Source organism: Salmo trutta, chromosome 12 (genome assembly GCF_901001165.1).
Source record: "Salmo trutta chromosome 12, fSalTru1.1, whole genome shotgun sequence".
Lineage (NCBI taxonomy): Eukaryota > Metazoa > Chordata > Actinopteri > Salmoniformes > Salmonidae > Salmo > Salmo trutta.
Genome location: NC_042968.1, coordinates 7,562,494 through 7,706,672, shown reverse-complemented (window position 1 = coordinate 7,706,672; position 144,179 = coordinate 7,562,494). Strand labels below are relative to the sequence as shown.

The 144,179-nt window shown below is 42.7% G+C and overlaps 3 protein-coding genes across 4 annotated transcripts; 1 reads left to right on the top strand and 2 right to left on the bottom strand.

The window, feature by feature from the left end:
- Positions 1–26,262: 26,262 nt before the first annotated feature.
- LOC115202848 (palmitoyltransferase ZDHHC13-like) lies at positions 26,263–70,035 on the top strand. Its single transcript, XM_029766923.1, has 17 exons — positions 26,263–26,709; positions 34,700–34,920; positions 63,033–63,155; positions 63,564–63,641; positions 64,419–64,563; positions 64,702–64,766; positions 64,941–65,103; positions 65,376–65,501; positions 65,854–65,987; positions 66,700–66,800; positions 67,439–67,563; positions 67,761–67,823; positions 68,011–68,104; positions 68,397–68,480; positions 68,591–68,748; positions 69,243–69,340; positions 69,578–70,035. Exons 1-17 carry the CDS (start codon positions 26,686–26,688, stop codon positions 69,711–69,713), a joined length of 1,938 nt encoding a protein of 645 aa, XP_029622783.1. The 5' UTR covers positions 26,263–26,685; the 3' UTR covers positions 69,714–70,035.
- A 6,689-nt stretch (positions 70,036–76,724) lies between these two features.
- Positions 76,725–82,348, bottom strand: csrp3 (cysteine and glycine-rich protein 3 (cardiac LIM protein)). Its single transcript, XM_029766921.1, has 6 exons — positions 82,230–82,348; positions 81,178–81,309; positions 79,137–79,308; positions 78,717–78,846; positions 78,522–78,615; positions 76,725–76,901 (listed from the first exon to the last, which is right to left on the bottom strand). Exons 2-6 carry the CDS (start codon positions 81,287–81,289, stop codon positions 76,828–76,830), a joined length of 582 nt encoding a protein of 193 aa, XP_029622781.1. The 5' UTR covers positions 81,290–81,309; positions 82,230–82,348; the 3' UTR covers positions 76,725–76,827.
- Positions 82,349–82,823: 475 nt separating this feature from the next.
- On the bottom strand, positions 82,824–95,233 carry LOC115202846 (transcription factor E2F8). Of its 2 annotated transcripts, none has more exons than XM_029766919.1 (14): positions 94,909–95,233; positions 93,800–93,875; positions 93,350–93,598; positions 93,095–93,248; positions 92,520–92,834; positions 92,148–92,309; positions 91,798–91,935; positions 91,308–91,502; positions 91,097–91,184; positions 90,460–90,967; positions 90,001–90,273; positions 86,338–86,467; positions 84,355–84,713; positions 82,824–84,089 (listed from the first exon to the last, which is right to left on the bottom strand). In XM_029766919.1, the coding sequence occupies exons 2-14, from the start codon at positions 93,866–93,868 to the stop codon at positions 83,916–83,918; spliced, it is 2,814 nt and encodes a 937-aa protein (XP_029622779.1). In that variant the 5' UTR covers positions 93,869–93,875; positions 94,909–95,233; the 3' UTR covers positions 82,824–83,915. The 2 variants fall into 2 exon arrangements, with proteins under 2 accessions (XP_029622779.1, XP_029622780.1); XM_029766920.1 differs by lacking the exon at positions 94,909–95,233 and adding an exon at positions 94,120–94,540.
- Between the last annotated feature and the right edge of the window lie 48,946 nt (positions 95,234–144,179).

Genomic DNA, 144,179 nt, shown 5'->3' with positions numbered 1-144,179 from the left:
GATTTCACATCAAGTTCTAATCCTATTTTGATACAGAGGGGGTAAGGGTCCTTCATTGTTTTTTATGTTGTTGTCACGTCCTGACCAGTGTAAGAGGTCATTTTCTATAGTAGATGGATCAGGGCGTGACAGGGGGGTGTTTGTTTGACAGTCTGTGTTGTTATTTCTATGTTGTGGGTTTTAGGTTTTCTGTTTCTATGTCGGGTGTTGTTTGGGGTTGATCTCCAATTGGAGGCAGCTGTTTCTTGTTGCCTCTGATTGGAAATCATATTTAGGTAGGGGGTTTTCTTATTGTATGCTGTGGGTTGTTAATTGTTTTGTATTTTTCAAGTTTATTGTATATGGCATTCGGTTTCACGATTCAATAAAAGATGTGGAAGTACGATCACGCTGCGTATTGGTCCGATCCTTCAGAAAGCCATGACAGTTGTAGACACCATTAGACACCAGTTTTGGTTCCTTGCAAGGCTGTACACTGTTCCATCAGCACACTGTGTTACATCTGTCTTTTGAGTAATTAACACGACGTTGCCAAATATCCCCATCTTTTCTCCTTTTTTGTGCCTTTTCTGTCTTTTTTTATTTTAACGTCATAGTCTTCCTCTTGAGCAGAGGTAAAAGTCAATGGTTTACAATAGGCTAGAAGAATAAGCCTGTGTCCTAATATGACATGGCTGCAGCACTGGAGTTAAATTACGGTCGCTTGCGGTTGCAGGTGAAATTATCAGAAAGGGTTTGGCAATACTTTAGCTTGGGAGATTAACATAATCAGTCAGCACTTTATCATTGTTTAGGGGCTGCATTTGAAAGCTGCTAAATATCTGTGCAGTTGGGTTGATCTGTCCTCCCCCCAAAAAAACATTCTGCAACTAGATGTTGCGACTGAGACAAGGTACATCCTTTTTCCAATCACTGGGTGATATGTAAAAACATGACTCATCTTTGATTAAATTCGCTATGGGGTGCTTGGGTTATCCTGTTCTGTGTGAACATGGACAACACCTTTATCACCCATGTTTCAGGGATGCAAACTGGTGAGGGCTCAAAAAGGTGACACTTTTTTTTCACTGAAACATGCAAGAAATCCCTGCTAGGGGGAAATGCATGTTTGAACTAATTTAATAACAAAGAATATGGTCTACATGATCAGTCTGTGTGTAAAATAAAAAGTGGTTCATGTGAACCTAACTCAAGGCAAAACAATTTAAAGAAAGCAATCCAATGTTATTTGTTGCCTAGACTCTACTGCAAATGACACTCAAGTCTTGAGAAAAAACATAACACTAATATTGCAGTTAGCCACGACAGTCCTTATAATATAACGCTTGTGACCACACACATCTAAATATTGCACTTGGGGAAAAAACGTCTTAAAGTAGAATGAAACAAACAGGCATTCTATTTTTGCTCTATTATAGTAGCCACTATAGTAGACATCGATTAAGTGCACAAGGCTACATGTGTGGAAAAATAGCATTCACTGAGTAAAACATTTAATAATCCCCCTCACTCACACGTGTTACTGTCAAGTTCAACACAACAAAAGCAATATCTTTGGGCTACACTGCAGGTTATTACATTGTACACTTTATGCCTGTGGATATCTGTTCTACAATGTGCCAGCAGAGCATGATGCCCTTTGTTGGCATAATTTATCTCTTTCAGGCAGAGAGTACACCTTGCATTCCCCTTTTGATCCACTGTATTGAAAAATTGAGAAAGAGGGAAAGTGTGTGGTGTCCCTTTCACCTCTATAGTGGCATCCAGCTTAAGCCAGGCCCAGCTCCAGCTCCAGCTACACTTGATCCCTGAATCCACTAGTTTTTAACAAGCAATGCCTCATTCTCTCATTCTGAAAATTAACCACATACTGTAGAGGGAAAACATTAGTTCACAGATAGTAGTTAGTTCGTTAGCTAGTTAACTAGTTAACATTTCACACAGATTGCCAGGGTGCAGTAAGCAATTAACACGTTATAACTTGAGGAATGGCAAGGAGTCGTATACCAGATAATACTATAGCGAATTGGTTAGGTTACTAATGTTAGCTCATCTGATGTTGTAACGTTAGCTAGCTAACGTTAGTTGTCTGACTTTATTAGCCAGCTAATTTTCACACCATAAACTAAATTATTTGATCAGTTAAATTGGCTATTTTTACTCAACATTTCTCTGGCTAGCTAACAGAGAATTTGATCCAGCTAGCAAGATACTTAACAATGCTAACAATACTTGTTCCACCATACTTTCTCCCTCACCTCAAACTTTCCAAATGCCAGCTGTTTTTCGGTTACAGCTCATGAAGTAGGCTTCCTCACCTTCTCACCCCCCATCTCTGTGGCCAGGCTTCTCACCTACCTCTTCGCTATTGTTCTGGGGATGTCACGTCCTGACCAGCAGAGAGAGCAATTTGATTAGTTTTGGTCAGGATGTGGCAGGGTTTTGTGTGTTAAGTGTTGTGTTGGTGATTGGACTCCCAATTGAAGGCAGGTGTGTTGAGTTGCCTTTGATTGGGAGTCCTATATAGTAGTGTGTGTTTTTCTTTGGGGTTGTGGGTAGTTGTTCTTGCACTGCGTTTTGTGTGCCTGCAAGACTGTTCCTGTCGTGTGTATTGTTTTGTCCGGTGGATGCTTTACTCTTTTTTAAAATTAAAATATGAGTATCCACATTCCCGCTGCGCCTTGGTCCATTCCTAACGACAAGCCTTATAGAACTACCCACCACAAAAGGACCAAGCAGCGGAAGAGGAGGGGGCCACAGGAGAACAGCGTGGATGGATGGACTTGGCAGAAGGAGCGAAGATTCTGGGAGGACAAGTTAAGGGAACTAAGGGAACCCGAGCTGCCCGCCAGTCATGAGTCGCCAGAGCTGCCCGCCAGTCATGAGTCGCCAGAGCTGCCCGCCAGTCAGGAGTCGCCAGATCTGCCCGCCAGTCAGGAGTCGCCAGAGCCGCCCGTCTGCCCGGAGATGCCAGAGCCGCCCGTCTGCCCGGAGATGCCAGAGCGGCCCGACTGCCCGGAGCTGCCAGAGCGGCCCGACTGCCCGGAGCTGCCAGGGCGGCCCGACTGCCCGGAGCTGCCAGAGTGGCCCGACTGCCCGGGTCTGCCAGAGTGGCCCGACTGCCCGGGTCTGCCAGAGTGGCCCGACTGCCCGGGTCTGCCAGGGTGCCCCGCCTGTCCTCCGGTCCAGCCCGAGTGGCCCGCCTGTCCTCCGGCTCAGCCCGAGTGGCCCGCCTGTCCTCCGGCTCAGCCCGAGTGGCCCGCCTGTCCTCCGGCCCAGCCCGAGTGGCCCGCCTGTCCTCCGGCCCAGCCCGAGTGGCCCGCCTGTCCTCCGGCCCAGCCCGAGTGGCCCGCCAGTCCTCCGGCCCAGCCCGAGTGGCCCGCCTGTCCTCCGGCCCAACCCGAGTGGCCCGCCTGTCTTCCGGCCCAGCCCGAGTGGCCCGCCTGTCTTCCGGCCCAGCCCGAGTGGCCCGCCTGTTCTCCGGTCCAGCCAGAGTGGTCCGTCTGCCAGGGTCAGCCCGAGTGGCCCGTCTGCCCGGCGCAGCTATCGGCGCCACCGAAGTGGGCGACGCCGAAGGTGGAGCGAGGTCCATGTCCCGCACCTGAGCCACCTCCAGGATAGGTGGGTGTAGCACAGTGCCGTCGTTGACGGCAGCCACCCTCCCTTCCCTCCCTTATTGTTTAGGGGTTATTGTTTATGGGTTTTGTTGGGGTATTGGGGATTTTTTTGTGTTTTCTTTTGTAAGGTGCATTCCGGGGTCTGCACCTTGAGGGGGGGGGGGGGGGGGGTACTGTCACGTCCTGACCAGCAGAGGGAGCAATTGGATTAGTTTTGGTCAGGACGTGGCAGGGTTTTGTGTGTTAAATGTTGTGTTGGTGATTGGACTCCCAATTGAAGGCAGGTGTGTTGAGTTGCCTTTGATTGGGAGTCCTATATAGTAATGTGTGTTTTTCTTTGGGGTTGTGGGTAGTTGTTCTTGCACTGCGTTTTGTGTGCCTGCAAGACTGTTCCTGTCGTGTGTATTGTTTTGTCCAGTGGATGCTTTACTCTTTTTTTAAATGAAAATATGAGTATCCACATTCCCGCTGCGCCTTGGTCCATTCCTAACGACAAGCCTCACAGGGGACGCACTGCGGTGACCCGATCCTGTAGGTTCATGCTCTACAACATTCGCAGAGTACGACCCTGCCTCACACAGGAAGCGGCGCGGGTCCTAGTCCAGGCACTTGTCATCTCCCGTCTGGATTACTGCAACTCGCTGTTGGCTGGGCTCCCTGCCTGTGCCATTAAACCCCTACAACTCATCCAGAACGCTGCAGCCCGTCTGGTGTTCAACCTTCCCAAGTTCTCTCACGTCACCCCGCTCCTCCGCTCTCTCCACTGGCTTCCAGTTGAAGCTCGCATCCGCTACAAGTCCATGGTGCTTGCCTACGGAGCTGTGAGGGGAACGGCACCTCCGTACCTTCAGGCTCTGATCAGTCCCTACACCCAAACAAGGGCACTGCGTTCATCCACCTCTGGCCTGCTCGCCTCCCTACCTCTGAGGAAGCACAGTTCCCGCTCAGCCCAGTCAAAACTGTTCGCTGCTCTGGCACCCCAATGGTGGAACAAGCTCCCTCATGACGCCAGGACAGCGGAGTCAATCACCACCTTCCGGAGACACCTGAAACCCCACCTCTTTAAGGAATACCTGGGATAGGATAAAGTAATCCTTCTAAACCCCCCCCCCTCCCAAAAGATTTAGATGCACTATTGTAAAGTGGTTGTTCCACTGGATATCTTAAGGTGAATGCACCAATTTGTAAGTCGCTCTGGATAAGAGCGTCTGCTAAATGACTTAAATGTAAATGTAAATGTTACTGGAAAACTGCCTTTCCACTCTCTGCTGTCTTTCAAGAGCGTGCGTTGATGCTGTAACTACTGTAGCAAATCGGTTGTCTCTTCTCTCTTCAGTCACATGGTGCATTCTGTTGTTATGTGAACGATTGGCTGATGTAACGCGTGTCGTGTGTGGAGGGCCAAGACGCAACAGGGAAGTGTATACTCATTTCTTTTTTAATATTGAAGAAGGAGAAACAAATGAAACACGTATACAATTAACGGAAACGACACTAACAGTTCTGTCAGGTGATAAGCACAAAACAGAATACAACTACCCACAATCCACAATACAAAAAAAACCCTAATTATAGGACCTTCAATCAGAAGCAACGAGGAGCCGCTGCTTCCAATTGAAGGTCAAGAACAAAACTGCACATAGAAACAGAGTGACTAGAATAAACAACAGAAAATGCCCTAACATAGAACATATACCAAAACTCTAGACCACTCTAATCAAACACCCCTTGTCTATAACCATAGACTAACAATCCCCGAAACATATAAACAAAATACCCCCTGCCACGTCCTGACCATACTAAACACTAACAAATAACACCTTTACAGGTCAGAACGTGACAGCTGAGCCTTGGATACAGCCAGTATTGCTCCAAACGCGCATCACTCGTTCGCTTACAGCCAATAGTGACCCAAAGCCCCCTTCAAAAAAACTTTTCTCATCGGATCTACACGAATCACGTAGGTCGCCAAAAGGTGACTAGTTTGCATCCCTGATGTTTACAGCTGTTTGAGGTTGAGCACCAACAGTTGTTGTTGAATTCGTTTTAATCTCCCTATCACTTGATTTTGTATCTTCCAACAGACCACAAATAAGGCTTTGTTTTGTTGTGTCGTACCAATTTTCAGCATATGAATAACCTGCATCAAAAGTGTCAGACCAAATGATTACTGGGGATATCTCCACCTCATCTGGCTTTATATCTACATCCATCTCACACCAACTAAACTAGCTATCTGGGTGACAGCCAGGGTCAATTTAAATGAAGTAAGTTAGGCTAGACCTAGTCATTTCCATGTAGCTGACCAGGCCTATCTCCTTAAGCCTATCAATCAAATTGATTTTATAAAGCCTGGTGCAACAACAGTGAAAATGAGGAGATTCTGAGGAAATAAGTTCTATAATATTAGATATAACGTTAGTGGTGTAAATACAGTTAACAACTGACCAAGAGAGTAGCCTTCCATATGACAGTTGGGAATTTGATAAAAAGTTGGTCCTATGGCAAAATACCTCATCTTCCAGGTGGGTGACTGGTTAGCTTAGCCCGACGGTGCATATCGAAACATTTAAAAATCATTCGAGACACCTTAGCTAGCATCTAAGTCACAAAAACGTAGATATGTTGTGGTTCCGGGTAACCTAGCTTCCTTTTCCGGATGTGGGAACTCCGCTCAAGTGTTATGATGTGTCTTTCTCGCTCCAGATTCAAGTATGGTTAACCGCATACTTGGAGAAAATATTTTTTATAACTAACCCAAGATAGAGCCTGTCGTTTCCAATGGGAGAAAATGTATCATAAAACAAGCAAGGAGGTGGGCAGAGTCACGCACGAGATAGTGAAATCCTATTGGCACGTTCTAGCATTTATTTGCATATTTCCGTTAGGGAATGACTACTCTGTGTGCGTGTGCAGTAACTCAATTTGCCCTTGCAGTCCTTCTAAACAATGCAACTTTGGCAAAGGGTAAAAGTCTACAAAATGCAGTCCACTTTGTTTGTTACAGTTTATAATTTGGGAAGCAGAAAACTGTATGGAGATCAAATGTTTCATCAATGAGAAAATGTGCAGAATGTCGGCCAAAATCCATCTCTCTCCATCTTCTCCCACTTGCCGGCCACTGGGCTTCCTCTCATCACCATATTTGGTAGTGAGTGGAAATGCCAACCGGATGCTTCACATTTATACATCCCGGGAAATATCTGTCTCATTGTTCTATCTGTGCTTTGAGTGTGTCTGAAAGTGGGCGTTGCAAAAGAAGGGGGAGATGAACAGAAATGGGTGTAACATCAGTGTTCCATTATTGCTTAGACTGGCCATAGGGTGCACCGGGGGTCAGCTTAATGTTTACATAGCAGGCTAAGAGAATTACCATAGCAGCTGCCAAAGAAGAAGAAGAAGAGTTTGCTCGGGTTGGGACATGCTGTAAATGGTGGACAAGAAAAAAAGGAAGAAAGTGGAACATTTTATGTATAAATATGGAGTAGGGGATTGCACAAGCCTTCTGGAAGATCTGGTGAAGGAGAAGACGGTGGACAAGAAAAAAAGGAGAAAAGTGGAATATATTTTGAGTGAATATTGAATGGAAGAACTCAAAACCTTTGGAAGACTTTGAGGAGGAAATTGAACGTGACGAGAGTGAGGATAAATTAACTGTGGCAGTTGCAGTGATGACTGCTGAGAAGAAGTTGAGTGTAGAGGGAAGTAGTATGGTGAGGAAGTTTGGCATTGAGTGCAAAAAGAGTGATATGTGCCCAAGTAGTTCAGAGATGGAACCTGGCGAGAGTGAGGAAAGTGAACTCGGCGGTGAGGACCGCCGAGTTCGGGCCTCATCCAGAGGATGATAAGGATGATTTTGGCCCAGTGGGAGTAAGATTTGTAGAGAAAATGGATCCTTGCATTTTGGCTGATCCATATTTTTTTTAAACCAGGCAAGTCAGTTAAGAACAAATTCTTATTTACAATGACGGCCTACCCCAGTCAAACCCGGACAACACTGGGCGCCTCCCTATGGGACTCCCAATCACGGCCAGATGTGATATAGCCTGAATTCGAACAAGGGACTGTAGCGACACCTCTTGCACTGAGATGCAGTGTCTTAGAACACTGCGCCACTTGGGAGCCCATATGTGGTGTCAGGCTGGGTAGAGGAGAGGTTAGGAACTGTTGAGTTGGTGAAGGTAACTCGGAGTAGACTCATGATGATTTATTGTGTTTCCTCCACTCAGAGGGAGCGGGTGCTCCAGATTACGAGATTAGGGACAAGAATTGTGACTTGCTTTGCTCTCTGGCGCCTATGAAAGGTGTTACAACGGGGTCGGCATTAAGTGTTGAGGAGGAGCAGTTGAAATGGAAGATTCCCTGTGTCTGTGACACCTGCCGTTTGGTGAGACGTAGAGCCGGTGGAGATTGTGTGGAAACGGAAAAGGCATTATCTGTCATGCTGAGTTTATATGCCAGATAAGGTCGAGGTAGGAAGTGTCAGTTATCCCGTGAGAGCTTTTGTTACAAAAATATTATGGTTTTAGGTTTCAAGTGTATGGGTATGTTGCAGCAATGTGTAGGAGGGAGATGCCTAAATGTGAGAAGTGTGCAGGAGGGCATGAGACGACGGAATGTGTGGTATCTGTGGAGAAAGTTGTGTGTTAGTTGTGGGGGAGTGTGTTAGATCGGAGGTGTCCGGTGAGAGAAAGGCAGATTGAGGTTTCCATGGTTAGAGTAGTACAGAAAGTGTTGTATGCCAAAGCAGTGAGAAAGTGGTAGAGGAAGATGGGTGCAGGGTGATGGATTCCTGTGAGTAGGCAAGAGAGAGTGATGGGAAGAATATGTTCTTCAGTAAGGTGGACTTTTTAGCATGTATAGCCATGGTTGTCAATTGTACTGCAGAAATGGATTGAAAATCACAGGAAATAGTGGTTGTGGTGGCAGCGGCAGAGAAGTATTTGGGATTGCAAAGATTTACTGCATAACAGCTACAGGGGGTGTTGAGTGGTCTGGAGTAGGACTAGATAGAATTAAATAGTGGTGTTGGGTGGTGTATTATTTTGTGATATTTTTTTTGAGAGGGCTTTTAGTTAGCATGGCAATTTTTATTTTTCACAATTTTGTATTACTGTATCAAAGAATTGAATGTAGTTAGGCCGTGAATGGTCTCACACACCAGTACAGTAGGTGGTGGTGTATGCACCTAAAAGTTGGATGCTATTCGCCAACCAAATCCCAAAGAAAAATGTAGCAGGCTAGGAGAATTAACATAGCAGTTTAGGATAATTAATGTGACAGGTTAGTCGAATGAGGTTAAGGTTAGGAAAAGGATAAGGCTTAGCTAAAATGCTACAGTTGTCAACAATCTACTCATAGTGAAGCCCAGACAGGCAAAACTGTCTTGAGTGGCAACAAATCTGCCCAATTAACTGATTCACTTTCCATACACCAACTTCTGCTGATCCTCCCACTTTTGTTGACATGCCCACTTTCAGACACACTCCATGTGTGACACACTTCATAAAGGCTTCATAAACACTACATAAATACTTCACAAATTGTCTATTAACGTATGTCATACTCTACAAATGGTGTGTAAACATACATATTGAGTTATGTCAAATTTGGCAATTCACTCTACAGTGGCAATGGTTATGTAACCCTTTATAGTATGACAAACACTTATAAAGGATTTGTGAATGTAGTGCTTGTACTTGGTTTAAAGTGGGACAGATGTTTCAATAAAGGCTACAGAGGCAGATAGCCAAGAATGGAAAAGCTGGCTGTATTACGTGGAGATGATTGGACAAAAAAGGTTGCTTAATTAAGAACAGTTGTTGAAGACAAAGAAATCCTAATAAAAATCTTATGGACTAGTCCAATGTAAACACTTTGATTACAAGTAACATACAAAACTACATTACAAATATTTATTTCACAATCCCCATACAAAAATACCAAGTTGTGAGATTTATGTCCCTTGAAATATTTACAGGATCATGCATGTCTACAGTTATTTTACAGGTAAAAAAAGGGAATACAATCTTATTCAGATACATTTATCAATGAAACACTCAAGGATGTTGTTTATACGAGTCGGGTAGAATACTGCTCTTACTGCTGGGTCCGCAAACCGCGGACCCAGCTTCCGACAGGGCAGGCGGAGGGGCAGGTTCCGGGTCGAGAGCCAGACCCGGTCCCCCGATGTGAACACCGGGGCCTCACTGCGGTGACGGTCTGCACCCACTTTCTGGCGCAGCACGGCGCGCTGAAGATGAACATGGGCGGCGTCCCATGTCTCCTCCGCAATCCGGAACCAGTCATCCACCGCAGGAGCTTCGGTCTGACTCTGATGCCAAGGAGCCAGAACCGGCTGATACCCTAACACACATTGAAAGGGAGAGAAGTTAGTGGAGGAGTAGCGGAGCCAGGGCACGAATGCTGCCCACTCACCCAGCCGGTCCTGGCAATAAGACCTCAGAAACCTACCCACATCCTGGTTAACTCTTTCCACCTGCCCATTACTCTCGGGGTGAAAACCTGAGGTAAGGCTGACCGAGACCCCCAGACATTCCATGAACGCCCTCCAGACCCTCAAAGTGAACTGGGGACCCCGATCAGACACTATATCCTCAGGCACCCCATAGTGCCGGAAGACGTCAGTAAACAGGGCCTCCGCAGTCTGTAGGGCCATAGGGAGGCCAGGCAAAGGGAGGAGACGACAGGACTTAGAAAAACGATACACAATGACCAGGATCGTGGTGTTTCCCTGTGAAAGTGGAAGATCGGTTATGAAATCCACCGACAGGTGCGACCACGGCCGTTGTGGAACGGGTAAGGGTTGTAACTTACCTCTGGGCAGGTGCCTAGGAGCCTTACACTGGGCCTTACACTGATCCATGGACCGCTCCTCTGTGTCATACTGCCAGGACAGTGCATCTGCCTTAACGTTCTGGGAATCTGGTCTGTACGAAAGGGTGAAAACAAAACGGGTGAAAAATATGGCCCACTTTGCCTGGCGAGGGTTCATTCTCCTCGCTGACCGGATGTACTCCAGATTACTGTGGTCAGTCCAGATGAGAAAATGGTGTTTAGCCCCCTCAAGCCAATGTCTCCACGCCTTCAAAGCCTTGACTACAGCCAACAGCTCTCGGTCCCCCAAGTCATAGTTTTGTGCCGCCGGGCTGAGCTTCTTCGAGAAGAAGGCACAGGGGCGGAGCTTCGGTGGCGTACCCGAGCGCTGAGAGAGCACCGCTCCTATCCCAGCCTTGGACGCGTCCACCTCCACTATGAACGCCAAAGAGGGATCTGGATGGGCCTGCACGGGCGCCGAAGTAAACAGAGCCCTTAGTTGCCCAAAAGCCCTGTCCGCCTCAACTGACCACTGTAGACGTACAGGACCCCCCTTCAGCAGTGAGATAATGGGAGCAGCCACCTGACCAAAACCCTGGATAAATCTCTCATCTGTGTCCTCTGCGGATAAATCTCTCATCTGTGTCCTCTGCGGCCACAGATGGTGCACGAACTGGAACCCCCTCCGGTCTTCTTACGCACTGCCCCTCCCAGCTCCATAGGTTCAGGAGAGGGGGTGCGAGGGGATGGAACCACCAGACCCCGATCGGAACGTCCGCAGGTAGCCAGCAGGTTGTCCAGCCGGAAAAGACGGGTGAACTCGGTGAAGTCCTCCAACACCGCTTCTCCTTCTCCCCTCACGGCGTTGGCCCACTCCAGAGCTCTCCCTGTGAGGCACGAGATGAGGGCGGACACCCTCTCCCTTCCTGAGGGAGCAGGGTAAACGGTGCCTAGGTATAGATCCAGCTGTAACAGGAAACCCTGGCACCGTGCCGCCGTCCCATCATACTCCCCGGGAAGGGCGAGACGCATCCCACTTGGACCAGTTGCAGAAGGAGTGAGTAGTGGAGGTTCGGGTTGCGTTGTTGACCGCACTGCTGGACCTCCCTGTCTCTCCCAACGGTCCAGGATCTGGATAACTTGATCCATGATTGCGCCGAGCTGGTGGATTATGTTCGCTTGCTCCGGCTGACTCCATAGTTGGTCGGGAATTCTGTCAGAGGTGCGTAACTGGTGGCATGGAAGTCAAACGCAGGAGAGCAGAATCTGGTAAATAGCCGGAGCCGTTTAATGTACATAACTACCGGCATACAAAAATAACAAAACACATGGGCAACAAAACCCGTATCGCACCAGTCACAATAAGCACACGTACTTACAATAAACAATTCCAGATAAGGACATGGGGGAGTGTGACAACCAGACAAAACAAATGGAACATGAAAAATGGATCGGCGATGGCTAGAAGACTGGTGACGTTGACCGCCGAACACCGCCCGAACAAGGAGAGGAACCGACTTCGGTAGAAGTCGTGACAATTAAACTAATCATGTAAATGTAATTAACTAGGAAGTCGGGGCACCAAGGAAAATATTCAGATTACAAAGTTATAATTTTCCTAATACAACTTTTCAGATATTTTAATATCTGATCAATTAGTCTTCTAATTACTGAATTTTTCTTTACCTTACATTAGTCTCATTCCAAACGTCATAAATTGTTGGTTATCTGCACAAACCCAGTCTTCACTATGAATCATCCATACATCAATTGTCTCAATCATTTATTTATTTATTAACTAACTAAATAATCACAGAAATGCATAAACAAACAGTAGTACATATGGTTACAAGGAAATGATAGGGGAGGTTCCCTAGTGGGATAAACCGATATCACGGCTTGGTGGACAAAGGGGAAGTGGGTGTAGACTGAGAAAGGCGGGAATTACGCAAATGAGTCACTACACACTTGATAATTATATTTATTGAAATGCTAATCCTTTGCACATGAACGCTCACGCATTCGGAAACAATTGCAATCAATATATATATTTACGCTCAGTGTGTCGTCGTGATCTCTGTTGGAATCTTCCGTCTTTCTGTTGGAAAGTTTGTCTGCCGTCTCTCTCTCTTCCGTGGTTAGAATGGATACTTCAGAGTCCCATTGTCACGCCCTAACCAGTAGAGGGAGTATTTGTATTGTAGTTTGGTCAGGACGTGGCAGAAGGGTATTTGTTTCATATGGTTCAGGTTGTGTGTGTAGTATTAAAGGGGTGTTTGGTTTATGTATTCCGGGGTTTTAGTGTATGTTCTGGTTTTGGTTTTCTAGGGTTTCCTGGTTTGTCTATTTCTTTGTTGTTTGTGTGGCTCTCAATCAGGAACAGCTGTACGTTGTTGTTCCTGATTGGGAGTCATATATTAGGATCTTGTTTTCACCTGGGGTTTTGTGGGTAGTTGTCTTTTGCACTGCTACTTATATTTAGCCTGCGAAACTGTCATCTGTCGTTCTTTGTTTTGTTGTTTTTTTCCGTGTTCTCTTTATTTAATAAATACAAGATGAGCATTCATATTCCCGCTGCGCCTTGATCATCTCTACACAACGACAGCCATTACACCCATTCAGAAATATTCTTATAGAATAGATATTTCGGCGGTTGTCGGTCCTCGCATTCACGGGTACATAATTTCTAGCTGCAGACTAGTAATTAGTATCGAAGAGTAGCTCTTATTATGTCGGATCGATAGTCTCAGAGTTTAACCACATGGTATGGTTAAAAGATTCAGCAACCATTACAACCTTAGCTCCCTCGAGGGTTGAGGTACGCATGGTCTCTACTCAAACCTTAGCTCCCTCTGTGATCGAGGTACTGGTCTACTGGGAAATTCCCAAGGTGGGGGTTATATCCAGAACCGTAGGAAAGGGCTGCCCCATGACGCTGCCCCATACAACAATTAGATGCAAGCCTCACAACTGAGACTCTAGTATAAACAGAGTTCTGGTAATGAGGCTGTATTGTCTCTCATGAGTTTCACAAACATTAAACGAAATGGACCGGTCGTAGCTGGATTCTCCCCAGGCCGTGTACACATTCTCCAAAACATGGACATTGTTCAGTTCTCAAGTTCTATGATGGAGAAGAGGGTCCTTTGTTCTCCTATACTGTCTGGCCATGAGGAAAAAGACGCCTCTAGGAATTTAATTTATGACCTGCGATAACATAGCTTGGGTGTAGGGGGAAGAGAGCGAGGTGGTGAGAGAGAGAGAGAGGGGGATGGTGCAGAGAGAGGGGGATGGTACTCGGGCCTGCTGTAGACTGTCCGAAGCTAGTGCCTTACAACTGTAGACTTATCATGTAGTTATCAACTTAGGATAGTGCCCTAGCTGTGTTTGCTAGGGATGGGGAAAAGTGTGACACAAAACAGGCCCCCTAGGACTGGAATTGCCCAGGCCCGGTCTACGGGGATGACCTATGGACCTCTGGGGAGAAATTGGTGATTAATGTAGCTATAGACTCAAAGGGGCTTCAGGGTCTATTTTCAACTTTACCAAGGCTGCGCACATGCCAAGGGAAAGAAAACCAAATATCCCGGTAGGCTGCAACCTGTTCAGAATGAGTCTGACGTCATCAGATCATTCTCATGTCAATGACAGTGTGTCAGTAAGAATCGGTGCCGACCTCAAACCATATGCCAAGGGGACCTGTAGTGGTTTTACTACACGTCAATGTCTCTTACACCATTGTAGTGGCGGCAGGTATAAAGGAGTCTATTTCATAACTATGTTATCCACAAAGGAGCTTACCTCACGACTGAAGTACTCTCTCTGTAAGCACTGAACCAGTCGTATGTGGTGTGATCATGGTTCATGACTTCTAATAACTTTCCTCTTGAATGGAGGATTCTATTTATTAGCAGCATGTGTGTTAACCATCAGAAGAGTGTTTTGGAGATTCCCTTCCACGTGTTGCAATCTGAGTGACTACTACCTCCTCTGTCACTGTTATCAAGGGCAATTCGACTTGTTAGGTCTCTAACCTTCTTATTCACTGTTGCTGGACTGACTTTTGCTGGCATTGGTACTGGTTCCCAAGGGGACCAGCTATCCTACCGATTTATTCCGAAATGTAATCCTACCGGAACACATGATTAAAGAATTTTACTACTTAAGCGTGAGACTGATTTTCTTAAACACAACCTCCAATTGGGGAAAGTTAACTTTTAGAAAGTCCTGTTCTAGAAACAGGTCACACGTGTTATAGATACCAGGACAGAGTCCTGATGAAAGCGATTCCAGAATAAGATCCTGAGGTACTATAGAGATACCAGGACAATGTCCTGAAGTAATATACCATGGGTTACAATCATAAGATGTAATGCATGAGCTATGTTAAGAGATACCAGGACAATGTCCTGAAGTAATATACCATGGGTTACGATCATAAGATGTAATGCATGAGCTATGTTAAGAGATACCAGGACAATGTCCTGAAGTAATATACCATGGGTTACAATCATAAGATGTAATGCATGAGCTATGTTAAGAGATACCAGGACAATGTCCTGAAGTAATATACCATGGGTTACGATCATAAGATGTAATGCATGAGCTATGTTAAGAGATACCAGAACAATGTCCTGAAGTAATATACCATGGGTTACGATCATAAGATGTAATGCATGAGCTATGTTAAGAGATACCAGGACAATGTCCTGAAGTAATATACCATGGGTTACGATCATAAGATGTAATGCATGAGCTATGTTAAGAGATACCAGGACAGAGTCCTGATGAAAGTGTTCCGGGATAAAATCCTGAAGAAATAAGAAAATAGTCCTTCAGTTTGGAGAATTTAATTTTTTTAATAAACATTGTAAAAGAAAATGAGTTAATCAGTGTACTGGTAAAACAGTTGGTTATGATTGGGAAGCAAACTATAAATGTTAACCCTACACGGACATGTGCATAGGAGGAACAACCATATGGGTACAACATTTAAAATTACAGAGTAATTAAAACGTATTTTGATGGAGTAGAAATGACTCTTTTTAAATTATAAGAGGTTCCTAACCAAATACTGTTGTTTTGTGTGTTTATTTCTGTGTGTGTGTGTATAATGGAGTTTCACAATGGGAGCCAAAAGCAGTAAGGGAGAACCTTGCCTTCCCGATCAGTTGATTGGACCAGTGAAGGTAATGGCAGATGAATGGAGCAGGGACATTCTGGAACAGGTACCGCTCTGGCACAAAGTAGCAGATTTTGCATTCAAAGGCACATTGAGTGAAATGTTATTAGCAGAATGTAGAAATACATTTGAGAAGTTTGAGCAAACCAAGCAATGTCAAAGCATGTCGAAACGACACTACCAAACAGAGGGCAGCAGGGGGGAGGTTGGAAAACCAGTCTTCCACCAAAAACAACCCTTTACAACCCACATATGGACAACCCACATATGGATTGTTGTCAAATGAATCAGTCATCAATGTGGAATCACTATGAAAGAGTTGCTCACGATGCCTCTAACTGTTGAAATTGATAACACATGCATAAAACGTCAATTCATTTTCTGTTTGTTGCCTGTAAATTTGGCAGGAAGAGATCTTCTCTATGCATGGGACGTACAGGACATCTTCTCAACTGCTCGCAGTTGTTGGAAACAAAGACAGTTTTGTGTCACAGACTGGCTTACACTGCACTGTGAATTTCTCACCACTGACAAGACATTTATATTATGGACAGACGATGGACCCAAATTTTGATTCATTAATATGTGTTGTCAACAACAGTGATATTTGAAGTGTGAGACTGGTATAAGACATTAGGTTTCCCATATTCTCCAGTAGGAAATTGGCAGATATTCAGTATTGGTTCTAATACAAGGTATCAGGTTCTGTTACCAGTTAAAGGGCACAAATACCATAACTACTCTCCAGGGAAGTGGGTATCACCGTCTTAGAAAATTGTTAAATTGGCATATATTAGAGTGGTGAGTGAGTACATCTAAACACTCTGGCCACGGTCAGGAAGAGGTCAACTATAGCAAAACCATAGAGGCACTAAAAGAAGCGCATAGGCATTCTACCAATTCGGCTCGAATATGGGGAGCATAATTTTTTTTATTATGGATCAAATTCGGCAGCATTTTTCTGCTGACGGAAAATTAGCCCAGGGAGCCATACAAGCTAGAACCGCCACTGCTCTCCAGAATACCCTCTCTCCCGCCAATTTGTGCACATTCATTGTTTCATAACATCATTGTATAATTGTTCTTTCCAGAGCTCTCCCTTTCGATAACCAGCGTGAAAGGGGAAAATGTCATGCTCGGATCCAATGGAAACATCATAAAATAGGTCTACCTGATTTACTTCTAAACAGTGCTTGACTTGGACTGAAATAGGTTCCGGTACTCATTTTGGGTGCTGGTACTGTTTATATTTAGGTGCAGGAGCTCCACAATACTTTTGAGCTAATATTTTATAAGAGGAACAGGAGCTCAAGCAGTAGAACATTTGAGGTGCCAGTACTCAGCTCTGGTGAGCTCCTGCACAAGTCCAGCACTGCTTCTTATCCCTTGCGCAAATAGCCAACAGCTGTGTCTGTCCCAAGCTCACTGGTGCTGAAGGCCCAGAATATTTTATACAATTTTGCTAGGGCAAGCTTCATCTGGACAGTTCATTGCAGACAGGGTTAGGGTTCACACGTCCCTCGACTTTAAGCCCTTAACTTGTGTATTCTGCCTTTGTAACGTCACTCAAATTGACTGTTCTGAGCCGTGAATAGCATGGTTTGGAAGTGTAAATTGCTACAATATTAACATATGCAATTGTGCAAATTGTACCAAATTAAATCATTTTAATTTGACTCAAAATGTGTTGAAATTGTAGCCTATCTGACACATTTAAACTGTACAGTGTTGGGGAGTGGTGAACTACATGTAAGTCAAACTAGTAATTTATCTACATTTCAGTAGCTTGGTGGTAGTTTATATAACTCAATTCAAACCAAGATGTTATTTTGTTGGGGACAGCCTTACATTCCTGACAAGTCGTTGTCACGGTTGTCGAAAAGAGGAGCGGACCAAAGCGCAGCGTGTGTGTCCTTCCACATTTTATTTATACTGTGAAACTATGCAATACATAAATAAACTGAATGATAAAAAACAACAAACCTTGACGCAAAGGTGAAACATACACAACTCAAAATGAATCTCCCACAAACCCAGGTGGGACAAACACCAACTTAAATATGACCTCCAATTAGAGACAACAATGGCCTCTAATTGGAGATCATCCCAAACACAGCCCAACATAGAAATACAAAACTAGAACATAACATAGAAAAATTTAACTAGAAACCCCCGTCACGCCCTGACCTACTCTACCATAGAAAATAACAGCTTACTATGATCAGGACGTGACAGTACCCCCCCCCCAAAGGTGCAGGCTCCGAATGCAACTAAACAACAAAAGACAAAAAAAAGGGAGGGTAGGGAGGGTGACAAGTGTCTATGGCGGCAGTACACAGAACCTTATCCTCCAGCGGATCCTCCAGCAGAGGAGGCGGCTCCGGTTCAGGGCGTAACCCCCGCTCCGCCCACTGATCCCTCTGCTTCTGTACCACCGGACTGTAGATTGCCGCCGGAGGTTCCGGGCTGCGGGCCGTCGCCGGAGGTTCCGGGCTGCCGGCCGTCGCCGGAGGTTCCGGGCTGTGGGCCGTCGCCGGAGGCTCTGGACTGGGAGCTGTCGCCGGAAGCTCTGGACTGGGAACTGTCGCCGGAAGCTCTGGACTGGGAACTGTCGCCGGAAGCTCTGGACTGGGAATGCGCACTGGAGGCCTGATGCATGGGGCTGGCACAGGTGACGCCAGACTGGTAACACGCACCTCAGGGCAAGTGCAAGGAGCAGGCACAGGGCGTACCAGGCTGGATAGACTCACTGGAGGCCGAGTACGTGGGGCAGGCACAAGATATACTGGGCCGTGGAGGCGCACTGGAGGTCTCGAGCGTATAGCTGGCACAACCCGTCCTGGCTGGATGCTTACTTTCGCCCAGCAAACGTGGGGAGCTGGCACAGGACGAACTGGGCTGTGAATACGCACTGGTGACACAGTGCGCAGCGCCAGCGCAGGATATCTTGGACCGAGAAGGCAAACTGGAGACCAGGAGCGCTGAGCTGGCACCACCCTTCCTGGCTGAATGCTCAACCTAGCTCGTCAAATGCGGGGCGCGGGCACAGATCGCACCGGACTGTGAATGCGCACTGGCGACACAGTGCGCATCACCGCATAACACGGTGCTTGCTTCTTCACTCGCTCCCCACGGTAAGCACGGGGAGTTGGCTCAGGTCTCCAACCTGACTCTACCAATCTCCCCGTGTGTCCCCGTGTGCCTCTCGCACTTGCCTCTCGGTTGGTATAGTGCCTCGTAGTATCGCCGCTCCGCTCTTGCTGCCTCGATTTCCTCTTTTGGATGGCGATACTCCCCAGCCTGCCTCAAGGGTCCTTTCCCGTCCAATCAAGTCCATTTGTCCTGCTGATCACACTGCTTGGTCCTTTGGTGGTGGGAGATTCTGTCACGGTTGTTGTAGGAATGAGCGGACCAAAGTGCAGCGTGTGTCGTTCCACATTTTATTTATACTGTGAAACTATTCAATACATTAATAAACTGAATGATGAAAAAACAACAAACCGTGACGCAGAGGTGAAACATACACAACTCAAAATGAATCTCCCACAAACCCAGGTGGGACAAACATCAACTTAAATATGACCTCCAATTAGAGACAACAATGGCCTCTAATTGGAGATCATCCCAAACACAGCCCAACATAGAAATACAAAACTAGAACAACCCAACATAGAAATACAAAACTAGAACATAACAACATAGAAAAACTAAACTAGAAAACCCCCCTGTCACGCCCTGACCTACTCTACCATAGAAAATAACAGCTTACTATGGTCAGGACCTGACAGTCGTAGTGGGAGTACCACAGAACATGTTATCGCGTGACTCCAAGTTTCCTTTGATATAGTGTTTTTTATGGGGTCAATACTTGCGCATAAAAGCATTTCCACTGACATTTCTCACATAATTAATTTTACCGACACAAAAATATGACATTTTGTAGAGCGTATTTTGTTTTGTCGACATTTGGAAAGTTTAGCAACAAATGTTCTGTTTCCATCAGTCCTGTCATGAATTTTTTTTATCTGACATGCACTTTACTCGCATAAAAAGATTGGATGGAAACCTGGTTACTGATGTCATTTTTTTTATACATCTCCCGTTTGGCATGTCTCTTGTGATGCAATTCACAGCAGCACTGACAGATATGTTGACACAACAACTACGTCAGAGTTTTGAATGAAACTTCTCATCCCTTTTGTTCCATGCTCCCTGAAGACCTAGCTAGCCAGTAACTAGCTAACACGAGACACAGATGAAAGGGGAAAAGTATCTTTGCCATAGATGAATAGTGCAAACTTAAATTATATTTGCAGACACCCTACAGTCACATTTTGTCACCAGTAGAGTAGCTATCTATGTAACGAACTTCGTTGTAATGATGGTCGGACCAAGATGCAGCGTGGGGTAGGGTAATCATTTTTTATTTATGATAACCGGCAACAAAACAATAAAGAGTAACCAACGAAACGTACAGCTTTGTAGGGCTAAAAGCTACAATACAAAATCAAGATCCCACAAACAATAGGTGGGAAAAGGCTGCCTAAATATGATCCCCAATCAGAGACATACCAGGCCAACATAGAAATACAAAAACTAGAGTACCCACCCTAGTCACACCCTGACCTAACCAAAATAGAGAATAAAAAGGCTCTCTAAGGTCAGGGCGTGACAATCTAGCTATTTAAACCATCCCCATCTGCAAACATGCCTTCTCCTATGTTGGTTACAAGGCGGTCCTTAATTAAATCAGGGAAGAGAATATAATGTTACCATTGGTGTATTAAAGTGAGTTGGGGTGATGGCACCCTATCCACTTAATAATCCCACCTCCTGAATCCAATTATTTGACATGGGGTAGGGGACCAGTAACTTTATGATCAAACTTTATCACTGTACAAGCAAGTCATTTTTCATACTTTGGTCATTATACGTTGATCTGGTTTCATCCAAATATCATAACATTTCATGAAAAACATGATTTTGGACTGTTCATGACAGGGTAGCTTTAGTGTAGCTTAATTTCTACCAGTGTGAAGTAAGTGTTAGCTTAGTAAACTTTCTTTTCAGAGTATCTTCCTCAACACTAAAACTGTAGCATCATTATAATAAGAAAGCGCATATTAAAGTTTGAAAGATTTGACCAATAGTAGAAAAGAACTAGAGTAAGTAACAGGAAACTAATAATATTAGAAAACAGCATTTAATTTTGTCTGGTATATAAAAATGACTTCTTTAGTTTTAAGGCTGATGTGGATCCTGGATGTATGAAATGATTCTAAATCAGAGATATGGAACAACACTTACTTAAAGCAGTGATATAAGGATCTAGGACAGAATTCTTAACCTATTTTCTAAATAATCTTCCAAAAGTGTGCATACCCTTACTAAAATAAATGTAAGTCCATCAAACTGCATGACCGCATACTGGGTGTGTCCTTCAGCACTAAAGCTTAGGTCTCCAACCCACCATGTTTCCTGACCATCATCATTTGCAACACGTTGTTCCACCTTTTTGCCAATAATACTTTCAAAATCAATGGGCAAAACCAAGACATTGTTCTGCTCATATTCCTTCCAAACGTCAATTCACCAATCGATACAGAGGTCATCGTATTTCACTTGGAACAAATTCACACCGTTCTCTTCTTTCATTTTCACAACTGTACTGGAGAAGAACTCAATATTGCCCTCCACGTCGAGGGCTTGCTTTACACGCTTTCCAAGGAGCTGCTCTGAGTGAGAGACGGCTGGGATCCTAGTGTCGCTCAGGCTGTTTCCATCGACGGAAAATAATATAGAACACATATCTGTGTTGTCTTGTTCACCTTTGTTGATCCTGCCTTCTTTAGAGCACTTGCACCATATGGACAGTCAAACTCAAAGTAAACGGAGCAAGATTCTTGGGCAGTGGTGGGTTTGTCCATGCTTTTCAGCATTTCACTATTCAATGTTTCATCAGCCAACACCTCGTTTTTGTTCATGTATTTCCACTTGTTTTTCTGAGGTTCTGCTACAGTTTTTGAGTTGGTCCTCTCCATCATTCATGACCTCATTCTTCTGAGTTTTGCGTCTCCCTCCCTTTCTTGAATCACCAGCCCTAATCAGCTTTGGTTCTCTAGCTCACACTATTGTGTTCTATATGTACCCCGTCAACTGAGGCCCTTGTTCCGACGCATTTACTAACACAGGCTGTGGTTCCTCTGTGGCTGTGACAACTGTTGACACATTCTGTTTCAAATTTGACACAAGCTTCTCTAGGCTCAATTTCCTCACTGCAACTGAGGTATTAAAAAAAGCCCTCTCATTTTTCATACCAAGAACAAACCTACATTTCAGTTGGCATACCACTGCAGAATATTGTCTTTCCTTACATAAAGAGGCCAACTGCTCACCAATAATCTTAACACTGTCCCACAAACCACCATACTGCTCCAACTCAGTGGTCAACTGCTGTATCACGCTGATATCATGACTCATTACATGCCGTCTTACGACTAATCAATGCATCACTTAGTCACATAGGTCCCTCCTCTTTGTTGCAGCAGATTTTTCAGGAATTATTTTGTGTGTTTTTTCAGGTACTTCCTTCTCTTCTGCAGTTGCATCATTCCCAGAATCTATTGTGTTTCCTTCCATGTTTTTGGAAGTGTTGAGATTGCCTCTTTCGATTTGTCTAAACATGACTTTCTGCTTCACAGACTCTTGTGCTGCTGTCAGGATAGATTTTGTTTCTGTTTGTCCAAAGACGAAAGCCATTCCAATGTGCGGTTCTTCTTGAACATTAACATTCCCTGAAGTGCTATGCTTGTTGTTTTTGACTTTGCCATCATCAAATAATCTAAGACATTTAAGTCCTTCTCTGAGCTCACATTTGACTTTAGGACAGCCTTCAGTATTCCTCTGAGACCATCTGGCAAATGATTGCTTTTATGCTGTAGCTGATCAGCCATCATTGTACAACATACCTTCAGAAAATTAGCCAGGATCACTTCTACAAAATGGATGGTCAAGTCAAAAAGCTCTGAATCTGTCCACATAGTAAGCCTTTCCAACACAAGGTCCGTGGGCCAGACTCCAGTGCATTTTTACTGCTGTCTGACAACCTATTGGCTCCAACTTCCTCACCTTCAACGATCATCTTTTCCCACAATATAAGTGTTGCCTTTGCCTGATGAGCTAAGCTATCGATCAAATGCAATCCACAGAAGACCTCATTCACACAGGATAGCTTGGCCTTTTCAGAATGAATATAGAAGTCATCTTGCCAACCATCTTTGGCAAGATGTCTGATTTATAGTCAGAAATATAAACAAATTCAGCTGCACCAGTGTCCGAAGAAGGAGTCACCTGGTCTGCTTCAAGGACAAAGTTGGTTTCCACCGATGCAGAAGGAAGTCTCTCTGCTTTCATGCCAAGCATTTTGTTGAGTACTGCTTCTACAACTTCAGATGCTTTGCTGCAGTTGATCCCCTTGTTAGCAGTTATATTCAGGTACAATTCTCTTATATTATCATTGAAGAGGCCATTTGTAAGTGTTGGTACCTTTTGGGTGTGGAAAGAGTCCAATTCATCCTTAGTTTATGTGTACATTTGTAGAGTACAGTAGAGTAGGCTACAGTACAGTAGAATACAGTAAATGATACTGTGCTCTACTTAAGTGTGTGCTACTGTACTAAGCTCTACTGTACAGAACTATATTGTACTGACTTAAACTCTACTTTGTGTACTTCTGTGCTGTCCAAACTTGTGAAACATACTTGGCCATGCGGTAACGGAGACACATTTCCAAAAAAAGGCTTTTGAGGTATGATGGGTGTGGCGACGTGTGGCCTGATTAATATGGGTGTGGTCATTCGAAATTGCAAAACATGTTCATCACACCATACAGAATCGCCCTGTGGTTGTTCAGTACAGTACAGTTTCCGTTGAATTAAACTCTCTACACTATTCAGTTGTACTGAATGCACACCTGGTCTACTCACACCTGGTCTACTTCGCACACCTGGTCTACTTCGCCCATCAAGAGTATTTCCTTGAATATCCCACGCCTTGCATATGGCATACACCTATATATAGATGACCTCTCGGACACGACACATCCATTGTCTCTTGCCCGTCCATCGTCGCTCAGCCTGAAGATGAAATTGACAACCGTTAGGAAATTCTAAAGTATCTGTCGATGTGTAGGGGTTCACGCTGTTGCAACATGATAGATACGGGATCAAAACAGCGGAGAAGTTTAGGTTAAATGGTTTCCAGATCTATGGACGGCCAGGTGAGTTGTGTTTGCGCATAAGCGCATCCCCACATACCTTCAGGAACAGGTCTGGATGACCAACGGTTGGAGTCAGAGGGATGTTGGTCACTTCTTGAAGGAATGGAGAGAAGAGAGAGAGAGAGAAACACATGAATACATAGAGAAAATACTTATTGGAAGCAAGCATATAGCCTGCCAGAGGTTGAATGATTTTAGTTTAATGGAAAGCATGATATGATATAGAGGACACAGTGAAAGTCCATGGAGTGGCAGGCAGGGCTAGCTTTGAATACACCCTTCTGCATGTGCACTACTCTCACTTACATCAGAAGACTACATGAATAGAGGTTACATCCCAAATGGTACCCTATTCCCTACATAGTAAACTACTTTAGACCAGCAACCTATGGGCCCTGGTAAAAAATAGTCTACTATACGGATAACAGGGTAGAAACATAATAAGGCTCATCAGTAATGTTTCCCTTGTTGCAGATGATACCGTTGGTTGAGCAGGAGACTCGTCTCATCTGCTTGGGGTTTCTCCCCCAAACAAAAACATTTCGATCGATCTCGCCGGAACCTAATGTAGCTACTGTAAATGATCTATTCAATGGAATGAACGACTACAAAATATGAGCTTGTCATACGGTCGGACCTGCATGGTGAGTAAAATGCAATAACTAGCAATGAGTGAGTGTTCTCCAGTCCAAAGTTTTAGATAGCTACAGTAGCTAGCTAACGTCCTTAAATGAACGTTACAATTACAACGTAATTGCATTTGAATCTAATCTGTGCGATAGTTTGCTAGCTAGCTACCGTTAGCTAACGGTAAATTAATTTGCAGCTATAGCTAACGTTACTGTTAGCTATAGGCGACCGGCGGTACGGTGATGATATAACGTTTGCTATGATATTTTAACGTTAATGTTAGTTAGCATTTGCAAACGTTTATCTAGTTGAATTGTGACAATTAACTTTGATGTAACAATAGCATAAATAATTACCCAATTTGACAGTTAACGTTAGTTTCTTCAGCCTCAACAAGTAAATACTGGCAAACCAAAAGGTTTATACCACTAGATATAATTATGCTTGCTATGATCCTTGTCACGTCGTTAGTCTCTCGCACTAGTTTTGATCATGGCTGTACTGCTATTTTTCTCATAGTCTTCTATTTACCTGTAGATAACAACACTTAATTATTTCATTAATGTCTTTTATTGGAATTATATGACTGGATCATTTGAAGTGGGGGCTGCATGCATGCTATACTGGGTCAGTTTGTAATTCAAGCCTATTTTGTAAACTTGCTTCATTAATCCTAGTCCAGATTTCCCCATTTATTGATTACATTTCTTTGTCTATCAAATCCCCTCATGTAGGCCTATACCCTAATCCCAACATAATATTTATTGGTTGAATGTAGCCAACTCGTTTATTGATTTGTTCGATTTATTTTAAGCAATTTGGCATCCCATCTTTTATTAAGTTTAAGATTTGCATGATAATTTTAAAAAGTATATGAGTAAAATGTGCAACTGGTGGATGTCAACTGTGGTCTCTCGCTTGAGAATCTAGTTTGAGAACCACTGGACTTCACCAACGTGTTAAGCGTTGTTATGAGACGCAATGTGGATGGAGGATGCAGTGATTGCCAACTCATCTCTTTGGATTTCTCATCTTTTACACAGCGCAGCAGAGGTGGCCACTTGGTTTATGATTTGCCGAATTGACACCTGCGCTTTTATGCATATATTTATACATTTTCTGATAAAATTATTGCCAACCATGACCCGAAAATGTTTGACTGTCCATGGGTAGGCAATGCCTAAAATATGGGAAACTTGTCCCCCGCAGGTGAGGAATTATGCATTGAGAGGAGGCAGCTATTCATGCATTGTGACACTCTTCCCAATTTCGATGTCTGCGCGATCTACGGCCGACTATGTGATGCTGAGCGGCCGTGTGACTGCAGGGCACATGCATTTCGATTTACAGTACCACAATCACAGCCGCCCTCCTACATTTCGATTTACAGTACCACAATCACAGCCGCCCTCCTGCATTTCGATTTACAGTACCTCAATCACAGCCGCCCTCCTGCATTTCGATTTACAGTACCACAATCACAGCCGCCCTCCTGCATTTCAATTTACAGTACCACAATCACAGCCGCCCTCCTGCATTTCGATTTACAGTACCACAATCACAGCCGCCCTCCTGCATTTCGATTTACAGTACCTCAATCACAGCCACCCTCCTGCATTTCGATTTACAGTACCACAATCACAGCCGCCCTCCTGCATTTCGATTTACAGTACCACAATCACAGCCTCCCTCCTGCATTTCGATTTACAGTACCTCAATCACAGCCGCCCTCCTGCATTTCGATTTACAGTACCACAATCACAGCCGCCCTCCTGCATTTCGATTTACAGTACCACAATCACAGCCGCCCTCCTGCCGACGTTAAATGGAACACGATCTACCATTGTCAGGCGGACGTCGGCGAGATGTATGTGTGCTGTCTGGGATTTAAATATAGCCTCTTTTTGTTGCTGGCGTTCTATAAGAACTCCCCTTGTTCTGCCACCAATTTGCGCGCATCGCCCTTGTGCCGCAATGTTTGCAAACACAGAAAGGGGTCTATAGTCCGATGAATAAAATAAAACTGAGGGATTGTAGGCGGGACGTAAACCGTGGCTCATATATACAGGAAATTCAGGCCGAAAGTTCGCGAGCAAAATTAAACGTTTTCGTTGTCCTCTCTTCACATTTCTGTCTGTACAATGGATTGGAAGGGAGATACTGGCGTAAGTTTAACTTTACAGTGATTCTTGTTTGAAGAGGAAGGGAATAATTGTTTTCTATTTAGAGCGGTGCTAAAATAGCCAGCATATGTAGCTACTGATGGTTAGCTGCTTCCTGAACCGGCAGCAAGTTTGGGGGAAATGCCATTGAGAAGAGGCAGCAGTCATGCACGCCAAGGCGAGCTAACGTTAGCTAGCTAATAACGTTAAGATAACTCAACTGGCACCGAGCAGTAGGTGTGTAATGTCAGATTTACCAACGACGTTTCAGACAACTGTCATCGTCTATGCATCTGGCGTTATTCAGTATAGCTAGCTAGGTTGTTTAGGTAGCTGTATCACAACCGGGCGGTGATTGGGAGTCCCATATGGCGGCGCACAGTTGCGTCGTCCGGGTTTGGCCGGTGAAGGCCGTCATTGTAAATACAAATGTGTTTTTAATTGACTTGCCTAATTTTAATTATTTTATTTGTTTTAATAGCTGGATATGTGTGTCGTAGAACTGGGGAAACTGTATTAGGTAGCTAGTTAGCTAACTAACTCCCTAACAAAGCTGCAGTAGTAGTTTAGCTAGGTCTGATAACTGGTGGGATCGAGTCACTAGGTCCGTGTCCCGGGAAGAACGGGTCGAGTCGAGGCCAAATCGTGTATTGTAAGAGAGAGGAGTCCAGTCACAATTATGTTTCAATCTCAAATCAAGGGGGAAAAAATCTATAATATTTATTGAAACTACCACACAGCCCTTTTCATTATTTTGTCTACAACATATTTTGATTATGTAAGAATGATTTTTTTTTTTACAATAAATTTCAAATGCGTGTTTCATAAGTAAATTATTTTAAAGAAATTACATACCAAAAGACCGTTAGGCAAATGCTAGTAATTATTGCTTGATGCCAGAGTATGTGAGCCCAATTTGATTGGAGCGCAGAGCAAGTTTCCCTAAAGCTGGAGCGCTCACGTTACCATCCCCAGTGGCTCTGCAAACAGCCTGCTCTCCAGGCACCATCGTATGAGCCTCAATCTACAGACTGGCCAAACTCATGTTTCTAAAAGTGAATTCAAAGGCACTGTTGACTGAGCTTAATCATTTTAGGTTTCATTTTTTATGTCATTCTAAACAAGTCAGTCTATATGCACGATTTATAGACCAATCATGATTTAATACAACAAAATGTTTAAATGCTGAGCACTTAATGTTCCTGCCAGCCTAGTGTGTCGCACTCGCAAATGTTTCACAATGTATTTATTTGTAGACTATAGCCTTGAAATAATTTAAATAAAAAATTTTAAAAAATTGCCTAAATAATTCATATTCGTTCCTTCTCTGGCTACCTGTCTGCCTCCTAACCTATTTAGTGTTTATATGCTGTTTAATACTACATGTAGCCTATTTGAAATGAGTGCTTCTTAGTCACCTTTTCATGTTTATTAAAATACTTTTTATTAAAATCATATGGTTTGGTTTCAATACTTCAAAACCAAATGGTAGGTCCAGGTAGTCACACAAATAGATGGGTGTTGGTTAAATTGTGTTTTTTTTTTTTTATGAATGGAGCAGATGTTTTTAGCAGATTTGGAGGGAGTGGTTTTAAGACGAGCGGTTGGAATGGAGTTTTGAGTGGGATTTCCGACCGCTCAACTCTACTCACATACTCTGCTTGATGCCTCATTGCTGGTGCGCTTGCAAAGTAAACCGTTTATATTTTTGATTACCAAACCATTTTTGGAGCTGAATATTGATTTATGCTAATGCTCTCCCTAGAATTTGACGTTAGCGCTGCACCTGATCCAATAACTGTACAGCAAGTCATTGTTAGCATTCGGTATCAAGTAGAGATACCATGTCACTTCTCTGGAGTCCAGAGCAAGCAGAATAATACGGCCCATCTACCTGTACGCAGCGAAGATTGCAGGATCGGAAAGGAAAGCACGGTCTGTCTGCACCACACTCTATCACTTTGGAAGGCTGCCTGCCTGTAGAAGGCTCATTGCCAACTGGGTAGGCCTTTTCTTCCTCACAAATATTGTAATTAATATGCCAGATGATGTTACTTCTTCATATTGAAGGCAGTGCAATGTTACAGCCTGTGGTTTAGTGGTGCCTGGAGAAGTGGGTACACAACATTTTCTCTTGACCGTGTGGCTCGGTTGGTAGAGCATGGTGTTTGCAACGCCAGGGTTGTGGGTTCGATTCCCACAGGGGACCAGTACTGGGGGAAAAAATTATGAAATGTATGCATTCACTACTGTAAGTCGCTCTGGATAAGAGCGTCTGCTAAATGACTAAAATGTAAAAAATTAAAAAATGTAGATAAATGAGACTGAAATTCACAGGTTTCAGATTTTTCCAAAACATTTTCAGTCACACTTTTTTTAAAATAGAAAAACAACAAAATGGAATGTTCTAAATCCACAACAATGCTTAAACCACATCAGGAGAACACTTTTGAGGTCTGGAAAAAATCTAAGAAATGTATTTTTGAGTGTAGTTACCCTTTAATTCAACTGTGCAGTCACCCAGCACTGTTTGGTTAAGTGTTTCTGTAGCACACATGAGAGGGAGTTTGCAAAACAAATGGCCACTGGATTGATGCAAATAATCATGATATCATTCTGCAAGGTAGACATGGGCTACTTTTGTAGCTAAACTCAGCAAATAAAGAAATGTCCTATTTTCAGAACCCTGTCTTTCAAAGATAATTTGTAAAAATCCTAATAACTTCACAGATCTTCATTGTAAAGGGTTTAAACACTATTTCCCATGCTTGTTCAATGAACCATAAACAATTAATGAACATGCACCTGTGGCACAGTCGTTAAGACACTAACAGCTTAGATGGTAGGCAATTAAGGTCACAGTTAAGGAAACTAGTGACACTAAAGAGGCCTTTCTACTGACTCTGAAAAACACCAAAAGAAAGATTTCCAGGGTCCCTGCTCATCTGCATGAATGTGCCTTAGGCATGCTGCAAGGAGGCATGAGTACTCCAGATGTGGCCAGGGCAATAAATTGCAATGTCTGTACTGTGAGATGCCTAACACGGCGCTACAGGGAGACAGGAAGAACAGCTGATCGTCCTCGCAGTGGCAGACCACGTGTAACAACACCTGCACAGGATTGGTACATCCGAACATCACACCTGCGGGACAGGTTCAGGATGGCAACAACAACTGCCCAAGTTACACCAGGAACGCACAATCCCTCCATCAGTGCTCAGACCGTCCGCAATAGGCTGAGAGAGGCTGGACTGAGGGCTTGTAGGCCTGTTGTAAGGCAGGTCACCAGACATCACCAGACATCACCGGCAACAATGTTGCCTATGGGCACAAACCCACCGTCGCTGGTACCAGACAGGACTGGCAAAAAGTGCTCTTCACTGATGAGTTGCGGTTTTGTCTCACCAGGGATGATGGTCGGATTTGCGTTTATCGTCGAAGGAATGAGCGTTACACCGAGGCCTGTACTCTGGAGCGGGATCGATTTGGAGGTGGAGGGTCCGTCATGGTCTGGGGCGGTGTGTCACAGCATCATCGGACTGAGCTTGTTGTCATTGCAGGCAATCTCAACGCAGTGCGTTACAGGGAAGACATCCTCCTCCCTCATGTGGTACCCTTCCTGCAGGCTCATCCTGACATGACCCTCCAGCATGACAATGCCACCAGCCATACTGCTCGTGATTTCCTGCAAGACAGGAATGTCAGTGTTCTGCCATGGCCAGCGAAGAGCCCTGTTCTCAATCTCATTGAGCACGTCTGAGACCTGTTGGATCAGAGGGTGAGCGCTAGGCCCATTCCCCCCAGAAATGTCCGGGAAGAGTGGGGTAACATCTCACAGCGAGAATTGGTGCAGTCGATGAGGAGGAGATGCACTGCAGTACTTAATGCAGCTGGTGGCCACACCAGATGCTGACTGTTACTTTTGATTTTGACCCCCCCCCCCTTTGTTCAGGGACACATTTCTGTTAGTCACATGTCTGTGGAACTTGTTCAGTTTTTCTCAGTTGTTGAATCTTGTTATGTTCATACAAATATTTACACATGTTAAGTTTGCTGAAAATAAACGCAGGTGACAGTGAGGACGTTTCTTTTTTGTGCTGAGTTTAGTTAACATTTCATTGATGGGTTCTGGGATAGCCTTTCCATCTACCAGAAGACCGTTAGGCCTATCAATAGCATTGTTATATTTTTCCTGTTCCTTAATTGTTTGAAACCTGGATGTTTTTACTTCATATTATCAGTCATGTCTTACCGTGTGCACGTTCCTGCTCTTGTGAAGAAATAATACTTTTTCAACATTTAAGCTACATATTCTGATATGTTCCATCAGCCTTATTAATTGATATGGTGTTTACTTCCACTACACTAGCCTACTTAGATAGGCATTGTGGGTATTAAGAGATGAGTATACGCAATGCCTACCAAAAAAAGTGTGTCTACGGAGTATACCTGCGTATTAGTGCTTTCTGAGGTCGGTTCAGTTTCTGTTCATTATTAAAAAATTATCATGGTTTTCGGTTGTTTTTTGCCATGAAATGCATTATGTGAGTTGAATGTATTAATGACACAGAATAATACAATTAATAAGTCTCTCATGATGGTAGTGACTGTCAATTACTGCTTATCAGTTATTCACATTACTTTAATAAAATATTTGTTGTAAAATATTTATTTCATTCCAAGTCATCTCATCTCTATAGAGCTGCTGTCTAACAAAATCACAATTTTAGTAGTTCTTCAAAGGTAATAAGGAATACTTTTATGACTGCTGAATACCAACTATCAATCACTTAGATCATGTATTTTAAGGCTTGCGAAGCAACTGCTTTCTATCCCTCTCGAATTGCACATTCTCTTTCATTTTTCTTTTCTTCGGGGGTAAAGCGTGATTCATCATTTCATAGAACGTGTTTCCACTGCTCCAGAGTCCAATGGCGGCGAGCTTTACACCATTCCAGCTGACGCTTGGCATTGCACATGGTGATCTTAGTCTTGTGCTCGGCCATGGAAACCCATTTCATGAAGCTCCCGACACACAGTTGTTGTGCTGACGTTGCTTCCAGAAGCAGTTTGGAACTCGGTAGTAGTGTTGCAACCGAGGACAGACCATTTTTACACACTAAAGCACTCGGTGGTCTTGTTCTGTGAGCTTGTGGCCTACCACTTTGCGGCTGAGCCGTTTGTTGCTCCTAGACGTTTCCACTTCACAATAACAGCATTTACAGTTGACTGGGGCAGCTCTTGCAGGGCAAACATTTGACAAACTGACTTGTTGGAAAGGTGGCATCCTATGACGGTGCCACTTTGAAAGTCCCTGAGCTTTTCAGTAAGACCATTCTCCTGCCAATGTTTGTCTATGGCGATTGCATGGTTGTGTGCTCAATTTTATACACCTGTCAGCAACGGGTGTGGCTGAAATAGCCGAATCCACTAATTCGAAGGGGTGTCCACATACGTGTGTGTGTGTGTGTGTGTATAAAAATACAGATGGTAGGCTTTATGTAGCCTATTAAAATATATGTATTTTTTTTCACACTTGCGACTCCCCTAAACCTCCCCAATTTGAGAACCCCTGTGCTAGCTCACCCGACCTGAGCGTGTTTGCTGGTCCTATCAGAGAGCTGTGTGAGTTTCACTAGCCAATCCATGGAGAGACTGTTACAAAACTTCGCCAGATAATTTCAAGTCATCAGTCTTGAGGCTCCAAGTTCAAGTCGAGTCTCTAGTTATTTTATATCGTGTCGACTCTCAAGTCAGCAAATTTGTGACTTGAGTCCAGGTCATCCGACTCGAGTCCACACTGCTGTTTGTGGTCCAACTCCGTACAGTAACTGAGGATATTTGTTTGTCTTTGTGCTTTATTTTATAGATATTGCACCAGATTTTGGGGTTGTCTGTACAGTATTCCATTATGCCAAGAGGTCCAGTTAGAAACATGTCTCGGATGATGACCAATTCATCAGTGACGTTAGGTTCAAGCCCAGTTTGGTTTATAACCCATGTTAGTGTATTGGCTTGGTATTGTAGCTACTAAGAGATCAGTAACCCTTGGTTTGGTTACTTGGAGGATGGTACATTGGGCATACCAGGGATTGACATTTAAAGTCTGAAAGGCACTCGCCACCGGGCATGTCAGGAGTATTTTAAATGTTTTTGGTTGCCCGAAGATTATCACTTGCCCAAAAATCTAAATGAGCTATTTACTCTCAAGTGTCCTAATGCCTGCCTTTCACCAGCGCACTCACACTTTGTTACTTCTGTGAAATGTCATTATCCTCCCTCATGAGGGAGAGAAATAAGGAAATATCTTAAAGATACAGTACGTGGGTTTTTTGTTAATAGACTCTCAAGGCACAAGGCAATGTTTCTTAATCAGAAAAATCACAAATGGAAATATTTTATTTTGGTTCTCAGTAAAAAAAAAAAAATGAGCCCGATTTACATGGAAATTACAATTTTTGGCAAAAGGACCCATGAGTACCAACATGCGAAGTTCATAGTAGCATGTCAAATGAAAGCTGAGTCTGTTTGAGAAAGTAAGGAATATATACAGGTTTCTACCATTTTCCATCCTAAAAATGTGGAATAAGCTGGTCAAACAGCTGGAAAAGGGGTCTTTAGAAAACATCTACCAGAAAAAGTCTTAAGGTATTAGAAATACACCACAATAATGAAGTAAAGACCCCTGGCAACTAATATCAACACTTATATTTCATTTTGCTGAAATGATTTGGCTTCTGTAAATTTAAGAAACATTGCCTTGTGCCTTGAGATTCTATTAACAAAAAATCCACGTACTGTGTCTTTAAAATATTTCCTTATTGCTCTCCCTCATGAGGGAGGATAATGACATTTCACAGAAGTAACAAAGTAGACCTATCAATTTGTGTTTACTGATATCAATTTTGTTTATGAATTAAGTGATTTTAAAACTAAATTCTGCTACCAAATCGGTAACAGAATTTCTGCAATTGAATTGGCCACAATGAGAAATCATAGTGGTCACAAAACACAGTTGGGTTCACAAGTTTGGACAGCACAGTAGTGGAGTACAGTAAAGAAAAGTATAGTACAGTACACAGTAGAGCACATGAGTTGAGTACATTCATGTACTGAACTCTGTACTATGTTGCGCTAAACTGTGCTATACTTTGATGTCCAAACTGGTGAAAAATAGATGTCTATAATTAGTTAAGATTTGGCTGGACCAACCTATTTTGTCTTTGGGGGCAAAGCTCATTTAAAATAATTGCCATCATTGTAAATAAGAATTTGTTCTTAACTGACTTGCCTAGTTAAATAAAACAATTGCTAGTGTGTAGAACAATACCCACGTATGCAAAGGAGGATATTGCATATTTATACCTAATTCTTTTTTTTGTACCTATTTAGGATACATTACCATGAAGAGAATGACATAATTAAGCATTTCTGTGGTACAGATCAGGGATCCATGATTAAATTCCGTTACCGCAATTCCGTTACTGGGAGTAAATCCACTTCACTCACTTAGTTAAATAACCAAAACAGATTTATTTTCAAAGTCAATGTGTCATGTCATAGCTGACGGCCCATTTTCATTCTGCGAACATCATTGAATCTTAATTCGGAGCGTATTCTGAGATTTCAATGTTTGTTTGGCATACATGTTTTGAGTCTCACCTCAATTCCGTTACCATGGAATTGCCTTAATGCCATAAATTGTCTTTCACTTAAACAATGGGGAGGAACCAGAAAGATCAGGCTACTGGAGTTCTTTGCAGTTTGGATGTTTTCGCGATTTGTTATTTTATCACCTGCCCAATGGGTCAACCTCAGAGCCGGCTCAATTTGCGTGACTGCTCAGTTCAATTGTCCCAGGCAGTAGGCCAACCCTTAATGTCAATCACTGCATACCATCTAGTTGCAAGTCAGGCAAACTCGCCAGAATTGAGAATTTCCATCCATTATTGATAATGTGCCCATTCTCTCTCTCTTTTTGTGTATTTTACAGGGTCACAACCATGACAGTTGCCATGGCCACGGGGGTCACTCGCATGTGCCTGCTGTGCATGGTTTCGGGGATCACGGCAGTAGGATGGCGCACGGGTTCATGCCTGCTTTCCATGGCCAGTTTAGCCCAAGAGCTGACCAGATGATAGACCTCACTCAGCAGCCCAAGAAACGGTCGGATATGGATGACAGCAGCAGCTGGGACATCGTCAAGGCAACACAGTAAGATTCACCTCTGTTGTGTCTCATACGAAGCCCTATTAATGACCACACATTACAATTGTTCTGCTCCATAGCTCAGGTCAGAAGTAGTGCACAATATGGGTAATAGATTTTCATTCATTTGGGGGGTGGCACGCACAGACAGATCTTCTCCCTGTGTGATCACTACCTTCTCTGGTGGCTGTGGCATCACGCACTCCACGCAACAAACTTGTTTCCTTACTGGGAATTTTGGAGTGCAACCTGTATTCTAAATGATGCCGTGAGTATAGTTGATAGACGCAAATTACACACGTTAGCTACCTGATATTAGCTGACTTTATCTAGCTAACTACATTAGCATTTAGGTTGGCAAACTAACATTACCACCCGCTTGCCTCAGCTAACTTAATGTTTACTTCACCTCTGTGTAATAACCCACAGAACACTTATATGCATTGGAGGAAGCGCGGGATTAACTTTAGGATAAATCCATTTTTAATTCAATCACTTTTTGACAGCGTACCTTTTTTTTTTATTTAAACAAAACTTACCATACATGTTTGCCCATGGAATAAGTGGTCAGAAAGTGACTTTTTGGACCTGAATGCCAAAACATTCAGGAGATAAAGGTGCTCAAAGTTGACCCATTTTGCATACCCCACCATACCATACCATGAGACATCCATGTCTTCATCACTGGAAAATATAGTTTGATTATAATTTAAAAGCTTACAAACAGGGCTGTCATTATTTTTAAATAAATTACCAAAAAAATTAAGAATTGTGCCATTAACCTTAAATTATATAAAAATGCGTAAACATGTAACTTAGAACCTACTTTACATCATCTGAGGTTTGTGTGATGTACCCACCATCGGTTGAGACATGCTCATGAATACAGGGTGGGTGTCATTTCAATCATTAGCGGTTTCCATTAACTTGTGCGGTGCATATTTTGTTGTTGTTGACATTTCGAAAGCTCGCGTAGATGTGAATTTCCTGCTAGGGTGCATTTCCATTTAACTGTCTTGGGTTGATTAAAACAGTTGACCGTAATGACTTCACACCTGTAAAAAAAAAAACCCCACTATTTTGCAAAAACCTACAAATGTTGGATAAAAATGTAGTGGTTGAAGTGTTTCCATGACTCATTTAGGCAAATTACGCGTTAATAAATTGGCAACAGCCTTTATGCCCTCCCATCTACAGGGCCTTCAGAAAGTATTCATACCCCTGACTTTTTTTTCAAAATTGTTGGGGTTACAGCCTGAATCTAAAATTAATTACATAGATTTTTTTGTCACTGGCATACACACAATATCCCATAATGTCAGTGGAATTTAATTTTTTTTGAATTTTGTACAAATTAATAACAAATGAAAAGCTGAAATGTCTTGATTCAGTAAGTATTCAACCCCTTTATGGCAAGCCTAAATAAGCGCAGGAGTAAAAATGTGCTTAACAAATAAATAAAAAAATGTCACATGCGCCGAATACAACGGGTGTACAGTCGTGGCCAAAAGTTGAGAATGACAAAGTCTGCTGCTTTTCACAAAGTCTGCTGCCTCAGTTTGTATGATGGTAATTTGCACATACTCCAGAATGTTATAAAGAGTGATCAGATGAATTGCAAAGTCCCTCTTTGCCATGCAAATGAACTGAATCCCCCAAAAACATTTCCACTGCATTTCAGCCCTGCCACAAAAGGACCAGCTGACATGTCGGTGATTCTCTCATTAACACAGGTGTGAGTGTTGACGAGGACAAGGCTGGAGATCACTCTGTCATGCTGATTGAGTTCGAAATACAGACTGGAAGCTTCAAAAGGAGGGTGATGCTTAGAATCATTGTTCTTCCTCTGTCAACCATGGTTCCCTGCAAGGAAACACGTGCTGTCATTGCTTTGCACAAAAAGGGCTTCACAGGCAAGGTTATTGCTGCCAGAAAGATTGCACCTAAATCAACCATTTATCGCATCATCAAGAACTTCAAGGAGAGTGGCTCAAATGTTGTGAAGAAGGCTTCAGGGTGCCCAAGAAAGTCCAGCAGGCGCCAGGACCGTCTCCTAAAGTTGATTCAGGTTCAGGGCACCACCAGGACAGAGCTTGCTCAGGAATGGCAGCAGGCAGGTGTGAGTGCATCTGCATGCACAGTGAGGCAAAGACTTTTGGAGGATGGCCTTGGTGTCAAGAAGGGCAGCAAAGAAGCCACTTCTCTCCAGGAAAAACATCAGGGACAGACTGATATCCTGCAAAAGGTACATGGATTGGACTGCTGAGGACTGGGGTAAAGTAATTTTCTCTGAATCCCCTTTCCGATTGTTTGGGGCATCTGGAAAAAAGCGTGTCCGGAGAAGACAAGGTGAGCGCTACCATCAGTCCTGTGTCATGCTAACAGTAAAGCATCCTGAGACCATTCATGTGTGGGGTTGCTTCTCGGCCAAGGGAGTGGGCTCACTCACAATTTTGCCTAAGAACACAGCCATGAATAAAGAATGTTACCAACACATCCTCCGAGAGCAACTTCTCCCAACCATCCAGGAACAGTTTGGTGATGAACAATGCCTTTTCCAGCATGATGGAGCACCTTGCCATAAGGCAAAAGGGATAACTAAGTGGCTCGGGGAACAAAACATCAATATTTTGGGTCTATGGCCAGGAAACGCCCCAGACCTTAATTCCATTGAGAACTTGTGGTCAAACCTCAAGAGACGGGTGGACAAAGACCCACAAATTCTTACAAACTCCAAGCATTGATTATGCAAGAATGGGCTACCATCAGTCAGGATGTGGCCCAGAAGTTAATTGACAGCATGCCAGGGAGGATTGCAAAGGTCTTGAAAAAGAAGGGTCAACACTACAAATATTGACTCTTTGCATCAATTTCATGTAACTGTCAATGAAAGCCTTTGACATGTATGAAATGCTTGTAATTATACTTCAGTATTCCATAGTAACACCTGACAAAAATATCTGAAGACACTGAAGCAGAAAACTTTGGAAATTAATATTTGTGTCATTCTCAAAACATTTGGCCATGACTAGACTTTACTGTGAAATGCTTATTTACAAGCCCTTAAACAAAATGTAGTTTGTAAGAAAATATTTACTAAATAAACTAAAGTAATAAAATAAAAAAAATAAAAAACAATGAGGCTATATACAGGGGGTACCGGTACAGAGTCAATGTGCGGGGGTACTCGCTCGTCAAGGTAATTGAGCTAATGTGTAGGTAGGGAGAAAAGTAACTATGCATCGATAATAATCTGCTGCGAGTAGCAGCAGCGAGTGGGGGGGGGGGGGGGGCAATGCAAATTGTCTGGGTAGCCGTTTAATGAACTGTTCAGCTGTTTTATGGCTTGGGGGTAGAAGCTGTTAAGGAGCATTTTGGACCTAGACTTCGCGCTCCGGTGCCGTGCGGTAGCAGAGTGAACAGTCTGTCTAGGGTGGCTGGAGTCTTTGACAATTTTTAGGTTCTTCCTCTGACACCGCCTAGTATAGAGGTCTTGGATGGCAGGAAGCTTGGCCCCAGTGACGTAATGGGCTGCACGCACTACCCTCTGTAGCGCCTTGCGGTCGGAGGCCAAGTAGTTGCCATACCAGGCGGCGATGCAACCAGTCAGGATGCTCTTGATGGTCTAGCTGTAGAACTTTTTGAGGATCTGAGGACCCATGCCAAATCTTTTCAGTCTCCTGAGGGGGAATAGGCATTGTCGTGCCCTCTTTACTACTCTTGGTCTGTTTGGACCATGATCATTTTTTGGTGATGTGGACACCAAGAAACTTGAAGCTCTCGACCTGCTCCACTACAGCCCTGTCGATGTTAATGGGGGTCTGTTAGGCCCTCCTTTTCCTGTAGTTCACAATCAGCTCCTTTGTCTTGATCACGTTCAGATAGAGGTTGTTGACCTGGCACCACACTGCCAGGTCTCTGACCTCCTCCCTATAGGCTGTCTCATCATTGTCGGTGATCAGGCCTACCACCGTTGTCATCGGCAAACTTAATGATGGTGTTGGAATCGTGCTTGGCCACGTGGTCGTGGGTGAACAGGGAGTACAGGAGAGGTTTAAGCACGCACCCCTGAGGGGCCCCCCGTGTTAAGGATCAGCGTGGTAGATGTGTTGTTGCTTACCCTTACCACCTGGGGGCGGCCGATCAGGAAGTCCAGGATCCAGTTGGGAGGCAATTAGTCCAAGGTTCCTTAGTTATGTGATGAGCGTTGAGGGCACTATAGTGTTAAACTGAGCTGTAGTCATTGAACAGGACTCATAAGTTGCATGGGCTCACTCTGTGTGCAATAATGGGGTTTAACATGAATGACTACCTCATCTCTGTACCCCACACATACAATTGTCTGTAAGGTCCCTCAGTCGAGCAGTGACATTGAAACACTGATTCATGCATAAAGACCAGGGAGGTTTTCCAATGCCTCGCAAAGAAGGGTAGATGGGTAATAATAAAAAGCAGACATTGAATATCCCTTTGCGCATGGTGAAGTTATTAGTTACACTTTGGATGGTGTATCAATACACCCAGTCACTACGAAGACACAGGCGTTCTTCCTAACTCAGTTTCCGGAGAGGAAGGAAACCGCTCAGGGATTTCACCATGAGGCCAATTGTGACTTTAAACAGTTACAGCGCTTAATGGCTGTGATAGGAGAAAACCTGAGGATGGATCAACAAGATTGTAGTTACTCCACAATACTAACCTAAATGACAGAGTAAAAAGAAGGAAGCATGTACAGAATACAAATTTTCCAAAACATGCAACAAAGCACTAAAGTAATACTGCAAAACATGTAGTAAAGCAATTAACTTTTTGTCCTAAATAAAATAAATATTTGGGCCAAATCCAATACAACACATTACTGAGTACCACTCTCCATATTTTCAAGCATAGTGGTGGCTGCATCGTATTATGGGTATGCTTGTAATAGTTAAGGACTGGGAAGTTTTTCAGGATGAAATGGTATGGAGCTAAGCACAGGCAAAATCCTAGAGGGAAAACCTGGTTCAGTCTGCTTTCCACCAACACTGGGAGATGAATTCACCTTTCAGCAGGACAATAACCTAAAACACAAGGCCAAATCTACACTGCAGTTGCTTACCAAGAACACAGTGAATGTTCCTGAGTGACCGAGTTACAGTTTTGACTTGAAAATCTATGGCAAGACCTGAAAATGGTTGTCTAGCAATGATCAACAACCAATTTGACAGAATTTTGAAAAGAATATAGGGCAAATGTTGCACAATCCAGCTGAGGAAAGCTCTTAAGACTTAACCAGAAATACTCACAGCTGTAATCGCTGCTAAAGGGGTTTCTACAAAGTATTGAGTCAGGGTTGAATAAAAACATGTTTGCACTTTGTCATTGTGGGGTATTGTGTGTAGACGGGTAAAAGGAAAAAAACAAATTTGAATTCAGGCGAAGTCAAGGGGTATGAATACTTTCTGAAGGCACTGTCTGTTTAATGTCTCCGTTAGCTCGCAAAAGCCATCATTGATAAAATGCAATAATTGACTAATATTTGACATTCTAATAATTCTCATCTGCTAATGTATCACAATGGTCCATGCCATGGTGAAACTTGCACTCTGAAATAATTGGATGGTGAAAATTCCCAGACAACCAAAAAAGCAACCCGACGCAATACAGGCATTCTTGAAAGTCAGCACAATACTTGTCCTGCAAAGAAACATTATTTTTATAGTTGGAAAAATGGATTTAGCAGCAGTAGGCATTTAGAATTAAATGTTGAGTGGAACTTTATACAGTGCATTTCGGGAAGTATTCAGACCCCTTGACTTTTTCCACATTTTGTTACATTACAGCCTTATTCTAAAATGGATTAAATTGTATTTTTTCCCCTCATCAATCTACACACAATACCCCATAATGACAAAGCAAAAACTGGTTTCTAGAAATTTTTTATATATATATTTTTTTATAAATTAGCTATCACATTAACATAAGTATTCAGACCCTTTACTCAGTACTTTGTTGAAGCACCTTTTGGCAGCAATTACAGCCTCGAGTCTCCCAGTCCCTGCCACTCAAAAACATCCCCACAGCATGATGCTGCCACCACCATACTTCACCGATGGGATGGTGCCATGTTTCCTCCAGATGTGACGCTTGGCATTCAGGCCAAAAAGTTCAATCTTGGTTTCATCAGACCAGAGAATCTTGTTTCTCATGGTCTGAGAGTCCTTTAGGTGCCTCTTGGCAAACTCCAAGTGGGCTGTCATGTGCATTTTACTGAGGAGTGGATTCCGTCTGGCCACTCTACCATAAATGCCTGATTGGTAGAGTGCTGCAGAGATTGTTGTCCTGGAAGGTTCTCCCATCCTCACAGAGGAACTCTAGAGCTCTGTCAGAGTGACCATTAGGTTCTTGGTCACCTCCCTGACCAAGGCCCTTCTCCCCCGATTGCTCAGGTTTGGCCGGGCATCCAGCTCTACGAAGAGTCTTGGTGGTTCCAACCTTCCATTTTAAGAATGTTGGAGGCCACTTTCTTCTTGGGGACCTTCAATGCTGCAGAAATGTTTTGGTACCCTTCCCCAGATCTGTGCCTCGACACAATCCTGTCTCGGAGCTCTACGGACAATTCCTTCAACCTCGTGGCTTGGTTTTTGCTCTGTGGGACCTTATCTATCTATCTTTCTATCTTTCTATCTATCTGACAGGTGTGTGCCTTTTCCAAATCATGTCCAATCAATTGAATTTACCCCAGGTGGACTCCAATCAAGTTGTAGAAACATCTCAAGGATGATCAATGGAAACAGGATGCACCTGAGCTCAATTTCGAGTCTCATTGCGAAGGTCTGAATACTTATGTAAATAAGGTTTATTATTTTACATTTGCTAAACTTTCTGAACCTGTTTTTGCTTAGTCATTATGGGGTATTGTGTTAGATTGCTGAGGATTTCTATTTAATCCATTTTGGAATAAGGCTGTAACATAACAAAATGCGGAAAAAGTCATGGGGTCTGAAGACTACACAATGCATTTGGAAGGTATATGCCTTTTCCATTACACATGTTGCGATGATTTTCTTTGCTACATTGCTTTTGTCGAATAAACCTGTGTCAATGGAAACCTGCCTATTTAAATAGAATTTACCAGACCACTGAAATTTAGCTGGTACACTATTGACTTTAAAAAAAAAATGTATTGACATTTTAACTTCTAATTACTACCACAATTACAGTCCACCCACCTTTGAATGTCAGCTTTAAATGGTCATGTCTATTTTTTTTCTATATTTCAATAGCTTTCCTATGGAAGATGGACAGTATAATTTAAAACAGATATTCCCATTCAAGTCAACATTCTCTGATGTCGACCAAGTATCGTGACACCACTTGAAAGTCGAAATTTCAATTTTATCAGCTAAAACATGACACCCATCCTGTATTAAAGCGCATGATGTCTCAACTGATTGCGGGCACAACACAAAAACCTCAAATGATGTAAAATAGGGCCTAAGCTTAAACATATGCGAATATGAAAAATATCTGAGTTCACACATTTTTGGATACTGCAACTGACGTTTTAAGGTAAATTTTAATTTAAGAAATTGTAAAATAGTTTCACAACCTTGTTTTGTAAGCTTTTAAATGATATAAATCTCAACTGTTTTATTTTTTCCAGTTATGAATACATGGATGTCTCATGGTATGGTGGGGCAAACAAAATCGGTCAACTTTGAGTACCAGTATCTCTTGAAAGTTTTGGCATTCACGTCCAAAAAGTCACTTCTACAATGGGCAAATATGTATGGAAGGTTTCATTCAAATCAGAAGGGGTGCTGTCAAAAAGTGAATGAATTCAAATGGATTTACCCTTTCTGAATATGGTTGCTTTATTACTAAACCTAGCATTGTAGCACAGGTAGTGATGTGCAGTTCACGAACAAGTTATTTTAACTACTCTTTTTACTGACTCGAGTCATGATTCATTTTTTGTAGTGACTTGTTCATTTTAGTCGGTCTTTTTACCTGCTAGTGCTGGCCACAATGAGTCCTATAGCAGGATTAATACACCCTCAGCGGCTCCAGTTGGTGGTCGGAGCAAGTCTCTGTCTGTCATATCTATGCGTGACGAAAAATAGATCATGATCATAGAGAAGAAAAATACATGTTCGGGAAGAGTAGCGGTCAGTGCCATTTAAGATGAGTGATGACGATTTAACTTATTTTTTTTATCAGCATGGCCTTATTTATGTTGGACTGTCATTCATATTCCATTCACCCAGCTCAATGTAACATCAATAAGCTTAGGTTACTACATGATACTCAAATTTTCCCTCTACTCATCATGACGTTGCTACAACTTAGCCTATGAATTAATATTTACAACGTAGTTGCACAGGTCAAGAGAAATTTGAGTAATCAAGGTGACAGACATTGACACATTCAATACCACCTTGCACACTCTTGCCTGCATCTAGCTGATCTAGGGTTTAATCATTAGTCCAACAGTTGCAAACGAGAGTTTCCATTGGACAGATTCAAGTATGTTTATCCCCGTTCCGTTTGCTTCCGTTTTAAGAAACGTTTTTCAACAGAATCGGCAGAATAGGCACACCTCTGATACACGCAAACACAGTACACATTCATAACAGCCACATACAAACAACATGATCCCTTTGATTGTTGTATAATTCCTTCTCGCATCTACACGCTCTCCTCCTCTCACCTTTTCCCTTCACTTGTGAACTGCAGTGCACAACACATCAGCTGTCTCTGACCAGGCGAAAAAACCTTTCCAAGCCAAACCTTCATATCATAACTGCTACACACAGCCTACATTGTTGTCACCATATTAGCTAACGTCATAAGCAATATAGCTACTAGAACTAACGTGTTAGTAAACCCGCTACAATCATGCAGTACAGTAGTGTGCAGTTTAGCAGTTACACCGGCCGGCCCCGGTGGAAATGCATTTAATAAAACCAAAAGCTGTTCCAGTGTTGGATAGCCGTTGCCAGCTAGCTAACATAGCATCCCTTTCTGTTTGATTAGGCTAAACTAGCTACGCTGCATTCGCTAGCTAAGTAACTGACATTAAGGAGAAAAAAATACTATGAAATATTGTTTGCTCTCTCCCCATGGTACTACCCTACAGAGTGCTGTTGAGGCTACTGTAGCCCTTCATTGCAAAAGTGTGTTTTAATCAATTATTTGCTGACGTGAATATATTTATAGTTTCATCTAAAAAAAAAAAAAATGTATGAAATTCACTGATGAAGATGGTCCTCCCCTTCCTCTGAGGAGCCGCCACTGGTTTAGAACTGATAATTGATTGCATGGTGCACGAATGACTGCAATTAATTGAATGTTATGATGGACACAGCTTTGTAGAACCAAAATATGCACAGCCTCTGCTCAACTAACTCTAACTCGAGAATGAATAATTTATGGGGCTGCAGTTTGCGAACAACTGTGTTTATCAACTTGCCTGGCTACCCAGGCTTTGATCCAATCATGTTATTTTTACCCCCCTTTGCCTTCGTTACCCCCTCAGCCCTCACGCTAGCCACTTTCCCTCTGGGGAATCCCTGTCGAAACCAGAAGCAGTTTGATTGCCATCTTAAGTGACGGTCCAAATTACAAACATTGCTCCCTCGGCCCTCGATTTAGCTCGAGGGAGCGAGTGAACATCTTTGATCAAATATGTGACTGACCGGCTCAAATTGGTCTTATGTAGCAAAATTCGAAATATTTTTTTTACATTGGATAAAAGTAGAGACTCGGCTACAAAATGGTATCATACACTGCATTTTTTAGGAACAATGGGGAAGTAATTCTGATTTGAAAGTTAACTTGTAAACTCACTTTTGAGAAAAGGTCCTTTGAATGTTTTCGTACCTACTGGAGAGCTTTTTTTTTTGCTCCTTTGTTTTCAGCATTGTTCACACCACCCTCTTAAGCCAGCCCCCTCATCTCTTTAAGGACTCACATGTGAGGTCATGTGCTAAACAGTGAGTAGTGTAGTAAAGATTAAGACTAAAAGCAGTAGTAGTAGCCTACAATAAGGGGAAAATTCCAGGTAAACAAAGTGTCCAGATAAAAATATTAGATGACGCTTACCCAGACACACTTGTCTAAATTAATGGGTCATGTGAAATAAATGCTATAACCCCCAGCCACATCCAGTGGTGGAAAAAGTACTAAATTGTAAAATTCCTTATATTAAACCAGACAGCAAAATTGTCTTTTTTGTTGTTGATGGATAGCCAGGGGCACACTTCAACACTCAGACATAATTTACAAACGAAGCATTTGTGTTTAGTGAGTCCACCAGATCAGATGCAGTAGGGATGACCAGGGATGTTCTCTTGATGTGTGTGAATTGGACAATTTTCCTGTCAAAATGTAATGAGTGCTTTTGGGTGTCAGGGAAAATGTATGGAGTAGGAAGTACATTACTTTCTTTCGGAATGTAGTGAAGTAAATTTACCAAAAATATAAATGGTAAAGCACAGATACTCCACACAAATACTTTCAAGTACTACTTAAGTACTTTACACCACTGCCCAAATGCCTTCACACCAGTGCATTAGCTACTTAGTATTTGTCACGAGAATTTTCAATCCCAATGATGATAACAATCACTATAGCTTTGACCAATTCCCCCAAGGTTGTAAAGCTAGGGTTAATAAGAATTAGGCAAAGACTCAGATTCTGCAAAAGGTTCGTTGTAGTTTATTCATGAGAGCTCTAAAGTCAACCAAAATTTGAACAGTCTTTATAACCCCCTCTACGCACGCACACACACACACAGGTTTATCACTTTTCTACCAGCCTTGGCAGTTTCTCGTCGTTCCTTTCCTCCCAAGATAAGAGGGACCTTGGAAGGAGCCTCTTTTTTGTTGTCCTTTGTTCTCACACCACTACACAGCAACACAATGATTTCAGGCTACTAACACATATTATGGAATTATGACTACTAACACATTTCATACAATTATATGATTTCAGGGTGGAATCCTTTAGTCATTACTTTAAACATATAAATTCCCTTATCAGTATTCCATACATAAGCGTGTAACAGTATACAATGTGATATGAGTTGAAACCTGAGTGAGGTGCACATGTACGATACATAAACAGATACATGCGCCATATATTTGTGGTGGACACTTGATACGGTCATATGATATTGTTGCAGTATGTCACAAAATCATGTTATGACCACATCAATATTCATTCATATTTTAAGTTTTGCTGAGTGAATGGGTCTCTACAGAAGGTGTAAACGGTACAGCCAAATGGTAACTTGCATAGTAGCAATATCAGAAATAATATAAATAAAATAATATACAGTATGTACAAGAACAATATCAGTGATAGAGGTAGTTATATGCATACAATCAGGGGTAAAGTGGCTGAGCAGCAGGATAAAAAATGGTAGCAGCAACGTGTGTGTGTGTGTGTGTGTGTGTGTGTGTGTGTGTGTTAGGAGAGAGTCATTTGAATAGAGGCACTGCAAATGGTGCTGATGACTGGTCCGTCCGAACCACACATGAACAGGTGAATTTATATTCGGAGAGCCTGTTTCTGTCCTGTCCTTGACTTTGGTTCAGGGCATGTGATGTCCATAGCCTCTTCATTGCAAAACTTCCTGATCTTCTCAAAAAAAGTTTGTCTAGCTGTGTCCAGTCCAGGTGGTGCTTGTACATGCAGACCATCTATGGGAGGAAGGATGTCAGCGTTGCGCAGCAGCTGAAACCTGGTCTCGACATTTCAAACGCTCCTTGGCGACAACACCAGGCTCTAGAGCATCGAAGCTGTAAAACAGGGAATAAAATAAAAAATTCAAAGACATTACAAACCTGCACAACATCAATTCACCTCCCAAGTTTAGATAAGAAGAATAACCTCATACAATGCAATGAAAATGATTTTCACCTGAAGTGCTGGTACTGCTTGATCTGTGGCAGCGGCCTGAAGTACGGAGTCAGGTGTTGCCAGCCATAGCTTTCCACAAGCACCGTACCATCCTCCAGTCCAATCAGCTGTGGGATGTTGACCCCTGTCACAGTGTTGTCCTTCACTTGGTGTGGACTGTGATCAGGAAGTGAAGTTCCAGACTGTGGTGGAGCTTGTGCATGGTTCGCCAGGCACAATACCAGAGCACAAACTTGTTCTTGTTTTGGCCTCTACAGTGTCGTGTCTTTGGGTACCATTAAACTGAAGGTAGGTTTATCAATTAACTCCCTGTAATTATTATCACGCGATTAAACTGATTAATCGTTTAATTGTAATTAACTAGGAGATCGGGGCACCAAGAAAAATATTCAGATTACAAAGTTATAATTTTCCTAATATAACTTTCCTATATTATAACATTATATTATAGTATAGGCCGATTATCTTCTGGTTTGAATGGTGTATTTTACCTCGCGTCCAGTCTCATTCCCAAACGTCGTAAATTGTTGTATCTGCACGAACCCAGTCTTTACTAAAATCATCCATACATCAATTGTCTTAAAATCATTTATTTACTACACTAAGTAATTAACAGAACATACAACAGTAATTATCGTCACAAAGGATTGGTATAGTAATGTGCCCTAATAGCTAACAAGCATGGCTGGTCTGTTAGACAATGGGTCATAAACGGTAAGCTGAGAAGTTACACAGAGTTCATTAATATTAACAATTGACAATTGAAGGCTCACTCATTCGGGAACAATTGCAATCAATATATATTTACGCTCATGTGTCGTCGGGATCCCTTTGGAAGAGTTATGTTCTGATGGAGAGTTTGTCCGCGTTCTCTCTCTCTCTCTCGGTTAGAATGGATCTTTCAGAGCGACATTCATTAATGTCGTCATAGAATGGATGTGGTTGGTCTTCGCGTTCGATGATATAATTTACTTAGCTGCAGACTATTACTTAATATCAAAGACTTGTTCTTATTCTGTCGGTCTCGATAGTAAAAGTTAACCACGTGGTATAGTTCACTTTCAGTAGAGTACTTGGATGGTCAAACCTATGAGCCAACTCGCAATGGAGTGTAGGCCTGGTCTAAAGAAATGTAAATCAGGGGGTGTTTTATAGTGCCCATAGAACAGGCTTGTCAAATGACGCCTGGTCCTGTATGTGTCCCTGGGGGCGTGCCTATGACTGAGTTAGACTTGGTTACAGAAATACAATTCTATCACATTAACATCAGTACATAGCATCTCAATGTATTACAAATAGCTTTATCCTTATTAATACATTTTATACAACCATTATGATGCCAGTCTCATCGCTGAGGCTATTATATAAACAGTTTTATGGTAATATGGCTATATTGTCTCTTCTGAGTATCACAAAATGGTACCAAGCGGACCAGTTCGTAGCTGGAGTCCTCATCAATCTTCCATATCCTCTCCAGAACACACATGTCGCTCGGTTCTCCAATTCTATGAGTTGGAAGAATTTCCTTTATCTCTCTATGAAACATGTTGTAGTAGATTCTCCTCTTGGAATTTTTACAACCCTGGGTTGGGGGGAAGGTAGGTTGGGTGATGGTACAAAGGGGAGGGGGTCAACTGATAGCCCTGTACCCAAAGAGGCCAACGTCATGACATACCCCCCCTGGTGGTTTGGATCTTGTTTATCCTGCAAGTTACAAATCAACATAAAATCATGACCACGTGATGTCCCGTTGGTAGATCATCGTTGCAGTCCTCTCTGGTGGTTGAACTTGGTAGGCTCTCTGAAAGCGGAGCCGTCCACCACAAGGATGGGCAGTTGATGTCCGGTTGGTGGTCGCCGTTGCGGTCTCCTCTAGTGGTGTACCTTGGTAGGTTCCCTGGAAGCTGCAAAGTACCCCAGGAAGGGCCAGGGGATGTCCTGGTTGTTGATCGCCGTTGCGGTCCCCCCCTCTGGTGGTTTACCTTGGTAGTCTCTCTGACAGCGGGCATGCCGCCACAAGGATAGGTTGTGGGTGTCCGGATTTGGGGTCGCCGTTCCGGACCCGTCGTCCAGACTGGAAGATCTGGGCAGTAACTTAGGCAGATGTTAACAACGCACACACACTCATGAAATATATATAATTACATTAATTCCCCAATGAGCGGCGTTGTGGCACTAAGTGATGGTTGTATGGGGACTTTGTTTATGGCTCTATCACTTCCTATGTGTCAAAGGAACTGAACTGAAAAGGAATGAAAGCATAAACAAAACAAAAATATACAAAATATAGTTCTCACACAAAAAAAAAATCATCTAATTGGACTGTATTCTATATACGTCCAATGTTCTGGCAAAATGATTATCATGGCATTGTCTCTAATGCCATATCTAGGGTTTTCCTACTTGGTGTGTTGCTTAGGCGCTATCCTAAGTTGATAACTATATGATAAGTCTACAGCAGTAATGCACTAGTTTTGGGCAGTCTACAGGTATGACCTACGGACTTCTGGGAAGAAAACTGGTGAGTGCTGTAGAGTCAAAGGCCTAGAAGTAAATGTTCAACTTTACTAAGGCTGGTCTATTGCTTGGGCCCTTAAGTGGTCCTAGCATAAATCCTAATTGGATGTTCCGTTGTGCATGTGCGCTTATGCTTACACAAGCGTGCATGTCAAGGGAAGAAAACCAAGTATCCGGGCAGATTACAACTTGTTCAGAATGAGTCTGACGTAGTCAGGTAATTTTCAGGTCAATGCCTGGAGGTCAGTCAGAATTGGTGTCAAGGGAGTCTGTAGTAGTTTTTCTACAAGTCACTGTTTCTTCCACTTTTGTAGTGGCGATAGGTATGAAGTCTATTTCATAGCTATGTTATCCACGGAGGAGCTAACCTCACGACGGAAGTACTCTTTAAGTATTGGACCAGTCATACGTGGTGTGATCATGGTTCATGACTTCTAATAATTTTCCTCCTGAATGGAGGGTCCTATTTATTAGTGGCATGTGTGTTAACCATTGGAAGAGTGCACTGGAGATTCCCCTCCACGTTTTGCACTCTGAGTGACTCCTATGTCGCTATTATCAATCGCAATTTAACTTGTGAGGTTACTAATCTTCTTATTGATTGTAGCGGGACTGACTGTTGCTAGTACTGGTACTGGTACTCAAGGGGACCAGTTATCCTACCGATTTATTCTGAAATATTATCTACCGGAACACATGATTGGAGCATTTTACTAGTTGTATTGTAGTTGAACCTACACATGGCAAAGAATGATTATTGATGCCATTTGTTTTGGAGGTGGACAAGTCCATTGGACTTCCTTTACGACCAGTGTGGTACACCTCAGTACTATCTTAGATGTCTTCTAAGATAATCCCCGTTTAGGGGCCTGTCTGTCTTACAACTAGATTTGATTTATGCTCTGGCGGCCTCGTACGGTGTTGTCCGTAGTCTTGACCCCCCCACCGGCCTCGATGAGGCTCATCATGGGTCTGGGCTACTATTCCCCCCCTTTGTGCCTCGGGACCCCCCCACCAGCGGGTGGTGTTGTTGTCCGATGCGCAAATGAAAAGGTTGGACCCTATGTACGATTTGTCAGCGGCCGCGTTGTTATGAGAATGGCTGTAGCCTTTCAACCAAATCTCCTGGTGTTTGTGCTTCAAAACGCTCAGTGGCTGTCGAGGCATGTCAGTCCCCACCGCGTCCGCGTGTGGCAACCTCTTCATTACCTGCGAACTGAGACGAGGATATCGGTCTGTGATATCGCAAAGTGTTTCACCAGTGGGAGTCATCGGGTCAGTTGCTGGACTGACGCCATTAGTGTCATTGTAAGGGGTGACAGTCCCCAACAAAGCGAAAGGTGTATCATCGGAAGCAGAGTATACTCTACGCATCAATGTTTTTCTTGCTGGGACGGCCGCAGTGCTTGCGGAAGTGTCCAAAGGGCAAGAGAAGTTCATATCAACTATCGTATTGCACGACTGCAAGGAGGAGGGAAGTTGCTTATTCACAGAGGCAGCTGGCTCGAAATCATGAAAAGAATGGTCAATCAGGTTGGCTGATGGAATGTGTCGAGATATCGTAATATCTCCTTGGATCGGATTCTGCACCAAGAGGTTTCTAAACGTCTTTTTCCCAAGGGGTGCTTTCGACAGATACCCCTCGTGAAGGACTGCGTTGCAGCTAGCGTTAGGGGAAGACAGTGTGGTCAGTGGAGAAGGCACTGTGGCCTGTGACCATACCTGGTTGGTTTTCCAATCCATCAATGGGAGTAACCGATCCATCAAGTCTGCTCCAAGTAGCAGGGTTACAGTTTCGAGGCTGGTAACATACACAGGATGAACGAGCGATACGTCCTGGAAGTGTAGTTTCAGCATGACTCTCAATGTGAGTGGCGAGGTAGTCTGAGTGACCCCTCGAAGTTTAGTGTCGCATCGTTCCACTTTTAACCAACGTTTAGTTGGCTTCAAAGCCCTTTTTAGATCATCAAACAATGTTTGAGAGATGAGTGATATTGTCGCACCCGAATCAATTAGCGCATGACAAGCTAAGCAGTCCTCCAGGACTGTTTCCAGGTATGGCCGTTTAGATTCGTGGTTAGTGGACATATTCCCCACAAAGTGGAGTGGTCGTTCGCAACGACGTGATGTGCCATGTCTGTTCAAGATGGAAGCAGATTGACTTTTTCGATTTTGAGTGGGCTTGGCTTTAACGAAGCGTTTGACCTTTATCTTCGCAACTTTTGTATCAGAGTCTATAGACAAAGCCCGGGGGCTTGTTTCTTGATCAAGCGGGCCCTGGATAGGGTCTTGAATGAGAGCGGGAGAAATTTGAACTTTAACGTCCTTGCTATGGGTGTTAATTCCTGCGGACCTGGTGTCCGGTAATTCCCCGTCTAGTCCTTGTGACTTATCTTTTACCCTTTTCTCAAATTGTTCTCGCTTAAGTTCTTCCCGTAGTGGGACTTCTGGAGAACATTGGTCTACGTTTTGGTCGTCCTTCAACCCTTTGTTACCCTTGTGCTCTGACACTTTTTGTGGGTTGGGTGCAGGAACGTAGCGAACGGGTCGATTGTAGCGGTAGTCATGTTGATGGCTACGTACTTTACAGTTATTTCGACCGCGGAGGTTATTGGAATCATGGTTTCGTGGTAGAAACTGTTGTTGTGCGTCATCTCTCGACGCTCCAATACCTGATAATGCGCCCTCTAACTGGAGTGAGTGCTCCTGGTTAAACTTCAAAACTGAGTGGTCAGGGCTCTTAGCGTTGTGAACTTTTGATGCCTCAAAAGCTGTGCTTGCAAGCTCTCTGAGTTGTAAGATAGGCAAGCCAACGTGGGTGGCAGGGCCCAAGTAGGTAATGAAGGTGGGATACATGTTCGACAGAAACATTTGTTTGAATGGTAAAAGCTCTTCCATTCCTGTTTCTGTGAGTAGGCCAAAGTAAGCTGAACGAAGCCTATGATAGTAAGCTTGTGGGTGTTCGTTCCGAGCTTGTTTGACGGTGTTAGCCAGTGAGCTATCGTGTTTGCGAGTCGCAGAACCACTGAATTCTAATTTCAAAGCTGTGGCAAGTTTAGCGTAGTCATTTAGCACGTGTTGCTGTTGTAGACGAATGAACCTCGTCACGTGTCTATTCGACGTTCGCTTCAACAGGTAAACCCTGTCAGAACCCGTAGCGTTCGGGTAGCCATCCAACGCGTCCTCTATGTCAGCTAGGAACGTCTCAGTATCGTTTGGCTGACCTGGAATGGGGTCAAAGGTGGGGAAATTCTTGACGAGTTTGTCAAGGTATTCTGCGCCAAGCGGGCGGAGAGGGTTGGCTTCATCCTGTGCAGAGATTGGGTCCGAAAGGCCAAGAGAGGAAGCCAAGCCTTGTTGTTGTTGGCCAAGAGGCGCCATATTACTCAGTGCCGAAGGGCAAAGAGGAGAAGACTGAGGGACACATGAGGGAGGCAAGGTCTGAAACCTATTGTCTTCACTCCTGTGAGTACAGGGCTCCGGTTGCTTGGATGGGAAGTCGCGCTGTAGAGCGTGACCATTCTGGATTTCCTCCAGATGGTACCTAAGGGTGGAATTCTGCTGCATTGCAGAGTCCACTTGAGCGCTTAGAGTACTGATTTTGGACACGTGAGTGTCACACCTGCTCCTTTCGGTCTCAAACTTATCTGTCATGGTTTGCAGATAGAGGTCTCGAGTACGGAGCGAGAGATTCAGTGATGAGATTTCCTCTGCTTGCTTAGAAATCAATATTTCCAACCTCATCACCTGAGTTCTCTCATCATTCATTTGGTCAGCGACTTCAATAAGTTCTGCTGATTTATCATCCAACTTTGTCATTGTGTTCATTAACTGATCGTCTTTGGTCTGCAGCGCTTTGAGGAGCACCGTGTTATTTTGAGTAACATTCAACAAAACAGCATGCATGTTAAGTTGAGCGCTCCTGTTTGTAGATAACTCTTCAGATTTATCTAGTTTGTCGTGGACATCATCGTATTTAGTTTTGGCTAAATCGAGTTGTTCCTGTAGCATATGATTTTGTTCCTGTAGAAAACGATTTTGTTGAAGAGCTTGTGCTTGTTCATCGTCATACGTTTTTGCAATTACATTTAATTGTTCAGTTTTCAAGCGCAGTTCCATAGCTAGCAGAATTTTTCCCTTGTCTGCCTTGGTCATTGGTTTCCCGGTTCTCTCCACCTGTCCCTTTATGTCTACCATTACCTGCTCGTGCTTCAGCTGTGCACTGCGGTATTGGACAGATGGCAATCTCGGACGGCAAGACATCAGAGCTAGACTGGAGAGAACCTTTACGAGGCCTGCGCCCGATGGTTGATTTTGGAAAACATTGTTGTCTGCTTTTCCACTAATGGCATAATTAGGGTTGTTATCGCTGCTGAGGTCAGAGATCAATCCATTTACGGGTGGAGGTTCACTAATTAGCGGGCGAGTGGGGACCACCCCCTCTGATAGCCTGCACATTATTAGAACATTTGAAAGGAAAAAAATGTTTTCCTAATATTCCAAAATTTTGGAATGTGGGGTGTGGGGAGCTGCAAAGACGATTTTAATCTATTTATAGACGTTAATGAACCATCAGTACTGTACAGTACTGTGGAAGTTGGGCGTGAATGAATTTGCAAAAGCAAATTGAATTAATCAATGCCAATGATTAGTCCTACCTGGATAGGCTGTCTGGGTATTAAACTTGAATTACCTGAGAGTTTGCTTCATCCAGGTTAATATGCAAAGTTTAAGTTAATATGCAAAGTTTAAGTTTTAAAAATCGCGCCACTGGATTGAAGTGGCTGTTACGTAGGTGGGACGAATTCGTCCCACATGCGCCAGACAGGTTAAGACGTCCTGTGTCGTTTCCGTTTAGTTTGCACAGCTTGTTTGTCCCGTTTTTCTATTCCACTGGTTTTAAAACTCGGTCAACTTCTTCCGTGAAAACAACACTGTTGATCGCCGTTTCTTCCCCGTCACTGTCATCAGAAGACTACCATGTCTTCTTCAATTAATATGTTTTTACCTATATCAGGAATTTCCTCATCGTCTGGTTCATTTTCAGAGTCAGCATGGCACGATCGTCCTCCAGAAAGTGGTCATCACAACTTTTTCCCACTGACCTTTATCGATAGCACCTGATAAATTCAGGGCAGCAATGTTATTGAGCAGTAGCAACATATTTGCAATTCTCCATGGCTAACGTTATATCTGTAGAAAGGATTATCTACGCATAACGTGCATCTCATTTTATAGACACAAGATGCTACACCAAAAATCAATCAAACTCCTCTCTCAGCATGTCCAGCCCACTCATTTTCTCATGGCTAGCGGGAAGGTTCCTAACTTTTTCTTTGGCTAAACCAACTAGGCTCGTGATTTTTAACAACTTTTATTTGTATTTACAGATGGCTTAAAAGATTGGTATTAAGGCACATAAAAAGTTCACATGTTTTAACCTGTCTGGCGCATGTGGGACGAATTCGTCCCACCTACGTAACAGCCACTTCAATCCAGTGGCGCGATTTTTGAATCGTTTGAAATACTATTACTTCAATTTCTCAAACATATGACTATTTTACAGCTATTTAAAGACAAGAATCTCGTTAATCTAACCACACTGTCCGATTTCAAAAAGGCTTTACAACGAAAGCAAAACATTAGATTATGTCAGGAGAGTGCCCAGCCAGAAATAATCAGACACCCATTTTTCAAGCTAGCATATCATGTCACATAAACCCAAACCACAGCTAAATGCAGCACTAACCTTTTTATGATCTTCATCAGATGACACACCTAGGACATTATGTTATACAATACATGCATGTCTGTTCAATCAAGTTCATATTTATATCAAAAAACAGCTTTTTACATTAGCATGTGACGTTCAGAAAAAGCATACCCCCCGCAAACTTCCGGGGAATTTACTAACAGTTTGCTAAATTACTCACGATAAACGTTCACAAAAAGCATAACTATTTTAAGAATTATAGATACATTACTCCTCTATGCACTCGATATGTCCGATTTTAAAATAGCTTTTCGGATGAAGCACATTTTTCAATATTCTAAGTACATAGCCCAGCCATCACGGGCTAGCTATTTAGACACCCGGCAAGATTAGCCTTCATCAAAATCACATTTCCTATAAGAAAAATGTTATTACCTTTCTTGTTCTTCGTCAGAATGCACTCACAGGACTTCTACTTCAATAACAAATGTAGGTTTGGTCCCAAATAATCCATCGTTATGTTCCAACAGCGGCGTTTTGTTCGTGAGTTCTAGACACTATCAGAATACTAAATCACGGTCACGAGCATTGCGCATGGCGTGACAAAAAATGTCTAAATATTCCATTACCGTACTTCGAAGCATGTCAACCGCTGTTTAAAACCAATTTTTATGCCATTTATCTCGTAGAAAAGCGATAATATTCCGACCGGGAATCTGCAATGAGCCTAAACAGCCGACTGAAATTTCTCCACGGGGGCGAATCGTGCACGCGCCTCATTGCATTGACACCTAATCGGACACTTGGAAAAGGCGATAATGTGTTTCAGCCAGAGGCCGCCTCATCATCATTCCTGTTTTTCCCGGGTTCTGAGAGCCTATTGGAGCCCTAGGAATTGTCACGTTACAGCTAAGATCCTTACTCTTCAATAAACAGATGCAAGACGCACGACTCCTTGTCAGACAGGGTACTTCCTGCATGAAACCTTATCAGGTTTTTGCCTGCCATAGGAGTTCTGTTATACTCACAGACACCATTCAAACAGTTTTAGAAACTTTAGGGTGTTTTCTATCCAAACCTGAACAATAATATGCATATTCTAGCTTCTGAGTTGGTGTAGGAGGCAGTTAAAAATGGGAACATATTTTTTCCAAAATTCTCAATGCTGCCCCCTAGCCCGAACAGGTTAAAAGGCATTTCTGCCAAAAAATGCATTTAAAAAAATTAAAATGTACGTTCAAATAGCTCTCCTGTGAAGTCGTGACTTGCGACATACGCCTAGTTTCCTGAATTGGGTCACATATGTGACCAATAAAATGTAATTTAATCACTTGCGGGGTGGATATGACCCACAATTCAATGCAAATTGTAGTCGCGTGTCAAACTCCGAAGTGTCATTTTATCAACACTGCTTCATATTCGGCATGTGAGACAAACTTACAATGCTAGCTTGCTTGCTTGCTAGCTAACAAACAAATATACATAGATGACATTGATTTTAGCATTGAGCGTCATTCGTTTGCCAACGTGGCGCAGACTCCTAGTGAGGAGCCTATAAAACATAGATAGATAGCTAGCTTCATAAATATATTTTTTGGGGAATTCAGAAATGTATTGGAATACATTACCAAACTATAAATCTAGCTAGCCAGCTATGGGTAACTATAGCTAGCTACCTGAGTGCTTGCTAGGTTCAGCAATGGCTTTAGTTTTTTAAAAGTTGTTTTTATAGGCTCAACTTCAGGATTTTCATCAAGGACATTGGAGAGGCAATCATCACTCTCCCTCGCTTGGGCAAGGGACATTTTAACCTGTTAAGGACAGACGCCGTTCCGCCTGCTGAACCCCTAGCCAACAGCCAATGGCATCAGACGGCGCGAAATACAAAACCAACTAAAATGCCACAATTCAATTTTCTCAAACAATCAACTATTTTATACCATTTTAAAGACAAGACTCTCGTTAATCTAACCACATTGTCCGATTTTCAAAAAGGCTTTACAGCGAAAGCAAAACCTTAGATTACGTCAGGAGAGTACCCTGCCAAAAATAATCACACAGCCATTTTCAAAGCAACCATATATGTCACAAAAACCAAAACCACAGCTAAATGCAGCACTAACCTTTGATGATCTTCATCAGATGACACTCCTAGGACATTATGTTATACAATACATGCATGTTTTGTTCAATCAAGTTCATATTTATATAAAAAAACATATTTTTACATTAGCATGTGATGTTCAGAACTAGCATACCCACCGAAAACTTCCTGTGAATTTACTAAATTACTCATGATAAACGTTGACAAAATACATAACAATTATTTTAAGAATTATAGATACAGAACTCCTTTATGCAATCGCGGTGTCAGATTTTAAAATAGCTTTTCGGTGAAAGCGCATTTTGCAATATTCTGAGTAGATAGCTCGGCCATCACAGGCTAGCTAATTTGACACCCACCAAGTTTGGCCCTCACCAAACTCAGATTTACTATAAGAAAAATTGGATTACCTTTGCTGTTCTTCGTCAGAATGCACTCCCAGGACTTCTACTTCAACAACAAATGTTGTTTTGGTTCGAAATAATCCATAGTTATATTGAAATGGCTCCGTTTTGTTTGTGCGTTGAGGTCACTATCCGAAGGGTGACGCGCGAGCGCATTTCGTGACAAAAAAAGTCAATATATTCCATTACCGTACTTCGAAGCATGTCAAACGCTGTTTAAAATCAATTTTTTTATGCTATTTTTCTCGTAAAATAGCGATAATATTCCAACCGGGCGACGTTGTATTCATTCAAAGACTGAAAGAACAAAATGGAGTAGTCTCGTGAACGCGCATCTCCAGTGTCACTGTCCCCAGGCAGGCCAGTAACAAACAGAGCTGCTGTACTTAGCCCAGAGACTGCAGACCTCTCATTCCACTTTCTGGCACCTTCTGAGAGCCAATGGAAGCCTTAGAAAATGTCACGTTACAGCACAGATGCTGTATTTTCGATAGAGAGGCTACAGAAGGACAATAAATTGTCAGACAGGGCACTTCCTGTATGGAATCTTCTCAGGTTTTGGCCTGCCATATGAGTTCTGTTATACTCACAGACACCATTCAAACCGTTTTAGAAACTTTAGAGTGTTTTCTATCCAAATCTACTAATTATATGCATATTCTAGTTTCTGGGCAGGAGTAGTAACCAGATTAAATCGGGTACGTTTTTTTTTATCCGGACGTGAAAATACTGCCCCCTATCCTACCCCCTATTTAACTAGGCAAGTCTGTTAAGAACAAATTCTTATTTACAATGACGGCCTACCAAAAGGCCTCCTGTGGGGACGAGCTGGGATTAAAAATAAATATAGGACAAAACACACACCAAGACGAGACAACACTACATAAAGAGACCTAAGACGACAACATAGCAAGGCAGCAACACATGACAACACAACATGGTAGCAGCACAAAACATGGTACAAACAACTGCCAGTAAGAGTGTCCATGATTGAGTCTTTGAATGAAGAGACTGAGAGAAAACGGTCCAGTTTGAGTGTTTGTTTGCAGCTCGTTCCAGTCGCTAGCCGCAGCGAACTGAAAAGACTAGCGACCCAGGGATGTGTGTGCTTTGGGGACCTTTTTAACAGAATGTGACTGGCAGAACGGGTGTTGTATGTGGAGGATGAGGGCTGCAGTAAGTGTCTCAGTTAAGGGGGAGTGAGGCCTAAGAGGGTTTTATAAATAAGCGTCAACCAGTGGGTCTTGTGACAGGTATACAGAGATCACCAGTTTACAGAGGAGTATAGAGTGCAGTGATGTTTCCTATAAGGAGCATTTGTTGCTAATCTGATGGCCGAAGGTTAAAGAACATCTTGCCGTTCGAGAGCACCCTTACCTACCGATCTATAAATTACGTCTCCGTAATCTAGCATTGGTAGGATGGTCACTTGAATCGGTTTGAAAGAGGAGTGATTAGGATAAATGAAACCAAGTCTAGATTGTGCTGAGAGAAGGACAGTGTACCGTCTAGCCATACTCCCAAGTACTTGTATGAGGTCAATGACCTCAAGCTCTAAACCCTCAGAGATAGTAATCACACCTGTGGGGAGAGGGGCATTCGTCTTCCAAACCACATTATCTTTGTTTTGGAGGTGTTAAGGGCAGAGAAAGCTTGTTGGACACTAAAAGCTTTGTTGTAGAGCACTTACCACAATATCCGGGGAGGTAGTTGAGGGTTCAAGGGCTGAGGGTTTAGGGCCGAGGCCTTTCTACTTTGTACTTGGACCGCAGCCCCAGACTCCTTGCTCCGGCCAAACGCTACGCCATGCCCACGGACGTTAGTTTGTTTTCCACAATGAGAAGTATGTGACGAACAACAGCAGCGGAAGAATTTAGCGTGAAATCGCACGGAAAAGACACTGTCAACAGAGTCAATTTTGGTGCGAGAGTAGAGCATCAATTCACATACACTGCGTAGCGTTTGCCAACTTAATTGTCATGAGAATCCATAAAAAACAGTTGTATTTATGTTTGCTATGTAGCCCTTTTGAATTATTGTTGCGTGTTCCTTTGGACTCACCTTATATGTCCTATGGGAACCACTGTACCTGCCTCCTGTTATGTTGGCTGATGAATGTGAGGAGAGTTGTGGCTAATGCACCCTATCGGGTTACAAAGAATTTAGCTAGTCTCGTTCTTTCTACATAACAGTATTCTCCCTTGAACGGAGTTCCTCGAGTTTCCCAGCAGTAGCCTGCAGGCTGTATGCCTGTGCTCGAAAATCAACAAAGGTAGGTGTAAAGTTATCGTTTTCAAATATGTATTATTGGCAACTAAACTTTTCAACACTAAATAGACACTTAACTATACATGTCATAATTCCAGACATGACAATGCACAAAGTCTCTTTTTTTTTTGCAATTTATGCGCTCACTTTACCAGCTCGCGTAGACGCGAGAAAAATAAACATGCTTTTTCATTTGAAGCGTATGACGCCGTTGACGCTCGCGGCCTGTCTGTTTTCTGTCATTCATTACCGGGCATTGGTTCATGCGTATATAAAAAAATACTGGTTTTGTTTGATTTGGGCTGGAGTTGTCAGGCTACTTATCACCCCTCGTGGCTGTCAAGTAATGCATTCCGTGAAGAGTCGTTCACAATCTAGTCCGTTTGAGCCCACAACTAGATCTCGTTTGAAATGTATCAAGAAATAATTGTATAACTAACAAACGTTGTTTTAAGGCACGTTTATAAGTCTGTCACAAATGACCGCTCTAATAATTTCGCTATGGTGAACAAGAGCGACTCTTTCGCGTTTTCAGTTCATCGGTAGAGGGTCCTGCGTGCTCTGGGTATTACTGAATTTAACAAAATTAGTCAAGATCTGACATCTCCTTCGCATAGAGTTGATCAGTCTGTTGATTGTGGCCTGTGGAATGTTGTCCCACTCTTCAATGGCTGCGATGTTGCTGGATATTGGCGCGAACTGGTACACGCTGTCATACACGTCAATCCAGAGCATCCCAAACATGCTCAATGGGTGACATGTCTGAGTATCCAGGCCATGGAAGAACTGGGACATTTTCCACTTCCAGGAATTATGTACAGATCCTTGCGACATGGGGTTGTGCATTATCATGCTGAAACAACATGAGGTGAATGGCAAGACAATGGGCCTTAGGATCTCGTCACAGTATCTTTGTGCATTCAAATTGCCATCGATAAAATGTTGTCCATAGCTTATACCAAATTCTCTAAAACGTTGTTGGAGGCAGTTTATGGTAGAGAAATTAACATTCAATTCTCTGGCAACAGCTCTGGTGGACATTCCTGCAGTCAGCATGCCAATTGCACACTCCCTCAACTTTGTGTTTGACAAAACTGCACATTTTAGTGGCAGTCATGTAATGGTCATGCTGTTTAATCAGCTTCTTGATATGCCACACCTGTCAGGTGACTGGATTATCTAGGCAAAGGAGAAATGCTTGCTAACGGGGATGTAAACACAGTTGTGCCTATAGTTATTTGTGCGTATGAAACATTTCTGCAATCTTTTATTTCTGCGGCTGAAACATGGGACCAACACTTTACATGTTGCGTTTTATCTTTTTTGTTTAGTGTCGTTTTATTGTGAAGACAGATGGTGTTTTTATCAAAAGCAATCACTTTTGCATATCAACACAGAATCCTAGTGCTTAACCTACATCACTTTTGTTTTAAGCCGACTTTGCCATCGAACAGGGCACCCGGCTCATGGCAGGTAGCCCAGTTCCAAAACGAATGCAATCACTTTTCACTCAGTGCGAACTATGCCTGCCCGGGCAGGCTTAATCGAATCCCCTTGATACCAACAAATTAAGGTGTGTTTCTCATATCAAAATTGAATGACCTGAGCACAGAATGCAACCCTATGCGTCCTACAAATAGAATATCAAACTGAGTTCAGAGCGAGATGTCATTCAGAATGAGTTCTCCATCATATATCACGTGTGACAGCTGTGAGCAGCCAGCTTCATCCCAAACCACACCGGCTACTCAGCTGCTTCTCTCCGTCAGTTGTTTCTGCGCATCTCCATCAGTTTTAAAATGTTTTTTTTTTTTTTTGCCGTGATGACAAGCTGGGGTGTGCAGAGTGATGAGGTTTCTGTTAACATTTGTTTAATTATTGGAGCGGTTGTGCGAAGTGGATACTTATCTTTTTCATTTTGCCTGTAAGAACAAACAGGCCAGTCTGATTTGGCTGTCACGCAGTCTAAGTTACACTGCCAAAGAGGGAAAACGGAGCACCGTGATAGTCATGTTTGCGCTTTTACATAACTTAAAACGGTGATTTTTTTTATTTTCTTCTCGTAGCCCAAACCACTCAAACGTGATGCTCTATATTACCTGAGCTACTGTACCATCTTCCCTTTCTACGCGAATTGGCGCACGTTTTATATCATTTTACAAACCATGTTGCGGGCGGTTGTAAACTGCTAGCGAGCAACGAGTTTCTGGTTTGATAACAAACGACCTTTAGAAACGTTACCTGGCCAGCTAGCTAACAACATGGTACCTTGGCTATGCACAGGAAAAAGGGATAGATGTATGCCTTATCAATCTAATTCTAAGCTAAATCGGAATAAATAAATAAAAACATTTTTCTGGTGTTCTTTAAATTCTGTTTGGTGCCTAACTTCGGGGGGATGAAGAGTATTGGTTTCTTACTGCCACAATGAAAATTCAGATCATTATGCATTTATATTCCTTTACTACATTTTCTTGCAGTTTACACAGATTTTTCTGTGGCAAAAATATTTGGCACCTTTTTGGGCCCTCATCAGTTCGCATCCCTGATCTTTGCTAATGCCTATTCCTTACTCAGTCTGCTGTAGCAAGTAAACAGATAGCTCAGGTCAAGACTACACACACCCACCCACCCTGATGTCATATAGGAAGAGGAGTTAAACAGACATTTTGTTTACATCTTAGTCATTTAGCAGATGCTCGTAACCAGAGGGACTTACAGTAAGTAGTGAGTGCATACATTTTCATACTGGTCCCCCATAACCCTGGCGTTGCAAGCGCCATGCTCTACCAACTGAGCCACACAGGACCACGTGTTCTATTTTGTTCCTTTGAAAATCCTGCATCCCTCCGGCAACTTCTCTCTCAAAGTCAACATCTCTGTTCTCCAACCAGACCATGTAAATGTAATTGTAGTCATGCATGATAATAACCAGCGTACCTTTTCTGACCAAATGCAGAAAAGCCATGGCATCAGTTTATGAGCAGGACCAAATACTGACCCCTAGTGTCAGTACATAGACATGACAATGTTGTAGCTTACTGTCAAGTTGGAAAAATGGTAACCTTGTTTATTGTACCAGGTTCTCCTTTTGATTCATGTTTATATTCCAGTACACCATCCAGAGATGGATAGAAAGATGTATTCTTTGTGCGAGTGGATCGATTTTTCAATATCTTCTCCCCCCCCCGTGCTTTGATTCTAGGTTTGGTATCCTGGACCGATGCAAGGAACTGGTGGAGGCTGGTTACGATGTGAGGCAGCCTGACAAGGAGAATGTCTCCCTCCTACACTGGGCAGCCATCAACAACCACGCAGAGGTGGTCAAGTAAGGGCTCTACATCAAACACGTGTCTGGTTGTGCAGCACAGCTTCTATCTCAAGGCCATCAGACTGTTAAATAGCCATCACTAGCACATTAGAGGCTGCTGCCTACATACATACACAGACTTGGAATCATTGGCCGCGTTAATAAATGGAACACTAGTCACTTTAATAATATTTACATATCTTGCATTACTCATCTAATATGTATATACTGTATTCTATCTGCTGTATGTGACAATACAATTTTATTTGGTTTGGACTGTAGTTTTAGATTTTGAATGTTGACTTTTTTCTTGCAAACAACAATCTGACGTCATTCCCAAAGAGGAGCCCATGCTATGCGGAATATTCCTGTGCAAAGACATTGGTAGGTGTATTTTTAAACTGTGCTTTCAATACTCTTTCATAGGTATTATATATCCAAAGGAGCCGTCATAGACCAACTAGGTGGTGACCTGAACTCCACACCCCTGCATTGGGCCATAAGGTAATTGCTTTGTTGGTAGGCAAGGTCACCCCTCTCTCCCTCTCTATCCACCCTTACAGTTTCGGTCAAATATATAGGCACCCTTACACGATTTACTATTTCTTCTCAGATAAGTTTAAATAGAAAACTTGCGACGTTCACAAGTGTATTTGTTTGATTTACAACTGCATACGACCAAGAAAATAAACTGAAATTATGATTTTTCACTTCAAAGTCAAAAGTGGCCTGGACTAAATTATTCAAATGAATTTGGTTGGAGGCAAGTTTTCTCATTTACTGTGTAATAGAGCCAAACAGGGAAATTGTTCCAATTGTTTTTCCACCATTCATTTTACCCATAGGGGATTTTAGAAGCTCTAGGCTGTAGGCTTACCCTGGCGTAACGTTTTGAAAACCACGTTAGTAGCTAATTAGCATTTCATTTTTGGGGGGTAAATACAGGCGAATATATCGATAAGCCACCTCGTCCTAGAGAGATTTGCACGGTTTTCAAAACGTCACACCATGGTAATCCTACACGAAACACGGCCCTTATTTTAAGTGTTTCTAAAATCCCCTATGGGAAAAATGAATGGTGGACTGCAAGGTTTTATGGGTATTGTGACTCGTACTGTGGTGCTCTATTTATCTCATCGTGGTAAGTTGCAGGTGCTTACATGGTTAAAATAGTAATGTAACCACTTTTGAAAAGAAAAAAACAGAACATTCGACTCCATTTCAAAAAGTAAGGGTGCCAATATTTGGTTTGGTGACTTATGTATGGTTGTCTGTGGACAGGCAAGGCCACCTCGCCATGGTGATCCAGCTGCTGCGGTACGGAGCTGACCCATCTGTGGCCGACGGGGAGGGCTACCGCAGCCTGCATCTGGCAATCCTCTTCCAGCACATGCCCATAGCAGCTTACCTCATGGCCAAGGGACAAGTGAGACTCTTTCTCTCTTGCTCTCTCTTTTTCTCTCTCAGCCACACACTCTCCTTCTCTCTTTTATTCTTGTGCTTTCTCATCCTTACTTTCTCCCTCTTCAGTCTAACAGGGCCCTTTTTTTTTCTGCTGTTGTAGGAAGTTGACCTTCCTGACTCAAATGGGCAGACACCCCTGATGTTGGCAGCACAGAAAATCATCGGGTACGTTTCCCTGCAACCCAATGATTATTTGTTTATTTTCCATGTATGCTTACAATAACATATGTCCTCAATAGCTGGCCTATTAGGCTGTTTTGGTAATGTACCACTAAGAAAGGTCATGGTTAGTGTTAGGGCGGGGAGATCTGAAGTCAATAAACCAATCATTTCATGCAGGCCCGAGCCCACTAACTTCCTGATGAAGTGCAATGCGTCGGTGAGTGCGGTGGACAAAGTGAACAGGAACTCTCCGCTGCACTGTGCCGTGCTGGCGGGAAACGTAGACGCCGCCCACATCCTGCTGGAGGCCGGGGCGAGCGTGGATGCCGAGAACGCCAATGTGAGATTCTCTCTCTCTCTCACACACACTAATTAATCATATCATAAATATGAGCTCCTGGGGGGGGGATTATAAAAGCATAGACTAAATCGATGCTTGCATCATACTCGGGATGTTACTAACATATAAGTCTCTGAGATGCATGTGTTGGCGTATTAGAAAGATGAACATGTGCATATTTATTTGCTATAGTGAATATAACGGACTATAGCGTGTGAGGTTAACTAAGGATTGTGAGTGTGATGCTGTGACTGTGTTGTTTGTCTCCTCAGGGTCACAGTCCCATAGACCTGGCCCACCAGGTGCACAGCCCCCTGCTCGTCCACATGCTCAACCACGTCAAGCAGGAGAGAATACGCTCCAAATCCCGCTGCCAGCGCCTAGTTAACCGGTACAGGGTATGGACACCGCACACACACTTTTCCTCTGCCTACGTTACTTCAACACACACAGGGTGTGGGGCACTACACTTTCATATACTCAACAAATGCCTATGAGAGATGTTGACCCATATTTCCAGTATCGTGTGTGTGTGTGTGTGTGTGTGTGTGTGTGTGTGTGTGTGTGTGTGTGTGTGTGTGTGTGTGTGCGACAGCATGAGGGAGAACAATAATTAACCTTGGCTTAAAACAGAGATGCCAACGCTGCAGTTTTTCCTCACATTGTGGTTGAAATGAATATTTTGTATTTCTCTTCAATAAAGATTCTTTTAAGTGATTTATTTCTCTCTCTACTCTTGTCTCTCTTTAGGTGTGTGTTCAGTTTATGTTCTGCGTTGCTGTGCTGGGCAGTGTGGGAGCGATAGCCGACTTGAGCTCAGAATCCTGGCTGCTGAAAGGGGTTCTGCTGGCCTGTGTGATGGCTGTGGTCAACCTGGCCCAACGGTGAGCACGCACATTGTCTGCTTGGTCAATCCAGTAGACAAGACCACACAGCATCACAGTGGTTAGGGTTGATCAACTGTTAGGAGTGTTCTTCAACTCCTAGTTAACTGAGATGCATTGAGAGATCCGCAGTGCACCCCATGTCTAGAGCTCTGTTGGTATTACTAGGGACCTTCGCAAGATGGCGCGCACATACCGACACTAGTAGCCTGCTTTTATTCATACTGTCCGTGCTTGGTTCTGTCAAATCTCCCTGGGCAGTTGTTTGCTGACATGACTGCTCATTAAGTAGAAGATGTACTCTCTAGGAGCACTTATGGGGGCAACTCCTTTTCATACAAGACTGATATTTAAAAAAAATGTACATTTTAAACGTAACCTTTTTGTCAAACTAGGCAAGTCAGTTAAGAACAAATTCTTATTTGGCCTACCCCGGCCAAACCCTAACCCGGACGACACTGGGCCAATTGTGCGCCGCCCTATGGGACTCCCAATCACAGCCGGATGTGATACAGCCTGGATTCGAACCAGGGACTGTAGTGACACCTCTTGCACTGAGATGGAGTGCCTTAGACTGCTGTGCCACTCGGGCAAACAGTTGAAACAATATTATAACGTGTACAATAATAAGTGTGTGTGTGTGTGTGTGTGTGTGTGTGTGTGTGTGTGTGTGTGTGTGTGTGTGTGTGTGTGTGTGTGCGTACACTTACAGGCAGTTGGCGAGCCCGGCCCTGCAGTCGCTGGTTCCTGCTACAACTCTTATGGCATCAGTCTTCTGGATGCTGGTCACCTGGTGCCTGTGCTTCCTGCCTGATATCCTTTAACACAGGGCCTCTGTCACTCACACTCCAACCCAGCGCAGCACTCTACATTCTGTACTTACCCAGCATGTAACACTATACTGAATCAACGCTAAAAAGCTCCCCTGTCATTGACTGTCCTAGTCCGTCTCAATCTCGTCTAGTTCAGTCCAGACCATTCTAGTCCAGCCTAACCAAGTCCATCTGTTTTATTTTGTATTTATTTTTTTTGAAGGAGAACAGGAGCTCCTTGCGTATTTTATCAGATGGCGGGGTACAGGGTAGACAGCACGAAAGTATAGGGTTCGGGTGGTATTTTCTACCCATGATGCTATGTGCTTGAGAGGCTGCAGCACTACGGCTGCACCGCGCTCTTGTACCAAGTCTATCTCAGTCCAGTATCATGGTTTAGGTGTTAAAGTAGTTAATGTTTCATACCCATAAAATTCTCATCTGGACCCCAAGTCAGTTTCTTTTTTTTTCTTATTTGTTTCTTTTTTTTTATTCTTCCCCTCCAATCAGGGACCTATTTAGTCCTGGGACACAAGGTGGGTGCAATTGAATTATCAGGTAGAACATGACTTCCAGGGTAGGGTTGGAATACACCTCCTGTATCTGGTGCGACGTTATGTCCTTAACCCGTCTCCCTACATGGTCCCAGTGCCACGGTACAGGTGTTGTTCACTTTCAACGCCACGGCTCTGCTCTACTACTACCTCCGCTCCTGTAGGACTGACCCCGGCATCGTCAAGGCAACTGAGGAGGAGAAAAAGCTAGTAAGGAGCAGGACATCTGAAGAGGCGTTGTTCCATCACTGTTGTTTTGTTTTTAAAAGACTGGTAGAAAAACATTACGGATAGGTCAACGTTTACCCTGGTCTGGCTGGAGGGGTAGTTGGCATGAGACATGGCTGCCAATCTACTTCAATGACATGGATGTGATGGATCTTGTTGGTCTTCTGTGTCGCCTACAGAATGTGGTGTTGCTGGCAGAGGCGGGCTGCTTGGACCCCAGGATCTTCTGCACTTCCTGTATGGTAAGCCACAAGGACCAAAGTAGACCAGTTCCATTCCAACACGTTTACTCAACCATAGCTATTAGCGAGATCGAGGGATACTCATGACCTCCAATTTAACAAATATGTTTGCTCAAGCTTTCACATGTTAGGAAATGTGGTGATATGAAGAAATGCTGATTTGGTTGATTTTGTTTCGGTTATGCAGATGAAGAAGCCTATGAGGGCCAGTCACTGCTTCTCCTGTGACGCCTGCGTGGCAAAACAGGATCATCACTCCGTCTGGATCAATGGCTGCATAGGTGACTAAAACCACAGAGCTTATATATTTCTGTCTACCCTAAAATTATAGATGCAGTTTGTAGGATAATCTACACTAAACCTCAATACGCACTAATTGGGTTGTGTTGTGGAATTCAATCGTTGTAGTGTCAGTCAACTAGTATTTGAACACTTGGAAACACAGTATTCTTCTAAGACTAGCTGACACAAATACACAGCCAGCATTTGCCACTTTGTCAGCACCAGAGTTTTACGTTTTAATGACAAAAGTTTCGGTCTTCTCTTTCTCCCACCCATTCTTACTTTCTTCAGGTGCCAGGAATCACCACTTCTTTGTTCTCTTCCTCCTCTATCTCTGCCTGATGGGAGCGTGGATGTTCTACGGATGTCTCACGTGTGAGTGTGACAGCCTCGATTAATCACATAGACAAATGCACTTTTTATTTGTGTACATTGTTAACGCATGTACTCGTCTTCCTGCCTGACGTTCTCGTGTGTGTTGCCAGACTGGTCAAAGCACTGCCCGCTGCACTACCAGGAGGAGGGTGTGTGGGCTGCCATCTCTGCCCTGGTGGGCTGTTCTTCCTGGGTACTGGGTGTCTTCTGTCTAGCTTTCTTCCATACCGCCTGGGCTTCCATACTACTGGTCATACAGCTCTACCAGGTAATTGTGTGTTTGTGTAGTAGCTATATGATGCTGCAATTGCTACCTCCACTTCTACAGCTGTAGGCACATTGTATTTGAATAACTTCTTGAAACGTTGTGAAAGAAAACTACCGTATTACTATGTGCAATCGAGCTACAAACACTTTGATTTCCTCGTTTTGCTCGAGCTGCCAATGTTTTCGCTGTGTATTTCTTTTGATTTGCTCAGAATCAAACGCCGCTCGTATTATTCATGATTGATGTGTCGTCTTCTGTGTTGACGCCGTCTTGCTGCGGTGTCTTCCCCCGGGGGGCAGTCCCCCATGCTGCTCCCTGCCTTAATGATGCCGGGCTGGGAGGAGAGCTGCTATTTCTGTTGTCTTTTTGAGGAAATATTCACCGGATTCATTATTTATCGTTGTTTTATCTTTTTTTTTTACGACGGGGACTTGTGTGACAATTTTGGAGGCGTGGTGGCATTTCTATTTTAGTTAGAATGTGTGTCTGAACAGATTGCGTTCTACGGCCTGACAAACGCAGAGATGTCAAACCTGATGCTTCGTCAGAGGAAACTCCCACAATCCATCTCTCTCAGACAGAACCCTTACAAGTAAGTGGTCTTCTTTCAGTTTATTAATTTTACAATAAAAAAATCATCGAGGATAACACACAGTCTGGGACTTATTTCCATTGTGGACCTTCTTGAGACAAGATGGCTAGACAAGATAGGCTGATTCCGTTTACTTGGTGACTAAAAGCAATAAACGGTATTCCCTCACACTATTTAGTATTGTAGGCCAGTGCTTCTCTTTCTCCGTTACTCATTTCTCTCTCTCTCCCTCCATAGTTTGGGTGTGGTGCGGAACCTTGTGTCGTTCTTCCAGCTGCGTTGCTGTGGGCTGTTCAAGCCCGCCACGGTCGACTGGACCCAGCAGTACCCACCCGGCCGAGACCACATGTTCGGCCAGCCCGACATCGTCTGACCCCACAGGGGGCAGCTAGGACCTGGATCCACTATCGTTCTGGACCAAACGGATGAAGCTTATTTATTTTTTAAATCGTTTATATATTTTGGACTGCCTGTGAAGAAACACCACTATAATGGGAAATAGCATGGAGGAAGTTGTACTGACTTTATTTGATGCGTTTTCTTTTGCTACAGACTGCTGCTGCCTGACACTGGTATATATTAATGAGGGGAAAAAATGGAAGTCTGAAATGTATCATTTGTGCAAAGTCGAATTAGCCTTTATGGCTTAAATTGTATACTGCTCAAAAAAATAAAGGGAACACTTAAACAACACATCCTAGATCTGAATGAAAGAAATAATCTTATTAAATACTTTTTTCTTTACATAGTTGAATGTGCTGACAACAAAATCACACAAAAATAATCAATGGAAATCCAATTTATTAACCCATGGAGGTCTGGATTTGGAGTCACACTCAAAATTAAAGTGGAAAACCACACTACAGGCTGATCAAACTTTGATGTAATGTCCTTAAAACAAGTCAAAATGAGGCTCAGTAGTGTGTGTGGCCTCCACGTGCCTGTATGACCTCCCTACAACGCCTGGGCATGCTCCTGATGAGGTGGCGGATGGTCTCCTGGGGGATCTCCTCCCAGACCTGGACTAAAGCATCCGCCAACTCCTGGACAGTCTGTGGTGCAACGTTGCGTTGGTGGATGGAGCGAGACATGATGTCCCAGATGTGCTCAATTGGATTCAGGTCTGGGGAATGGGCGGGCCAGTCCATAGCATCAATGCCTTCCTCTTGCAGGAACTGCTGACACACTCCAGCCACATGAGGTCTAGCATTGTCTTGCATTAGGAGGAACCCAGGGCCAACCGCACCAGCATATGGTCTCACAAGGGGTCTGAGGATCTCATCTCGGTACCTAATGGCAGTCAGGCTACCTCTGGCGAGCACATGGAGGGCTGTGCGGCCCCCCAAAGAAATGCCACCCCACACCATGACTGACCCATCGCCAAACCGGTAATGCTGGAGGATGTTGCAGGCAGCAGAACGTTCTCCGCGGCGTCTCCAGACTCTGTCACGTCTGTCACGTGCTCAGTGTGAACCTGCTTTCATCTGTGAAGAGCACAGGGCGCCAGTGGCGAATTTGCCAATCTTGGTGTTCTCTGGCAAATTCCAAACGTCCTGCACGGTGTTGGGCTGTAAGCACATCCCCCACCTGTGGACGTCGGGCCCTCATACCACCCTCATGGAGTCTGTTTCTGACCGTTTGAGCAGACACATGCACATTTGTGGCCTGCTGGAGGTCATTTTGCAGGGCTCTGGCAGTGCTCCTCCTTGCACAAAGGCGGAGGTAGCGGTCCTGCTGCTGGGTTGTTGCCCTCCTACGGCCTCCTCCACGTCTCCTGATGTACTGGCCTGTCTCCTGGTAGTGCCTCCATGCTCTGGACACTACGCTGACAGACACAGCAAACCTTCTTGCCACAGCTCGCATTGATGTGCCATCCTGGATGAGCTGCACTACCTGAGCCACTTGTGTGGGTTGTAGACTCCGTCTCATGCTACCACTAGAGTGAAAGCACCGCCAGCATTCAAAAGTGACCAAAACATCAGCCAGGAAGCATAGGAACTGAGAAGTGGTCTGTGGTCCACACCTGCAGAACCACTCCTTTATTGGGGGTGTCTTGCTAATTGCCTATAATTTCCACCTGTTGTCTATTCCATTTGCACAACAGCATGTGAAATTTATTGTCAATCAGTGTTGCTTCCTAAGTGGACAGTTTGATTTCACAGAAGTGTGATTGACTTGGAGTTACATTGTGTTGTTTAAGTGTTCCCTTTATTTTTTTTGAGCAGTGTATATTAAGTAAGTCATTGTTTTTTTTTGATCAAAATATAACTATTTATATTAATGTGTTTTTTATAAAGAATGTTTTTTTGTTTTTTTTAATTTGTCTGTTTTTACAGTGTTCGCAAGAGGCTGTAAGTGAGTGTTTTTTTAGATTGAAGGACCAACACTATAGACAGTTTAAGCAAAGCCTCACATTGGTTTGTCAGTCACTGAAGTGTTTTTATTGGAGCATACAGTGCATTCTCTTGAGCAGTTGGTTCTAATACTGGTCTTGTAGTACTGTACGTCTAAATATGCTGATTTTCTATCCAGCCGCTCTCTTGACAGTGGACACGCACCCAAGTCCATAGCTGTTTCCGATTCCCTCTCCCATAAGTGTGCGCTCGTTCACTCCCCCTCGGGGATTTAGAAGGAATGGACAGGTGGAAGAAATATGGTGGACTGTTGGCAGTTGTTACACAAATTGAGTGCTTTTACATCGATTAAGGGTGACCTAGTGCTCACTATTGGGAGAAGGCAAGGAATCGGGACTCACATCTCCCATAACTCAACAATCCACTATCCTATCCACCATGCTCTTCTCTTTCAGCCTTAAAGCAACAGTCTGAGATTTCCAGTCATTTCGATTAATGACCAACTGTCTTATGTTGTCGTAAACAAAAACGAAAGACCTATTTCTCCATTAGTTATGTTTTTGTTATTTTAGGAGAACTTTGTACACTAATGTATAGCTTCAACTCACGCTAAGACACGTTGCGTTCTCATGGAATATCATTCCTACAGCTAGAAATCAAGTGATGTTTTCTTGTGAAAATGTCATGGTATGTATTTGATTCATTGTTTACATTTGTGTTGAAGCCACACTGATGGTATGAGCATCTTACAGGGTGTGACTTTAATGACACTGGACAGTTTGGGGGAAAAATATGTTTTTATTATGTTTAACCTGCAATGACGTTAGCATCCAAGCTATGTTACCTTTTTTTTTATTTTCTGCATTACCACATGAAGTAATGTGCCATTGTAACTCACTGCACTGGATGTTCGAACAAAGCCATGCAAGTTGGTTTTTACTATGGCGTCAGAAAGCCTTTTGAGTTAGATACTCTATGTGAGCTTTGAGTTATGTATCCATGACTGCTGAGGGAGAGATTGGCATCTGCATGTTCCAAACGATCCTGCATAGCCCAGTGAAGACACGGTAAAACTATGATCCTCTTAGTTACCTTTTTATAATTGACATGTTGGTATTCATATTGGGGTAATCCTGTACTAAATCCGGCTCCCAATTGACTTGATCCACACCGCTGGAGACATTTTAATGAAACAAATGATGCGTACCAAGACCTCTGTTAATTGAAGCCAAAGAAAGACACCATTCAAGGCGTCATTCTTTGATAGTGTATAAGCAGTCAAAGAAGAAGTTTTGTAGTGATCCATACGTCGATGATGTAAAGAATATTTGCTGGTCTGTGGTGTGTAATGAGGGGCAACCACACGCTGCACTTGACACATTTATGAAATGAATTATTCCAGTTAGTAGTAAGCACGCACCCATTAAGAAAAGGACTGTTAACTGTTAAATCCCCTTGGGTTGATGAGGAATTGAAAAATTGTATGGTTGCGGGATGAGGCAAAAGGTATGGCAATTAAGTCTGGCAGCCCAACTGATTGGCAAAATTACTTCAAATTAAGAAATTGTGACTAAGCTAAATAAAAATAAGTGATATAAAGAATGATAGTAAAATGCTTTGGAGCACCTTAAATGAAATTTGGGGTAAAAAAGCCAACTCGGTGCCATCATTCATTGAATCAGATGGCAATATCAGTGAGCCAACTACTTGAATGATTTTTATCATTGGCAAGATAAGCAAACTTATGGATGACATGCCAGCAAAAAAACGCTGACGCTACACATCCAAGTATATCAGACCAACTTATGAAAGATAAGAATTGTACTTTTGAATTCTGTAAAGTCAGTGTGGAAGAGGTGAAAAAATTGTTGTCCATCACCAATGACAAGCCACCGGGGTCTGACAGTCTGGATGGAAGATTGAGTATAATAGCGGACGATATTGCCACTGCTTTTTGCCACATCTTTAATTTAAACCTACTAGAAAGTGTGTTCCCTCAGGCCTGGAGGGAAGCTAAAGTCATTCTGCTACCCAAGAATAGTAAAGCCCCCTTTACTGGCTCAAATAGCTGACCAATCAGTCTGTTACCAACCCTTAGTAAACTTCTGGGAAAAAATGTTTTTGACCAGATACAATGCTATTTTACAGTAAACAAATTGACAGACTTTCAGCACGCTAATAGGGAAGGACATTCAACATCCACAGCACTTACACAAATGACTGATGATGGGCTGAGAGAAATTGATAATAAAATGATTGTGGGGGCTGTCTTGTTAGACTTCAGTGCAGCTTTTGACATTATCGATCATAGTCTGCTGCTGGAAAAACGTATGCGTTATGGCTTTGCACCCCCTGCTATAATGTGGATAAAGAGCTACTTGTCTAACAGAACACAGAGGGTGTTCTTTAATGCAATCCTTTCAAACATAATCCAGGCAGAAGCAGGAATTCCCGAGGGTAGCTGTTTAGGACCCTTGCTTTTTTTTCAATCTTTACTCACGACATGCCACTGGCTTTGAGTAAGGCCAGTATGTCTATGTATGCGGATGACTCAACACTATACACGCAAACTACTACAGTGACTGATATTACTACAACACTTAACAAAGAGCTGCAGTTAGTTTTGGAATGGGTAGCAAGGAATAAGTTAGTACTAAATATTTCCTAAATGAAAAGCATTGTATTTCAGACAAATCATTCACTAAACCCTAAACCTCAAATACAGTTGAAGTCAGAAGTTTACATGCACTTAGGTTGGAGTCATTAAAACTCGTTTTTAACCACTCCAGAAATGTCTTGTTAACAAACTATAGTTTTGGCAAGTCGGTTAGGACATCAACTTTGTGCATGACACAAGTCATTTTTCCAACAATTGTTTATTTCACTTATAATTCACTGTATCACAATTCCAGTGGGTCAGAAGTCTGCATACCACTAAGTTGACTGTGCCTTTAAACAGCTTGGAAAATTCCAGAAAATTATGTCATGACTTTAGAAGCTTCTGATAGGCTAATTGACATCGTTTGAGTCAATTGGAGGTGTACCTGTGGATGTATTTCAAGGCCTACCTTCAAACTCAATACCTCTTTGCTTGACATCATGGGAAAATCAAAAGAAATCAGCCAATAAACAATTGTAGACCTCCACAAGTCTGGTTCATCCTTGAGAGCAATTTCCAAACGCCTGAAGGTACCACGTTCATCTGTACTAATCAATCCCAGAAAAACAGCAAAGGACCTTGTGAAGATGCTGGAGGAAACGGGTACAAAAGTATTTATATCCACAGCAAAAAGAGTCCTATATCGACATAACCTGAAAGGCCGCTCAGCAAGGAAGTAGCCAGTGCTCCAAAACTGCCATAAAAAAGCCACAAAATAGATGGCATCATGAGAAAAGAAAATTATGTGGATATATTGAAGCAACATCTCAAGACATCAGTCAATGACCCCAAGCACCTGGACGACTGTTCAGTCGTGTGGTCAGGTGCCACAAAGAGGGACTTGAGAGAATTGCAGTTGGCTCAGAACAGGGCAGCACGGCTGGTCCTTAAAAGTACACAGAGAGCTAACATTAATGACATGCATGTGAATCTCTCATGGCAGAGAGATTGACTTCATCATTACTTGTTTTTGTAAGAGGTGTTGACATGCTGAAGGTCCCGAGCTGTCTGTTTAAAATACTAGCACACAGCTCGGACACCATGCATACCCAACAAGACATGCCACCAGAAGTCTCTTCACAGTCCCCAAGTCCAGAACAGACTATGGGAGACGCACAGTACTACATAGAGCCTTAACTACATGGAACTCTATTCCACATCAGGTAACTGATGCAATCACTAGAATCAGATTTAAAAAGCAGGTAAAAATACACCTTATGGAACAGTGGGGACTGTGAAATAACACAAACAAAGGCACAGACACATGCATACACACACATGATAACATACACGAAATACACAAGCATACACACACACACACACACATGATAACATACGCACTATACACACACATACACATTGATTTCTGCGTTGTAGATATGTGGTAGTGGTGTGTGGGCCCGAGGGCACACACTTAGTGTGTTGTGACTTCTGTAATGATTGTAATGTTTTTAAAATTGTGTAACTGCCTTAATTTTGCCCGGACCCCAGGAAGAGTACTGTAGAGTAGCTAATGCATATGCATAACAAAAAAATGCACCATTTACATTTAAGTCATTTCTCATTACAGGTAAATATTTTTAAAAATTCATGTACACACCCTCATCAGCCTCCTGCAGCTTATGTACTTTTAATTACAAAAAGCTTGCGCTTGGGCACCAAGACATAATAGTTTGGATAGATTAACGCAAATGTGTTTGGTAATTAGCGTTGCCTTGTTAATTTAAATGACACAGGCGTATTTATGAGCGCAGATAAAATCCTATTAATAATGAATTAAAAACAGCTGGAGGCATGTTGTTGTAGCTGTCTTCACCAGGCAGCACATTAACACAGAACAGAAATATGACTTAATTATGTTTTCGTTTTCATGCTCATTTGTGGAGCGATATTATTAGCTGAATAGTTTGTTGGCTTTCGTTCTGACGCTTAATGTTTTTGCCTCAAAGCTTCCTATTTCTTTTGAGGTGTGCTTTTATTCTACTGTGTTTCAGTTTCAATGTATTTTGAAGAGCATCTGGTTATAATTGATTCATGTCATTTGAGGTCTACCCATCCTATACACCATCCATAGGTGACCGTCTGTATTGTACCCAGGCCTGTGTGGCGGTCCAGGTTGTTTGACGTACAGCTTACTTTGATATGATGACACTTAGATCAACAATGTCCTTTTTATGCAAATGAAGCAGTGCTGTTTCATCCTTTTGCCTTGAACACAGGAAATGGATGTGCAGTTGATACAAGCTAGACATCACTTATCTCTCAATCGTTTAATGTGTTGATGAATGCTGTGATGGAGCTACTATTGTCAAGTGTTTTTACATAATTGTAAGGCAAGAGAAAGAGGTTTTAAGAAATGTTGCATACAAGCTAATGGTGAATATTTTTATTAAAACGCATTTTCACTAAGTGCTCAAAATGCTCTATATTTGAAGAAAAGAAAACTAACACACACACAAACTATTACAAGAAATTCATTCTTCATCTTCCACCATTCCCATGTTCCCCAGCCCTTTTCCTTTCGGCCCGAAGTTCTTGGCGTAGCAAACTGCAAAGACAGAGGGAAGAAACCAACTAAGAAATAATGAAACACCGAAAGAAATAGTACTGAGTTCCTGGTGACTGAGAGTCATTGAGTTTCTAGCAATGGAGGCTCCTCGGAGTAGGAAGGGGAGGACCGTCATCCTCAGTGAATTTCATAAAAAATTAAGATAGTGAAACATTTAAAAAAGTTATCATTTTTAGATATGTTTTGCAATGGTCTGCCGCAGCCTCAACAACACTCTGTAGGGTAGCACTATGGTGTAGCCAGAGGACAGCTAGTTTCCGTCCTCCTCTGGGTACATTGACTTTAATACAAAACCTAGGAAGCTCATGGTCCTCATCCCCTTCTATGGACTTACACAGTAATTATGACAACCTCCGGAGGACGTCCTCCAACCTATCTTGCAGCATAAACTGACTTTTTGTCCACCCAGTCAAAGGATCAGAGAATGAATCTAGTACTGAAAGCATAAGCTACAGTTAGCTAGCACTGCAGTGCATAAAATGTGAGTAGTTGATTCGAAGAGAGAGAAAGACAATAGTTGAACAGTTTTCAACAAATTTATTTATTTAAAAATGAAGAAGCAAGAGAAAAAGATAACTATATTTAGTTGTGTTTTTTTCACTTAGCTAGCGGATGCAGCTAGCTAGTTTAGCCTACTCAAACAGAGAGGGATGCTATGTTAACTAGCTGGCTATGGCTATCCAACACTGGAACTCTTCCAAGTCAAGGTAAGCTTTTGGTTTTAATATTTTACTGCCGCCGGTGTAACTGCTATACTGCTTGCTGCTGACTACACTGCAGTGCATGATTGTAGCGGGTTTATTAACGTTTGAGTTCTAGTAGATATGTTGACTATGACATTAATATGGTGACAACGATGTCGGCTGTGTGTAGTGGTTAGTGGTTATCATATGAAGATTTTTTATTTTTTTCCAGTTCACTGATGTGTTGTGCACTAAAGTCCACAAGCGAAGGGAAAAGGTGAGAGGAGGAGAGCTCGTAGACATGAGAAGGAATTATACAACGAGCAAAGGGATCATGCTGTTTGTATGTGGCTGCTATGAAAGTGAACTGTGTTTGCGTTAGATCAGGGGTGTATTCATTCCACCGATTCTGTTGAAAAACGTTTCTTAAACGGAAGCAAACGGGGATAAACATACTTGAATTTGTCCAATAGAAACTCGTTTGCAACTTTTGGTCTAATGATTTCACCCTAGATCAGCTAGATGCAGGCAAGAGTGTGCAAGGTGGTATTGAATGTGTCAATGTCTGTCACCTTGATTACTCTAATTTCTCTTGACCTGTGCACCTACGATGTAAACTTTCATTCATAGGCTAAGTTGTAGCAACCTCATGATGAGTAGAGGGAAAATTTGAGCATCATGCAGTAGCCTAAACATATCGATGTTACATTGAGCTGGGTGAATGGAATATGAAGGACAGTCATCCAATATGCAGTAATATAAATAAGGCCATGCTCTCGCTCCCTCATCGTAGCCACTAGATTCTACTGACGCCTGGCTGTATCATTGATCTAAGGGAGCTCTGTATGGCAGGCTAGCTGTGTAGTCTTTACAGCACGTAAATGGTGGGAGCTTGTTTGGTCCTGTGTGTATGTACCTTTACAGTAGAGTTCCCCATCCTTGTCTGTCACTGTGGTAGACTCCAGGCTCTTCCCGCACAGCAAACAGCGGAAGCAGGTTTTATGCCAAGGCTTCAACAAGAAGCACATACACCCCATATATCAGAGTTAGGTGATCGTTGTATTGTTGTGGTCTAAAGGGTGCAAGCAAGGCTTATAAAGAGGACTTTTACCTTTCCTGCCCCCATGATCTTCTCTGCTGCGTAGACAGCCTTCGAACATCTTTGGCAGCGATCTGAACTTCCAAACCTATGCGCAAACTTACTGGAGTTGGAGTTTGTGGATGTGGGGCGAGGCTTTGAGCTTCATAAAGGGGAAAGAATAAATTGCAATAAATATCCAAAGAGACACAAACCATTTAAAAGTCTGGGAAGCTTTTTATGAAAGCTGTATTCGTGTGTCTCTTTGATATTGGAAATATGGCTGATGTATGTTTTCATTGATATTTAACTGCAGCAGTGTCTTGGACATCTCCGTGTTTTAATTAAGTCGCTTATTCAATGTCAGTTATGTCAAGTCCTTAAATTGGTTGTTCAGATGTGAAAGAGAGGGGTAGAGATGGGGAGTCAGAGAGAGTAACGAGAGGGACCTACTCTTGAGATTGCATGTCCAGGTTCTGTCCAGGGGGGTCAGAGCTGAGGGCTCCAGCACCCTGACCGTACCCGTAGCCTTTTGGCCCATACTTCTTGCCGTAGCAGGACTTGCAGTAGATCTCTGACTCATGCGCTGCGACTGTTGTACTGTCCAGTCCTTTCCTGCAGGTCACTGGGGTGTAGAGCAAACCAAACCAACACATTGACTCACTGTCCGTACTTAACCACAGTTAACAGGAGAAAGAATGTTGTGGCCATGACAGCTATGGACAAACTTTTGTCAGTTTGTCAGGTTGGACCACAAAATCACTTTAGTATTCTGTTCCTTTATTTTAATACCAAAATATATATTTTCATGCCCGGATACCTATTAAGCAACTATATCAGGCTGTGGATAATGGCGTTATTCATATTACTAGGCCGCAGAAGCCTGTGCCTGGGGTCTAGCAATGGTCCCACCCAAGTCAATTAACACACCCCTTTCAGCTGTCCCTGGTCAGGGTCTATTTCTGAGACTACAGTCTGGAGGGGTTGTGTAGGACCAGTGGTGCAAAGTACTTAAGTAAAAATACTTTAAAGTACTACTTCAGTCGTTTTTTTCGGGTATCTGTACTTTACTATTTATAATTTTGACAACTTTTACTTTTACTCTACTACATTCCTAAATGTAGTTGTTACTTCAAAATTTTTCCTTGACACCCAAAAGTACTCGTTACATTTGAGTGCTTAGCAAAACAGGAAAATGGTCCAATTCATGCACATCAACAGAACATCCCTGGTCATCCCTACTGCCTCTGATCTGGAGGACTCACTAAACACACGATTCATTTGTAAATGATGTTGCAATGTTGGAGTGTGCCTCTGGCTATTATTGAATTTTTTTATTAAATAAAGAAATAAGAAAATGTTGCCGTCTGGTTTGCTTAATACAAGGAATTTGAAAGGATTTATACTTTTAGTAATGACATTTACTTTTGATACTTATGTATATTTTAAACCAAATACTTTTAGACTTTTACTCAAGTAGAATTTTACTGGGTGACTTTTACTTGAGTCATTTTCTATTAAGGTATCTTTACTTTTACTCGTATGACAATTGGGTACTTTTTCCACCATTGTGTAGGGCAGAGGCTTGTAGTGGACAGACTCTCCCATTTGCCAGCCCCAGCAGATGGAGAAGCAGATCCCTCCTCAATTGCAGATAATTACAAAGGCCTTTTAGTGCTCCCAGTGGTGCTATCTACCTATTGGCAGCCCCCAGTTCAAAGCCCAGCCTCAGCCATTCATGGGTAATTAGGTGAGATTGAAACGCCCTACTTGAGATGGGCATTCTAGGTGGTAATTTTGTGTCCCCTAATAGGGGCTCCACCTCTCCCCTCTGCTGCTGCTGTGATCGCTAAGATACAGCCTGCATAAGCTAAGAGGCTCTCTGTGTAAGAGGCATCTGGATTCAGGGCTCAAATCGTAGGATAAAAAGTCATCTTAAATACACCACAACACTGATAGACTGGCTGGCTATAATTACTGTTGCCTACGGAGTGAAGGGTTTTCTGGTTGTTTGGTTGACCAGGCAGAATTAAACAGACAACCTCAAAGCCAAACAAAATAAGAGGATTATTGTTTGTGTTAATGAAGGGTGGGACAGGGCTAGTCTTCTGAACTGCAATAAGATGCTTATCTTCAATGGCCACTGTAGAACTGTAAACAGAAACCAGCTTGTCCAAATCTTCTCAACTTCTTTGTATTCCTGTGTTTGCTATTATTTAAAATTGCCAATTTGGGTGCAATCAATTAGCTTATAAAATATAAATTTCAACATAATGTTTCAGGGATGCCAATATTTACTGTTTCTAACTACAGAAGCAATTTTAGAACAATAGGAGATGGTAGGTGTCATGGGTTGCTGAAATGACATGGAACGACTCTTTAAGCAGATCCTGGTTTTATGAGTAAGTAATGAGTTTATTACCGGTCTTGGTGTCATCAGTTTGTCTTCTCTGTCAGTCTAGGCCTACATGGCGTGTGACTGAGGATAACTCACTGCAGATGAAGCAGGTCTTGTGGAAGCTCCTCCCGTTGCATTGGATCTCCTCAGCGTGGTACACAGTCTTTTCACAGGCCGCACACTTGGCCCCGCCGCCCCAGTTTGGCATCCTTGTCTCGGGGTGAGAGTCTACATCGAGAGGGGTGTTAGATGGTTGCAGATTGAATCAGCTCTGGGGTGGCCTCAAGACCATCAGTGTATTTCTGACTTATCATGACATAGTGGTCAATAAAAAAACATGCGGGAAGATGTTCTTCCCGCTCTGCTGAGTAGTATAGTAAAGCCCTAAAGCACTAATTTGGTGGAAAATAATTTTTTCCCCAAATATATATTTTTTATATTATTTTAATACTGACTTATCAAGGGGTGCTGCAGCACCCTCAGCAGCCCTAATTCCCACGGTTATGCATGCATTGCAATAGGTTCAGACTACATTATATATATTTGTTTTTTTAAACATAAATGTCTACATTTGGATTCTCTTTGATGATACCCATCATAGTATAGTGACAGCGATGTTGTCGAGCCTGTTCTTCTAGCAGAGATAAGGTATCTCAGCCAGTCCTGACTCTCCTCTATTGTCACCCATTCATTTTAGAGGTAGTCCGTCACCTCATAGGGCTGGTATGTGGTGATAAGACTCCAGGAATAGAGCCCATTAGGACCATGGAAGAACACATGCCAGTATCCACCCTGGACAGCTTGGAACAGCTGGGTCACCAACACTTACCTCACATGGAAATTTCCAACATCCAGTGAATCGTGATGGATGAATTCAAATCTTGTTTATGCAATTCAACTTAAGCGATAGCTTGATCAAGTTCAACATCAGTCTGATCCATGGACCAAATATTCTAAAAGTATGGCACTGATTGGACACTGGCCAGTATATGATATCGGTTTTACTGTCAATTACATTTCTATTCCACGTTGGATCAAAGTAATTTCATTGAAATGAAGTGGAAACAACGTTGATTCAACCAGTGTACGGTTACATTTATCAATATCAAACATATCACTCACAAATCATAAATATTTGACTACTATACCTGCACAAGTCTGGACGTATCAGTATCAATCTCTTCCCCCCCAGTTCAGTCTCAAATCTGAGTGCGACTGCCCCAACACCACCGAGGGGAGTCCTTAAATACAGCCCATCTCACTCTCATCACCCAGAGTTGAATGGTGACGCTCAAATTGAAACATCCTCCTAAAATAACTTCGGAAAAAAACACTTGAGACCTACAGTAGCCCCCCCACCCCACCTCTAACACAGGCCACAGAGACCCCTGGCCCTGAGCTGGGCCCTGGAGATTTCACCATTTGTCCTGGTCTTACACAAGCATGATTGATAGAGATTTCCCGAAACTTCTGGGTGACAGTAGCCAAGCGGAATGAATTGTCTGGCTGATGGTAACTGGAATGGCACATGATTTTAGAGAGGTGTCTACACAGAACGAAATAGATCTGTACGTGTTTGTGTTTTTAATTGAAGGCATGTACTGTATTTACTGTTGGATATGAAACCACCTTTATCATATTCATACTCTACTCTAGACTAATGCTATAGGACACCAACATAACATTGACCATGTATTCATCAACCGAGGGAGAAAGTAAAGAATATATGAACAGAACAGAGACCGGTTTAAAAATATGTTTATTTACCATTTTATATACAAGGACATCTGAGCTGAATTTAATGCTTAAAGTCCATTCCTTATACATTAAGTTCCAATTTCAATTACGTGATTTGCCTAAGGTAGGAAGCCATCGCATACATTCACCCCTTACAGTTGAATCACATACAATTCAGCTTTTTAAGGGTAACAGTTAACATGTACAACGTGCAAAATTGTAATCTTACCAATTTTACACATACAAAAACAGTTAATCTACAATACTTTTCAAAAGAAAATTCTCTTTTAGTCATTAAAGTCCCGCTGTCACATATTAATGTCATCCCGGTGATCTGAGGTTAAGTTGTTGTTCTTCTCCATGGCACGTTGATGATGCAATGGGACTTCAATACAACTTCTCTTTGAGAAATGTTGAAATACAGCATATTAGATTTTGGCAAACAACCCTTCAAAACCTAAATAAGACAAGACTGTTTCACTATTTAGACACAGAAAGCACCCCTTACCAGTTTAATACCTACTGGTGATCCCTAATCATAAATCCATACATAAACCAGTATCAAAAGTACGCTGTAGTATTACACAGTAATACCTGGCATATTGTGTCTCAAAGCCCCAGGGTTAAGAGTATTTACCATGGCTGGTCTCTCCATCAGAGTTATATTTGGAGCTAGCTGTGCTCACGGTGACACGCAGCTGTTTCTGTATGGAGTTTCCACACCACATTCACATACTTTGTCTCCCCCTGTAGAAATGGAATAAACCAGGGCTTCCGAAACACAGTCCCTCGGGGCCCCAATAGGGTGCACGTTTTGGTTTTTGTCCTAGCACTACACAGCTGATTCAAATGATCAACTAATCGTCAAGCTTTGATAATTGGAATCAGCTGTGTAGTGCAAAAACCAAAACGTGCACCGAGTTTGGGAAACGCTGGAATAACCCATGGACTAGTTTTGGATTAAATCATTTGGAGACATCACATACCCTAAAACATTTTTTTAAAAATCACTCAACCTACAAAAAATATGACAGTCAGACCATAGAAAACCATGCAGACACGCACAGACACACACGGGTTGTATAGCAGCATAGTCTTTAGGTATCCTCAGTGGTGACTTCCAGCTTCCTCTGAGGGATGTAAACGGTTTTAGCTCCCGCCGGCGCCGTGTGTCCGTGGCTGGTGGTTACCACGGTAGCCAGCGGGGAGAGGGAGACAGGAGTGTGGAAGAAACTGTGCTGGGCGAGGGCCGTCCCTTTGGGTGTGGTCACCTGAAGAGGAGGAGAAATAGACAACGACAGAGAAGTTAGCAGATGTTTGCAATCAACATTACACCTCGTTTATATAAATCAGTGAGGCTATTTACACAAGCACTGAACCAGCAGCACACCATTATCAATTAGGGAGGGGTTTGACTTTGACTGTTTGTATGTGTGTTAAGCTTTTTGGGGTTTGAGGCTGTGTGTGTGTGTATGCTGTGTGACCCAGTGTTTGTGTAACAGTGTTTGTGTGGATGTATGTATGCATGCATCTCACCTGCTGTAGGCTGATTAGCGTGAGTGGTTGCCCGCCTGGGCCGGTCATCTGGTGTTGGACTGGCACGGGGGACATGGGCTTAACGAAGACCATGCTGCCCCTCTGATGCAGGCCCAGGTGGGGAGGCAGGGGCACGGAGCTGGGGTGCTCCGGGGTTTGGGCAGTACCAGGGCTGTAAGCGGCAGCGGGTACAGAGCCAGGCCCAGGGATGAGGCCCAGGTTCTGCAGGGTAAAGTTGAGGATGGCAGGGCTGGGGCTGTGGAAGCGGTGCCCCGGAGCAGAGAAGGGCGAGGCGGGGGGAGGCCTGTGGAAGGGGAGGCCTGTGGGGGTGAACTCCTGGATCGGGGGTGGTCTAGAGCCTGGGAAGGAGAGGGAAGACATGTTAACCTGTTATGGCTTGAATCCCGTTAGCGGATCGATATGACGACAGCCAGTGAAAGTGCACGGCGGCAAATTCAAAACAACAAAAATCTCATAATTCAAATTTCTCAAACATACAAGTATTATACACCATTTTAAAGATTCTCCTTAATCTAACCACAGTGTCCGATTTCAAAAAGGCTTTACGGCGAAAGCAAAACATTAGATTATGTTAGGTCATAAACTTCACAAGAAAATCCACACAGCCATTTTCCAAGCAAGGACATGCATCACAAAAACCAAAAGTTCAGCTAAAATATTCACTAACCTTTGATGATCTTCATCAGATGACACTCCTAGGACATCATGTTATACAATACATGTATGTTTTGCTCAATAAAGTTCATATATCCAAAAACAGCATTTTACATTGGCGCGTGATGTTCAGAAAATGTATTCCAACCAAAACACTCCGGTGAATATGCACATCAATTTACAAAAATACTCATCATAAACGTTGATATAATTTACAACAGTTATTGAAAGAATTATAGATACACTACTCCTTGATGCAACCGCTTTGTCAGATTTCAAAATAACTTTACGGAGAAAGCACATCATTCAATATTCTAAGTACATAGCTCAGCCATCGAAGCAAGCTATACAGCTACCCGCCAAGTTCTGGCATCAACAAAACTCTGAATTAGTATTACAAATATTCTCTTACCTTTGCTGATCTTCGTCAGAATGCACTCCGAGGACTCCTACTTCCACAAGAAATGTTAGTTTTGTTCGAAATACTCCATATTTATATCCAAATACCTCCGTTTTGTTTGTGCGTACAGATCACTATCCAAAAGGCATAACGCGTGAGCGTAAAATAAGAGACAAAAAGTCAAATAGTTCCATTACCGTTCGTAGAAACATGTCAAATGATATTTACAATCAATCCTTAGGGCCTTTTAAAAATAAAACGTAGATAATATTCCAACCGGACAATAGCGTATTCATTACAGAAGAAAAAGAATGAGTGGCGCGCCAGTGTGGGCGCGCCAGCGTGAATGCGCAGTAAACAACTCACTGCTCCCAGGCAGTCCACTGATAGACTGAGCTCCTATTCTCTGCCCAGTAACAGGAGACGCATGAAACACGTTTCTAAAGGCTGTTGACAGCCAATGGAAGCCATAGGAAGTGCAAAATGACCCCACAGACATTGTAGTTTGAATAGAGAGTAGATAGAACTACAAATCACTTCCTGGTTGAATTTATTCCGGTTTTTGCCTGCCATATGAGTTCTGTTATACTCACAGACATCATTCAAACAGTTTTAGAAACTTCAGAGTGTTTTCTATCCAAATCTACTAATAATATGCATATCTTAGTTTCTGGGAGTGAGTACGAGGCAATTTACTCTGGGCACGTCAGTCATCCAAGCGACTCAATACTGCCACCATCCGTAAGAAGTTCATTACAGTCATAAGATACAGATTTCCAATTTAAGTGATCTGATACAGTATGCATTACTCAAGTCCTCAGATTTTATTTATTTTTTACTAAAAGACATAGTTCAAATTTGCGTTAGTGTGTGTACTGACTGCGAATAAATGTTAAAGGTATGTATACCTGCAGTGGGTGTGTGGTAGATGTTGTAGGTGGGTGTGGAGGCTTTGCTGCTCTCGGTGTTGTGGATGTCTTTGTAGCTGAAGAGGGACTGCTGGGAGATAGGGATCAGGTAGCCAGTGGGGATCAGAGTCTGGAACACACACACACACACACACACACACACACACACACACACAGAGAGAGAGAGTCATTAACACAGCATTATGGATGTAACGACTCACCGATACGCATCGGTCCCAGATTCAAATGCTTAAGAATAAAAGTGCATCGGTACGTAGACCGATCCAAATGTAGCATGCATTGCTCAGAAAAATCGATTCAAACGTTATTAATCACTGGTCCAAAAACATTTTTTTTGGGGGGGGGGGGGGCTCTTTCAACCTTCAGAAAACCTCTTATCTTTTGGGTTGAACTGCATGTAACTCTGTTGACAGTCATTGATCGACAAGTCATTTTGCATGCCGAACAACTCCAGGCAATATCCGTAGCCTAGTCAAACGTGCTTCACGTGCTGAGTCACTTGCGTGGCGCCTTCAGCGTTGAAATACTAAAATGGCTTGTGTGATATTAAGATTGTGACAACCTATGTGATTTGCTAGGTTATTGTTACCTGTGCAATGTTGAAAATAGTGTTTTACTGGAATGAAAGTAAGCTACCAGAGACAACTCTCACCTGGCTATACCTGCTGAAAGGGCCTTACAATAGATTTAATTAGGATTATTCAGGTTCACCATCAGCAATACTTTTGGTAGATTTGCTTTAAACAATCAGTATGTCAAACATTAGGAACACCTTCCAAATAGAGTTGCACCCCCCCCATTTTGCCCTCAAAACAGCCTCAATTCCTCAGGGCATGGACTTTCAACAATGTGTCGAAAGCGTTTCACAGGGATGCTGGCCCATGTTGACCTCAATGCATTCTTGATACACACAGGAAACTGTTGAGCTTGAAAAACCCAGCAGCGTTGCAGTTCTTGACACAAATTGTGTGCCTGTCACCTACTACCATACCCCGTTTAAGGGCACTTAAATATTTTGTCTTGCCCATTCACTCTCTGAGTGGCACACATACACAATCCATGTCTCAAGGCTTACAAATCCTTCTTTAAAAATCGGTCTCCTCCCGTTCATCTACAGTGATTGAAGTGGATTTAACAAGTGACATCATTAAGGGATCATAGCTTGCACCTGATCAGTCTGTCATGGAAAGAGCAGGTGTCCTTATTGTTTCACATACTCAGTGTATATGGTCATTTTAAAAAATGTATATACAGGGTAAGATTGCTATTTTCATAACGAGGACAGGAATCACATTTTTTTGCGTTCTTTTTTTTATTTATTTTTTTACCTTAAGTAAAGCATATGGACTTGAGTAATGCATACTGTATCAGATGACTTCAATTGGAAATCGGTATCTTATGACTGTAATTAACATGTCTTCCCTCTCCTTCCCAGGCTCTAGACCACCCCTGATCCAGGAGTTCACCCCCACCAGCCTCTCCTTCCACAGGCCTCCCCCCGCCTCGCCCTTCTCTGCCCAGGGGCACCGCTTCCACAGTCCTGCCCAAAGCGAGAGAAAATCACTCTGTAAATGGGGGCGAAATACATTCCAAAGTTGTGAAATATATTCAATATATCCCCAACCGTGAAGCACAGGGGTGGCAGCCTCATGTTGTGGGGGTGCTTTGATGCAGGAGGGACTGGTGCACGTCACAAAATAGATGGCATCATGAGGTCAGGAAAGTTATGTGGATATATTGAAGCAACATCTCAAAACATCAGTCAGGAAGTTAAAGCTTGGTCACAAATGGGTCTTCCAAATGAACAATGACCCCAAGCATATTTCCAAAGTTGTGGTAAAATGGCTTAAGGACAACAATGTCAATGTATTGGAGTGGCCATCACAAAGACCTGACCTCAATCCTTGGGCTGGGCGATATGGCAAATAAATTATCCCGATATCTAAATATTTTTTCATTTGATAACAATAATTATCATGATATTAATCCAATAATATTTAAAAAGGTGGATATCTGCTTCAAACTCAAGAATGCCTGAACAAACCGTGGTTAGAGCGTTGGGCCAGTAACCGAAAGGTTGCTAGATCGAATCCCTGAGCTGACAAGGTAAAAATCTGTCGTTCTACCCCTGAACAAGGCAGTTAACCCACTGTTCCCTGATAGGCCGTCATTGTAAATAAGAAGTTGTTCTTAACTGACTTGCCTACTTTAAAAAATATATATAATTATTTATTTAACGTGAGCTACACATAAAATTATACTTGAAGGAAAATTGTTCCATGTTTGTGGTCAGGGAGCACGTACCTGGGGTCAATTAAATTGATAAGCCTCTTGAAACCTTCCTTTTTGACTGTGCTAACTGGTAGCATGTCCTTAGCAATGCAATGCATAATAGCATTTGTGATGTCTTTGTCTTTTCAATGTTTGCTTGTAGGGCATAAACGCTGTCAGTGTTGACTGCGTCGGGCAAAAATCCCTAGATTGGCTGGTGCTTGAGGGGCGTTCATCAATACCGTGGCGCAAACGCAAACTTCCTGCATGTTCCAAAGAGTGATTTTGCTTCAGATGTTGAAAAAGGTTTGTCGTATTACCAGACTTCGTAGCCACCTGTCTACGGCACAATTTGCACCGAACATTGCTCTGCTCTTTGTCGGACTTGAAAAAGCCAAACCACTTCCAAATTACTGAAACAGTTTAACCCTTTTAATCAATAATTTCTTTGTTGGAAGCTGCTCCTTCTCCATGGCGATCACTGCCACTGTTTTCGCCTACATGACTCATTTTTCGTGGTTAATAGTGGCTACTCCATCACTCGAGGTGCTGAGTGGTTTTTAGTGGGCGTATACCTCTCCACGTGCATATTGTCACTTCTCCGCACGTTCCTGCTGCATCACAGAGGTGAAATGATTCTTCTATAGTGACATTGTCGAAAATGAATCGAAAAGTTTTTATATCGTTATTGAGGGAAGTAATTACCTCAATTATTGATATAAATCATTTTATTATTCTGACATTTCACATTCTTAAAATAAAGTGGTGATCCTAACTGACCTATGACAGGGAATTCTTACTAGGATTGAATGTCAGGAATTGTGAAAAACTGAGTTTAAATGTATTTGGCTAAGGTGTATGTAAACTTCCGACTTAAACTGTATCTATCTCAATGACCTTGCACATTGATCTGGTACCGGTACCCTCTGTATAGCTCCATTCTTGTGTATTTTATTCCTCGTGTTACTAGTTTTAAACTTAATATCGTTGGGAAGGGCTCGTAAGCAAGCATTTCACGGTAAAGACTACACCTGTTGTATTCGGCGCAGGTGACACTTACATTTTTTTATTTTTATATGAATGTGTTTATGCAACAAATGGTTGTGCATCGAATCGTATCGCATCGATTTGTTCTCTAATCAAACTGAATCGCAAAGAATCGTTTCAAACTAAAACGTATTGTTCCTGTATCGTTTTGGGGCACATGTACCTGGATACCTATCGAATCTTCTTGAAAGGGAGAGATGCACATCCGTACACATCATCCAAAGATACTATACACACACAGCATCTAAAGCCAAGTGTTTTCTGTTAACACCAGTATCTTTCCTTTAGCTATGTGTGTTGTTTTACTTTGTGTTGTGTGTTTACCTCTGTGTGTAGGTGTTGGGGGGTCAGTGGAACAGCTCTGACCGGCGTGAGCCCTGCCTCGCTGTCTGAGGTCGCGACCTTCTCCTCCTCCAGGAAGGTCTCCAGGTTCTGCTCCAGTGTCTGATTGGCTGCGGCGGCCACTGAGCTCCCAGGTGTGTTGACGAACTCGGGGTCCAGGTGGAGGGCTCGGGGCGAGGGACGGTTGGAGAGGAGTCCCCCGCGACGCGCCTTCAGACGAGCCTGGAGGATCTCACACAGCTTAGGAGACGTGTCCTGGAGGAGAGCAGAGAGGTGGGTTAGCTTCGTTTAACCGGTGCTATTACTATTTATCAGGCCTCTTTATTTGTATGACATTGCCAAAGTTCTCTGCTAGGTGACATGTCACCTCACATTCTGGTCAAAGTAGGTACAACTGAGCTGCATAGAGGCAGCGTGTAAAGAATAAAGAACAGGTCTTACCCTGGTGCTGGGGTCAATCCTCTTGGCCTTGAAGGGGCTTTCCTCGGAGGGTCTCTCTGAACACACACGTTTTAGTGCCGAGGGGCTGCTGGTTGGCAGGTTGTTCGTAGCAGGCGAGTGGCCGTGCACTGTGACATCACTCGGGCTCCGCCCCGTCTTATCCTCGAAGGTCATGGAGCGCACAGCGAGGCTGGTTGGCTGAGGCCTGGTTAGGGGGTGTGGCCTGAAGGAGGAGTGGTGCATGTAGATGGCGTAGGGTCCGCCTCCCTGGAGTTGGGGCAGCAGCACAGGGATGAGGGGTGAACACTGGGCAGGGTGGAAGGACATTGCCCCAGTAGGTTGGGGGGTGAACTGTGCCTGTGGGGTGAGGTGGACAGTGCTGGCACGGGGTTCTGTGGGTGTTAATACTGGCGGCTGGGGAGCTACTGGCTTTTTAGCAGCTCTCTGTTCATGATCTGGCAATGCCTCAGTCACAGTAACTGCAGGCTTAGGTGTCCTGTCAACAACCCTGGAACGAGACAACGCATTGTAACATCTGATGGTCTGAGTTGATGTTAACAAGGAAATGTAGGACATTTCTGGTTTATTTAGAAGACTAAAGGATACGATACTGCAATGAGAATCAGGCAGCACTTACTCGTTTGATTGCTGGTCAAGCTGGATCTTACAGATTGCCGCTAGTTGAGCCATTTTGGTGGGAAAGAACTCGCTGCTCGAGGAATCATCTGAAAAGAAAAACAGAAGCTAATCTAGACACCCAACTCTCACTTAAAAACATCTGAATACTACATCTCCCAGACTCTACATCTCCCAGACTCTACTGAGTCTAGATATCTCCCAGGACTTACTCTTGACAGGGCTGGTGGGGGCTGAGTTGATCTTGCGCCGGTCTTCCTGGATGCTCTTGGCCAGTTTGATGAGGGAGGGGTGACGGGTGAAGCTGCGTTTGCTCCCCGGAGAGGAGAAGAGATTTTTGGCACAGTTGTCAACGGAGGTACGAGACTCAAGTGTCCTCTTGGCAGTGGCTGTAGTGGCAGTGGTCTCTATGTTTGAATTGAAACACAAGAAGACAAGATTTAGTCTGGTGAACTGGGAGAGGCAGGTTGGACACCATTACAGGTTAAATGGTAACATAGGTTCTGACTTAAAGCTCATATAAACCACTAAGTTGTATAACAAAGGTTCAGCATAGCTTCAATGGCACAGGGTACTTCTATATCATGTAGAAATCGAGGACATGTGATGCCTGTAAAAAGCCTTGCGATAGTGTCATTATGTATGGTAACCCCTTCAAGTGAAGTATTATTGGGAAGATGGTGTGTTCTGATAAGTACTTACCCTTCACACTGGGGAAGTCCTCAGGGCCGGTCCATTCAAAGGCTGGCTTCCTGCCTCTTTCCTCTGTCACGTGGACCTTCTCGATCAGCTTCAGGCTCCGCAGCACGTTGGCTATATCATACAGCCTGCGGACCTTAGCTGCAAACACGCACACACATTCAAACATTAGACTCCTCGTCACCAGATAAAGACCGTACTGTCTTCGGGGTGCAGAATCGTAGTTATTGCGCCAACTACACACTCAACTTTTATGATAAAGCTTGTGTATCCTAGCTAGAAATGTGCTGAAAGAACACAGGATGTGCCAGAGACATGAAGGACTGCTTTGCCCATATGGACTCAACACTCACTCTTGAACTTGCTCTTGTCCTGATCAACCACCTGGTCCTCTCCAATGAGGATCCTGGCAGCCACCTCCAAACTGACCACCCGAGGTGTGGACACTAGGAACAACATGACAAACTTCTGGCTCATCACCCTCAGAGACTTGTCCTTCCTGCTGTTCACTGAGGCTGGAGAGAACACAGGGGAATAGTAGCGCGTTTATTACATTGCCAAGACCATGGTCACTCAGTTCAGCCCACTAAAATAAGAAATATCTACAGTGAAAACTTTTTTTCTACAAAAGCCTGGCAGTACAGGATCAATCAATTGCATGCTACATATTACGAACGATTGTATGAATAGCTCTTAATCAAATGAGGTTCATCCTGGCCTCTCACCTGCTTTAAACTCCACCCCAGGAAGCTCCACGAAGAACATCTCCTTCTGGCCCTGTTCTCCTCCCTCCACTTCCCCCGCCTCCTCGTTCTCCTTCTCCTCGCTGTCCGAGTCAAACTCCTTTTCCAGGCTGCGCTGGCGGATCTGCTGCATCTGTTGCCCGTAGCGGTGCTCCTCGCCCACCTGCCGCAACTTGGCCAGGGTCTGTGGCAGGTTAGCGCGCCCGTGCCACGTGTAGCGATTCTTGGCTAGCCGGCTGACAATGTGCAGGCTCTCCAGCACATTCATGATGTCATAGATGCGCCTGCGCTCCACATCTGTTTGGACAGAGAAGAGAGAATGCGAGTTGAATAAACAGGAGTAAAGTGGTCTTGTTTGTGTACGGCCTGTTTAGTTTGTAACTGCTTATTTACAGCATCAGCATATAAGGCCTAAGCTTAGGGAATACATGCTGTATTTATCGCATTCTTCAAAAAACTAAATTTGAAAATGTAAGGGTAATATAGCTTGACTATTCTGAGAAAAAAATGAAATGGGAATAAAGACAGGGGAGAGAGAGAAGTAAAACAGGACGTACTAAGCTCTGTGGCAACATCATCCAGACTGATGTCGTTGTTGAGTGCAGGGTTGGGGTAGTCGGGGTAGCGGGCAAGGAACTTGTGACAGAGCAAACCCAGACTCTTCTCTTTTCTGCTGATCTGTTTCTCCCCTTCCTCTCCAAGCTCAGGGTCCTATGGGTGAAAAGGAAATAGATCAAACAGGCAATCAATACATTTCTAAGGTCTTAGCTGCAGACTCATTCATGTGTGTAAGTGGGTATGTATTATTTTACCATGGCATCCCCTCCTTCAGGGTCCATACACAGCTCTTTCTCTCTGTTCCTGATCTCAGGGCTGGCAGCGCTGATCAGCATTTTCAAATTGGAGGTTGGAGTCCAAGGCTCACCAGCCCCAGTTTCCTTTCCTTTAGTTGGGGTTGTAAGGGGTCCCATGTTGGATTGAATCTCTGTTAGCATAGTACTTTGGGTAGATACTTTCCTTGGTGTTGTTGTCAGTGCTTGTGGCTCTGCAAAGACATTACCCTGTTGGACAAAGTCATTAAATAGCAGAGTATTTAAGGATGTCATGGTTAGAGTTAGTTATGTAAGAGTCAGTCAAATGCCCTTGAACATACCTTAAACAGAATCTGCTATACAGCATATGAACTACTATATAAACACTAAGATAGGAACCTGGATTTAAAAAAACAACAGAAACATGTAAGTTTGCTAGCAATTACTAACCTTGTGGTTAGAGGTGGTGGTTTGTGTTTTATGGCTCAGATTCTCTGACTCGGGTAAAGTGCTCGACATTTTCCACCTAAATTTCAATCAAACACAGTATGTAAGACTGATATTTGCCTACAAAAAAAGCAGTGTCTAGCTAGTTAGACCAATAACAGTTAACATTAGCAAGCTGATCTATGTATTTAATTCACTTAAATCTAAAGTTTCACAAAATGTTATAGGTTCAGTTCCCGTTTCTTAACCGCATTAATATGTATTCGGCGTTAACATACTATTGATATAGCTAGCGGCTACGCCTCTAATTCAATCACATTTACCAAATAATACCGTGCCTCTTGGTTGATTACCTATACGAATCTTAAAAATCGAATCGAATCAAAATATCACAGTTAATGCTTGGCGGTAAATGACATACACTCTATCGAATGAGCAAGCGAAATGGCTTCAACGATACGCCTATTTTGCGGCGAGTAACCAATAAGAATGAAGCGGGAAATGACCTCAAGGAAATTCGGACCGTCCCGCGCAGGTAAATGTTTTTTTAAATCTTGGCGCGGAAGGTCCAGACACATTCCAATGACACAACCCGGAACATTGAAATGTGAAACGCGTGGATAACTTGTGATATTTGACATAACTTATAGTGCACGAAAGCAAGTCCGCATGAATAAATTAGTGTCATTTTTTGTTGTTGTTAGAAGTTAATAAAAAGGATGGCAAAACAAAAGTGTATCGCTTGCCAACTAGTTTGTTAGCCAGCTAATGAGCTATTGCGCGCGCGGGTTAATGTCACCGCCGCACGGGTTTCTAACCAGCTGGCTCGTTAGCTATTGCTACGTCTTCCAAAAACAACTACATTTTTTTTGCTAGCTACAAGTCACAAATACGCGCCTTAATGCACATTAAATTTACATGAGATCCCATGCAATGTGGATAGCAATAGTTAGCTGACCAGCAAGCCACGTACAGTAAGGCGCGGGTTAACTCTATGACTCCCAACAAATGGTGTAAAGTACAGTAGCTCGCTAAAGGTGGTGAATAAGATCCGACTGACAATCAGTCCCAATAAAGGGAAATGAAGACCACAAATATATGTAGTTACTTACCCTATAGCACAGGTTACATTTGTGCACCTCTCAAACTCTTGTTTGCATCCCCTTGAAAAGTCAAGCAGCTAAAGGCATCGGTGATAAAAGTGTGCTGGCTGACAAAACAATCCTAATATCTGGAAACATTTAGAAATGTTGTAAATGTCCCCATGCAATTTCGGGGAACCAGGCGGTCAGCTAATTCACACTAAAGGTATAAAATGGGAGACAAAATGACTTTTGTCCTGTAGTTATACCCAAGTGAATAAAATCCGTTTATTTCAGGACCATTTCATTTGTCCCGCCTAGTTTGACGGATTCAGCACTTTCGTCACCGGATAGAGCCAACCACCTCCGTGTGCAACTACTCCCACGACTTGTACATAAACGCTACATGGATATCTCGCCAGAAAAAAAAACTCAATTACATTTTGTGCAATATTTTTTGCAAACGTTAAATGTGGCTACGTCTATTTCAACAGCTTCCCGTAGTTTATTTTTTCTCTCATTTTGGCGAAGAAGAAAAAAAACGAATGTTACAGCAGAGGTGGCTGTTGGAAGGATCTATTTTGCAGGACAGGCTCATTAGAATAGCTGGAATGTTTTCTAGAACGGTGTGAAACACCTCAGACATATGGAAACCACATGTTTTGACTCCGTTCCATGTTTTCCTATTCCAGCCGTTATAATGAGTCCGTCCTTCTATAGCTGCTGCCACCAACCTCCTCTGATATAAGTACCCACAGTAAACTTATATAACAGTACCATATCGGTGTAGCCATTCTGTAAAATCTTACCATATCATACAAACATGAAATACATGCATACTAGCAGAAGGTAACATGCTGTTTTAATTTGGTGGAGATAAAAATGAATGAAATACAAGTAAAAGTATATCATACATATATCTCCATAAAATACTACAACTTATTTCAACAATGTAATTTTGAACGGTTCATTGGGATTGGTGTTTTATGTTGTGCGTTGACTCCGATTTGGCACAGATTTGCTCTGGGCGTGAGACATTCGATACAATGTCGCTAGATGGCACCAAAATCATTCTTTCTGTAAGTATCCATGGAAACGGATGGCGCAGGGGAGCTGGCGGAGAAAACGCTGGGCGCACTCGTCAGTGACGTGATGTTATCGATTGAAGGAGAGAGTGGGACCTTTGCTGAGGAAAGCGAAGCATGCACTGGCTGTTCAAGAAGGAAAGGGAAAGAAGCGAAGGTAACGTTAAGCGAGCGATGTGCTGCAGGGAGCATTTCGTCCTTGAAGGGGAACATTACATTCGTTGCTGCTGCTGATGTGTTGGGTGAGTAGCTACTTCCCACCCTTTACTTAAATCCACTCTATTCTTAGGATTTTAAGTTAGGTTACGTCTATTTCAAAAGCTTTCCATAGTTTATTTTCCACCTTTAATTTTGGTGAGCGACCCCATGTCAGAGCAAAGGAAATGCAGCACCTGCCTTAGCAGAATATCTGCAGGGTGATATACCATCATCCATATTGCCTCTTGCATGCTTATTATTTGGAAATGTATGTGCAGAAATTGTTGAGGGCTTGCTTTGCATAACTGATTTAGCTACAATCGTTAGTTTAATACACTATGTAACTATTGCATGCGGCTCATGCTACGCCCAATGCACCTGCCTAATACAACTCTCGCTGTTGGTTTTCATGAAGCTCCAGCCCGAGAACCTGCCATTTCATCCAGAAATTCTGAAAACTCATGCATTATGTTTATTTTTATATAACATTCTCAGGTAGCCAGCCTACACCTCAAGTTAGTAGCCTACTAGCCTTATTTGAGTTCTTGTTAGCAATTTATGCAGTTACATTCAATGTCGTATACGTATACATTCATATCATTGACACTTTATTGTCTGAGATTATTGTGTATTCTTCAAAACCAATTACAACTTTAAGCAGTAATTTATTGCATGTAGCCTATACATTTGCAAGTAACATAACATGGGAAACTTTGATGGGGTGAGGGCCACAAAAACATCTGAACTAATCACAAGTGTCCACAGTGACTCGCAGGTCTGTGTACCTACATTCATACCCACACATGCAGAGAGAAAAAAAGTTTTAGTGAATTTCCTGCAATTCTACATATTTTGCAATGGGGTGTAGAGAAAATGTTGCAGTTTTAAAGCAAGCTTTCTGCAATTCTACATATTTTGCCATGGGGCTGAGAGAAGATTTTGCAATTTTACAACTAATTTCATACAATTCTACTCATTTTGCCAATTCAACCATGATTACTACACTTTTACATAGCTGGCTACACTAATTTACCAATCAATTTTTTTTTGCTGACATGCTAATTGACTGACTGACTGTCATTGATGGACATAAAAATAACCATATTTTGAAATGGTACATTGTGTATTCTACTATTCTGAGACCCCGACTGAGTTCCTAAATATTGTTGCATGCTGTTGTCTAATTGGTAGCTTGGTTAAACATATCTATTTTTTTACCCATCCAGTTGTGCAAATGGAATAGTTTGGTGACTATCACAGGTTAATCCAGCAGACGTTACAGGGCTCTTGATTTTGCAATGGAGGAATGTTGGCCCCGTGGGAATAGGGAGCCATGATCATATCCAGGGAGAAGATTAGAGGTTTTCACTCTGGGTGAAAGCTTGAGGAGAGAGGGCCACCATGGTTGTGGAGCTCCGGATATCAGGACCCCTGCCTATCCCCTGATGCCCAGTCTGGGTCAGCCTCAGTGGGCTCAAAACTGCAGCTGAGAGCCATGGAGTGACAACATAACTCACTGAGCTAGCTCCACCCAGGACATACCCCCATGAGATAGGTTGTTGGGTGTTTTCTTTTCTCCCACAAAGATTTTGGACCAATAGTGATTTTGGATGAAAGAGTGGGGGGTTTGAATGACTTTGGAATAAGCAATTCTCTTTGTTTCTGGGAGAGGATATTTGGTTGGATATTTTTTAACAAAGAAGGGACTGTTGGATATTGTAGAAGGGCGAGAAAATGGAATCAGGAGCAGAGGCATCCCCGCAGCAGCACCAGAGGAGGAAACCTGTGATGCACGGTCTGGAAGACCAGAAACGGGTGAGTGACCAAACCTCTCTTTCCTCCCAATCTCCTATTCAGATCTCTGCTAATTGTTTATACCTTTGACTTGAGCTCAGAGGAAGTCATGAGAAAATCTCTGAGAAGAAATACCAAAAAAATCAGTATGTGCATTGTTGGGTAGAAACCATGAAGAAATTGTGATTTCTGAGTCTGAACATGCACATGTCAATCTTATGAAAGTTTTGATGTTTGTATCCTAGAATGTTGCTTGTATCCTGATCCTGCAAAGGAAAAATGATACAGCATCCAATGATAGTGATGGGGGGAAAAAACATTACAGTTACATATGATGATATTTTTTTTGACGATATATAGTATCGTTTTGACAATATCGTATTTTTCCTTCATAACTTGTTCTCCAATTTGTTTTCAGCACTTTTATTTCCATTACTGATCTTTATCTCAAGGTTCTCATTTCTGCAGCAGACATATGGCGAGCAATATGTTTGGACCATGGAATAGCAATAAAATCACAGTATTGAATCAGAATACTACAGTGCCTTCAGAAAGTATTCATACCCCTTGACTTTTTGAATTTAAAATGGATTAAATTGATAAAATACATGTGTCAATGGCCTACACACAATACCCCATAATGTCAATGTGGAATTGTGTTTTTAGAATTTTTTACAAATTAATTAAAAATGAAAAGCTGAAATGTCAGTATTCAACCCCTTTATTACAGCCAGCCTAAATAAGTTCAGGAGTAAAAATGTGCTTAACAAGTCACATAATAAATTGCATGGACTCACTCTGTGTGCAATACTAGTGTTTAAATTGACATTTCTATGACTACAGTACCAGTCAAAACTTTGGACACACTCACACTCATTTCAGGGTTTTTCTTTATTTGTACTATTTTCTACATTGTAGAACAGTAGTGAAGACATCAAAACTATGAAATAACACATGGAATCATGTAGTAACCAAAAAAGTGTTAAACAAATCAAAATATATTTTATATTTGAGATTCTTCAAAGTAGCTATCCTTTGCATTGATGACAGCTTTGCACACTCTTGGCATTTTCTCAACCAGCTTCATGAGGTCGTCACCTGGAATGCATTTCAATTAACAGGTGTGCCTTGTTAATTTGTGGAATTTCTTAATGTGTTTGAGCTTTAGTTGAGTTGTGACAAGGTAGGGGTGGTATACAGAAGATAGCCCTATTTGGTAAAAGACCAAGTCCATATTATGGCAAGAACAGCTCAAATAAGCAAAGAGAAACGACAGTCCATCATTACTTTAATAAGACATGAAGGTCAGTCAATTCGTTTGTTCAAGTGCAGTCACAAAAACCATAAAGCGCAATGATGAAACTGGCTCTTTTGAGGACCGCCACAGGAAAGGAAGGCCCAGAGTTACCTCTGCTGCAGAGGATAAGTTCATCAGAGTTAACTGCACTTCAGATTGCAGCCCAAATAAATGCTTCAGAGTTCAAGTAACAGACACATCTCAACATCAACTGTTCAGAGGAGACTGGGTGAATCAGACCTTCATGGTCGAATTGCTGCAAAGAAACCACTACTAAAGGACATCAGTAAGAAGAAGAGGCTTGCTTGGGCCAAGGACACGAGCAATGGACATTAGACCGGTGGAAATCTGTCCTTTGGTCTGATGAGTCCAATCTTGAGATTTTTGGTTCCAACCGCTGTGTCTTTGTGAGACGCAGGGTAGGTGAATGGATGATCTCAGCATGTGTGGTTCCCACCGTGAAGCATGGAGGAGGTGTGAGGGTGTGGGGGTGCTTTGATGGTGACATTGTTTGTGATTTATTTAGAATTCAAGGCACACTTATCTAGCATGGCTACCACAGCATTCTGCAGCGATATGCCATCCCATCTGGTTTGCGCTTAGTGGGACAATCATTTGTTTTTCAACAGGACAATGACCCAACACACCTCCAGGCTGTGTAAGGGCTATTTTACCAAGGAGGAGAGTGATGGAGTGCTGCATCAGATGACCTGGCCTCTACAATCATCTTACCTCAACTCAATTAAGATGGTTTGGGATGAGTTGGATCGCAGAGTGAAGGAAAAGCAGCCAACAAGTGCTCAGCATATGTGGGATTCCTTCAAGACTGTTGGAAAAGCATTCCATGTGAAGCTGGTTGAGAGAATGCCAAGAGTGTGCAAAGCTGTCATCAAGGTAAAGGGTAGCTACTTTGAAGAATCTCAAATATAAAATATATTTTAATTTGTTTAACACTTTTTTGGTTACTACCTGATTCCATATGTGTTATTGCATAGTTTTGATGTCTTTATGATTATTCTACAATGTAGAAAATGGTAAAAATAAATAAAAACCCTTGAATGAGGAGGTGTGTCCAAACTTTTGACTGGTACTGTACGTCATCTCTGTACCCCACACATACACTTATCTGTAAGGTCCCTCAGTCGAGCAGTGAATTTCAAACACAGATTCAACCACAAAGACCAGGGAGGTTTTCCAATGACTCGCAAAGGGCACCTATTAGATGGGTAAAAAAAAAGAAGCAGACATGGAATACCCCTTTGAGTATGGTGAAGTTATTAATTACACTTTGGATGGTGTATCAGTAAATCCAGTCACTACAAAGATACAGGTGTCCTTATTAACTCAATTGCCGGAGAGGAAGGAAACCGCTCTGGGAATTCACCATGAGGCCAATGGTGACTTTAAAACAGTTACAGAGTTTAATGGCTGTGATCAAAAACTGATGATGGATCAGCAACCTTGTAGTTACTCCACAATACTTACCTAATTGACTGAGGGAAAAGAAGGAAGCCTGTACAGAATAAAAAATATTCCAAAACATGCATCCGGTTCGCAACAAGGCACTAAAGTAATACTGCAAAAACTTTGGCAAAGCAATTCACTTTTTGTCCTGAATACAAAGTTTTATGTTTGGGGCAAATCCAATACAATACCACTTTCCATATTTTCAAGCATATTGGTGGCTGCATCATGTTATGGGTATGCTTGTAATTGTTAAGAACTGGTGAGTCTTTCAGGATAAAAAATAAACTAAATGGAGCTAAGCACAAGCAAAATTCTAGAGGAAAACCTGGTTCAGTCTGCTTTCCACCAGACACTGGGAGATGAATTCACCTTTCAGCAGGACTATAACCTAAAACACAAGGCTAAATCTACTCAGGAGTTGCTTATCAAGAAGACAGTGAATGTTCCTGAATGGCCGAGTTACAGTTTTGACTTAAATCTCCTTGAAAATCTATGGCAAGACCTGAAAATGGTTGTCTAGCAATGATCAACAACCAATTTGACAGAGGTTGAATAATTTTGAAAAGAATAATGGGCAAATGTTGCACAATCCAGGTGTGGAAAGCTCTTAGAGACTTACCCAGAAATTCACAGCTGTAATCGCTTCCAATGGTGATTCTAACATGTATTGACTCAGGGGGTTGAATACTTTTTTAATTACGATATATTAGGGGTTTTATTTGATTAATTCTTTACAAATGTTAGAATTTTTCTTCCACTTTGAGTATTTTTACAAATCAATTTTAATCCCACTTTGTAACACAACAAAATGTGGAAAAAGTCAAGGGGTGTGAATACTTTCTGAAGGCACTGTAAGTATGATGATCATATCGTATCGTGAGGTCCCTGGCAATTCCCAGCCCTATCTAATGACATATCAATCTGAGATTTATCTTACGTGACTATACTTAGACAAGGTTAGAGTCTTTCTGGCGGCACCCCCACCCCTAAGTGCTGTGATTTATGATTGGCTGTCGCAGCGGATGTCCCATACCATCTGGGCCAATGGTGGCATCAGCTGTAACTGGGGCTTAATTGACTTGTGTATTGATGCGTGTGTGCCTTTTATGGCTGCTTGGAAGTGCATGTGGGCACCACCAACATCAGAAAAAAATTACATTAGACATCAGTGGCTTTATAACTGCCCCCCATGTTTAATAAGAGAAACTTGTATTGCGATAGCTACGATGATATTAGTATGCATGCATGTGTGAGTGCATATGTTTTGTGTGCATTTTGAGGTAGAAGTGGAGAGGGAGGGAAGCATATCCTCCATCTGTTTGGTCCTCTGACAGAGGGTGATGGTGATGGGGGGTAGAACTCACTGGGGTATGGAGCTGGTAACAATCTCCATCTACCATGTAGTTGATAGTGGGACCTGGACAAAGGGGTCAATGCTTTGCAAGTCGATCCAATCCCCCTCCTGTCACGTTAAGTATGGAATACTCCTAAGACCCAGTATTTCTCTCGGTAATACTGATGGAATACTCCCACCTTCCCTTGCTACAGCCCCCGTCAGTCTCTCACCACCAGCTCGTGATGTATGCATGCACCAACGCCTTCTAATGACTCCTGGAAGGGTGGTTGGGAGGCACCAAACACTGATCCTGTGTGGGCAAAATAAATCTCTGTGTTGACTCGGATTGCATTCCTCTTCATCTGGATGTGGAGTCGGATTGAATTACATACCCCCACTCTCAGACACTCAGGCTCTGGCATGCTGAACTAATGTTCTTGAGGCTTTGAGACCGTCTTCCGTGTTTCTCCTTCTCAGTTTTCAACAGGAACTCATTTGGGGGAACCCTTTTTCCTTTCTCATTTGATTAAGGCTGGTTTCCTAAATGTGTGGCACATACTCCGAGCAGCTGTGGAGACTGGAGAGGATGGCTGCCCTAGGGAGGATACTGCATGCAAGAGTTCCACCACAGGCAAATTTGATTCTTTGCCAAAAAATAGGGATGCAAGAGATGTTGACGCTCTCATATTTGAGGGATTGCAGCACTCTCTCCAGCAATCTGAGGACTGGCTAGGTTAAAATGAATGCCTATTCTTGTGTTTTCTTCTTTATTCTCTTTCTCTCTGCCCACTAAATTATTGATTTGATCAGGTGTTTTAAATTCATCACCTCAGATTTTCTGGAGCATGAATATTAATTGACAGGACAGGAATCCCAGCTGCTGTTTTCCAATTTTACAGACTGCTGCATCTTTCAGATGCTAAGTGCCACAATGAGCACCACAAGAACACAAAAACAGCGCTGATGGACTGTGGATTAGTGCGTTTAAAACCAGTGCCCTGGACAAGGTACTAATTTGGTCTATTTTAGCAAACAAGGCTTAGGTTTCTGCGTTGTTGCTATGGCAATTCACTGTGATTCTGCTCATAATGGGTGTTTTTGCCTCCTGAATGCCTGATGAGGTATCGACGTGTGTCACGTCCTGTCTGTAGAACCGATACTTCCTCTAAGCCTGCCTCGGCCATCAACCGGACGAAATCATCAATGAGAGAGGAGACGATCATGAGACGAGACACTTTGGTATCTCCGGGGAGGCTAGGTAGTCTGGGAGCCTGTTAGATAGAGCCAGATGGTTAATGGACATCAGCGGTCTTGAATAAATTTAAAGCACAGAGGTAGTGATGTGAGCGGTGGGATCCCATTGTTGAGGAATTACTTCAGGTTCCTGTGTAGCACGCCTCAGTGTCCCCCCCAATAACCTGGGCTGTGTGAGCTCCACATCCACAACCAGATACTTACCCCCTGGTTGAGGTAATTGGATTCTGTTCACTTTGTAGATTCTGCCTCGGCGTATGTGTCTCACCCTTCCGAATATTAATGCTCATTGAGTGTCTCTCATTGGATACATGGCATAGCGGAGTATTACATGAGAAAGGACTGGGAGTGCATTCATCTAATCCACTGAAGCAATGCTCAAAGAGAGATCCTGTGGGGTGATCGTTGGGAATGTGATGTATTAGCATTCATTGAATTAGGGGGGAGTCCTTGGGATATAGTAATGAGAAACAAAGATGTAGTCTAGATATAGTGAAGACTTTTTTTTTTTTTACTAGACTGTAGTAAAATGTGCGGTGTGAGTGTGTATTTGGGTGTCCGTGGACGTCCGTGTGGGTTGTGTGTTTGTGTGTGGTCCTCGACATGGCAAGAGTTTGATTAAATGTAATATTTAGGTTGTGCTTGGCCTTGAAAGGTATGGGACTTAAGGAACTCCAAGCACACAGTTTGTTTGCTTAGCCCCCTTTGAATTCTAAAACGCTTCAGAGAAGCGTGGATGGTGCCAGTCGGCCTTTCCTGCTATACTCAGCTACTGCAGTGAGCCTAAACCCTGTCGAGCTGCGTCATCACAGATTCAACTTCAGTGTCATCCACCCTGGTCTTTTCACTGTGCTTTTAGCCCCTGTGAGTTGAGTCTGAATCAGAGTGATTTCAGGTCTGAAAAGCAGGTTCAAACACTGAGAGCTCGGTGTTTGAACAAGGCACTCGGCTGGCAGATTTATTGGAGAACCGTCAGAGCAGTTGAAGGAACTGTTTGCTGATCTTTAACTAACGAGGTTCGAAGTTTACGTTTGCATTTTCTAACATGTCTGCCTCTGTGCCTCACATGGAGTTCTCAGGAGAGCTCTGCAAAACCTGTTTCTTCAAGGTTATTAAGAAACGTCTCTCTTGATTTACATTCTGACCTCACGCTGGGTTGCTGTGGAAACGGTTTGATTTACAGGATCAGTGTTATACCGAGGCAAAAAGCACAGATGGTGTTGACTTTGGTTCACCTATAGTGCAGACACAGTATAATGGTTTCATATTGGTGGCACTTTAAAGTGAAACGTTTTGATGGAGGAGCATGGAAAGTCAAACACCTCCATTAAATAAATCCAGGTGTCAAAGTAATAAAATATAATTTTGCTCATACTGTAAAGTGTCAACGATCTTGCTCTACAAGGGTGTTTTTTTTGTTGCTTTATTCACATCACAGAGGGAAGCTAAATAATATATTAGCTTTGAGAGTTTGTTCAGCTGATGTTTATAGGCTGGCTTTCCCTATCGCAGCCCTGACTTCTAAGAGCAGAGTACAGGCCAGCTTCTTTTTTAATTTTTAATTAAATTTTTCACCCCAATTTCATGGTATCCAATTGGTAGTAGTTACGGTCTTGTCTCATCGCTGCAACTCCCGTACAGACTCAGGAGAGGCGAAGGTCGAGAGCCATGCGTCCTCCAAAACACAACCCAACCAAGCTGCATTGCGTCTTGACACAATGCCCATCTAACCCGGAAGCCAGCCGCACCAATGTGTTCGGAGGAAACACCGTACACCTGGCGACCGTGTCAACGTGCACTGCGCCTGGCCCGCGACAGGAGTCGCTAGTGTGTGATGAGACAAGGATATCCCTGCCGGCCAAACCCTCCCTAACCCAGACGACACTAGGCCAATTGTGCACCGCCCCATTGGCCTCCCGGTCACGGCCGGCTGCGACAGAGCCTGGGCTCCAACCCAGAATCTCTAGTGGCACAGCTTGCTCTGCGATGCAGTGCCTTAGACCACTGCGCCACTCGGGAGGCCCACAGGCCAGCTTCTTGAATGAACACACAAAGTCCAGACAAGGTTTCTAAGGTTAACTTTCTATTTTTGCTCACCAAAAAGCCTACTATTTAGAACGCAAGTATGGGTATTTGGACACAGTCTGATTGCCCAATCAAACCCTTTGGTTGTGTTTGCTAAGGCATCTGGTCTGCTCTGTAGGCTAGATTGTACTGCTCGTTAAACGTGTTTGAGACGGGTTTAGTGTGTCTTCTCTTCCAGGACAGCGAGACACGTTTGTTGTTGATCGTACGTGCCTCTGTATTCTCCAACGTGAAGGGTAATAGCAGCCTAATGAGCTAAGAGTCGGGGATGGAACGAGGTGGGAGGGGACGCCTACATCGTACATGTTTGTGTTTGTTCTCCTATGAGATGGTCTTTTAAAGAGCCTCTTGGGCTCTTCATGTTGAGATGAATTTCAAGAGCACACAGGAATGTATATGAACAACCAAATAGTTAGGCATGTTTCCCAATTACCTTGCATATCTCTAACAGTGCTTTAGAGTCGGGTAAGTTATCCTGTGAGAAATAATAAGAAAAAGTATGTTACAACGGACACAAGGCAGTAAGATCCACTCTTTGGATAGGATCTTCGAAAGGGACCTACCTTTGCTTTACCAGTGTGTAGTATGCTATTGTAAGCTATAGGCACACACACGGTAAGAGATACCGTTAGTAAGGATAGCATCACTTAATATCTCATGACTGTATATTCTCAGGGCTGAACCAGTGGCCCGTTCTGGACTTATGGCTGAGGTCACTGGGGTCACATCCTCCCCGGGTTCGCCAACCTGTTCACACAACCTCCAACATCTGTGCTAACGACCACTCTGATCGCTGCAAGACGGCCAATGCTGCTTTTTATCATTTCCGTATTGTAACTAACAGCAGTTAGCGAACAGCCTCTCTGTCATTCAGCACCCAGGTGAGGTATCGCCGCCAGTGAAATATGCTTCATCTCTTAGGCCATATTCCGTGCATATGATCAGATTTGAATGATGAGCTGTCTCTCTCAACTCAGAGTAAACTGATGAAATGTTCCTTTGAAGCTGCATTTCGACCCGCAGGTTGAGACATCCATTAGACCGAGTAATCACTTCCTCGATTGGTCCCCTTCGCTTTCCTGTACAGCACACTACTACATAGCTGTAATATTGGTTTGTAGCCCAGATATGGCATGTCGAATTGATAGGGCTGCCAATTGTCGCTTGCAAGCTTTGATTGACCGCGAGTGTCAACAGCGCTCGGCTGCTCCTATCTGAAACGAATTGAACGTTAATATCAGGGAGGCATGATGACAAACGGCCAGCCTTGTGTGATTATTTAGAGCCTACTGTAGTCATTATCCACCCATTCATTATCTACCCATCCCCCTGTGCAGATCCTGCAGTGCAAATAAGTGAGGAGATTGCATAATTGTGCCGATCCTGCAGTGCAAATAAGTGAGGAGATTGCATAATTGGGCAGATCCTGCAGTGCAAATAAGTGAGGAGATTGCATAATTGGGCAGATCCTGCAGTGCAAATAAGTGAGGAGATTGCATAATTGGGCAGATCCTGCAGTGCAAATAAGTGAGGAGATTGCATAATTGGGCAGATCCTGCAGTGCAAATAAGTGAGGAGATTGCATAATTGGGTTGGATATCATCAGTAGACTATCTCTCTTGGTTGAAGTGTCCTCCATTGGGGGAAATGGTCATTGACGTTTCACTCGAACAGAACCAGATCTTTTGAGAATAGGCTATTCCTCTTCTCGTGACCATTGCAGGAACAGCTACTGTGTAGCCCCAAAAACCTTTCCCATCTGAGTATTTAATTACAAAGAGAGTGTGGGTCATTGGACTGACCAGCCTTTGTGACAGTGGCATATAAATCCTTTATTCATTTCTATGTGCAGAGGTCCTTTCATGTTTGCTAGCACAAAGCTAGCAACATTTGCTAACAGACCAGGCAGCTGCTGATGCAAAGAGGAAAGGATACAGGGGAGCAACTTTGGGGAGGGACTGTGTTTGACCAGCCAGGCGGCACTGACGAACTCTGGGGCTGAGGGGTTTGGGTAGGGGAGGAGGGTGGAGTTTGGTTCGGGACTGGAGCTGGGGCTTGGTGATAGGGGAAGCACCAGTCAGGACTGTGGTGCTGGTTGGCCCCTCAGCACCATCTGTCAGGCCCCTTCTCCACAGCCCTGAAGGTGGGTGAAGGACCGGTGGCAGGGGCTGATGGGATGCACTGGGTACTGGACCAAGGGATTGGCTGGTTGGCCTCAACCTATCCCCTCCCCTCACACATCCATGTGGTCATGCTCTGTCACAGAAAGGACAGCTCAGATGACCTTTCTTCACTTCCTGAGTTCCTGTGACGTTTCAATGGTCCCTTCCAGAAGACCAGTGTGTGTTTGTTCACTGTACCCAGTCTTGTCTTTCTCAACCACTCTCTTACACAATGCAGTAAAGCTTAGTAGCGATCAGTCAATGGTTCAGTAGTGGTCAAATTACATGTGTGATTCAAATACGGTATAATAGTAATTGGTCATCTCCATGTAAAAGGACCCATGAGCAACAACCTGAAGTTCATAGGAGAATGTCAAATTGGGTGTCAAATGAAAGCTAAGAGTTTATATTTGAGAAATTAAGGCATATATTCAGTACCAGTCAAAAGTTTGGACACACCTACTCATTCAAGGGTTTTTCTTTGTTTTACTATTTTCTACATTGTATAATAATAGTGAAGACATCAAAACTATGAAATAACATATATGGAATCATGTAGTAACCAAAAAAGTGTTAATACAAAGCAAAATATATTTTAGATTTTAGATTCTTCAAAGTAGCCACCCTTTGTCTTGATGACAGCTTGGCATTCTCTCAACCAGCTTCATGAGGTATTCACCTGGAATGCTTTTCCAACAGTCTTGAAGGAGTTGTGGGAAATGTATAAAAAATAAAAACAGAGAAATACCTGAATCAAATAAAATGTTATTGGTCACATACACATATTTAGCAGATGTTATTGCGGGTGAAGCGAAATGCTTGTTTACATAAGTATTCAGACCCTTTGCAAAATTCTCTAAATTAAGCTAAGGTGCATCCTGGTTTCAAGGATCATCCTTGAGATGTTTGTAAAACCTGATTGGAGTCCACATGATTTGGAAAGGCACACACACCTGTCTATATAAGGTCCCACAGTTGACAGTGCATGTCAGAACAAAAACCAAGCCATGAGGTCGAAGGAATTGTCCGTTGAGCTCCGAGACAGGATTGTGTCGAGGCAGAGATCTGGGTAAGGGTACCAAAACATGTCTGCAGCATTGAAGTTCCCCAACAACACAGTGGCCTTCATCATTCTTAAATGGAAGAAGTTTGGAACCACGAAGACAATTTCTAGAGCTGGCCGCCCGGCCAAACTTAGCAATCGGGGGAGTAGGGTCTTGGTCAGGGAAGTGACCAAGAACCCGATGGTCACTCTGACAGCGCTCCAGAGTTCCTCTGTGGAGATGGGAGAACCTTCCAGAAGGACAACCATCTCTGCAGCAATACACTAATCAGGCCTTTATGGTAGAGTGGCCAGACGGAAGCCACTCCTCATTAAAAGGCACATGACAGCCCACTTGGAGTTTGCCAAATGGCACCTAAACTCTCAGACCATGAGAAATAAGATTCTCTGGTCTGATGAAACCAAGATTGAACTCTTTGGCCTGAATGCCAAGCGTCACGTCTGGAGGAAACCAGGCACCATCCCTACAGTGAAGCATGGGGGTGGCAGCATCATGTTGGGGGGAGGTTTTTCAGCGGCAGGGACTGTGAGACTAGTCAGGAGCGAGGGAAAGATGAATGGAGCAAAGTACAGAGAGATCCTTGATTAAAAACCTGCTCCAGAGCACTCAGGACCTCAGACTGGGGCAAAGGTTTACCTAACAACAGGACAACGACCCTAAGCACACAGCCAAGACAATGCAGGATTGGCTTCGGGACAAGTCTCTGAATGTCCTTGAGTGGCCCAGCCAGAGCCCGGATTTGAACCTGATTGAACATCTCTGGAGAGACCTGAAAAACCATCCAACTTGACAGAGCTTGAGAGGATCTGCAGAGAAGAATGGGAGAAACTCCCCAAATGTAGCGTCATACCCAATAAGACTTGAGGCTGTAATCGCTGACAAAGGTGCTTCAACAAAGTACTGAATAAAGGATCTGAATACTTATGTAAATGTGATATTTCATTATTTATTTTTTTATATACATTTGCAAAGATTTCTAAACTTGTTTTTGCTTTGTCATTATGGGGTATTGTGTGTAGATTGATTTTAGAATAAAGCTGTAAAGTAACAAAATGTGGAAAAAGTCAAGGAGTTTGAATACTTTCTGAATGCACTGTATTTTAGGTGATTCCGTTGCTGAAATTGCTTTACCTCGGAATTACCCAATTGTTAATATGGTGGAGTAGTGTATTTTAGTTGTGGCTTTTCTACTAACCAACCAAAGCACCACAGACCATCTTTCCAACCCTTTCCACTGCTAGCCTAGATGGCTAAAACCAACACTGCTGTTAAGTGTAACACACTCAGCAGGGTGTATGAAGGATGTGTGAGGACCAGGCTGTTTGACTCACACCAGGTCCTTATCCCTGTCTGGGGGCGAGTGTTCAGAATTTGGTTCAGTCTGGATCCGAGGAGGTGGTCTGAGGATGAACAGGTGCTGTAGCCGTGTTCTGTTGTAAAGGGATGGCATTTCCTCACCAACCTATGTTGTCGTGTCCTAATACACTGTCTACAGACACATGCATGTATAGAGTATGGACGCGCACGAACACATTCTCTCTCTCGCTCTCTCGCCCTCCCTCTATTTCTCTCTCGCCTTCTATTAAGTACACACACGCCAGTGTTTCCCCTAAGATTTCTTTTCAGCAGTGGTATCGGGGTGGGGGGAGCATTGCTACTAGCGTTAGTGCAATGACCTGCCAGCTGTTCCATATTTCCAGTCATTGAGCCAATGACTATCCATTTAAAAGCACTTCTTGGAAGAAATATACACTGAATATACCAAACATTAAACACCTTCATTAGGAACCCTCCTCCCTTTTTTGCCCTCAGAACAGTCTCAATTCGTCGGGGCATGTACTCTACAAGGTTTTGAAAACATTCCACAGGGACACTGGCCCATGTTAACTTCAATGCTTCCCACAGTTGTGTCAAGTTGGCTGGATGTCCTTTGGGTGGTGGACCATTCTTGATACACACAGGAAACTGTTGAGCGTGAAAAACCCAGCAGCGTTGTAGTTCTTGACACAAACCAGTGCGCCGGGAACCTACTACCATACCCTGTTCAAAGGCACTTAAAGCTCTTAAAAATCCTTCTTTAACCTGTCTCCTCCCCTTCATCTACACTGATTGAAGTGGATTTAACAAGTGACATCAATAAGGGATCATAGCTTTCATCTGGATTCAGCTGGTCAGTCTGTCGTGGAAAGATCAGGTGTTCTTAATGTTTTGTATACTCAGTGTGTCTATATATATATATATATATATATATATATATAATTTAAAAATTACATCATATTTTTTGCTGTGGTGGCAACAGGGGCGGAAATCCCGGGGGGGACGGGGGACACACGACCCCCCCATCCTGGGAAAAATATGATTTGTCCCCCCCAATATATCACTGAAACATAACTATGTAATTTAAATAATATTAATAATATGCAATGAAAGCAATTGTGCTGATTATAGACACTTAATAGCGCGTTTTTAAGTTTCAAAAGATTGCGACCCCCCCACCCTTTGCCTCACAATGGTTTGATCCACTGCCAGTTCCTTAGCTTGCTAGGTAACAGAGAGGTCGTATCTACTGTCTGAAAGGCACTCAATGCACGTAACTGACGTGAGGTTAATCCAGTCAATCGCGCACACACACTAGCTGAATATGCAGAGCTAGCGCGGAAATATTAACTATTAAGCTAGCTAGTACCTATTCCATTTATGTGGCGTCGTCAAAGATGGAATCTTTGCTATCGTCAATTTATTCCAAGATCAGCATGCAGATGATGTAAGTTAGTGCTTCAAAGTCCCTGTGATAAGGTTAGCGATAAACTGAAATCCAAACTGAACAGAACTACACTCTCTTCTACCATTGTCTTAAATATATTTAATGGTCTCGTTGCAAAAGCTAAATTGTCGCAAGGGAACTTTTATTTATTTATTTTATTTCACCTTTATTTAACCCGGGTAGCAAAGATTATAGCAAACACCACTGAAACTGAATTGGTGCTCGCTAGCTTTGCAAATTCAGCTATTGTTGGAAGCCAGCCAATATGAAACAAACTATTAAAATTACAAAAGGTTGCAGCATTTGTTGTGTAAATGGTGAACTCATACAGCTGCCAACTCTTGTCATTTTAATCCGTTTCACATTTGCTAGCTACCTTTTAGATCAAAGCCCAAATAGAATGATTGAAGATGATAGAAGCCCATCTCCTACTGTAAATAACCTACACACTGTGTGTGTAGCCAGCCAGCCAGCCGGACATCAGAGTATTTTTCAATAAACCAAAACGCATAGTAAGAACCCTAGTAGCCTAATATCTCAAAGACTAGTTGATAAAATGTTCATAAGAAATAAATGAAATTCTAATGGAAATGTTTCACAATGATGTCATTAGGCAGAGCAGGCAACAGATGGCACACAGACAGCACACAGACAGCAGAGTTGGGGACAGATATGCAGGGACAGACTGGCAGAGACAGGGAGTCACAGGTAAGTTTGTTGAGTCTTTGTTTGGCAACATTATGAAAGGTTCTCAATTTTTTGACTTGTAAAATAGGAACATAATTGGAAAATGCCATGGATACCCCCACTCTCAACTTAAGCTGGTGACTGAACTAAGATTTGTTAAAGGCAATGGTATTGCTGTTGTGATTAGTTGTGTAGTTTTGGGTACCGGTAGTTAGGAGTACGGCAAACACCTTATTTCTTTGGTTCCTCAATATACATTTACCATATTACAATGTAGGCTATGTGTTACAGCACTACTTTTGGTGTCCCCCTCAGGAATTGCTCTTGAGAAAATTTCATGTAATTGTCCACTCCAAAGTTGATATCAGATTTTCGCCCCTGGGTGGCAACCACTGCTAAATTAATATAGGAGAAACACTGCACACTGATTAAGTTATACCTGTCTCACAGCTGTTTCTGTAACTGCTCAAAATGGCCCTAGAATTGAGCTTTTCTCTGAGATGATCCTCAGTGTGCTGAAACTCTGTTTCTCACACCTCTTCACCTCTGAATCACAGAGAGCAGCGGCAGCATGTGGCTCAGAGGGCACTGAGAGTCGTAAACCAGCTCTATTCTCACGTCACAGGACACTACCAGACCTGGAGTTCATCTCACTGAGAATGAACACACCGAAAATCGGAGGAAAATTGTCTTGGTTTCTCTACAGATGCTTGCCAAGCCTAATTGGGCTCAAGGTATCTGTATGTGAGAGACTACTTGTTACATAATATTTTGCCGCCAGAAATATTTATTATTTACTGTTCCTTTGTGTCCCAAACTTGCAGAGAAATGAAGAATGCCTAGCGTCTGTAAGGATAGCTTTAGAATGTAACTGAGGGGTTTTGAATAAGTCAATAAATAAACCATGTAAATAAATAAATCACTGAATAAGAATCCGCCTTGACTTGAATGACAAATGGCCACTCTGTCCATCGTTTGTTACTGGTGGAGTGTGAACACACCTCAACACGACGGCGCTGGTGAAGGCACCTCGCCAGATCCACATCTCCATCCATTGTAGGCCTACCTCTCTGCCTGCAAAATGAGGTCCCACTTTGCCCCTGCTTCTGCAAAGATAGAGGGCCTGTTATCACTTGTCCTCAGCGTGTGTTTGTGTGTGTGTGTGTTTGCGTGCACCACCTGTGTGTGTGCCCCTCTGTCTGCCTATTTGTGTCAGAGAGAGAGAGAGTTGTAGCCTATAGTAGGGGGAAATTACGCTTTGACTCAGAATGTATGCCAAACAAAAACGATTGATTTCAAAGTTTAACAAACCATACAACTCTATGCACCGGGACTACTTTGAACAATTTACACAGCAAATTTCATAAAGATACATTTATTGGAAGAGCTCTGTAGATGTACAGTTTGGTAACAGACTTACGGTAAAAATCGGCCATGGTTTTGTTTACGCGACCACGTTTTCTGTTAACTAGCTTCTCCGAAATTAAGATTCAAAGATATCTGCAGAAAGAATGGGATGTCAGCTATGAGTAAAAAATAAAATAAAAATGTGCTTACAGTAGATGAGGTGGATTTACGGTAATGGAATTACGGTAACGGAACTACATCATGGATTCCTGATCTGTACTATACAGAAATGCATTCATGGATATGAATATCATTCTCTTAAAACCTGTTAGGGCTCGAATCCCGTTAGCGGGATTGATATGACGACAGCCAGTGAAAGTGCACGGCGGCAAATTCAAAACAACAAAAATCTCATAATTCAAATTTCTCAAACATACAAGTATTATACACCATTTTAAAGATGAGATTCTCCTTAATCTAACCACAGTGTCCGATTTCAAAAAGGCTTTACGGCGAAAGCAAAATATTAGATTATGTTAGGACAGCACCAAAACAAGAAAAACCACACAGCCATTTTCCAAGCAAGCAGAGGAATCACAAAAACCAGAATGTCAGCTAAAATCAATCACTAACCTTTGATGATCTTCATCAGATGACACTCCCAGGACTCAATGTTACAAAATACATGTATGTTTTGTTCGATAAAGTTCATATTTATATCCATAAACCCCATTTTACATTGGTGCGTGATGTTCAGAAAATGTATTCCCACCAAAACTTCCAGTGAATGAGCACATCAATTTACAAAAATACTCATCATAAACGTTGATAAAATTTACAACAGTTATTGAAAGAATTATAGATAAACATCTCCTTAATGCTACCGCTGTGTCAGATTTTAAAATAGCTTTTCGGCGAAAGCACATTTGTCAATATTCTGAGTACAGAGCTCAACCATCAAAGCAAGCTATACAGATACCAGCAAAGTTCTGGAGTCAACTAAACTCAGAATTAGTATTACAAATATTCCCTTACCTTTGCTGATCAAATATTCCCTTACCTTGGTCGGAATGCACTACCAGGACTCCTACTTCCACAAGAAATGTTATTTTTGTTTGAAATACTCCATATTTATGTCCAAATACCTCCATTTTGTTCGTGCGTACAGATCACTATCCAAAAGGCATAACGCGTGAGCATAAAATAAGAGACAAAAAGTCAAATAGTTCCATTACCGTTCGTAGAAACATGTCAAACGATATTTACAATCAATCCTTATTGTCTTTTTAAAATAAAACGTAGATAATATTCCAACCGGACAATAGCGTATTCATTCCAGGAGAAAAATAATGAGTGGCGCGCCAGCGTGAATGCGCGCCAGCGTGAATGCGCAGTAAACAACTCTCTGCTCCCAGGCAGTCCACTGATAGACTGAGCTCCTATTCTCTGCCCAGTAACAGGAGACGCATGAAACACGTTTCTAAAGGCTGTTGACAGCCAATGGAAGCCTTAGGAAGTGCAAAATGACCCCACAGACACTGTAGTTTGAACAGGGATTAGATAGAAGAACTACAAATCCCTTCCTGGTTGGATTTTTTCTCAGGTTTTTGCCTGCCATATGAGTTCTGTTATACTCACAGACATCATTCATACAGTTTTAGAAACTTCAGAGTGTTTTGTATCCAAATCTACTAATAATATGCATATCTGGGAGTGAGTAGGAGGCAGTTTACTCTGGGCACGTCAGTCATCCAAGCGACTCAATACTGCCACCATCCATAAGAAGTTTTAATGGTGATGCGTCCTGAATAGGTACACAAAGTTAGAAATATGCAATATCCTTTTTTTTACATATTTGGGATTACACTACACACTTGCTATTTAATATTCTCTTATCCAGACCAGACGAAATCTGAACCTATCATAAACGTCTATGTTTCACAAGTTTGGACCATAGTACAGCACAATACAGTAAAGTATATATGTTCAGTACACCACAGTAGAGAAGAATGGAGTACAGTAAGGTAGACATGTACAGTACAGTGCAATACAGTACATTGTACGGTACTCTACTCTACTGAGCTCTACTCTACTTCTCTTTACTTGATTGTACTGTTCTGTACTGTTTGTGCTCTACTCCACTGTACTGTACTTTGCTGTCCAAACTTGTGAAACATAGACATCTATGATTGTTTCAGATTGGTCCGGCCAGGGTGGACTGACCAAATTTCAACTACTTTTCAACAAACGTCCAGTGTCGGTAGGTGCTCAGTGGGTGAGGATGCTTGTTACAGTAAATGAAAAGAGGTTAGGTGGTAGTTGTAATGGTAGGTGTCAGTAAGAGCGGGGAGAGGTAACATTAACTGAAGAGACAGAGAGAGAGGTTGTTCCCATAGACTTCCAGTCATTGAGCCAATGACTATCCATTTTAAATGTGTATCTTGGCAGAAATACAGTGCATTCGGAAAGTATTCTGCCCCCTCGACTTTTTCCACATTTTGTTACGTTTAAAGCCTTATTCTAAAATTGATCAAATCTTTTTTTTTCTCATCAATCTACACCCAATACCCCATAATGACAAAGATAGGACAGGTTTTTAGAAATGTTTGCAAATGTATTAAATATGAAAACCCGAAATACCTTATTTACATAAGTATTCAAACCCTTTGCTATGAGACTCAAAATTGAGCTCAGGTGCATCCTGTTTCCATTGATCATCCTTGAGATGTTTCTACAACTTGATTGGAGTCCACCTGTGGTAAATTTAAATTGATTGGACATGATTTGGAAAGGCACACACCTGTCTATATAAAAGGTCCCACAGTTGACAGTGCATGTCAGAGAAAAAACCAAGCCATGATAATGAAGAAATTGTCCGTAGAGCTCTGAGACAGGATTGTGTTGAGGCACAGATATGAAGATGTGTACCAAAAAATGTCTGCAGCATTGAAGGTCCCCAAGAACACAGTGGCCTCCATCATTCTTAAATGAAAGAAGTTTGGAACCACCGGCCAAACTGAGCAATCGGAAGAGAAGGGCTTTGGTCAGGGAGGTGATCAAGAACGGTCACTCTGACAGAGCTTCTTTTCATTTCCCATTGTAGCCAATTCAATTGCAATTTGGTAACAGAAGTATGAGATTTATTAAATTAATAATTCGTAAACAACTTAATGTCAGTAAAAACACTAACGAATTGGTAGGTCTACCTTTATCTCTTACTACTTTGACATTTCATTAGCTTTCCTCCTCATGAGGGAGAGAAATTATAAAATATCTTAAATATATGTGGGTTTTTGGTAACAGAATTACAAGGCACAAGGTAATGTTTCTTAAACTTACAGAAGGCAAATCATTTCTCCAAAACGAATATAAGTGTAACAAAAGTAACAAGTAAAGGTAGACCTACCTTATTCATTAGTGTTTTTACTGATATCAAGTTTGTTTATGAATTATTATGTGATTAAAACTCATAATTTTTCTGTCTCTTTGACCAGAAATCAGTCTATGCTTATTCAAGATTTTTAGGATGAAAAATTTTTGAAAAATGTATGCTTAATTTCTCAAAAATATAGACTCTTAGCTTTCATTTGACACCCAATTTGACATGCTTCTGTGAACGTCACATTGGTGCTTATGGGTCCTTTTTAGATGGAAATACCCTGGGGCTTTGATTTCTGGTGATGCAGATGGAAAATGGATCTTAGGCAACATCTACCTCTTAAAAGGTATTAGAAATACATTTACATTACATTTAAGTCATTTAGCAGACGCTCTTATCCAGAGCGACTTAATACATCAAAACACAATAATGTTGAAGTGAAGACTCCTGCCAACTAATATCAACACTAGTTTTGCTGAAATTATTTGCCTTCTGCAAGTTTACGAAACATTGCCTTGTAATTTCATTACCAAAAAATAACATATCTTTAAGATATTTTCTAATGTCCTTTCCTCATGTGGAGGGACGATAATGAAAGTTCACAGAACTAACAAGTAAAGGTAGACCTACCAATTGGTTAGTGTTTATATACTGATATCAAGTTTATGAATTATTAAGCGATTAAAACTCGTAGTTCTGTTAACAAATCACTAACGGAATTACTGCAATTAAATTGGCTACAATGATAAATCATCACAGGAGGTTGGTGGCACCTTAATAGGGGAGGACGGGCTCATGGCAATGGTTGGAGTTGAATGGTATCAAATACATCAAACGCATGGTTTCCACGGACCCATGATGTAATTCCGTTACCGTAATTCCGTTACCAGATGTAAATCCACTTCACCTGCTGTAGTTCAATAACAAACAAAAAAAAGATATCTAACTCAAGGTGTCATGTCATACTGTAGCGGACACCCCATTCTTTCTTCAGACGTCTTTTGAATCTTTATTCGGAGCAGATATTTAAGAGTTTTTGGAAAACTTGGTCGCATAAAAAAAAATCGGGGATGTATCTGCACAGTTCTTCCAGTAAATGCATTTGTATTTCTTTTCTGTCAATTTTTTTATTTTTTTTATAACAATATTTCTTGTTCAAAGTAGTTCTTAGTTTTGTTTTTTGTTTGACATACACTTTAAAGTGTAAAATCTGAGTCAGAGCGCAATTCCGTTATCGTGGAATTGCCCAGTAGCTATTCCAGTCCATTTTACAGTCTCTCCCTTTCTTATCTTTTCCTGGGTAAAACCACAATTAAATGTTACACTCCAGGAATTTTCAACAGTGATAAGGATGAAAATTGTTATTTTTTTAAAATCCAGACCCTGGAGTGAGGAGCTGGAGGTTCCCCGTGCCCTCCACCTTCCCGCTGCCACACACACACCCTGGCTACCTCTACCAGACGCCCCCCGGTGTAAATCCGGCACGTTAGGAGGGGAATCCTAATCGCCCAGGCACCAGACAGTCTCCAGACAAAGAGGGGTGGAGGAGTGAGGAGAGGAACATGGAGAGGAGCTCCATATTAATCTGGGGCCTTTGTCATATGAAATGTGTGTTTTTTTGTGCTGGGTAGTCCCGTGAAAAATTGTCTGATGCCGGTTGCCCGGGGCAGCAGGAAATGGAATCGGCATGGTGACAATGAGCGATGGCACCCAGAGAAGGGAGGTGTTTCTTTTTTCTCTCTCTTTTTTTCTGCTCGCTTTATTTTAGCCGGACCGGTATGGATTTTTCTGTAGTGGCTACAACCATTGATCGTGTGGCCTAGCGCACTCATATATCCACACTTTCTAATTTCACTTTCCTTTGACGACTTTGGTCCATAACACACTGTTTATCACAAAAGGTCTGTACTGCTATTAAAGAACCTAAGGACCGCTGGACTTTGTCATGGATCAATAAACGTCACAACTCCTATGCTTGCCATCAGGCTAGGGCTCCCGAGTGGCGCAGCGTTCTAAAGGCACTGCATTTCAGTGATCGAGGCGTCACTACAGGCCCTGATTCGATTCCAGGCTGTATCACAACCCGGCCGTGATTGGGAGTCCCATAGGGCGGCGCACAATTGGCCCAGTGTCGTTTGGGTTTGGCCGGGGTAGGCCGTCATTGTAAATAAGAATTTGTTCTTAACTGACTTGCCTGGTTAAAGAAAGGTTAAAGAAAAATAAAATAATAAAAATCAGATGTCCTCACATATAGAGCCTTATAGACACATAGACTTACCCAATTCGATAAAAGTAGCAAATAGTAGGCTTTAGTTCAGAAAAAGGAAACCCTGAATGTCTATTCAAAGCCTATCAGTCCGTCTCCTTTTGCAACCTGTATCTCAATATACATTTGAGTATTTCCAGTATAGGGATAGTAATCTACAGGCCATGGATGTAAAGCTATCTTTAGCTCTGAATAAATAACGCGCTATTCCCTGCATGCATTTTCACCCCTGCCTTTCTCACCATGTAATCTCCTGAAAATGAGGTGATGAATCAGACAATGATTTCCTGTCTCTCGTCCTCCACTCCCCTCCCCGTCCCCCGTCCCGTCTATAGCCATGGTGTGAGCAGGTAGACTCAATGACCACTCTGCATCACAATGACATTTGTGCTGGAGGGGATCAGCCAGGGGTTTGTGTTTGTGGGGAAGAGTTATTTATTTCTTTCGGATGTAGCGGTGACGGGCCTTCCAGGTTGGAATTTGGAGGTGGGGATTTTACAGGATTATATTCTTTCGAAGATTTATCCCAATCCTAATCTCATAGTTTGCAGGGGTCAGCACACTATAGTCCCTACATGTGCTAGGCACCAGGCCTTACAGTATTTCACATGGCACGTCTCCCCTCCCTTTTTTCCCTCTTCCTCACCTCTCCCTCAGCAATACATACTCTACAGTATATTTCTCTAGAGTGCAGTTCCCATTGAGCTACCAATGTGGTTAGAAAGGAGATCAAGACATCCATTTCCAAGCCCCTAAGGGACACTGTGTGAGTTTCTGATGGGACTTTGATGCCACTGATCCCAGTCACAGGGCTGCACTGAGCGAGGTAGCTAGCTCCCCACCGTACTGCTGTAATTGGCCCATTAAAAGCCATGGAGAGTCATTGGGTTGTGTTAAAACACATGTTCTCCACGTATTTACCGCCTGAAGCAAGGTCACAATCAATGCAGATGAATGACAGCTGATGACAGGCTAGGTAGCAGGTCTCTGAGTTGGGTTACGGTAGAGTACGGATCATCAACTAGATTCAATCACGGGACGATTTTTTTCTTGAGCGGATGGTCAGGGGGCTGGAACATAATTACAAATCATTTGTTGACTGCAAATTGAACGCAAGAAGCCCATACAGGTATAACTATATTTGACTAAAACATAATCATTTCAAACCTCGCTTGGTATATGATCGCATACACTGAGTGTACAAAACATTAGGAACGCTTTCCTAATATTGAGTTGCACCCCCCTTTTGCCCTCAGAACAGCCTCAATTTGTCAGGGCATGGACTCTACAAGGTGTTGAAAGCATTCCACAGGGATGCTGGCTCATGTTGACTCCAACGCTTCCCACAGATGTGTCAAGTTGGCTGGATGTCCTTTGGGTGGTGGACCATTCTTGATACACATGGGAAACTGTTGAGTGTGAAAAACCCAGCAGCGTTGAAGTTCTTGACACACTCAAACCGGCGCCTGGCACTAGTGCTGCGCAATTAACCAACATTTCAGTTATTTTTTGGTTTTTAAACAACTAATTGACCGAAGTTGGTTCAATTATTTGAATTCCATTTCATTCTGTTTTTTTCTGTGAGCTCAATGCGCACATTGCAGCGTTTCTCTAGAGATAAATCAGATCCAGCCTGAACTGTGCGATGTTGTAGTTTCCAACAGGCTTATATTCTACATAGTTTAGCACATACGTGGTAATTAACTACAATGACCATAATCCGTTGCGAATCTACTTTTCCGGTCTGTGTTTCTTTTACGCCTGCTACGATAGACGAATGCACCATCACGAGGTGATATAGAGAGCAGCTTTTGCTTTGAGGTATCTCTAGCTGAAAATATATGATTTAATTGATCGATATAGTAACACCCAGATCTGTTTCACCTGTTTATTTTGCTTGTCTCCACCCCCCTCCAGGTGTCGCCCATCTGCCCCATTTTCCCCTGTGTATTTGTACCTGTGTTCTGTCTGTTGCCAGTTCGTCTTGTCAAGCCTACCAGCGGTCTTCCTGTACTCCTGTTTTTGCTGTAGTCCCTGTTTTCTATTTTTCCTGGTTTTGACTATTCTGCCTGCCCTGAGCCTGCCTGCCGTTCTGTACCTTTCAGACTCTGCTCTGGATTACTGACCTCTGCCTGCCCTTGACCTGTCGTTTGCCTGCCCCGTTTTTGTAATAAACTTTTGTTACTTCGAACTGTCTGCATCTGGGTCTTATCCTGAGGTCTGATAGTTGGTTTTCAGCAGTTATAAAAGCATGCCTTATTTACTTTGAAGAACTACAAATTAGTGATTTTTGTCAGAAAGTATAGGTAGCAGCTCTATAGAGATAAGGTAACGACTTGGAATGAAATCAAATAAAACGTAATATACACACCTGAAATATTTTTGTAAGCAGTAACGGGCCGTCACTACCCTCGTGGGACTCGTATTAATTGTTTTATTATATGTTACAACATCCAACCCCATAATGCATAGTGTGCACAAACACAATGTCTCAATTGTCTCAAAGCTTAAAAATCCTATTAACTTGTCCCCGGCCCACCTCCTCAACCCCCCCCAGTATGACGACCCCCCCTCTCATATCTCTTACACACATAATCAATACACCCGCTCTCCTGATATTGATCCAGGCTGTGCGCTGAGCGGCTGTACACCGATGAGAAGCTCCTGCCTGGGGTCGCAGTTCCATCCCAGCTCCCTTAGAGCTCAGACACCTGGCTCTGTCCTCATGTTGCAGTCATTGGGGCTTCCTATGCACGCACATGGAAATTTCATTCATCTAGAATGAATCACCCGCTTCTCTTAAGGTAATTCTCATTTGTTATTCTGAATACCGATCTATACCGAACTACCAACATCTACTGTTCTCCTACTAATCTCTGTCATGCGGACATAGCATAATAAATTCGGCTTATATACACTGAGTGTACAAAACATTAGGAACACCTGCTCTTTCTGTGACAAAGACTGACCAGGTGAATCCAGGTGAAAGCTATGATCCCTTATTGATGTCACTTGTTAAATCCACTTCAATCAGTATAGATGAGGTGGAGAAGACAGGTTAAAGAAGGATTTTTAAGCCTTGAGACAATTGAGACATGGATTGTGTATGCGCCATTCAGAGGGTGAATGGACAAGACAAAAGATTGAAGTGCCTTCGAACGGGGTATGGTTGCAGGTGCAAGGCACACTGTTTTGAGTGTGTCAAGACCGGCAATGTTGCTGGGGTTTTCACGCTCAACAGTTTCCTGTGTATCAAGAATGGTGCACCACCCAAAGGACATCCACCCAACTTAACACAACTGTGGGAAGCATTGGAGTCAACATGGGCCAGCATCCCTGTGGAATGCTTTCGACACCTTGTGGAGTCCATGCCCTGACGAATTGAGGCTGTTGTGAGGAAAAAAGGGGGGTGCAACTCAATATTAGGAAGGTGTTCCTAATGTTTTGTACACTCATATATATATATATATATATGCTTATAAAAAATAATCACCACTTTTTCTGCTCCATATCTCAGATGTGTGCCTTTCTTTCCCAGCGAACGTCATAGAGTCAGATGGGAGAGCTGGGCCTGTACTCTCAAAATGTCTCAGAGTAGGATGTTAATCTAGGATCAGGTCCCCCCCCCTTTTCCATTAAATATGATTCATTAGGATTTAAAAAACGCTCTGGCCCAGGTTTACCGAAGCTGGGGAATTCAATTACCCCCGATTTTACCCTCTCCAGTTGGTCGTATTATCCCCAGTCAGAGCCAATCAGTGTGATCTAATTAAATAGGTCTGAATCTATTAGTTCGCATTGAAGTGGTTTACTACCTTTTTAGTAATTGAATTGTAGTTATCATTGTCGCACAAAGAGGGTTTTATAGTGTGGTGTCTTATACAGGGTCCTTGGAGAGTTTTGCTGCAAATGAAAAGCATTTAATAATATGCTAAAAAAATGTTTTAAATAAAAAGGTGTTATTACCCACTATAGACCTGCTTCTATTTCCTCACCACCATTAGATATCATAATAATAGAATTGGACTCAACATCACTGCCCGGGGAAGTGACTTGTATGTATTCTCTATGGCGCACACAGCTGGCTAGTTTTAATACTGGCTGAGTAGACTATAGTGACTGCCTCAAGTTAGGGTTATTTAAGGGACGAATCAATCTCCTCTTACGTCACAGTAATAGAATCAGGCATCCAAGCCAGAAATAAAGAAATCCGATAAATACTTGTTATCATGTGTGACGTGATGAGGTTTGAACCCAGGTGCAGAGAAGAGACCAGATGAGGAATCAGTGGTTAAGGATCAACGTAATACTTCACTGAGAAACGGTAGCCGCGGGATCACAGTACACTTGTACTTGAATGTGCAGGTGTGTGTGTGTTTGTTTGAGTATGATGCACTGTGCCAGTGGTGTATGATGCCTGTACTGGTAATCATGCCCAGGGGGTGATGGATATCACTGGCAGTGGTGGTTGGTTGGTAGAGTTGCCAGGGACATTGTGTGTCGTCCCCCCCCCCCTAGCGTGCTCACAGACACATCCTCTGCCCTCACAGCAAGACACCAATTACCCACCAAAACACCAATCAGAGAAGAAATACGACTGTGCTGCTTCCCACAGCTCAGTGCACTGTAGCCATGTTACATCTGACAGCCCCAACATCCTGCAGCCTCTCTGCCTGTCTCACTGTACTGCATCACACTGCCTGTCTGCATTCCCAGTCCAATCAAAGCCGGTGCTGGCCTGGCTTTGTCACCCAGTGCTATAATGTATATATACCCCATAGATAGACGGTAGGAAATAGCCTTCCGTCAGTTTTTTGTTGTTGCATGGGCTTAATCATCACACGTATGACATAAGGTAGAGGAGAGCTGTGCCTAGGCTCATGCTGGGCTAACCTTTAGGTGATACTTAGTGCAGCTCTGTCTCTCTCTCTCTCACTCTGTCTCCCTCGCTCTGGGTCACAGGCTAAGTGGATTTCCTCATGTTCTCGCATTGTGTCTCTAGCCCTACGTCAAGCTATGACAATAAGGCCTAGACAACCCCAATCTGGAGAACAAGCCACCTCTCATCCCCTATACACACTCACGCACACACACGCACACACCTTGCATAGGTAATGTTAGTCATTTCTCGGCGGGACAAGTGCTTGTGTAAGCAGGAAGCCAGGGGTCGTGGTGGCTCAAGGACGTTGCAGTAATGTAATCTCAGCATAAGACAGGGAAAGCACTGTAACACGATCCAACGTTACACACACACACACACACACACCTTAGCTCACTGGGCAAAAACTGGTTGAATCAACGTGGTTTCCATGTCATTTCAGCGAAATATTGGATGCATGGGATGACGTTGAATCAACGTGGAAAACTGATTGGATTTGCAAAAAGTAATCAATGTAAGGGAATTTAGATTTTTTTTTAACCTAAATCCTAAAAACCTAAATCCAATGGCAAGGTGAATTTTTTTTTTTTGTTGTGCTGAGCGATTAGTGCTTTTTGAGGGGGGTTTGATTTGGTAATTTTTTTTTTTACATTAAATACACTATGAATTATGTGGGTTGAATGCTGTAACAAGACAGAATAAAACAATTAATAAAACTCCCATGATTGGTAGCGACTGCCCATTACTGCTTATCACTTATTAATATAAAAAAATATTTGATTACTTCATTTTTTTATTCCAAGTCGTTACCTTATCTCTATAGAGCTGCTGCCTATGCTGTCTGACAAAATCACCATTTCAGTAGTTCTTCAAAGCAAATAAGGTATACTTTTATGACTGCTGAATACTATCAATCACTTCGATCATGTATTTTCAGGTAAAGATACCTTGCGAAGTGACTTTTTTCTTTGATCGCGCACACTCCTGTCTCCTACGCAGCAGACGTAAAATAATCACAGACCGGACAAGTAGGTGCGCAATTGATTATGGCCATTGTAGTTAATTATCTTATTTCCTGCTTTAAACTATGTAGAACATTGGCCTGTTGGAAACTACAACTACCACAACACAGAGTTCGGGCATGATCTGATTGATCTATTTAAAAAAAACATTAAATTGCACATTGAGCTCGCAAGAAAAAAGAAAAGAAAATGGAATTTAAATAAATTAACAGATGTCCAGTCAATTAGTAGTTTAAAAAACGAAAAATAACCAACATTTCGCTTTAATTGTTCAGCATAAAAAAAAATATATATATATTTCACGTTAAATTCACGTTAGTTGACAACTCAAACAACTCGTTAAACTGACGTCTGTGCCCAGTGGGAGCCTCAGCAGTGGTTCGGCGGTACAGTGAAATCTACATTTGATTTCCTTCATATCACTATCATCTCTAGAAATCACTTTAGTGTAGCTGCTGCTCTAAACGTTTTAACTTTTCATTCGTGTGTGGTGTTTTGTTTGTTTTCAGGTCCGTTCTCTCGGCTCCACACTCTTAGGGGAAAAAAAGGTGCTATCTAGAACCTTAAAGGCTTCTTTGGCTGTCCCCATAGGAGAACCCTTTGAAAACTATTTTTGGTTGCAGGTAGAACCCTTTTGGGTTCCATGGAAAAGCTTTTCTACCGAGGGTTCTACATGGAACCCAAAAAAGTTCTACATGGAAACAAAAAGGGTTCTACCTGGAATCAACAAGGGTTTTCCTATAGGGACAGCCGAAGAATCCTTTTGGAACCATTTTTTTCTAAGAGTGCAGTAACGTTTAATGGTGAAAGTGGTGTTAGGACCAGCGGTTAATTTACAACACTCCTATTGAGCTTATCCTAACAGTCTCGTGAGCAATGGGCTTGGCAGCATGCAACCTCTTACCTCACTCCTGCTGTTTTGCTCACTGAACCAAGGAGTTGGCAAAGAGAGCGTGGGGAAGTGATGGGTGGTGAGGGTTAGGAGGAGAGGGAGGAGGAGAAGGAAGGGGAGTTCTGGTAAAAGACCCCCTGTGGCCTCGGTGATAAGAAAATTACTGTGTGTGTGTGTGTGTGTGTGTGTGTGTGTGTGTGTGTGTGTGTGTGTGTGTGTGTGACTCCATCCGAAGACCCGGGCAGCTGGATGTACTGTGGAGAGAGGGAGATAAGAGCTAGGGACATACACACACTCACACACAGGGATGCATGCACACAGGGACAGACACACACACACACACACAGTAGAGCCTAGGGAGGTCACCTTCAAGCCCCGCTCTGCAGCACCTCTATCTGGGACCGTGTCCAGTTCAGACCCCCCCCGCCTCCTTCTATTCTTCCCCTCATTCTTCTCTCCTTTCCATTCTTCCATCCTTCTTTCTCTCACAGAGCCACATACATAAGCACTTCTTATTGAATGTCTGGACAGTTAGGAGCAGTCAGGAGGCAGAGAAGACGGAAGGGGGGGTATGCTGATACTGTCAAATCAGAGCGCCCCCCCCTCATCTCTATTTCTCCCTTCTTTTCCCCAGTGTTCTCTGCAGTGCAGTATTCTATTTCTGCCCGTCTCTCACCCGTTTGCTGGAATCCCACACTTTCTCTTACACTCTCTCTATGCTTTCCTTCTCTCTCTCTCTCTCTCTCTCTCTTTCTCACCATTTTCTCTTTCTCTCTGTCTCAACCTGTCTCTTTCTCTCTCTTTATCATTCTCTCTCTCTCTTTAAAGCTTTTTGTTTGAAGTGAAAGGTTGAAACACATTCAGAGGCGGTTGAAAGAAATAAGATTGCTCTGTGGTGTGTGTGTGTGTTGATAGTTCAGTGAATATGTCGGTATTTCTGATACCTCTCTCAGCGTCTGATCCACAGTAATTGTTTTTGTTCCCAAGATGCTTAGAGGTGGAAGAGTTCCATCTTTACCCTATAGGACCCATAACTTCTGTTAGGTTCCATTTACAGTCTGTGTTATGTGAAATAGACCTCTGTTCACTTTTAACCAAGGCTCACACACATTTTCATGCAGCGCTACATTGTGAATATAGTAGGTCCTGTGTGTGTGTGTCCGTGTCCGTGTGCGTGCGAGTATGTGCGTACTGAACATCGTAATCCAATGGTTAAGAATGGCTTTTAGGGACACCTAGGGGAATGGAACTCTCGTCTTTTCAATTTCTGGAGACGTAACATTTTCTGGGCCTAAATACTGTAGGGCAGGTATTCCCAAACACGGGGTACACGCGCAATGCCATCAGGGGTACGCCAAATAAAAATGTGATTCACATCTAAAAATATATACAAAATGTAATAAAAAAACTAACAATTTCTTCACATTTCCAACGGGTCTATACATTTGGGTGAGGTTTTTTTTCTCGCCTGAGTAGCCTCGTTTCACTACCAAAAATAAAATTAAACTATCTAGTGTTCAGCAAAATAACAACACAATGTCAAATACAGGTAGCCTAGTCAAATCATTAACATCCAATCACGTTAACCGTTACTCTCTCGCAGGGAATTCCACTAACGGTCCGTATGTAGCCAGACGTAGCTGCTGCTCATTCCGTTTGCTCGAAAATTGATAAAAGGCAAAAAAAAGTAAGGCCCGCGTCCATAGACACACATACCAGCTCTACTGGTAGTACTGCTACTACCAGCAGTACTACACCTGCACCTGTCGATGACACAAGTTGTTCTGCTTCCACTAGCATCAGTAATTCTACATTTGTTGTTAGCCCAGCTAGCATGGACACTGACAGTTGTGGATCTAATGTAGCCGAAGAGCTACTGCCCATTTACACGGGAAATCACCGAACAACAGACAGGGACATTGGACCATCGAAGAGGCACAAATATGATGAGAACTACATTGATTTGGGGTTCACTTATATTGGGAGTAGTATTATTTCACAACTCAATGAAACCTTGCGTAGATGTTTAGAAACAAAACATACCAATTTGAAAAATAAGCGACAGGAGTTTTTGTAGCGAGAATTAAGACGACTTTCGAGTAGTAAGACATGTATTAAAGCAGCAGATACCATTAATAAGAAGGGGCTAGAAGTGTCTTATATGGTGAGCTACCGAGTGACTAGGACAGGCAAGCCCCATACTATTGTGGAGGACTTAATTCTTCCTGCTGCCGCGGATATGGCTGGGACAATGCTGGGGAAAAGGCCCAAAAAACTATACAGACAATTCCTTCATCAAACAACACTGTTTCACAATGCATCAGTGACATGGTGTGAGATGTTTTGAAACAATTACTGCTTCTCATACAAGCCAGTGAATTCTATGCGTTACAGCTGGATGAGTCAACAGACGTGGCGGGCCTGGCACAGCTCCTGATATATGTCCGTTATGTTTATGGGGGGGTCAATTAAGGAAAACATCCTCTTCTGCAAACTACTGGAAACCAGGACAACAGGAGAGGATATTTTTAAAGTACTGGACAGCTTTGTGACATCAAATGGACTTTGGTGGTCAAGATGTGTTGGTATCTGTACTGATGGCGCAAAAGCCATGACAGGGAGACATAGTGGAGTGGTAACGCACGTGCAAGCAGTTGCTCCCGACGCCACTTGGGTCCACTGCAGCATCCACCGAGAGGCTCTTGCTGCCAAGGGAATGCCTGACAGCTTGAAAGACGTTTTGGACACGTGAAAATGGTTAACTTTGTTAAAGCAAGGCCACTGAACTCTCGTGTAGTTTCTTCATTATGCAATGATATGGGCAGCGACCATGTAACGCTTTTACAACATACTGAAGTGCGCAGGTTATCAAGGGGCAAAGTATTGACAGGTTTTTTTTAATTGAGAGTAGCTTAAAGTTTTCTTTACTGACCACAATTTTCACTTGTCTGACCGCTTGCATGATGATGAGTTTCTCACATGACTGACCTATCTGGGTGATGTTTTTTCTCGCCTGAATGATCTGAATCTAGGATTACAGGGACTCTCCCTTATTCAATGTGCGGACAAAATTGAGGCTATGATTAAGAAGTTGGAGCTCTTTTCTGTCCGCATTATCAAGGACAACACACACAGGTCTTTCCATTGTTAGATTGTTTTGTGTGCAAATGAGCTTACGGGCAATGTCAAATGTGACATAGCGAAGCACCTGAGTGAGGTGGGTGTGCAGTTACACTGATACTTTCCCAAAACGGACTTCACAAACAACTGGATTCGTTATCCCTTTCATGCCCTGCTTCCAGTCCATGTACCGATATCTGAACAAGAGATCCTCATCGAAATTGCAACAAGTGGTTCTGTGAAAATTGTATTTAATCAGAAGCCACTGCCAGGTTTCTGGATAGGGCTGCGCTCAGAGTTCCTTGCCTTGGTAAATCGCGCTGTTAAGACACTGATGCCCTTTGCAACCACGTACCTATGTGAGAGTGTATTCTCGGCCCTCACTAGCATGAAAACTAAATACAGGCACAGACTGTCACGTCTGCTCCCGCTCTTTCCCTCTGGTGCTTGAGGGTGCCAGGTGGCCCTGCATTATGCACTCCTGCCACCATCATTACGCACACCTGCCTTCCCTCGTCACGCGCATCAGCGATTATTGGACTCAATCACCTGTTTTTTACCTCCCCTATATTTGTCAGTTCCCCAGCTCTGTTCCCTACTGCTGCATTGATTGTCTTACGTCTGTGTATTACCCGGTTCTGATGCTGTTCTTGTCGTGTTCTATGTCTGTTCCAATTAAATGTTGACTCCCCGTACCTGCTTCTCTACTCCAGCGTCAGTTCTTACAGAATGCAGCAGCCATCAAATGAAGAATGGGGGAGTGCTGCCTTTCCGGTTGGTGGTGACGTTAGGTCTGGCGGCTGCCGCCAATGGAACCGGGGGTGCCTAAGCCAGCTTGTCGGGCTTCCACGCCCTAGCTGGCTCGAGAGGTTTCCTTGCCCCGGTTGGCTTGGCAGGAGCCCATCCCAAGTCAGGCCTCAGCTGGATTGTCAGGTTTTTTACGGGATCGACAGGCTTTCACGCCTCATCCAGATCGTCAGGCTCCTATGCCTCAGCCGGCTCGCCAGGCCTCTGACGGTTAATTGGGATTTTACGCCCAGCCGGCTTGTCCAGCGCCCGTGCCTCGGCCGGCCCGTCAGGCTCGCCCAGGTGGGATGCATGGTGGCGCCCCAAGAGGGGGGGTACTGTCACGCCTGCCCCCGCTCTCCCTCCTTGGCGCTCAAGGGCGTCAGGCTGCCCTGCATTACGCACTCCTGCCACCATCATCATGCACACCTGCCTTACCTCGTCATGCGCATCAGCGATTATTGGACTCACCCGTTTATTACCTCCCCTATATTTGTCAGTTCCCCAGCTCTGTTCCCCGCTGCTGTATTGATTGTCTTACATCTGTGTATTACCCGGTTCTGACGCTGTTCTTGTCCTGTTCCATGTCTGTTCCAATTAACTGTTGACTCCCCGTACCTGCTTCTCTACTCCAGCGTCGGTTCTTACACAGACTGTGTGTGGAAAATGATTTAAGACTGAGACTCTCTCCAATACAACCCAACATTGCAGAGTTATGTGCATCCTTTCAAGCACACTCTTCTCATTAACCTGTGGTGAGTTATTCACAAGTTTGGATGAACAAATAAGGTTTTATATATAAGATGGCTAAATAAAGAGCAGAATTATTGATTATTATTGTTTGTGCCCTGGTCCTATAAGAGCTCTTTGTCACTTCCCACGAGTCGGGTTGTGACAAAAACTCACACTCATTCTTATGTTTAATTAATGTATCGTACAGTGTGTGTGTGGCAGGCTTACAATGATGGCAAAACACAACATTTGAGAGTGTACTGACCCTGGTGCCAGAGGGGGTACGCAGCTGGAGGTTGAATGTTTGAAAGGGTACGGGACTATAAAAAGTTTGGGAACCACTGCTGTAGGGCATCATCAATACACATTTGATGTTCAGCTGTTAATATGTATTCACTCTGAGCTTAATATACACATATCCAGTTCATTTGACAGTTTCAGAATATATGAAATATCCTTTGATAGCGTCTAAACAGCACTCTGCGGTGGCTATCCTCCTTTCTTTGTGTTATCTCTGCTATTTTGCAGTCTAATGTAACATGGGTGAGATATTGTATGGCTCACTCTCTACCAGACAAGCTCACTAAATAGAAAAACGTTCAAAATATTTGTAAGAAATAGTCATACAGTGGCCTGGGGTGGTCTAAACCGCTGCCTCCAGATTACCTGTGCCGGTGCAAGCGTGGGTTCGAACCCGACCTACACTCTTCCCTCTCTTTCACTGTCCTATCTAATACAAATACAAAAAACGAACCAAAATTATAATGGAGTGGGAGTGCTCCACTAAAATGTACTCCGAAAATAAAAAAATGGTCCTACTGCTCACTTCTTATAAGTTGGATCACTCCATCAAGGTCAGCTCTTAGCTCTGCCTAAAGAACAGAGGCTTCATCCAGAATGCAAATGATCTTTGTTTTGGGATCTTAATTTGAGCTTCAATAAGCATTTTTTTAAGCATCAATAAGGGGTTAATACAGACACGTAGTTGAAGCCTGCAGGCAATGCAGCTTTTTTTTCTTTTCTCTTTTTAATTTTAGATGGAAACGAGGCAGGATTCGGGAGAGTGGGGGAGGAGGTGGGATTTGTGTGTGGGTGTGGATGGGTGGGTGGGTGCGCACACTGTTAGAGTGTGGAAGATGCTTGTTTCTGTGTGTATATACAGTCGCCTTCATGCATGTGTGTGAGCACGTCGAAGTGTGTGTGTGTGTGTGAGACAGAGAAAAATTGCTAATTTATCACCACATGCTCTGGAACCTTCTAGGGGTCAGCACGTGTCCAAGTGTTCACTAACGAACATCCCTCTCTAGCCAATCACAGCCTGCCTCCAGTGAGGCAGCCCAACGGCTAGCCAACCACACGACTCCTCCTGGGCGGAGCAATGGGTAGAATTGATGAAAGTGCTAATTCCTCTTGAAGGATCACCTAACGCAGAAGGAGATAAAGCTATATTGGAGCCTGGCAACATTACGCTGTATGGAAATGTAATAAAGCTTGAACGGCATCTATCTCATCAGACTCTCACCAGTAATATCTTTATAGTGGAGCCTGCCAGGCTGTATTGAGCTCAATGGAAATGTAGCAGCTGGCCTTGAATAGAAACTCACCATAGTCAGCTTGTGACTGAATACACTATGGAGCTGGGATGTACCACCAAGCTGAGTGGAAATGCACTAATGCAAAATCTGAGCATATGATTATTCTATAGTGGAGAGCCTGTATGTATAGTGTAGGCCCCTGTATTGTATAGTGTAGGCCCCTGTATTGTATAGTGTAGGCCTATATTTACGCAAATACAGTATAGTAAAGTTTGAATGAAATGTAATAAAGAATATCTCTATAAATAACCTGAGACATTGCTACATTGGAGTGTTTGAGGAACATTTGAGAAACTTGGAAATTGCAACCTTGTGTTGATTTTCTTCTCTCTATATTTTAGATATAGACTGGTTTTGAATCATCTCAACTGTAGTTTTTCCCCCTCATAAGAACACCAAGGTGACCGTCATAGAGAATAGTTGTCAAGGACGCTGGTCTGTTCAGCCATAGTGTTAGCTCATGCCAAAAACTTGTATCTTTTGTTTCCTTATTTGACCATAATAGGACTTTGTCAGCAGATCAGTGAGGTGTCCATGAAGGATTCCTGAAATGTCCTTGTGGTCCTCTGTTTCGGTTTCCAGAAAGCCCTTAGTATGTAAAATTACAGTAAATGCGATATTTTTGGTGGTCCTGGCCACGCTAACTGGAGAGGAGAGAACACTGGCCTGATTTGCTAACTAAGCTATATTTAACTCCCTCATTCCCCACGTCGAAATACCTTGAGGTCAGTTAGCTAAGGAGTCTTGTTCTGGGTTCAATCATGGTCTGACTGTATGTGCTTGTTTTTATTCATCTCAACATCCATATCTGCTATTTTGATAGTAAAAAAAAACATGCCTATTTTAGTTTGGGCAGACACTCTTATCCAGAAGCTTTTTTATAGATGTAATTGTATCCTCAAATTGTATCATTGACTCAAGTCCCCAACCCTACTGTTGAAAGCACCACGCTCTAACCTCCAACCAACTGGGCCATTGAAACCACTAAGCGTTAAACTGCCTGGCACTCTATGGAACGTGTCTGTGTGTAATGCATGTTTGGGGAGTCCCCGTAACACTCTGATGATATCGACTAGAGTCCAGAGGCCCTGTCGCATCCTGATGATGTATGAGCCTGAGAGGGGTGTTCATCATGGCAGGGCCAGATTACTCCTCCGTCCCGGGACACTTCTCCCTCTTCATCATCCCTCCATCCGAGGATACACATCTCCCTTTCTATCCCGGCCTTTACCCCCACATCCTAAACACATAATCTCTCATTCCAGCCGTTCCATGTCCTTTCAGTAAAGCATGACACCCACCATCTCAGATTGTTCTGAAATCGTTCCTGTAGTTCGAAACAGGTAAGAATCGGCATTCCAGAAATGATTTTGTTGAAATTTCATTTGATTTAGGAGAAATTAGCCAATTGATTTGCACCCAAATTGGCCATTTTAATGTATAGGATTTAGATAATATTCAATAAATATAGTACCCAACATCCGGTTTGGGACCAAACTTCGTCCTACTAATGAGATCGACATGAGGAATCAAAAGAAATGGTAAAAAGCCACACACCAGATGCCAATCCCACCCCAACAACCATATATACTGGTACAGTCTTTTATCCATTTTGCTGGGCTCTTAAGTGTTTATTAAATAGATCACAACATATCCTTTCCAACTTTGGGTAGAAAACCAATAGATTTTTCCCATGATGAAAATAAATTGTGTGGTCATCCTCACAATTCAAGCCAGACCTCCATGAAAGTAATTCTCTTCTCCTAGCAATGTAATGCTTCAACCCAACTCCTTTAATAGTCCAACAAGTGGCAGCTCTCTGAGAGGGAAATGTAAATGTGGATACCTAGTCAGTTGTACAACTGAATGCATTCAACTGGAAATTGTCTTCCTCATTTAACCAAACCTCTCTGAATCAGAGGGGGCTGCCTTAATCGACATCCACGTCATTGGCGCCCAGGGAACAGTGGCTTAACTGACTTGCTCAGGGTCAGAACGCCAGATTTTGACCTTGTCAGCTCAGGGATTCGATCCTATGGTGCAATTGTCATATGTGACTCGTTTCAGGAAACTAGGCGTATGTAGCACGTCACTACTTGACATGAGCGGCATTTGAATGTAACATTTATTTTATATCAACTAGAGGTCGGCCGATTATGATTTTTCAACGCCGATACCGATTATTGGAGGGCCAAAAAACCCCGGTGCCGATTAATCGGCCGATTATTTCTTCTTTTTTTTTTTGTAATAATGACAATTACAACAATACTAAATGAACACTTATTTTAACTTAATATATAATACATCAATAAAATCAATTTAGCCACAAATAAATAATGAAACATGTTCAATTTGGTTTAAATAATGCAAAACAAAGTGTTGGAGAAGAAAGTAAAAGTGCAATATGTGCCATGTAAGAAAGCTAATGTTTAAGTGCCTTGCTCAGAACATGAGAACATATGAAAGCTAGTGGTTCCTTTTAACACGAGTCTTCAATATTCCCAGGTAAGAAGTTTTAGGTTGTAGTTATTATAGGAATTATAGGACTATTTCTCTCTATACGATTTGTATTTCATATACCTTTGTCTATTGGATGTTCTTATAGGCACTTTAGTATTGCCAGTGTAACAGTATAGCTTCCGTCCCTCTCCTCGCTCCTACCTGGGCTCGAACCAGGAACACATCGACAACAGCCACCCTCGAAGCAGCGTTACCCACGTAGAGGAAGGGGAATCAACTACTCCAAGTCTCAGAGCGAGTGACGTTTGAAACGCTATTAGCGTGCACCCGGCTAACTAGCTAGCCATTTCTCATCGGTTATACCAGCCTAATCTTGGGAGTTGATAGGCTTGAAGGGGTGGGTATAATTTGTGGAACGTTCCAACAGGAATCTGTTCCAAAAAACATAAAGTAAAAGGTTGCCAACCAACAACGCATACAAAGTAACAACGCATACAAACCTAGCTAACTAGCTGCCGAATAGGCATCAACTCACCACGTAGCTTATTCTTAATGTTTGTCCATAGGCAAACAGACATGTGAGGACAGACATTTTTCGGAATAAACGTGATGAGTAAAAAACGCAATGAAATAGACCACTCCCTACCCGGTATCGTATTCTGCCGCTATACAACTTTGTATGCGTTGTTTTTTGGAAACCTTGTTATTTACGAAGTTTTTGGAATAGATTCCTGTTGGAACGTTCCACAAATTATACCCACCCAGGTTGAAGTCATAAACAGCGCAATGCTTGAAGCACAGCGAAGGGCTGTTTGAATGAATGCTTACGAGCCTGCTGCTGCCTACCACCGCTCAGTCAGACTGCTCTATCAAATCATAGACTTAATTATAATATAATAAACACACAGAAATACGAGCCTCAGGTCATTAATATGGTCGAATCCGGAAACTATCATCTCGAAAACAAAAGTTTTTTTCTTTCAGTGACATACGGAACCGTTCCGTATTTTATCTAACGGGTGGCTAAGTCTAAATATTCCTGTTAGGCATTGATGTTTATGGTTAGGTACATTGGTGCAACGACAGTACTTTTTTCGCAAATGCGCTTGTTAAATCAACACCCATTTGTTGAAGTAGGCTGTGATTCAATGAAAATTAACAGGCACCGCATCGATTATATGCAACGCAGGACACGTTAGATATACTAGTAATATCATCAACCATGTGTAGTTAACTAGTGATTATGTTAAGATTGATAGTTTTTTATAAGTCTAATGCTAGCTAGCAACTTACCTTTGCTTCTTGCTGCCCTCGCGTAACAGGTAGTCAGCCTGTTAATCCTTGTGGAGTGCAATGTAAGGCAGGTGGTTAGAGCGTTGGACTGGTAACCGAAGGTTGCAAAAACGAATCCCCCCTGAACAAGGCAGTTAACCCCCGTTTCTAGGTCGTCATTGTAAATAAGAATGTGTTCTTAATCTGACTTGCCTAGTTAAATAAAGGTGTAAAAAAAATAAAAATATTGGCAAATCGGTGGCCAAAAATACCGATTACCGATTGTTATGAAAACTTGAAATCGGCCCTAATTAATCGACCATTCCGATTAATCGGTCAACCTCTAATATCAACATCCGTTTTTGTGCAGAAATACCTTCTGGAACATCTGAACTTTCATGTACCTTAATAACAAACTTGTATTCCATCCATAATAATGAATAAAATTGTTCAATTACGTGCCTAGTTGGTTTAGCCACGGAAATAGACAGGAACCTTCCCTCTAGCCATGATTGGCTGAGATAATGGATGGGCTGGACATGCCGGGAGAGGAGTTTGGATTGGTCTGCCATGTGGAATGCTTCTGTCTATAATGTTGAGCTGTTCAGTATGTGTTGACAGTCCTTTCTACTGCACCGTTTTTTGAAAGATATAACGTTAGCCATCGAGAAGTACAAAAGTTTTGCTCCTTTTCTCAACAACATTGATGCCCTGAATTTAGCAGGCGCTATCGACAGATCAGTTGGAAACAGTGATGGGCTACTTTCTGCACACACCACGGTCAGTGTGAACCAGAGTGACTTGACACAATGTTGGCCAAACAAAATGTAGCTACAAACAAAACAGAGTTAAATGGTTACAGTCTGCCGTGAAGCATTCATCCATGTATACGGGTAAGAGTCTAGCTACATTTTCAGATAAGTTTAGAATTTTGTCAGAAAGTCATTTTTATTACAAGTTTAAACGTACTGTTAGTTAGCTAGCAAATGTTAGCTTGCTGGCTCGCTAGCTAGCTACATGTCTAAACAAAAGATTCCACTTCGGACAGATTATTACATGACCCATCAAATTAGCCAGGTGTGTCTGGGGGTGATTACGGCCATCTATTGTATTTCATGAACATGTGTACATGTCTATACAATAGTGACCCATCCACTTAGCTAGCATTTCCTTCACATGGCCTATCAATTTAGACAAGTGTGTCTGTTAAACGTCATCTAATAATAAAATATTTATAAATATATTTATCTGGACACTTTCTATTTTTGATATTGCTACTATGCAAGTAACCACTTCACCATTTACACCTTCTGTATCCTGTGCATGTGACAAATAAACTTTTATTTGATTTGATATAGTGTGTGTTTACCACATGACCTCACATGTGAGAGAGATGGGTGGGGTGGGGCTAAGGGCTGAGATGGGTGGGGCTAAGGCTTAAGAGGGTGTGAATGATGCTGAATGGGTGTAGACTAGAGGTCGACCGATTATGATTTTTCAACGCCGATACCGATTGTTGGAGGGCCAAAAAAGGTCGATACCGATTAATCGGCCGATTTTTATATATATATTTGTAATAATGACAATTACAACAATACTGAATGAACACTTTTATTTTAACTTAATATAATACATAAATAAAATCTATTTAGTCTCAAATAAATAATGAAACATGTTCAATTTGGTTTAAATAATGCAAAAACACAGTGTTGGAGAAGAAAGTAAAAGTGCAATATGTGCTATGTAAAAAAGCTCATGTTTAAGTTCCTTGCTCAGAACATGAGAACATATGAAAGCTGGTGGTTCCTTTTAACATGAGTCTTCAATATTCCAGGGTAAGAAGTTTTAGCTTGTAGTTATTATAGGAATTATAGGACTATTTCTGTCTACACCATTTGTATTTAATTTACCTTTGACTATTGGATGTTCTTATAGGCACTTTAGTATTGCCAGCCTTATCTCGGGAGTTGATAGGCTTGAAGTCATAAACAGCGCTGTGCCTCAAGCATTGCCAAGAGCTGGCAAACGCAGGAAAGTGTTGTTTGAATGAATGCTTATGAGCCTGCTGCTGCCTACCACCGTTCAGTCAGACTGCTCTATCAAATATTAAATCATAGACTTAATTATAATATAATAACACACAGAAATACGGGCCTTAGGTCATTAATATGGTCAAATCTGGAAACTATCATTTCGAAAACAAAGCTTTATTCTTTCAGTGAAATACGGAACCGTTCCGTATTTTATCGAACAGGTGGCAACCCTAAGTCTAAATATTCCTGTTACATTGCACAACCTTCAATGTTATGTCATAATTATAAAAAATTCTGGCAAATGAATTACGGTCTTTGTTAGGAAGAAATGGTCTTCACACAGTTCACAATGAGCCAGGCGGCCCAAACTGCTGCATATACCCTGATTCTGCTTGCACAGAACGCAAGAGAAGTGACACCATTTCCCTAGTAAATATTGCCTGCTAACATGAATTTATTTTAACTAAATATGCAGGTTTAAAAATATATACTTGTGTATTGATTTTAAGAAAGGCATTGATGTTTATGGTTAGGTACATTGGTGCAACGACAGTGCTTTTTTGCGAATGCGCTTGTTAAATCATGACCCGTTTGGCAAAGTAGGCTGTGATTCTATGATAAATTAACAGGCACCGCATCGATTATATGCAACGCAGGACAAGCTAGTAATATCATCAACCATGTGTAGTTAACTAGTGATTATGTTAAGATTGATTGTTTTTTATAAGATAAGTTTAATGCTAGGTAACAACTTACCTTGGCTCCTTGCTGCACTCGCGTAACAGGTGGTTAGCCTGCCACGAGTCTCCTCGTGGGGTGCAATGTAATCGGCCATAATCGGCGTCCAAAAATGCTGATTACCGATTGTTATGAAAACTTGAAATCGTCCCAAATTAATTGGTCGACCTCTAGTATAGACAAAGAACAAGTCTCCAGTAGGTGTACCAAAATATTCAAGGGCCATTTTCTCAAAAGTTCATCAAGTTTCAAAGCAGGATTACTTTCCCACTGTTCCTCAACGGCAGTGTATGATATACCATTCTCTACTTTTATCCAATGTAAAAAACACAATTTCAAATTTTGCTACATAAGTCCGAAATTGAGGCGGCCGGTCACATATGAAGACTTTCCATACAGGCCTAAAACTTTGATGGAGAAATGGGCTAGGGATTAACATGTTGTGACAACCCTAACAAAATAGTACATTGCATGGGACTCGTGTTTAAAAAAAGATATATATCAGGAAGCAGCTCTATATGTATTGTGATTAGTGATATATACCATTTCTTATGCTTTTTGAGGTGGAACGACCCATCATGCTTGTGTATGTAAAATGCTGGAATCCAAGAAAACTAGGGTTGTGCACTGCTGAATGAAGTGTGTGTGTGTGTGTGTGTGTGTGTGTGTGTGTGTGTGGTAAGAGTGTAGAGAAGGGGTCAGGCTAGTATTGGAGTTTGTACAGGACACAGCTAAATTAGACTGACATGCCATGAGACCGAGAGGAGGGGAAAGAGCTGATACACTAACATGTCAAGCCATACACAAACACAAACACACTTCATTTAGATGTGGACCATATCAGCAGTCCTGTCTTGTTTAATCCCCTACGGCTGAGGTCACCAGACATGTATGTGATCCATGCGAGAGCTGGCGTTGTATGTCCCTCTGCTTTCCTGTAGTATACATACTGTAGTCTATAGGTATGCTTGTGTGTATGGGACCGTTTAATATACTGATTAATATTGTATTTTGTTCTCCCCTCCCACATATCCTCATCCCCCATTTAGGATATAGTTTAATTCAGACTGTGTAAAACAGGCAGTTTGGAATATTAATGACGACATTTACATCCAGCCTTTCCCAGTGAGGGGAAAAAAGTATTTGATCCCCTGCTGATTTTGTACGTTTGCCCACTGACAAAGAAATTATCAGTCTATAATTTTAATGGTAGGTTTATTTGAACAGTGAGAGTAAGAAAAAAAAAGAAAAAATCCAGAAAAACGTTATAAAATGATTTGCATTTTAATGAGGGAAATAAGTATTTGACCCCTCTGCAAAACATGACTTAGTACTTGGTGGCAAAACCCTTGTTGGCATCAGAGGTCAGACGTTTCTTGTAGTTGGCCACCAGGTTTGCACACATCTCAGGAGGGATTTTGTCCCACTCCTCTTTGCAGATCTTCTCCAAGTCATTAAGGTTTCGAGGCTGACATTTGGCAACTCGAACCTTCAGCTCCCTCCACAGATTTTCTCTGGGATTAAGGTCTGGAGACTGGCTAGGCCACTCCAGGACCTTAATGTGCTTCTTCTTGAGCCACTCCTTTGTTGCCTTGGCTGTGTGTTTTGGGTCATTGTCATGCTGGAATACCCATCCACGACCCATTTTCAATGCCCTGGCTAAGGGAAGGAGGTTCTCACCCAAGATTTGACGGTACATGGCCCCGTCCATCGTCTCTTTCATGCGGTGAAGTTGTCCTGTCCCCTTAGCAGAAAAACACCCCCAAAGCATAATGTTTCCACCTCCATGTTTGACGGTGGGTATGGTGTTCTTGGGGTCATAGGCAGCATTCCTCCTCCTCCAAACACGGCGAGTTGAGTTGATGCCAAAGAGCTCCATTTTGGTCTCATCTGACCACAAAACTTTCACCCAGTTGTCCTCTGAATCATTCAGATGTTCATTGGCAAACTTCAGACGGGCATGTATATGTGCTTTCTTGAGCAGGGGGACCTTGCGGGCGCTGCAGGATTTCAGTCCTTCACGGCGTAGTGTGTTACCAATTGTTTTCTTGGTGACTATGGTCTCAGCTGCCTTGAGATCATTGACAAGATCCTCCCGTGTAGTTCTGGGCTGATTCCTCACCGTTCTCATGGTCATTGCAACTCCACGAGGTGAGATCTTGCATGGAGCCCCAGGCAGAGGGAGATTGATAATTCTTTTGTGTTTCTTCCATTTGCGAATAATCGCACCAACTGTTGTCACCTTCTCACCAAGCTGCTTGGCGATAGTTTTTAGCCCATTCCAGCCTTGTGTAGGTCTACAATCTTGTCCCTGACATCCTTGGAGAGCTCTTTGGTCTTGGCAATGGTGGAGAGTTTGGAATCTGATTGATTGATTGCTTCTGTGGACAGGTGTCTTTTATACAGGTAACAAACTGAGATTAGGAGCACTCCCTTAAAGAGTGTGCTCCTAATCTCAGATTGTTACCTGTATAAAAGACACCTGGGAGCCAGAAATCGTTCTGATTGAGAGGGGGTCAAATACTAATTTTCCTCATTAAAATGCAAATCAATTTATAACATTTTTTACATGTTTTCCTGGATTTTTGTGTTGTTATTCTGTCTCTCACTGTTCAAATAAACCTACCATTAAAATTATAGACTTATCATTTCTTTGTCAGTGGGCAAACGTACAAAATCAGCAGGGGATCAAATACTTTTTTCCCTCACTGTATCAGCCTCTGTTTTGTGGTCTGTGCCTCTCTCTGACCGAAAATAATCGTGAAAATGTAGGAGATGGGGAGGGGAGATGTAAAAACTGCAGAGGCATGAATAGTGTATGCTCACAATTGATTTCTGCCTCTGCTCCTTAACTAATTTACTGTGCCCTGGGAATACCTTATATGAACCCTAAGAAGTGTGTGTGTTTTTGTGTGTGTGTGTGTGTGTGTTTGCTTTGTATCTCATTACTAAGAAACTCTGAGTATAGTAATTCTCTTGGGCCATCCCTACTGTCCAGCACAGTAGTGTGTTTTCGGTGTGTGTAGACAATGTGTACATATGTAGGTTTGTGTAGGTTTTCCAGTGGTCTGTTAATCTGCTAGACAGGGAAATCAGTCATAACTCCAACTTGATGGTAACTCCTCTTAGCTCATAATTGCTTTTCTTCTCTGTGGCGGTTATAAGGGTAGGTGTGTACAGTACCAGTCAAAAGTTTGGACATACCTACTCATTCAAAGGTTTTTCTTTAGTTTTACTATTTTCTACATTGTAGAATAATAGTGAAGACATCACAACTATGAAATAACACATATGGAATCATGTTGTAACCAAAAAAAGTGTTAAAACAAATCAAAATATATTTTATATTTGAGATGATTCTTCAAAGTAGCCACCCTTTGTCTTGATTACAGCTTTGCGCACTTTTGGCATTCTCTCAACCAACTTGACCTGGAATGCTTTTCCAATAGTCTTGAAGGAGTTCCCTCATACTGAATGCTGAGCACTTGTTGGCTGCTTTTCCTGCACTCTGCGGTTCAACTCATCCCAAACCATCTCAATTGGGTTGAGGTCGGGTGATTGTGGAGGCCAGGTCATCTGATGCAGCACTCCAACACTCTCCTTCTTGGTCAAATAGCCCTTACACAGCCTGGAGGTGTGTTGGGTCATTGTCCTGTTGAAAAACAAATAAGAGTTCCACTAAGCGCAAACCAGATGGGATGCTGTATTGCTGCAGAATGCTGTGGTAGCCATGCTGGTTAAGTGTTCCTTGTATTCTAAATAAATCAGAGACAGTGTCACCAGCAAAGCACCATCACACCTCACCACCTCCATGCGTCATGGTGGGAACCACACATGCAGAGATCATCCGTTCATCTACTCTGCGTCTTACAAAGACATGGCGGTTGAAACCAAAAATCTCACATTTGGACTCATCAAACCAAAGGAAATATTTCCACCTGTCTAATGTCCATTGCTCATGTTTCTTGGCCCAAGCAAGTCTCTTCTTCTTATTGGTGTCCTTTAGTAGTGGTTTCTTTGCAGCAATTAGACTGTGAAGGCCTGATTCACCCAGTCTCCTCTGAACAGTTGATGTTGAAATGTGTCTGTTACTTGAACTCTGAGAAGCATTTATTTGGTCTGCAATCTGAGGTGCAGTTAACTCTGATGAACATATCCTCTGCAGCAGAAGTGGCAGTCCTCATGAGAGACAGTTTCATCATAGCGCTTGATGGTTTTTGCGACTGCACTTGAAAAAACGTTCAAATTTCTTGAAATTTTACGATTGACTGACCTGCATGTCTTAAAGTAATGATGGACTGTCGTTTCTCTTTGCTTATTTGAGCTGTTCTTGACATAATATGGACTTGGTCTTTTACCAAATAGGGCTATCTTCTGTATACCACCCCTACCTTGTCACAACACAACTGATTGGTTCAAATGCATTAAGAAGGAAAGAAATTCCACAAATTAACTTTTAACAAGGCACACCTGTTAATTGAAATGCATTCCAGGTGACTACCTCATGAAGCTGGTTGAGAAAATGCCAAGTGTGTAAAGCTGTCATCGAGGCAAAGGGTGGCTACTTTGAAGAATCTCAAGTATAAAATATATTTTGATTTGTGTTATGTCATAGTTTTGATGTATTCACTATAATTCTACAATGTAAAAAATGAGTTGGTGTGTCCAAACTTTTGAATGGTACTGTGCATGAGTGCATTTGTGTTTGTGCTTAATTGACTACACACTGTAAATCCTGAGTTAGGTTTACTCAAATGGTTTAAGGAAACCGAATGCATTGAACCAAATGAATTATTTGAGTATGCTGTACTGCCAATGTTTGAGTAAGCACAATAAGTGTTCTTGTTAACTGTACTTGAATAAACATTGTAAATATAAAATAACAGTATTGAGTGAAGATAATTTAAGATATGTTGTTGACTGTACTTGAATAATTGACTGAAGTGTACTTAAATTATGTTGTCGACTTCACTTAAATATACTGTGTTATTGTAAGTTGACTTACTTGCAAATGAGTTCATCTTACTTAAACATGAACAACCTGCTACTCAAGTGGATTAAGGAAACTGACTATACGAATCCTATTAAGTTGTAACAACTCAACACGCTTTAAACCAAAGAACTTGTGGCAACTCAATATACAGTAAGAGAGAATAAAAAAAACTATTGGAATTGGACTTTTGATTTACTTCCTGAATTGACTGAATTAAAATGGGATTGACCCCAACCCTGACCTCCACTGATACATTGCCCCGTATGTTAGCCCCAAAATCAACTTGGCAGTGGTAGGCCTATCCAAGTGCCATGTTTTACAAACATGGACAATATTCTTAAAACAAAGTGATTATAAGTCAATGAATCAGTAATCATGAAAATGATCTAAAAAGTTAAGTTGACCCCCACAGTAAAAAGTCAGTGTTCATCAAGATAATAGCTTCTGTGCAGAATAAAATATAATGGTGACATGCTCCTATTGTTCTACAGAAGCATGCATATAATCTGTGCAATACGAACGCAGCCAATATTCATTGGGAGAATCTCAATTGCATTTCCTTGATTCCTCGCAGCCTCTCTCCTTGATTCCTCA

Coding starts and splice junctions, on each gene's coding strand:
- LOC115202848 (XM_029766923.1), top strand. CDS start 26,686: ATGGATTGGAAGGGAGATACTGGC. Junction 67,564..67,760: donor CTGAGGAGGAGAAAAAGCTA/GTAAGGAGCAGG, acceptor TGTCGCCTACAG/AATGTGGTGTTGCTGGCAGA. Junction 68,481..68,590: donor GTTCTACGGATGTCTCACGT/GTGAGTGTGACA, acceptor GTGTGTTGCCAG/ACTGGTCAAAGCACTGCCCG.
- csrp3 (XM_029766921.1), bottom strand. CDS start 81,289: ATGCCAAACTGGGGCGGCGGGGCCAAGTGTGCGGCCTGTGAAAAGACT. Junction 78,847..79,136: donor CTGGACATGCAATCTCAAGA/GTAGGTCCCTCT, acceptor CCCTTTATGAAG/CTCAAAGCCTCGCCCCACAT. Junction 78,616..78,716: donor AGATCATGGGGGCAGGAAAG/GTAAAAGTCCTC, acceptor TTCTTGTTGAAG/CCTTGGCATAAAACCTGCTT.
- LOC115202846 (XM_029766919.1), bottom strand. CDS start 93,868: ATGTCGAGCACTTTACCCGAGTCAGAGAATCTGAGCCATAAAACACAA. Junction 91,185..91,307: donor CCCCACCAGCCCTGTCAAGA/GTAAGTCCTGGG, acceptor TTTTCTTTTCAG/ATGATTCCTCGAGCAGCGAG. Junction 90,968..91,096: donor CTTGACCAGCAATCAAACGA/GTAAGTGCTGCC, acceptor GTCTCGTTCCAG/GGTTGTTGACAGGACACCTA.